This window comes from Lepisosteus oculatus, chromosome 4 (genome assembly GCF_040954835.1).
Source record: "Lepisosteus oculatus isolate fLepOcu1 chromosome 4, fLepOcu1.hap2, whole genome shotgun sequence".
Classification (NCBI taxonomy): Eukaryota; Metazoa; Chordata; class Actinopteri; order Semionotiformes; family Lepisosteidae; genus Lepisosteus; species Lepisosteus oculatus.
In genome coordinates, this window is record NC_090699.1 from 27,626,216 (window position 1) to 27,739,655 (window position 113,440).

Consider the following 113,440-nt stretch of genomic DNA (forward strand, 5'->3'; position numbering starts at 1 on the left):
GTCGGTATTTCAAATCTGGGGAAACTGATGTCCCCGACCTGGGAAAGAGAAAACCCACCTTCCAGGGCCGCTTTCGTCTGGGTGAGAAGAGTCTTAGGTTTGGAAGGTTTGTTATCACAGTTTAGCAAGTTCTTTATGGAAAAGGGCGACTCTTTGGCCGGAGTGCAGTTCTCTTGCGCTGTCTCAGGCATCGCTGCTTGGAGTTCGTGGTCCGAGTGTCTCAGACCATAAATACGCGTAAAGAAAGGCGAGAGACACACAGAGAGAAGATCGTTTTTCGTTCTCTCTTTGAGCCTATATAATGTCAAAGCGTAAAGAAAAAAACTTTATGTGTTCTAAGGATGATTATGATAAAAGGAATATTAAACACAATAAAACAAAAAAGTAATATTAATCTTGCATCCAGCTTCGGTGAAGATCCTCGAGAAAAGCAGGACAGTGTTCACTGCGTCAGCCTGGCGCCAGATGCTAATGATGAAATAAAAATGTCATCCAAGTTAAATGCGGAGAGTATACGGCGATTGCGCACGTACAATGGCAAATGGGATTAGGGAAGAGATGGGAAACAGAGAATGGGCTTGCAATGAAGTCCACCCTCCCTAGCTAGACTTTGCGCTTTGGCTGTAGGCTGTAAACTCTCGCATGTTATTGGTCTTATATAGTCCAATTAGGCAGCAAATGAGGACAGGGCTATTAGTACAAAGGGATATGGGCTCTGTTTAAGCGCCACTAGAAGTGCAGTAGGCAAATGACTCACATCTGACTATTGGTGCAAATTGCTGCTTCATTTTCATCTTACTTCGGACTGGATTTGGTTAACGATTTAAGTATTAGTCTTATTTCCCTTCGCAATAAGTCCTGTAGCCCAAGTCGCTTCTTTCGCACTAGGAGTCATTTTAGAAACGTAGCAAGAGCCTTTCATTACTTTTCATGAAATATGTGAGAGGAAAACAAATAACACTGTCCCAGCAGACTGGCGGATTTTATTTAACAAAAACAGCGAGCAAAGAAACGCGCATAGCTTTAAAACCATTTTTTGCCATTTTCTTTTAAGCATAGCCAATAACACAATGTAAAGGGAGTCATATCCTGACGTGATAGCTGTACGGATAACATATGCAGGAACAAAATGATGACACACAGCGCATATAAAGTGTAATTTATTGCAATCGGGAAAAAGAATCTCCTAAGCAGGATTTCAGATTGCCGGAGAAACTCTTATTTTACATTTTTCTTCAAACTTGTTACCAATTAAACGCAAAGCACTCAAATGATAAAACCTAGAAATTAATGCATTTATTTTTTATTTTTGTTTAAATTCAATCAGTAAACACGCCGGTTGCTTATTTGTGGTATTACACGCAGATGTGTAACATATTTATGACAGCTAAAAGGTTGCTTGTGAAAATTGTAAAGGGCCCATTAAGAATGTGTTAGGCATAGCTTCCATTTCCTTCTTTTTAAAAAGAATCTGCAGTATTAGTTAATAAAAAAGTTATTTTCCATAAAGAACACTCGTGTGTTGAAAGTTCTAGGTGTTTTGCCACGTGCAGATCTATGGGAATTATTGTACAATGAAAAATCCATCCCCTTCTGCAAATGGAAATAATTACATATTGGGTAAAATAAAAATAAAAAATCGAGAGAGAAGCATGAACTGACTAGAAATAAAACAATATGCTTTCTGTGTAATAAATCAAGTCTTCAAGACTTGGCAGGAGAAATAAACCATGTTCTGCGACTGCCAAAACAGTGTCTGTATTTCAAAAATATTTATCCTGTAGTTGCAGCTACGTGTTTGTCTTGTCTCTTAACTGTCAAATGAACTTTGATGTCGAAATTGTCTCCTTCATATTTTCCTTTTTACTATTTATTCAATCAAATAATATTTTAACAATAGTACTATGTATTTCCTCATTTATTTATCGGCAGTGGTGTGTGTATTTGGGAGGGCATAGGATGAAGCTACTGTCGCATTGTTAGGCTGACGGTTCACCTGATATGCATTATGAATACAACGAGGTATACGAATTGAGAAAGGCTGTTATCTTTATTGAAAATGTTTGAATCACCGGTTGCAAGTGAGTCATAGATAGGCAATTACGTCCACAGAATAAAATGATAGGCGATGGGCGCAGATGCTTCACTTTCAGGGTCTGCTATTCTAATGATAATTTTAAGAGCTACAAAATTGGGTTTGGTGTTGTAAATTAATCTGTAATAGATAATTAATATGTAACTTGCAAAATTTGTGTTAGTTTAATTCCATTGACAGTAATTGCAAGACGATATTTATGTATCATGTAACGTAGGTTTGCTACAAAAGGGTAGCACATTTAAAAAAAGAAAACTAAACCATACTGTCTGTAATAAAAGCAATATTGTTATGATATGCTGTTACCGTTAGTGTTTATTGACCAGGGCTAAGTAGTGATTTCGACTTTTTTATGATGCTTGTAACAGGATCACTGAAGGAAATAAACGTTAGACTTGCTTAGCACAGCACCTTTGTTGTGATTCAGGAAAAAATGTTCGTTACTTTACGAACCCACAAAATTTGCCAGTAACCAAGTAAGCAAGTCTCATTTGTTCTGTGATTGTGATTACGTTAAAGTGTGAATCACTGAAAAATAATAATAAAATGAATTCGGAGGAGGCTCACATCCTATGTGAGTCCCTTACATCCTACGGTTGATACACTGGTAATAATAAAAGATAACTCTTAAGAACATTTTAGAGAAATCATTCGATTTTTTATATTTCCAAAATATTCCCCATAGACCTATGACTAAAATAATGATTCATTGTTTAACCGGATTTGTAACTGAAAGAAAAAAATAGCCTACAACAGTTTAGAATAAACCTGACATAAAATGTCTTCCATTTTTTAAAAAGGATACGCAGAATTAGCTTTTCTGCTAACTGTACAATCTACACTGAAGTTATTACAAATCTAGACCCACGGCTCCTTATGTGTCTTTTGTTACAATATGCTTTTCTAAACGTAACGAAATGTTATGACATCTGCATTTCTTTGGGATTAAAATGAACCCCGAGGTACGCATACCTAGAACCCCAACAAGAATACATTTTCATCTATATCACATTTCGCGTTTGACGAAGTCAAAACACAGAGTGGTCACTCAAAAGCACAAGAAACTCCTATGACTATTTAATACTATCAGGACACTTTGCATAAGCTTTGATCATTGCTACAATCCATTTCTATTGTATTTCATCTGCAGTAATCATGTTAAATACAATAAAATGTGAGACTGGAAAAGCTTTAAAATCAGTGAATCGGATAATGCTAGCACAACATGCCCCCTATCGGTATTAAGTGGTATTACATTCTTTCAACCATAAAGTAGATAACTAGTTATATTTTTAGAAGTAAATGATGAGGCTGTTAAAAGTATTAAAGGTATTAAAATTTAATCCCTAACAACATTTAATTGAAAACTGTTTTAATCGCACATGGTGTCTTTAATCCTGATTGACAGTGCATTCCAGTGCGAACATTTTTCTCCTGGAAAAAACAGACCACTCGGAAAAAATATTTCAATGAATGGCGCTTGCTTTCTAATTTAAAAAATGACAAATGATAAAACGGCAATAAAAAGACAAGATAGAAATTGTGTATGAAATTTACGTGAAATGCAAATCATATTATTTTAGGCAAATTGTTTCCTTATAGCCGCTTAATACTTTTAATTGTCATTTTTAGTACAATACAAAAAAACAACCGAATCAAGTTTCTCGCTCCTTGTTTTTTTCTAATTACTGCAGCGATGTTTTTATCTATGTAGTTTTAATGACACAGATGTGACTGAAGTTAATGAACCTATAATTTTAAAATATAATTTCAGCATAAAAATGTTGCGCTGGTGATTTTAACTCGAGATAGGTGTATTACTACTCAAAATAATACAGAAGATTATCACCTAATTACACATAATTACACATTCTTACAAAGCAAGAAATATTAAATGTATAATGATAAGACAAAGTGCTGTTTCACTCGAGAACCCCTGGTCGACTTGTATCTGCTATTCCACATAAATTAATATTTGAGTATTCAGCCCGTAATTAAGGACACAACCTCTTCTATTATCAGAAAGCTGAAATAAGTCACGATGGATCTTTCTCACTATTCCTCTGTTGGCGGAACATACTACAATGTCAAAATTCAACATGAAAAATCTCTTGATTTTTTTTTTCTAAATAAAAAAAATTGCTTGTACATGTTCATCTTGGTATTGACCTCAGCACAACAGCATTAATTTTCATTTTGCTGAATCAATGAGCTCTCATTATATATTGTTTAATCATCAAATCGAAGAGCTCTGTGGTGTCCGATATTCTCAATGTAGGGGTTTAACATCACGCCAATGACCACAAGGAAAACAGTTACAGTGTTTCTGGTTTCATTTAAACAGTTTCAGATAGATCAATTAACAACGCACGCTGCTTCAAAGCTGTATATATTTGTGATAAAACGATAAGTCGCCGATCACATCTGTGTTTCCATATTGTACTTTCGTCCTGAGTTATTTTACGATAACAATGGTAAAGCGCAGTGGTTCCAAACCAAACAGCCAGAGGTACTCTCGTGAACAACAATACTTAATTGCAAACATCACGCTTTTTATTGTCTAACGTAAAATAGTTCCGTTAAAGACTCAGGTCCAGCTGAAGCACGATGACAGAGATTCCAAGAGAAGTTCTCTAAATGTCTAAGGTCTAGGTTGTACTCTTTCTGAAAAAACGTAATGGGTGTGTTAAATACAGCCTATCTTTCGTTCTGAGTGTTTTCATTCACAGCTTATTAGTAAGTAAAAACTTTTTAAACAGTTTGAACAGTCTCCGAGGTGTCTACTCCTGGTCCTGGACGGCCTGGACGGTGTCTACAGATCTTCATGGTCTTTAAAGCAGAAACACCTGAAGAGTGAAGAGTGAAGTTTGAGGAAATATGTTGAATTGGTCTGATGAATATGATGAATAGAGTGATGAAAATCCGCAGACATACCGGCCCTCCAGGACCAGAATTGAAAGGCCCTGTATGACGACAACAACAACAACAACAACAACAACAACAACAACAACAACAACAACAACAACAACAACAACAACAACAACACTATAACATTCACTTTGACCTCTATAAAAGGTGTTATGTAATAGATTATAATTCAGATTTTAGATTTATTCCGGATGTTTGGTATCTAAATTACAAACTGTAGTGAATAAATTGAGGTAAAACGCCTTATTTTGAACAAGCCTTATGCTTCACTGATTTTATCCATTCAGAGACGTGATGTTTTAATAGCCCATCCAGGAACAGGACTTGATAGTTTGATAACTAAACGTGTCAAGAGAACTAATATTCTACAGACAAAATGAACGCTTGTTGCAAAAAGAGGATTGCATTCCAAAAATCGATCTCGAATATACATTATTGGATATTCTAAGTTGTTGTAAAAGAAAAACAATGGACATTGCAGAGTTAAAAATACAATTTGACAATATGTTTTGTCAAAAAATTATATCTCAATTTGTTCACTAAAGTTGCATAATATACATATAGCATATATAAAGAGTGTATTGCATTTCAGTACGACTTTTTGTTTTGGAGAACAGAGTGATGAAGCCAGTTCATAGATGGTAGTTATTAGGAGGCCACGAAAGGCCTGGGGGAAATTTGGCCAGGACGGATTAAGTGAACCTTGTAGCATTTACATTATAGAGTGAGAACTCGATAATTCCCAAAAAGAGTCCATCTCTACAGGTTCTCTTCGAAAAATGCCCACAAAATACTATGTATAGGAATAACGTACCGAGCTGGTTCATAGCCCTGACAATAACGAGACGAGGTATCCAATTATGTTGGGACATGAAATTCTCCTTTTAAGAGTTCACATGGATGAAGTGTTGCTTATTGTTGTACCACTTGCAACTCATTTTTTCGACAGGAGTAACCCTTTTTCAGCACAAGGGAAAAAATAAGTTAGTGCTGTAAGTGATGCTGGCGTACTATTAGGTGTCCCTCACCTCCAGAGCAAAATTCCCCCCAAAACAATCCCCCGATTTGGTGACAAGTCATACTGTAGGAGTTAGGTATGAGATGTTAAAGCGAGGTCCTCAGTACTACGCGCGTCATTGGTGCGTGAAGTGGTCCCCTTTCTATATGTTAAACGCCATATGATTTTTAAAATTAACAGAGCTCTATAGAAGCAATTCATTTTATAAGGGAGAAGTGTTAAAGTACATTATGTCCCGTGTCACAATCGGTGTAATGTATTTTATGTATTTGTTTGAAATGTATCATGCTTTTCTGTACAAGTGGATCCCACGAAAAATTAATTTATTAGTGCCATGTTCTCTATCGTTCACTACACTGTTTCTTAAAAGGTAAGAGAAACATAAAGTGAAATGGCTCCCTCTGGTGTTAAAATATGGAGCCTTCATTTCTTTTTATAATTCGAGGAGTTGCTTAATCCCACAATACTGTACGTTTTTTTAAAATAACACTAAGGCATAATACATTGAATAGTTTTATCTTTGAGCTCGAGGAGTTGTGGGACGCCACAGAGCATAAGCCTTCCAATATTATTAATTGTTGTTTGCTAAAACATCATGTTACACTTTGTTCTATATTCGTGTTACACGTGCAATGGTCTGCAGCAACAACAACAGAACAGAGAATTAAATCATTATTAACAATAATACTTCTTCATAGAAACATCATGCAACAACATAGTGATAATTAAAACTCGAGATACTTTTGGTGTACGTTCATTTACCGACACACTTGTTCTTTGTAAATTAGTGTAACCAACACTCAATGGCTCAGTACCACCAGCAACAGCAACAACAAGAGCAAAAAAAAAATATCAATAAATAATAATAATAAATGTTGTTAATATTTTCATACATCACTTGATTTGTTTACCTTATTCACCTTTGAAAAAAGTACAGATATGACTCCTTTCATAGTCATTGATTTGAGGTCAAGAACATTGCTACAGCAGTAAGCAGTAACACGTCCTGTATTTGTGCAAAGGATAAAATGCTTTTTAAAAAACTTTTTTAATTTTTCAAAGCAAAACAAATTTAACTGCAGTGCAACAACCCTGGGCAGGCTTCTATTTGTGCATTATTTCAGTCACTACGGTTGCTTTGCCCACCAGTGTTTCAGTACTTATATGATCGTAGACCAAAATAATAGCAGTGAAGAAATAAAACGACAGAAGCATCAATTTCAATACATTTGAACCAAATTACAGTTTTCCAGTGCTTTGTGTGTATCTTTTTTTTCTCAAATGAAATGTAAAATGAAAATCTGAAGGAGAACAAATTTTTAAAAGCAAGCAAACAAAAAAGCCATGATAAATTTGACTTTAACTTTCCTTTGAATTTCTTTTTATATATACATAAGTCTATTCCAGTGCCTGTAGTTTGGCCAGTGCGAGAAGATGTAATATACTCTGACTTTTATATTATTTATTTCAAAGCCATGCTATTGATTATTTCGCATGGAAAATGACAAATGGCATCTAAGAACGACACGGTCAGCAGGTTCTATTAAAGAAATGATAGTATTGCTCATGGATTGTTAAAAGGCTCAGTTTAGATACTTTATAGGTTTACATCCATCACCATTTAATGACCAAAATGATGAAAAATATGAGCCACTGAGACTGCTGCTGCCTCACTTTAAATTTTATTTGGAATTGGTCAGAAAACTAAAGATGGATTTTTGTTTTGATATCTGGTTAGAGTTTCCTTCTGACTTTGGGAATTGTGATAAAACAGCAGGAAAATAAGTTCAGATTAATAATAAACAAGGAAAGGCGTGAGAGTGAGAATTGAGCCGGGTGTAATATGTGGTTATATAAAGACAATGTTTCCTGAGTCCTACTTGGCTGGCTCACATTGACCCTGAGGAGGGCTGGGCTTTTATTCCTTTACTAAGGAGCCCTCTGCTACTTAAATTAATATTTATTTCCATTAGAAACTACCTCAATTAAACAGCTATTTATTGCTTTCATTCCCTAAAATAGTGATATCTGTATTTAAGAAAATGTTATGGAATACCTTAACTATTTTAAGAGGAAGATAACAATTTGAATGATATTCAAAAATTCAATTTAATTCAGATCTAAATAAAGAATTAATGTAACTAAATGTTGGAAGTCAAAACCTGAAGATTGGTGCCTCAGGAACTACAGAGCCTAGGGTCTTCGTGCCACACACCAGGATGATAAGTATAAAACAATAAAGAGTAACATGCAAGAAAGTTACTTCCAACTAACTTACTACAGTATTGTATGTAGGTCAGATGTACTGTATCAAGCAATATTAAAGAAAATATATGAATCAATCATAGTAACAGAAACAAAGTATAATAAAGGGCATTCAGGGCATTATTATTATTATTATTATTATTATTATTATTATTATTATTATTATTATTATTATTATTATTGCCCTTTATTTGTTAATCTATTAATGTCAGATTATTATCATAGTTCAATCAATTGTTATTTACTTTTGAATATCACAAAATGTTGAAATTTTTATGAGCATTATTTGAGACGAAACGATCTCAGAATAAAAGCAATGTATAGTAGCTTGAAAGAAAACTGTTTTGTGATTTGATGTATTTATCCACACATCTACAGTGACATTCGGAACTTTGAAAATGCAATGGAAGCATCTCGAGCTCTGTAGAGACCTCCAGAGGTTTCCTCTTTTTTGGAGTATAAGAGGAGGTAATACATTGAAAAGTAGTAGCAGCACCAACATTGTCAAGTACTGACAGCTCTCAAAGACTGTAGGTAGTCACTGACCTACACAAGTTGAGGTAAGCCTATAAAAGAATCCACAAAAAACTGACTACCACTTTTCACTGTAGAGTGTAGCATTAAGACATTTAAGGAGAGGATACACAATAATGTTGCCACCATGGCAACCACAAATCCAAAGACAACAGTAGGAGTTCTCCTATACACACAGGCATCTTTGGGATACAAAGTGTCAAAAACTACCATTTGAAATCCCTTGCACAATTGTGGCATTCATAGCTGCGTTGCAAGGAAGAGCCCTTTCCGTGAGCAAACCACAAAAAGAGGCAACTCAACCTTGCCAGATATGATTTGAATGACAAATTAAATAATGTCTTATGGTTAAAATTGAGCTTTTTGGACATGCTCATAGGCATTGATTGGCAGAAGAAAGATGAAGCTCATGTTAAGAAAACACTCGTGACCACTGTTAAATATTGCCAGGGGTCTATTATGTTTCTAGAGGTTCTGGAGTCCTTGTCAAGACATCAGTTCACTACAGTTCACTAATGGAAGCCAAATGGTCAGCAGGATTTAGGGCAACTCTACATGGAGGAATGTTCATATATTTCCCCTCTGAAGTGCCAGAATCTCATAAGTCAGTACGGGTGTCTAGTCAGTGTAATCCCTGCCAGAGGAGGATTTACAAAATACTATCTGTGGTGATATAAATAAATGTTACCATTCTCTGTTTTCTGGACTTAATTAATTAGGACAAATATGACTTTGCTTTTCAATGCTATTACATTTACTGTATGAGAGTTCTAGATTTTCTGCATCCAGTCTGTAAATCCTTTATTTGATATTTATTGTTCCTATTTCATCAGGAGAATGAATGTATTTTGAGGGTACGATAGGCCCTTACCGCTGTAAAAAAACTTAGGGTAATCACAGTTTTACCAAACAAACATATTATTATCAATCCTTCAATTGTATAGTACACAGACTTAATATAAGTAATTCATATTTATTAATTAATTATCAGATGTAAAAGACAACAAATAGTCAATTTTATAAAGCACTAAGAGAGTGCCATTGTAACAACTTTGGTAGTTGTATCTGAAACTTTTATCTGACCATCAGGAAATCTCCTCTTCTCTTAATGGGTTCTTTAGTTTGCATGCTGTAAAGAGAACCATTAAAACCTCAAAGGTTACCAATTCCCCCCTTAAAATTTAAAACTTTAATGATAGCATTTCACTTGTAAAAGGCATCCAAATAACCTTTCCTTAACCTAAGTGCTCTAATTGTAATGGTCCAGGTATTGATTAAAAAAAGACAGGGGAGTCTGAAACACAATGTGATTATAAACATGGATGTTCCTCATCTGCATTCATAAGGTATGGGTAGAGTGAGAAAGCTTGCTGACATTGGGGGGACTACAGAATGTAATTAAAACTGCAAATATCCTACTAACTGAAGGGTGAGGTCAGTGGTACTAACATCACTATTGTATTGCATACAATAGGCAGCACTTTTACTACTTTACATGGAGCAAAAGGTGACATCACAGAATATACTGCAATGAACAGGTCCAAATTAGACACGTTTCTTCATACTGTACTTGTGTTCCTGTGTACTTGTTTACAAAGTTAAAAGTAAAAGATCTACAAATAAAAAATCTAGGTGTATTTGACCATTTGTCCCACCTAACACATTCAGCTGCTAGTAGCTAAGTAATCAGAGAATTTAATACAGCCGTCCCTGAAAAGAAGCCAGGGTACTACCTTTGTGTAAAAAACTGCTTTCTGTTTTGTTTTGAATGCACTTCCTTTCAGTTTCTTTTTGTGTTCTCTGGTTCATGTTTCAGTGTTGATTCCAAAGATGTCTGTTAGGTTAACATTGTCAATGCCTTTGAGGTTTCTGAACACTTGAATCGGATAATGTCTTCTTTGTTAAAGACCACAAAATATTCAGTTTTTTAACCTGTTATGGTAGGGCATTCCTTTAAGCCAGGACTGTATCTGGTCCCTCTTTGCTGGACTAATTCCAGAGAAACCTTTTAATGACTTTAAAATCATTTTTAATGACCTTAAAGTAACCAAAAGTATAGATACATTAAATTAGGTAATGCAAGTGTATCATGCAATTCTAACATAACATGTTTTCATTTTAAATCTATAGTTTAAATTGCAAATGATAACATTCTGCCTGCTATTTCTTTGTCCATTTTGTCAAAAGATGTAAATTATATGTCAGGTATTTTTCATTAGGAGCTTTTTTCGAGTTTACATTTGTAGGGTATATTTCTGATACCTACTTTTAACACTCTGCCTTTGTCTATAGTGGATGCCATCTTCCAAGTGTGTGCTCTTACTTGGATTTTATAGAACTCCTTTTGAATTTCCTTTGTGTTTTTAACCCTTCTATTTTACTGCCATCTGCTATGTATCTACAGGTAGTAGTTTACACATCATATAGAACATACGTTAAGAAGGGAAACTCTTCTAATACAGAACACATTATTCATATTTTAAAATGGAATTTATTAAAAGACTTCTAAAGAGATAAATACACCATATTGTATGCTTTGAGTGTGACCATCACTAGTGTTAGGTGTCCAAGGGGGAACTGGTTCAACAAGGATCCCACTTCCATACAGATCTTCTAGTTTACTTTTAATTATTGTTTTCATGACCTTACACATAACAAAAATATGACATCTTGGTACAGAATTGCTTCACTCAGATGCGTCTCACTTCTTTAACAGTAGTTGATAACAGATATATAAGTGGTAGAACACCATCGGTTCCTGAGGATTTGTTTATATTATATGATTCTAATTCCACTCTATGTATTCTACTTCTGCCCTTTCTGTGCCAATACTATTTAATTCAGAACTTTGCTCATTCTAAGTGTTGTCATTTTTTCATTGGTAAATATGCAAATCAAATAATAATTTAACATACTAACCATTCCTTATCCTCATCTATTATTGTTTTCAGGGCAATTCATCTTTTAACGTTCTTTTGTTGCTACATTACTGAAAATAATGTTTATTTCTCTTTCTAATATTCCATTTGACCTTAGTTCGTATTTCTTGTACTTAAATTCTTTAACTGGATGCTGTTAGTTTTTAATTATTTTATTAAGTGCTTTTTTTGTCCTTTATTTTTTCTTAACTAATTTAATAAACCATTTAGGTCTGTGTTTTCTAAATTTAGATTAACCTTCTTTTGGGATTATTGTGTTGTATGCTTTAGTCATAACATCCTTGAACTGTTGACATGCATTCTCTGCTAATTCCATATCTTTCCTAGACAATTTTCTCTGCTAATTCTATATCTGTCCTAGACAGTTTCACTTCTCATTAAATCCCTTACACACTCTCATTCCTTCATAGTCTACTATCTGGAAAGTGTGAACTTTTTGGACTCTTCTTGTACTATCTCATAATATACTTCAAAACACACCATATCAGGATCACAGTTCCCTAATTGTTCTTTCACATGTTTTCCTTACTATCCTGATTGCTTCAAAATTACACCAGGTGCTGTGACAAACTGAGTAAGGAAGTAATCATTATCCATGTCCCAATTCACTTCCTGCTTCTGACATCCCTTATGGTTTTTCCCAATCCATTTGGTGAAAATTAAAATCTCCCATGATAACTGCTTCTGTCTTGACTCAGATATGCCTGATTTTATTATATCAGACTGACGCATGTTCTTTAACATTCCAACTGCAAAACCGTCTGTATTTTACTGTTGCAGTTTTTACACAATTGGTTAATTGACTGAATTACAAGAAGATTATTACCGTACATTTACCTTTTTTAACCAAACAGACTGAAACAAAGTGAGTAAGTAGAGGAAGTTTGGCAATTGAAAAAAAAAAACATTTGCTCATACTGACTTTTTTAGAGGCAATGAGTCACATTCAAATAGCAGAGTTTCAAAATGGGCACTTTCTTATAATGCATTCTTGAATATGGTGGCAATTGATGGTTTCAGTACATTTATTGCAAGTTTCATGTTACAGCATCTGAGGCTGCAGCAGGCACATGTCATAATGAGGCCATCACAATAACTAGTGTGTTCCAACGCTTCCCACTGCGGCTGCTACCGGTAGTTAAGTTTTAAAATAAAATGCCAAGGGGAATATTTATTTATTGAAGTTCTGCAGGAGCAACCAGAACATACATTGATTGCTCTCAGTTCTCAAAAGCTGGTCAGAGCTTGTTGTTTTCCTGGGAGTATGATTTCAAAAGTAGAGAATTAAGAAGAAATGTTACACTGTACTTTCAAGTTTTCAACGTTTGATGCCGGTCAATCACCAACCCCTTTATCTTGGGAGGGTTCACAAAAGCAAGTGACATTCTGTTCAGAATATATCAATTAAGTATGTGTTGCTTTCTGATATAAAAATAATCCTAGATAATTAATTTGTATTAATAATTAAACTAGACATTAGACTATTGCTTCTGCAAATGCATTTTGAAATATAATTTATTTTCACAACTACATTATCCAGTTAAATCAGGAGACTGACAGCACAGAAATACCCTCACTGCTGATTATCAAAATGTGTGGTTATATACTCTTCACTGGTGTGTATATTAAGCTTTCAGAAATGCATTACAGAAAAGAAGGTTCATTATTCCTGGTCTACGGGGAACAGGAGTAAGTAATGCAAAGCCCCTGAATATTACACAGAGAAACGTTAAGAGACACCCAACACAGAATGCTGGTGCTAAGTCCTGAAATAATTATTGCCTCCTCCAGTGATTATCAGTTCCACATTGGCAAAGGCTCAGACTGCCCACGGAGAGCCCTTTAATTAGAACGAGTTAAAACCCTGGCCTCTGCATGCATCTGCTGGCCCCCAGGCTGCTGGCACTCCGCGAGCTCTCTCACTCTGCTTCTGAGCAGGTTTATATTGATACTGAGCTGGGCACAATCTGAATCATACCTGCCTCCCTGTGTCATTACAAAGTGTAATCTGGTCCAGGAAACAGAAAGGTTCTTATCAGTGTCAGCCTGAAATATAGATATGGGCTAGGTTACAAATGGCCGAATGTGCAGGCAAGAGAACAGGCTATCAATAAAGCAATTTCTAGTGTCATAACAGCTACGCTTTTTGCAAAGCCACCTTTCAAAAACTTTTCCCTCTGCAAAGCGCTGCAGCCCAACCATTAGGGCCTGCCTTGTGAATTTAATGGATTCCGTACAAATAATATTCCACTATAATGGAAAAGGTTGAAGTCAGTGAAGACAGATGAAGTCATAAACACGTATAATTGAGAATCAAAGACCGATAAATTTTAAACTGCTATTCATTTTCTCTTTTTAGATGATGATCTATGTCGCTGGGGCGCCTGGAAAATGGAAGAGATTACAGGGGGAAAATTATAACAATAAATTTTCTAAACATACACCTTGATTATGCTTCGATTTTTTGGGAAGGCTAGGATTGCTGAAAGCTTGCAGGCTAAATGGCACCATAAAATAGGCTCCTTGCTCTTTTGCCTCTGGAGCACGGCATGCCTGGAGGTGTGATTTTCTCTCTCTAAATGGAGGAAATGAATTGTGTAATTTATTGCAAACTCGAGCACAGTGAGATTAGATCAGCATATCCCATCAAAGGAACAACAATCAATCAGCTTCTAGTTAACAGCTTGAAACGCATAAACCAGGGCTCCTAATGGCTTTCCAATTTAATAGATTGATAGACTTATCCATTCCTAAGGGATGAATTAAGAAAATCGGCTACTTTCACACATGCAGTGGCACTTTTGACAGGGGTTTTTTTATTTTATTTTTTTTTAATACAGAGACATGGGTAAAGTTCTGACGATCCTTTAAAAGCTTGCCACTCAGAGATTTGTTATTCAGATGGGCAAGTAAGTGTGTCAAATGTGTGGAATGGGTTCATTTAAATGACCTTATTATTCAGGGGCTTTTAGAACCAGGAAATCAGGGATATTTAAACCCAGTGGAATAACAATATATAAATGTGAACTAGCTGACTTATTCAATTGACTGTAATGGAAAGACCCTGGGCTGTCTACTGTACTGTCTTTACTCAAAGGGTGCAAAATAGCTTCATTAACATGTTTTACATGTATTGTTATTAATTAAATGATTTAAATGGGAAGTAGCTTTCCCTGAAAGAAAACAAATCCTTTTAATCTGACAAAAAATAATCATAATATTATTATAATATCTATATATGTCTCTCTTGAACAGCTGCATGATAATCTTCTCTTTAAGAGCTACTACTGTACATATTGGGTGTGTAGCCTCTCAACATTCAGAACCCTCATATCAGGTCACAGATGATAAAAATGGTGCAAGTGAGACAACCAGAGTACTGCCTTATTAAAGTTGGGTTATATCTAGGCCGATGCTGTCCTAGGGTTGAGATGAAGGTGAGTGTTAGTGCCAGAATTAGCTTAACGTACTAGGTGTCTCTGAAGCAATTTCTGCTGGGATCTACTCGGAGTGAATTTCTTTGCATTCCAGAAAGTATACACCCAAACTAATATGGACAGGAGCTGATCAGGCCAGCTCAGAGGATCGTGCTGAGGGCTAAGTGTGTTCTGCCTTCACCTGAAATGTAGCAGTGCATGGTGCAGAGCTGACAGAACATGCTCATTGAAGAAACAGAACACTTGTTCTTGCTTTCCTCCATTCCACTTCAAATACACACCAAAAGCATAACATTTTAGTTATTTAATGACAAACACTTACAAGTGCACACACTCATACAGTATGTGCATTTGTAGTGATGACCTTCAGACGTCAGATTCAAGACCAGCTGATTCAAACCCATTGTAAGTAGTCATGTGTATAGAATTCTATTCAAACTGAATAATACTGAATGTTTAAAAAATGTATTTGCAGCAAATATCAATAATTTCCTTATTAGTAGTAACACATCGCCAGGACTAGTAAGATATTTCTGGGCCCTGTTGTAACGATAGACTCTGGTATGCAAACTGGAGAGGGAGGGTTTGACTTTGTTTGTTGGCAGCTCCTCCAACCCACTGAATAACACACTGAAATGTTTTTGCAGTTCTTTGTGTGACAAATGCTATTTGTTTGGTCCTTCTTCCACTGCCTGGAAACATACGTTACAGCTCTTCTACAGTATTCGTGGTTTCAACCACACACTCGCTGTTGGAGACAGGTGTCAGTTGCAGGGCATTCTTCCAGAAACTGTCAAAACTGCTTAAGGATGAGACTATCTGGAAAACGAAACACATTCTAGCAGCTGTGTCTGCTGCGCAGTCAAGATCTTTCCTGAAGCTTGATTTTATAGGTTTAAGGTAACCAATTTCCAAATCATTAAGGTATAAAACAATTACAATACCACAGTTCTGTAGTGATTCTTTTTTATTATGAGCAGCAAACAACAACAACACAACTTTCACATCACTAATAATCTTTACGCTTTGCTTTATTTATTATCCCCTCTTCCCCACAACAGGGCTGCTCTACTGAATTTAAAATCTTATTTGCAAGGAAGTCCTAAGGGCAGCAAGCAAATTAACTATCAGCCATTTTATGGTCATAAATTACAGTTACACTCAGTAGGCCTACAAATCAAACTGTTACAAAACACGGGCTACTCTCCCAGTATTGTCAATAGCGAACAAGATTAGGAATTTCATGAAACTCATATCTTTTACAATTTGTACACAGCCACAGCATGATTTTGAAATCGTGTGGTTTGGAAATTAAATAAATCCAGAATTTGTTTTATTTATGCAAAAGGATATTTTCCCCAGAGAGATTCCAAATGCTTCTTTTGCAGTATGTAATAGAGACCTGCACATTCTTTGAGTCATTTCCATTTTTCTTCTGCAAATGTGATTGAACACAGCCATACTTGCTTCAGTTTCCAGTACAGCATCAATTTTATCTTGATTCATTAATTAGGATGATAAAGGTCTGGGAAAAATAAATCTGAATTACTAAAACAACAGACCAAAAGGTGTCCACTGCATCCTATGAGATATTACCCCAATCATAAAATATCCTTAGGTTTTGAAAGCAAAGTGAAACCCTGGCATCCGTTTTGTCCTTGTTAAATTTGATGCCTTTCACCCCACCCGCCATGAAAAAAAATTATCCAACCTGTCCTATTAACGAGTCAAAATGAAGCATTGATTATTTGTTAAAAGACAAGTGCTTAAGAAATCAAGGGCCCAGGAAACTGATGAGGAAACGCTCACCTGCACAAACACAAAAATGCAAACGATTATTAACCAATTGATTTTGTGGTCTAAATTTCAAAAGGACCTTGACTTGACTGCCTGCATCCCAACTGCTCCCTCCATCTCTGAGCTCATGCATTGTATTTATTTCCATGCCTGGAATGAAACTTTTCCTACAGCCTGTTATATATTTTGCTTTCTATTTCACTTTAATAGCGAAAAAATCGGTTACATATTTTTTTACAGCTCCCAATCCTATTACTATGCTGTTGTCCTTTGATTATTTATGGAAAACTATTTCATGCTTACTTACATTTGCCACTTATTTTCCCTGTGCGACCCATAGCAGGTTCAGTCTATTTCAAAAAGCCTTAAAGCCAATTCTTTATACGTCTGCAGGTCGCCCTTTGCAATTGAGCCTGGATTGAAATGCAGGTTGGGGATGCTTGCAGAGGAAGGTGTGTGCAGGGGGGGAGAGGGGGGGGCGAGTGTCAGTGAGCGACTCTACTTTGGAATAGGGATGAAAACTCTTCAGATTTATTATCAGATGTCAAAATAGACTGCGCCTGGTGTTAACTAATGACAAATGCATGGCTAGAAAGCATCAATAAAATAACATTAGTGTCTGCCAACACGCTGGGTGACGTGTGATGGAAAAGACCTGCGCCGTGTGTTTTTTTTCATAATTCGCTTTTCTTTTCAGGAGGTATTTGTGCATTTATAAAAAAAGGCTGCTCTGTGTCAAATTATTTTTAAAATTATCGAACGGATAAAAGATAAAAAAAGGCTTCCATTAAAAGCCTCGCACCCTGAGATTTCCAAGGTTTTGAAATGGAATTCCACGCATAAAGGATGTTTTCTCATTAGCTGGTCTTTTAAACCATTGGTAGTGTGATACTGTAGTATACCCACACACATCCTGCAACAAATATCTGCACTGGCCAATACAGCTATACAGCTATATTTTCAAAGAAAAGTACTCTCTTTTCTGCAACAGGAGGATTTCCATTGTCCAGCATAGAGTAGCAAAGGAAAGACTTGCATGTATTTGTAAACATTATTTGTGACACCGGAAGGCTCCACGGCTGAAACGTTGTGTTTTCTTTCTTCTCTTTTCAGCAGGGAATAAACCCCTTACACGTATTTGTAAATATGTGTATTGCTGTGTCTATATTGTGTGTGGGCCTTGCTGTTCTAATTTAGACTACTTGGATTTCTGAGAGCCTGTGCTGTAAAGAAAAGCATATTTTTACTTAAATGGCTGACTTAGAAATGTATTGCAGTTGGCCATCCAGCACCAGGCTGAGGAAAAGGAACCTTGAGGGAATCTGTGACAGGTACAGAGCTTTGGTAGCTTAAACGATACATTCTTCAGCAAGTGAGCATTCACTGCAAGCAACACAAGATATATCACAGCTTTAAATCACAGTTTATTTAATCTCAGCTCAATAGGAAATAAAATGTTAGGTTGTGGGTAATTACCATTCAATGACAGTAAAGTATGTCTGAATAACGACCAGGAGCTGTATCTATTCAGAAGAATCAATTTTAAGGTAATATTCAGAATTTTTCATTTGAAAACTTTCCTAAGCAGTTTGACGCAGTCCTTCTGTGGCCTTTAATATGACGCATGTATTAAAACCAGATATTTAAGTCAGAAGAAGAAGAGATGTTTCAAAATAATCCCATATAAAAAGGGCAAGTGAACACCAGTTAAAAGCACAGAAATATAAAACATAATGATTAGATAATGTCATTATAGGACTCTCGACATCATAATCCATGCTTAGACTACATGTAACTACCTGTATACCCATGTGCCCTGACGTATCTGTCTTTCCACTTGTCGAAAAAAGATTTTTTTTCAAAATGAGATTAAGATTACTCTTTCATGAAATTTCTCCCAGTATTTTATATAGTGACCCTAATAAAGTCCAGGCCAGTCCAACATGTTTGTCACTGTCACAGGTGAAAATGTAATTAATGACACAGGGAGCTGGACAGCACAGTACATTTGCCTTTAAATACCTCTCCAGCTGGCTGAGTTTGTAAGAACCCAGCTGGACAAAGCTAGCACCGATCAATAGGGTCAGAGTTCAGTCATCCTTCCCATCATCGCTACTGCTCCCATCATCTCCTGGCTAACGATGCCTGCAGGAGGAGTGTACCCACTCCACGGCGATGGACTGCTTCACCTCACTAAAAGGAATCATCAGCCATGTGTCTAGTGTGACGCCCTATAAACTACTACCAGCAGTCAACTTTATAGAAGAAGCAAAAATATATAAAAAGAACTACTCTTCTCTCCAGCAGCCTTACACTGCATTCAGCAAAGAGGTTGGGGAACTGGGGTATAAGGTTTGTGTTGAAGCTTCAACAGCAAGAACTGAAATGTTAACATTTCTTGTGCATGCATACTCAAGCTTGGACGGAAATAATATTTCTATTATTCTATTATTATTATTTATATAAAAGTTTATACTATCATTCCATATACACATGCAGACTGTACACATGGGTTTTGTAGGACTCAGAACAGGATCCCATACATGGGATAAAACATTTTTAAGACTAGACATTGCTGTGAATTATGGGGTATGCTAATATAATTTATTTCTGACCGTTTTACAATGCTAGAAAGTCAAACTGTCTAAAGAAACTTTTAATTCTGTTTTGTAGGTCAAAGTACAGTAATACAATGCTGACATGTCCAAGTAAAGGCTGAACAACTGTCTGTGGTTACTTACATGTTTTTAAATAATTGTGACAGTTTGAAGCAGTGAGGGGTATGGCATATTCATATATCCAAGTATGAATAAAATTCATTATATATCAATATAATTCATACTGTATATAGATTGTATATTTTCCTAGTCAAGAAGTGTTATGGAATCTTTTCTGTTCACAAACTAAGAATTTAGGTAGAAATTAATGCATATCAAGATGTGGTGAATATTAATGTATAAATATGTTTCACGAAAAAAGTAGATTTGCTAGTAGATAAAAATGCAACAAAAAAGGTATTCACCAAAAGAAACAGAGCTGAGATACAGTAGACACTCTCCCCAGGGGGTTGCCAGGCTACGGCTGTAGTACAATTTACCGCTCCAGATTCACAGTTGTGACCAAAACTGCTTTAATAGAGGCTTTAATCAATAAGACCTAGAGAAAGAATGATGCTTGATGCAGCAAAGCACAAAGCACTGTACAAGTTGCAAATACTATAAGAATAAACTGTACTGCATTCATAAACATGCGACCAATCAACACAAAAATAAAGCAAGCAATCTTTATAGCTGATCATTACCTGCAAAATCTGCTTATACTAGACTATACTTCTCATACTAGACTACGCTGTAATTTAAAAGAAATTGTAAGTCAGTTTTTAAAGTTCTGTTCTTCTATTCTCAGAATACAGTATACAGTATATACAGAATACAGTATAAGCCCTCTGGGTTCCACATTATCCATTATAGGTGGATGTGAGAAACAAAGCTCTGTAATACACATTTGCCAAAACAGGGAGCTACATGGCAGGCATTGTTGGCTTCAGTAGGTGATAATTCACTGGCAGAGACAGAACAGAGGCAATTCTCATACACCTGACAAAACTACTTCCTCCGAATCTTATGTGCCCAGCAATTATTATTTTAGTCACAAAAAATACAAAAATCAATTAGAAAATTCAACATGTAGCCACATTTACAGTAGAAAATGGAATACTGGGAATGTTCAATACAGCTATCACATCACACCCTGGTACTTAGTGGTCAGAATTGGAAATCCCCCCCCCCCAAAAAAAAAAAGTATGAGGAAGAAGCAACAATATGATGTTCGAGACTGACTGTGCTCTCAGTGCTCATACAGTGTGATCACAAATGGACACCCTGCCCAGCGCAGCTAAGAATGTTCAAGAATGTGGCTGAGCTTTCTCTAAATTATCCTCCCAGGGACAGACCAATCCATTAAAACATTCTGGACTGTGAGTGAAAAGCTCGTAATAGGGCAACTGTGCGTTCAGAGATATCATTCAAGAGAATGAACTATAGCTACTGGGTGACAAGCTAGAAAAATGCTCCCACTTTTCAACCTGTACAAATGGCGTTTGGTCACAATAACTCACAACCGGACACTTCATTCCAAGCTGAGTGCAACTGGTCCAGTCAAAAGCTATTATCCCATCTTCTTTATTTGTAGCCCATGGTTTTGGGATTCAGAGTCTCAGATAAATACTGGTAAAATGCCACTTCAATCAAAAATATTGCCCGATCCTTCTAATATCTGACTGAGACCGGATGGTAGCCTGTTTCAGATGAAATAAACCTTTTAAAGGCATGTGACCACACTGTTGTACATTATTTTACTGTACGAGCACCTGGGAGACATCCATAGGCATCATGACTTTGAAAACAAAAGCAATGATTCATTATTTCTCTACCGTCAATAACTATTTTGCACTGAGCCCCACTACTAATCCACTTTCACCAAAATTACACCAATTATTTTTAAAATATAAAATTATCAAAGGCATGCACTAAGAAAGTTTGTGGAGAGAGTATACATATGTCTTAAATGTTCCATAAGTTATTTCTTATTGCATAAAGATGACATGACAAGTAACAGACATTTAATGCACATATATTACAAAGATGATCATGTAGATTTACACAACCAAGCCTGTGCTTATATAACAAATTAAAAACACATAAGTTAAATGCAACCTTATTTTACTTCAAATACAAGAATTTACCAGTGCTTACTTATACTGGTAACCGAACAGAGATGTTAAGACAATTTGGCAAAAAAAATCGGACCTCACAAGTGTTGGCACGTAATCTTTATCATTTCTGAAAAAGAAATCACACCTCTCCTGATGCATGTGTTGGCTTTATTTGAAAAAAAAAAACATTTTAAGTACTGTATATTTTGGGGGGTAAATGGGGTCTCAATCTCTGCTAATACATCCACAGCTGCACAGTTCATTAACATCACGCCGGGCAATCTGTTAACAACTGTACCTTAGAAAGTTGAGCAAGGACAGAGATGGTACACTACCAAAGATGGGTTGGGGGTGAGATATTTATTTTTCTAAAAAAAGATCACATTGTAGATAGCTTTTCAAGACCTGTGTCCAGAGATCCTTAATCCTTCTTTGTCGATATATGTCTGGCAGGTCAGTCCATTGAGTAAGCACATCATTCAAGAGATGGAAGTTTGTCTTTTAAAGCTAGATAGTGGGTGAAAAAATTGCTTTGGTTTACGCAGGAAATTAATCAAGGGAATGGGTTTTGTGGAGCATATAGCAAATCTAATTTGTCTTTTGTGCAAATGTAGCTTGCTCCAATTCTTAGTAATTGTGGACAACATGCTCTTTTGTGAAAAGCCACTTGTTCAGTGCATAATTAGAGATCTCATGGCTGTGTCAGAAAGAAGGGGGAGGAGAGAGGGGGACTGCTTGTCAATGTAAAGTGTGATCTAGATAATAGTATTTTCATCAAAGGTAGCAATTACATTCATTAGGCTGAGCCTGGCATGGTAGCAAGGAAATTAAGTGGTAAGGGAATGAAAAGCTTAGTATGTTCTTTCTCTTTTTAATCTCCCCCCATTTTCTTTTTCAAATGCCTCATGTGGAGATAGAAACTTGAAGAATAAATAGTCTCAGAGAAAGAAAAAAATGCTGCCAAAGTCCTCCTTAACCTTTCTTGAGTAATGATCTAGCTGCGGTGGTTCTGAAGACAGTTACTATAGCTGCACTTTTCAAAAATTAAAAGCCTTTCTTTAGGGCTAATTTCCTATGCAGCTTTTAAATGAGCCCAACATATGACTCAAGTCTTGAAAGAGCTTCGGGGCTTCTCAGAATTAATTCCTAGTTCTTTTCAGATGTAAATTAATTGTTTTGTATTCTATAAAACTGCAAACAGCACATAAATCAACCAGTTTAGAGGAGACACAAGCCTTTTAATTCACCCCCTTTAAATTTGAATTAGTCTAAGTGGATAACTCTGTGACTTCCTGGTAAGCAGGTGTAAACTGGGGGGCTGCATATTCAGGGCATCATGAGATAATAAAAATGAAAAGCTACACCAAGCACAGCAGGGCTACTGCCCATGTGAAATGGGTTAGAACCTGCTGGAAAAATCATTTACCTTAATTAAATGATCTTAATCCAAAACAATACCTGTATTCAATCTAAACACCAAAGTGCATGCAGCAATTAACAAAAGTACCACTCCGCAGGTACATAAATATACATGCATGTACGTCTAGCACCAGACAGCTATATTCTCCCTGTCTAACACAGCACCTTACGTTTTGTTTCACAAAACAGGTGGAAAACCTTTACAGAGAAGCACATTTAGAAATCTTTTTGAACGTGGTATTGTTTGCGAAACTGAAGTGCACATTTACTGTCCCATTTCTCTTTATTCTGTACAGTGCTCGACACTCAGGATGCTATATTAAAATTCATTTGTGTAGTAATGGATGTGGATGGTATTGTTCACAAAAATTGCCCATTGGAATAAATGGACGTTCTTTGAGCGCTTCTTAGTAATAACCAGACATGGCAGTAATAATGGTGGTAGTGATGGTAATAATAATAATAATAATAATAATAATAATAATAATAATAATAATAATAGTACACGTTCTTTCTGCATTTTACACAGGTTGTCAAGCAGTATCAGGAACAAAGGGAAGAGAGAGTTCATTACAAAACAATATTTAAATTTGAGCAGATTAAGTCATTACAATTTAATTTTCCAATATTTCGAAGTGCTGTGCCCCATGTATTACTGGTGGTTAATGTCAAACAGGCTATCATTGTAACCTGTTTCGATACCCATTAATATCAGTTGCCCTTTTACGCCTGCATATTATGGAGATGTGTGCGACTAATTATGTTAACATACGTGAGATCCTGTCTAATCACCCTCTCTGTGAGTTATTTGAACATTTCTGTGATCCTAAACGTGTAATTAAATGGGTCAAAAGGTAGACATTCCTGTCACTTCTTCTCAGAAAGCTCTGGTAATTAATCATAGATGTTATTTTCACTCCATTTTTAAAATATAGTAATGTAAAGTGTACACCTAAGACAGCTTTTAAATGCAACTTACTGAGGCTGTACGGCTTAAGAAGTTATCATTTAATAACAGATAAAATAATGAACAGATCCCTAATTAATCCCTTTTGAATGATAAATTATTGTCACTGCAAGTAAATTATTTAAACTGAGTTCCCTCAATCTGAAACCTGAGCATAATTAAATTGCAATAAAATAACATTAGTGCTGACAGGCCATTAGAAGGTGTTGTAATTGACTGTCCTCTTGGTAGCAGTGGGCCTGTGAGAGGGAAGCCGGCTGTTAGGTCTATTCTCAGTCTGAACCTCAGGGATTTTCATTAAAAATAAACAGGTTTAGGCTTCCTTCAGTGGTTAGAAAGCATCCACCCCATCATGTCCTCAACCTCTGTTCCATAACTCTTTGAAATTTACAGCATTGATACTTCTTCATGTCCAAAAACACTATGTATATCTTCAAAGACAAAATAGATTTTCAGGGAATGTCTTTCACAAAAAGCATTTAGACAATGCAAAACAATGTAATATTATTTACATACATAACAGCGTTATTAGCATACAGTATTTATTAGAGTAATGCATAACAATAAGGGGGAACAGTGGTTACCATTGCTGGCTTGTAGCACTGGGGCCCTGAGTTAAATTCCTGGGGTGCTGCGTGGAGTTTGTATGATCTCCCCATGTTCTTGTGGGATTCCTCCAGGTGCTCCAGTTTCCAAAACCGTTACCATAGTCCAAAAACATACTGGTAGTTTAATTAATTAACCCTTGTGTGAGGAAGAGTGTTTATGTATGACATGTACTGGAGTGAAGTCCTGCTCAAGTTGTATCTGGCCTTGCATACATTGCTTGGCTGGATAGGCTCTGGGTGCCCTGCGATCCTAAATTGGATAAAGTAATTAGAAAAGGGACAGATGGAAGTATAACAACCACTTTAAACAGAAAATGGAATTAACGGTTATTGTAAGAACCCATGATCACACACTCAGATGCCTATGCATCTGCTTAAATCCTTGGATGTAAAGGCCCTCTTACGGGGTTTCTAAACTGCTGGAGTTTATTCTTCAGAAAATCGCTTTGCCTGCATGGTTAATTTTCAATTAAATGATATGCAACAAAATCACATTGATTCAGATTTTCGACTCAGATCGCCGTGTGAAAGACTACAGTATTTTGCTTTGTGAGGGTCACAGTCCGACAATTGCTCCTTTCACAGGCAAGTGAGCAACACCAGTGGAAACAAAGAGCAGGTTTTAACTGGCCGTCGCTGCCATCTAGTGGCTGAAGATGAAATAGCATTTTGGTGAAATACAAGTGTGGAACAAGGAGCGTAATCAGCTGTAGAAAAGAAAGTGTAAATACAGCCTTTATGAAAAGGTATAGCTACAAAACGTGTAATGTTAGAATATTATAAACTTGTTATATTATTTATCTAGTATTTTAACATGTTTACAGTTGTGTAATGTACAAAAATAAGTTTTTTCAATAATTTGACCTCTATGTCAACTCTTCCTTCAGAATTTTCCCGTCACCCTCTATCCCCATCATAAAGGTCCTCTGAAAATCCATGGGTTATAAAAAAATATGAAACCTATAAACATTAAAAGCTAATTCAGAGAAAAACCGTGCACAGGTGAGTTGTTCTTTTAGCCTTTATTAAACCATACATCCAATGGTTTGTTTAACAAACTGAAATCCTGATGTATATCTTCTTGTTACATTCATTTTCTGAAAATAAGAACAAAACAAAGAATTGTTCCCAATTTCTATTTTCAGTTATGCAACTCTATATTACAGGAGAATTATACATTATTTCATTCTAATGCTCTTCAAGTAATATTTGATATGATTCAGTGTTGAAAAGACTGCTGTCACAATTGTGCTTATGTGCTTACAATCATATGACAGGTGTTCAAAATCTGACTGCATCTGAACTCCTGATTCCCGTGTAGAGCTGACCTATATGTATTACAGAGCGCTGGTCCTATTAAAGGTATTAAAAAGTTTTTAGATCATACTCCATTGACAAAATGTCATCTCTGCCACATCTCGTTATAACTAGTCTAAATGTATTTTCTGTTGTTTTTAACGGATCCTTGCAGCTAGAGGAAGCCTACTGCAGGAGTGGACCTGCCTTCACGAGGGCCTTTGGGATTGTGGCAACAGTGAGTGCACACATCTTGGACAGGATGAGGATTCTTCATCCAGATACAGACTGGGTGAGGACTACTCAAGCGTCGGAGCAGAGAACCACCAGGCCGGCTCCAAGCATCAGGAAACGAGCGTACAACAGCCCCCGAGACCAGCCGTTTAAATCTCGAATCGTTACGATATCTGCTCTCCCTCACTTTCGGCATACAAATGCCACAAAATAAACCTTGCAGTGGCCTTGACACTTGAGTGATAGAGCTTAACATAACCTGGAGAAAAAAAAATGTATCTACGCATTGCTACTTCAGCAGACAATGTACATGATTACTTAAGTCCAATTACATCTTTCAAAATTTTTGAAGACTTCAAAATAGTTTGCTTGAGCTTTAGGTGCAGTTAGGCACAATTAAGGAAGTGATTTCATAGACAAGCAATGCGTAAGAAGTGTGAAATATTTTGAAAATCAAGAACATAATCTTTACTGTCCACCAAGTCTATAGTTCTTCAGCGGTCAGTTTAGCATGTGCTCTGTTAGAATACTGTTCCACAAAACTGACCTGGAGGCACCATTAACAGCACAAGAAAATATCTACACTCACGAAGGAAACGTTACACTTGGACTGGTACTGGCATTGAGTGAACATAAATAAGTTATATTTAACCTAAACAAAAAGAGTATAAGGGGTTCCGGACAATGCAGTTCAATTATTACCTCACTTTGCTCTTCTGTAACTTCAGTACTGTTCTGAACAGTCTCTATGGTTGTGTAACAGATAGATATAAAGTATTATGCGAGAAACATTTTAGCAACTCCTATCACAAAGACAGACTTATTTTTGTTACCTTTTTAAAAAATGATTGGCAGATAACTTTTTTTGGTTAGATTTAGGGCATTTTTTTCCCCACTAAAAAGCAACAAGCCATACAGAAGGCATGTAAAGAGTGACAGCTCACAAAGAGGAAATGGATATAGGCATAGACACCTGCACCTACAGAACACACATTCATTACCATGAAATAATGATCAGTTACAATGAAACAGTTTATTTTACTTACATAATGCAAGCGGCCCATGGATTCTATGTAGTGATCTCTTGTGGACAACCAGAATAACTGTATGTCCCGACAAAAAAGTTACTACTTCTATGAAAGTCATAAAATCAGCTACTGCTTATCTTCCTCACTCAAACCTCAGTTTGCCTATTTGCCCTGGATCAGTATGTGAAATCTAGTTTTGAGCAGTGGTTGCTAAAGCCGGGCCCCGTCAGCGTTCAGGCGTCGAACTCTTTATCAATGAACTTGGCCATGGTCGTCAGCTGTATGTTTGTGGTCCCTTCATATATGGAACCTAGGAGTAAACATATAGAAATAAATATGTGCAGTCCTGATGCTGGGTACAACAAAGCCAAAAGTCACCATATTACCACCTGTGGCGTATTTATCCTGCTTTTTTGGTTTCTATGATACAGAAAGAAACTTACAACTGAACAATGCTGATGTATATTCAGAATGTCTTTTTTTCTAATATTATACCTAAAACCTAATAGTTATATTCGGTATACTAGAAAACGTTGCAGCTCAATTGTGGGCAAAGTAAAAGTCTGGAAAAGTAGCTATGGTTTAATTTGTAAAAAATTCAGCTATTACCTTAAACTGAAATTTGTATGTAAAAAACAATTAGCGCAATTCATAAAAACAATGCAGCTTCTTTACTGTAAATATACATCTAAACAGCAATCACTGCACTTAACCAAAAAAGCTGCATTTCTTAACTTTTTTGCTGGAAATTTAACAATCAACCGATACTTCACTTTTTGCTATCAGATAAATCTGTGCCTCCACCTGGCACTTTCATGTCAATTGGTTCTGATTTACACATGTAGTCTAAATGCAAGAAACAGGAAATGGGGTGTAACTTAATTTTCCTAGCTAATGTTTTTTCCCCGATTTTATTTTTCAGATGAGTGATCTTATTATCTTATATATCATCATCATCTCTAGATGAGTCAGGCTGATTAATTAGCTACAAATAAGTACCAAATGGGATGGATGAGCTTAAAGGCCTCCTCTCATTTATAAATGTTCTTATGTTCTTTCAATGAGTTGTTATAAATTAGTAGAACAACAACAACGTGTTGTATCTCAGTGATCTGACAAAAATGCAACTCCTGAATAAATCCTTAGCAGTGACATACAGATATAAAGGAGGATGTCAGGCGAGCAGGCCACAGATCCTTTAGAGCTGACAGTGCTGCGTTTTGCAGTACTGCACTTTAGGGAATTGTGGAAGAAGCCGAACACTTCGCAATATCACAAATTAAGCAGGACCTTAAGTATACTCCTTAATTTTTTCAGAATGCAGCACACTTCAGAGACACCATCTCTGTACTATGTTGTGATCTTTCAAAGTGAAAATGAGTGTTCTAAAGGTCCAATACAGATGATTGTTGAAAATACTAAATATTGCCCCCAGTGGCAATATATCCACTGTGAAGCAAGACAAAGATGCTTGTTTAGGCTGTGTTGCACGTTTGCCAATATAGAATATGCAGAACAACCTCTAGACAGCACTGAATAGCTGCCTTCAAACAGACACACAACACTTATAAGGCAGAAGGAAATGGTAGCTTCTTTCACTTGTGATTAAACAAATATATATGATCAGTTTTGCGCTAGAGCTACTGAGCTACTGGAGCTGCCTCAACAGGCAAGTTATAACAGAACCGGTTGAGGTCTACTCTAGTGAGAATGCAGACAAAGAAGAAAAACATCCTGGCTCTACCTCTGAAATGTTCTTTTTGTCTCTGACGTGGCACGGAATTAACTTTTACTTGTCCAAGTATATGCCTTTTGATGTATTTTCAAAATTTCTGTTAGAATTTTTACAAAGTTGACGTCTTATCTGAGAAACACATGTATGGCACTTAGAAAACTAAGACATGCCCAGAGTGCAACTCAATCCCCAGGGGCTGCGAGGCATACAGAGCCACCCTGGAGCTGTCGAAAGGGAAAGCGCCATTCTATCCTGACAGCCCCTGAGAGAGATGGACAGGCTTTTACTGCAGCTGATTTTACGGCATTCAATGAGTCTTGAGAACATCCAGCAGCACAAAGAGCTGACAGATCGAGTTACAGGCTTCCTTTGGAACTACAGGCCACCTCTTTTTGTTAATTCATACTGACAAGAGCTGGCCACAATGCCTTTTTTAATGCCCCCGGAGTGTTTGCTATTAAGATATTCTCCAAGCCTGACTCAAAAATGTATCTCGTAGCACAGATCAGTGTTTGGAGTAGTTAACACAATACAAGCTTGCATCCTTCACCTAAGAAACAGGCCATTTCTGATAACAGCTTTTTCACCCGTCTTGCTTAAGAACTTCTTTTTGCCTAAAACCATGGGTAGGATGTTCTTTTTGAGACAGTAGTAGACTGCAGTTCATTTATCCGAGAAAAACCGTAAGCAGTAAAAGATATTGTGAAAGGCAGATAAAAGAGTTCAAACAATGGAGTGAGCACATGACATTCCACACGGAATGAGAAGAAACAAACTCACCTATTTTGCAGTCTCTGTAGTATTTCTCTATTGGGTAATCCTTAGTGAATCCAACCCCTCCCATCCATTCAATACATTTTGATGTTGTTAGGGCCGCAACCTTACAGCAATCACGTGTCGGTGAAATAAAAATAAGCAGATGCAAGTCAGAATTGTGTATAGCAGGAGTTCCCAGTACTAGTACTTTCAACCACTGATTTTTTAAGTAATTTAAAATGTCCAACTTCCACAATTATTTTTTCTGCTCAAAGGTTTCAGCCAAGCAATTTTGAGATCAATTCATAATTAAAGAACTTAGATGCAATGAAAACCAACTACTGTGCTGGACCCCAGGACCAAGACTGGGAACCCAGTTAATTACCAGTAAGCAATGTGGTTTGAATTCCCTCTTGTTCTTTCACAGCATACATTGTGCAAAGAACTTCAGTGTTCTTAATACTTTATGTTTTCTTAAAAGTCCATGCAAGGATTTATTTTACAAAATGATATTCTGTTTCCAATATGTAATTGTTAGCCAAAATTGCAGTCATACCGTCTGGTTTAAAACAGTTCATAAAATATATCTGACCACTTAGAAGCCTCTTGCTTGACAAATAACAGAAATTTAACCTAAAAGGCCCAGAATGAACTACAGACAGCTTATTCCTTAATGTGATACACCAGTATTTTGATTTCTAAGAATGACACTAGATAATTCCTGTGTTTTATAACATTTACAGACTGATTATTTGGCTGGTGCCAAATTTAATGGTTATTATTAGGTTGTACTTTGTCAATGATTACCAGCTGAAATCCTTACCTCTGCACAGTAGTATTTGGCCATGCAGGCCTCTTTGATAAAGGGCCTCCCTGCCTCTTTCAATCGAGTTGCATTGTAGGTGAGCAGCCTGGAAGCCTCTATCTGAGTTGCCACATGTGCTATTTGATGTTGCATGCCCTGTAAATGAAAAAACAGCAGTTCGCAATAAGCCCTACAAAACCACTGTAGAGCACTGCTGAACATGCAGACTACCCACTAACAACTACTAACTAGCATGAGCTCAAGAAAAGTTACTCTGTATTTTCCAAATTCTTACAACAGTTCCAGTTTTCTGAGACAATTTAATATAATTGATATTCATTTTGTGAACGTTACAAGAAGGCTGAATGCTGAACTAGGTCACACTGAAAAATTCAAAAGCTACACACTGAAACTATATTGTACAATTTTCCAAAAAAATACAACACACTCAGTGGCTGAATTAATACTAACACCACTACTCTGTTAACCTCCCTAGACTCTTTCAAGTAGCGATCTTTACCTGAAAGTCAAAAATCCGCTTCCCAAACTGAACCCTCTGCCTTGTATAGGGAATAGTGTTGTCAAAACAGCCCTGAGCCAATCCCAGCATCTGTGGAGCACAAACATATAATATATGCTTACACACCTACATATATAAGTTCTTAAAGTGGAACAACCCAGCATTAAAATATAAAACATTCTGTGTCCCGCCATCGGACCTGTGCTGCGATTCCAATTCTGCCCTCGTTCAGCATTCCAATGGCGTATTTGTATCCATGGCCTAATTTTCCCAAAATATTCTTCTCCGGAACCTAAGATATTACAAAAAAAAAAACAAGAGAAGATTAAAATGTCTGGCAGGACATGTTTTCTCCACTTCCAAGTTTCTGATTTCACAAGGTATGATAGATGTTTATGTTCCACTGTATACAGAAACAAGTTAGGAATTACTATCTTATAGAGGTTTACAGGTTTGAAACAAAAATAACAGAAAACTTTTAAAACACTCAAGATTGAATGGTATTATAGATATTGAAATTGTCCAAAAAGACTAAATAAGTATTCTGCTTTAAACAGTTTACTGGAGTGTTGCTTGTTTTCCTTAAGAGTTTCCATCCATTCAAAGATGACCTTGAAAATGAAGCAAAGCAAGTAATACAGTATAAACTGATTACAAGAGTTACAAATCATTGACTATAAAATATTTAACAAGCTACTTAAAAAATAAGAGGTGGTATCTTAAAGAATATGATACATCTAAACACTAGAAAAGAAATCTGGGGAAAAAACATTAATTTATTCAGGTCTCTTATGTTTGAGGTACACTACATCAAAGAGGCAAAATGAAAATCTCCCAGATAAAGCTCTCTATTACAAATGGTTGGTCTGTGAAGGGTTGGTCTACCTTGACGTTGTCAAAGGTCAGAGGACAGGTGCTGGAGGCACGCAGGCCCAGCTTGTTCTCCTTCTTCCCGATGTGCAGTCCCTCTGTGTCTCTGTCCACAATGAAGCAGGTAATGCCTTTGTAAGCCTTCACAGGTGGGGACCAGGGGAAACGAAAGAAAAACAATTACAATGAACAACCACCAGCAGAATGGACACTTAGTCAGGACACCAATACATATGGAAATGCTGGAACTCATCAGTTAATACATAAAACTGGAACTTATGACATCTATGTAGGTTTTTGGTTAATATTGGACACTGTGGATTGTGCCCAAAATGTGTTCTAAATAAAAAAGAAAATGCCAGTCAGCCTATCAGGTGCATTTGGTATTTAGTAACTTACTGATCCCAAGATCTCATCCAGGTATTTCTTGAAGGAAGCCAAGGTATTGGCTCCAAACTCATATGGAAGGCTTATTTCATGTTCCCACAACCCTTTGAGTTTAGCAGCACATCTTATTCTTCATTTTAAATGCACTTCCACAAACTGAATCCACTAGATTCAATGAAAAGACTTATATTATACTAACAGAATGCAAAGTACATTACAATCTGTTACAACAGATTGATAGATCAGACTACAAATGTCCAAACTGTCCTCTACAAGCAGTGCTGCAAGGGTGCATAATATTGTCAAGTAATTAGTTAAGCAATTAAAAAATAGAGATTGAATGCTGATGGTGGGTGGGGGGGTGGAGAGATGGTCCTTCTCTCCTCATATCACTCACAGCTGAAGGCTCTGCATTGGCCATCACCAGGAACACCCCAGCCTGCTCCGCATTGCTGATCCACATCTTAGAACCGTTGATGACGTAATAATCCTTGTGCTTCTCAGCCCGTGTTTTCAATGAGAAAGCATCACTGCCAGCCTCTGCCTCTGACAGGCAGAAACTACCAATCTCCAGGAGCAAACACAGAAGAAAAACAATATTTTGATAAGATGAATAAAAAATAATCAAAAGACAGAGGCCCAATTATTCTGATGATGATTATTTTGTAGCGGTTTTCATTAGAACATACTAAGAAAAACCTAAAGAAAACAGCAGCCTTTTCGGCAAGCTGAACTTTGTCTACAGGTACTTAATGTTCAACTGTCACAGATACCTCTGTGAGGATATGGCTCAATTGAATTATAAAATAATTTTAGGATTTACAACAATACAAACTATAAGCTAAGAAGAGAACTTTGCCTGTTTCAGTGTGATTGACATTGCTGTGGGTGGGTCTTTGTGCTCTTGTGGTAGCCCTCACCATGTTGTTGGCTAGTCGGGTGAGGTACACCTCCTTCTGCTCCTCCGTGCCCAGTTTGATCAACAATGTGTTGATCAGTGTGTTTTGTATGTCGCACAGCACTGCCACCGATGGGTCCACCTTTGCCAGCTCCTCAATCACCAAGATGGAAGAAAAGAAAGATGAGCCGGTTCCTCCATACTGGGAGTCAATCTCGATGCCCATCAGCTGAAATGGGGGGGGAGAACGTACAGGAGTTAGTTAGCACCACTTTACAGAACCTGAAAGCCGTAGCTGCTACCGGTTCTGCAGGTATTTCTGAATCAATTACTTCATTTAATATTTATTATATTAAACCAGCCTTTTTTATAATCACTTTAGTATGCTCTAGTATGGATATGGTTATAGTGTTTCCAACTAATATTCTTTGAGGTACTCAGGAATGAATCACATAAGCTTTAGTGCTTAGCAGGAGTGAATCCAGCCTCCTTTGCTTGTAATCAGCATCAATGCAGCTATGCCAGGATCATGTATTTCTGTTATGTGGAGCTCAAGACACTTGGCCACTTCCACTTCATGTGACAATTAGGTAGGCACATTATATGAGAACAAAAATTAAAAGGATTGTTGAGTCTTTACACTTTGTTACCGCCTGTAACTGACATTATCTCTTGACATATCTGGCCTTGATAAGGGAATGTAAACAGCAGTGTTTATGTATTTTACCGTTTTGCTTATCAAATTCAACCTTCAAGTAGCCAAGGTGAGTCTGACTGAAACCTGCTTCAGAAAAAGTTTAACTTACTGGTAATGAAGCCTTCCTTCATTCCTTCCTTCTTTCATTTATAGAAATGGGAGTGTATACTATAGTTTATATTTATTTAGATTTGACCTGAAAATTGTACCTGGTGTTAACCCTGATCAGTCATGTAGCTTGTTGTTACACTTGTTGAGTTTGGGCTGGCCCTGTTATTTCAGTATGAAGCTCTTGTGAGTTGTAGGTACTTAAGGATTAAAAGAATGCAAACCCCTTGCTCAAACAGGCCGTTTATTACAGTTGCATCCATGGTGGAATTCTCATCCATCTGCGATACTAATGGGGCAATGCGTTCTTGGGCAAACTTCTTGACTGTTCAGAAAAAAAACAAATGAAGACAAAAATAAAGAGGAAACATGAATCTTAAAAGTAATAATGTGATACCAAGAGCAAGATTTGATTATGGTAAAGGTGCAAAGTAACCAAAGAAATCTTTTCAAGCAATGTTTTGGGTTGTATCTGTTTAATTAGCTTATTGGATTTGCAGAGAACACAAAAGAATATTGCATGGTACCACATACAATAACAAACAAATGTGAACAATCATCATGTTATGTCACACTTAGTACATAAACAAGCTATAAATCCAGCATTGTTTTGTTTGTTTCTTTTATTTTTATGTGGTAACTTGGTATGGAACCTAAAGATCTGCACACAGTGTGAACACCTCCCAGGGAAACACAAATGATCACATTTTCATTTGATGTTCTGTACAAGTCATCACCCAAACCAACCTAACCTGCTTCCTTCATCATGTTCTCCTCTTCGGTGAAGGTCTGGAGAGGAAGGTGCAGTACCCCGCTCACTCCTGCTCTCTCGGCCGCTGCCTCTGACATAATGCATCGTGCTGCTCCGTACCGCGGACCCCACTTGGAAAGGTGAGCAATGCTTCTTCCAAGCTGCCGGTGACAACATCACAACAGGAGAGTGGCATTCGGTTCACATGGAGTGCGCCGGTCGGTGCGCTGAAAGACTGATGGCTTTTTGGAGCGTATTTAAAGCAACAACCTTACGTTTCATTATGAGATATTAATGTAGTGCCACCAGGAGATAAAGTACAGTCTTCAATCAGAAATGTCTCGACAATATGCACTGTAACTACACAATTTTATCTTCAAGTGTTCAATAGATTACTGTAAGTAATCACACGCAAAATTAACGAATCATGAATGCGTACAGTACTCCAACCACCGAGTTTAGTCAGCACGGAATATGAATCAAGAGTACGGTGAGACACACTATTATTAACTAAGCGTAAGAGTAAAATTCACGAATTTACATAATCAGAAGACACACGCTTTATAGTACGAAACCAGTCATGTTAACAACAATGAACATTCCGATACCAATACCGTACAGGAATAAACGTCTAATTGGGACACGTCTACCTACTCAATGTTTTAAAGCATGCAATCAAGAATGACTTGCGTCGGTTATAAAACTACATTAAATGCTCAGGTGTCCCAGCTCAATTACACTCACCTTCCTCACACTCCTCAAGCAGGTGGCAGCCATTTTGAATCCGTTTGTATACATGCTGGAAAAATCGCGAGAACAGACGAATACTGCCTGCGCTCGCGTGAAGAATCCGCTGTTAGCGATGATTAGCAAAACTTCAGTGAACTTGGAGGTCGGTTTGAATTGATCCACGAAGGACATCAAAGTTTCAGCACAAGAGATCTTATCAATGTCAAACCACAAAATTGCAGACAGACGGACGCCCTTACAGAAAGCAATTTATAATAATATAATAAAGACTTAGAATGAAGTATGTTTCTTGTATAAGACAAAAGCACAGTACAAATATTTTTTCCTTGAGTAAGATGGATAAAATACCATCAGTTCCTGGGGATTTATTAATCCTGAGTGCTTCTAGGACCCAAACACCTCTCCCTCCTCCATGCTTATACTATCCAGTGCAGATTTTTTTTTGCTGCTTGAGTCCTGTTGTTAAACTTCTTAGGTAACACCTGAGTAAATACTCTTAGTACATCATCCATTTTCTTTCATTGTCCAGAAGCATTTATTTCCCAGAGTTTTTTTAATTCATCCTAGATGGTTTTTTTTAGTGTTGTAGTTGTGAAATATGTATATTTTTTTATTTTTAAGCTTTTTGCAATATTTCTTTCAATTTTTGTCTTGGCCTTTCTAATCTCACTTTTTACCTATCCTGTTACCTTTACTCTTTTTCTTTGACCTAGAAATTGTTGGGTTTTTAATAATTTTACAAATTGCTCTCTTTTCCCTTATATTGTTCCTAAATGATTTGTTGAACCCCATGGAATAATGTTTAGATTTGATTTACACACTTCTGGAATACTTGTAGAAACTCTATAAACCATGGTCATCCATTTTCTCATTAGTTACATACAGTATCTATAATCTATTCTAAAAAAGCTTTTTTTTGGGGGGGGTATGAGTTCTTGTAGAAGGATTCTATTCTACCTACCATAAACCGTGTCTAAGCCCTTGAAGGTTTGCTTTGTACTTGGCTTGAACGGTTTAAAATATTTCTCAGTTCCCCAGTTTTTCTCTCACATCTGTTTGCCTCTTTCTGTCTTGCTTGAGACAAACAGGTGAGATATTCTATTTCTACATTCAGGCATGAAATTAACTTTCACTTGCACTTATGTATAATTATTCAGGTTGGTAGCTGCGTCAGCATGCGTAGGCTGCAAAGGAACAAGTAATAGGTTTATTCCATGCTGAAAAGAGAAGAAAGAAAACAACGTTTCGGCCGTGGGCCTTCTTCAGCCGATTGACACACCTGAAGAAGGCTTCACAGCTGAAACGTTGTGTTTTTTCTTCTCTTTTCACCATGGAATAAACCTATTACTTGTTCCTATGTATAATTATGTATAATGGTTTTACTTTGAGGCTTTGTAATGTATTTTTAACATATCCACTTATTAATTTGTTTTATACCACAAAAGTATAGCACTTTTATACCACCCTACTATAGCACTGAACAATTCTTGAAGATATCTGAAAAAAACGTGTTTTAATTAAGGGTCTCAAAGGGAAACTGTCACAGTTCCTTTCATATTCCTTTCAAAAGGACATAGCAATGTCAACATTAATTAAATAATAATAATCCAAAATCTGCCTGTTAAAATATAATGTGAAAATGCACAGCATTTCATGGGCAGTAATAAATGCACTTTCATATTATCTATATAATAATAATAATAATTGCTTACACTTATATAGCGCTTTTCTGGACACTCCACTCAAAGCGCTTTACAGGTAATGGGGACTCCCCTCCACCACCACCAATGTGCAGCATCCACCTGGATGATGCGACGGCAGCCATAGTGCGCCAGAACGCTCACCACACATCAGCTATCAGTGGGGAGGAGAGCAGAGTAATGTAGCCAATTCATAGAGGGGGATTATTAGGAGGCCATGATTAGTAAGGGCCAATTGGAAATTTGGCCAGGACACCGGGGTACACCCCTACTCTTTTCGAGAAACGCCCTGGGATTTTTAATGACCACAGAGAGTCAGGACCTCGGTTTTACGTCTCATCCGAAGGACAGCGCCTGTTTACAGTATAGTGTCCCCATCACTATACTGGGGCATTAGGACCCACATGGACCACAGGGTGAGCGCCCCCTGCTGGCCCCACTAACACTTCTTCCAGCAGCAAGCTTAGTTTTTCCCAGGAGGTCTCCCATCCAGGTACTGACCAGGCTCACACCTGCTTAGCTTCAGTGGGTTGCCAGTTGTGAGTTGCAGGGTGATATGGCTGCTGGCATATAACAGTGATTATTTGTAATATACATTTTTAGGTTAAAAAAAAAGCCCGTAGAAGCGTACTTCTGTTGCAAACACTTGTTCCGTAGTTGAAATATCTATGGACCCCGTGTCCATATTCGCTTAGTCTGCTCTGCAGCCTCTCCACCGAATCTGTCCAAGCTCAGCCGGCAAAGACCATGACGTCAGGGGCAGACTCCCCGGACTCAAGGCGACCATCCAAAATGAATGCTGTGAGCACAGCCCCTACTGTATTTATTGCAACTGGAATTTTTAAATTATATTTCCACCGCAGCTATACGAGTTAAATTAGTTACAAAGCTGAGAAAAGGCAATGAAAATATTAGTGAAAAACAGCTTGTATTTTAACGTGGTACATTAACGATTTGTAACAACGTGGATTTGCTAAGAATAATATTTTTACATGATTAAACTGCGAGTCTTTAATGAGCTGGAGAGCATTTAACAAGGAAACACAGAACCAAAAATAAACACGTTATTGTTTTGCCCAGGAGTAAACTGTATGTTTTTCTTTCAAATTGTGACTATCTTCAGTTGTTTGATTCAATGTGTCATTTAAATTATCATTATTTATCGAATTAAACACATCCCTCGCAGTCACCGTGTAAGGAAGGAACTCCCCTGCTCAGCGCCAGTTTTTCACGAGGGGGGGAACTATTTTGTCGTTGCACTGAACTTTCACCCCAGAAGACCTAGGCTTTTTCCTTTTGTTTCGGGGTTGCCGTTTAGATCGCAAAATCGTCTCCATGGGAATCCCGACTTTAATTATGAGCTCATAGGGATCAGAAACATCAAATGCTATCGTTCGAATATTTTTAAATTAAAAATAATCGGATAGTAATTCATGGAGAAAAACTGGACTTGCGGCTTATGTCCCCGTTTTGTACTCGAGGCTGGTGAAATAGTGAGCTGGAGGAGAGTGTAAACAACTCAGCGAGCAGGTAAATAGCTGCTTTCTTATCATCTAACGAGAGAACAACACCAACGGTTTGCTTCACAAGACTGAAATGTTGCTGGCACCTTGCGATACATGGATATTTTCCCCTACTGTTTATCTTGTGTTTTTTAGTTTATATCGTGGGGGTAGTTAACTTAACCGAGTCTTTATGTGGCACAAGGAACTATTTTGAATTTTAAAATTAATAATAAAGGCTGAATGGCAGATTTAAAGTACCGATAATTATATATTATTTTGTCAGTGTTTATTCTTGTTCGCGCTGGTCTTCAGCAATGTCATTTGTACTCAACTACCTCGCTATTATTTTATGAAAATAGTCACATAGCGTTGACTTTTCACGTATCCTTGCTACAAGTCTTCTCGTTTTTCTCAGAAATGTTCTATCATTGGTAGAGGTAAAATGTGATCTGAGTACGTTTATATAACAGCCCGCTAAATTATTCCTTTTATTTCGCCAGTAATTTATGTTCCGTTATTTGCCGAGAGAAACATAATGGTATGAAAACTAAACGAAAGATAACTTACTTGTGACCAGCAAGTTTTACACGTTTCTCTGTCGCGAACTGCAGAAAGTAACGGTACGCAGGTTCATGGCGACCCTGCGATATATTTTGTATGCATCTTTATACTTAAATGTAGATGCATTTTGTCTTGGAAATTTGTCAAATATCTCACCTCTGCTAGTACAAGCACAGTAGTAGGCGGGCTATTTCCAGCAACATCCTGTGAGAAAACCACCCAGTCACATAGTTAATGTGAAATTGTCAGACACACACAGGCGCCTTAACAAACGAGTTTAATTTGGGATAGGTATGTGTCAGATTAAAATATAAAAGTAGGCCTGTTAACCAACGAATTTCTGTACTTCGAGGTGGAATCTGAAGAAAAAAATAAAATGTGTTGTTAGAATGTAAAACTGTTTATTTTGAATGACTGTGCATAGTGTGTTAGCTTGCTTAAAAATTGAAGGTGTTCCAGAGAGCTGTATGTTTGTGTGTTAGGTGTGAGAACTTGGTGAAGATCAACAGAACGCAGTAAAGAGGGAAAATGGGAGAGAAGAAGCCAGAGCCGTTGGATTTTGTGAAGGACTTTCAGGAGTATCTCACTCAGCAAACACAGCATGTGAACATGATCTCAGGGTCTGTGAGTGGGGAGAAGGAGACTGAGGCTCTTCAAGGGGGTGAGACCAGCACATTCATTCTGCTACAGAGTGCACATCATGGAAGATTCCCCACTTTCAGTTTCTTTTGTCACACTATGCTACAGATTTCTTTACTAAAAATAATGCAGAATTTGTAATAGAACAAGGGAGGAATTCCGATTTCAATCCACAGTACTGTGTAATATCTGTGTGGTATATTTGTAATGAAAGTTAAAAATGAAGTGACAAAAGGAAAGCTAGAAAATGGTAAAAAGCCTTAAGATAATCACAGCCATATAGAATATATACACACTTTATAAATGATCACTTACACCCCATGTTCCTTTTTTTTACATAAATTGAAAGTCTTTAATGAGCTATAGAGGATTCCAAAAAGAAACATAGAATTGAAAATAAATGTTCTTGTTTCACCCATTAATAAACTATATGATTTTTTCACATGGCTAAAGATCTTCAGTTGTTTAAATAAGGATGTTATTTAAGTCGTCATTGTTTAATGAATGGAACACATTCGTTATGTAAGATTAGAACTTCCCTGCCTTGCGCCGGTGTTTCACAAGGAGGGAAATATTTTGTTGTTGTACTGAATGTTCACCCCAGAAGACCTAGGCTTTTTCCTTTTGTTTTGGGGTTTCCACTAAGGTTGCAAAATTATCTCTATGGGAACTATAAAATAGTAAAAAGCCTTATGATAATCCCAAACAAATATACACCTACTTTATAAATGATCACTTACAAGCCAGTTTCCAGTGTTATTATTCATCCCATTCAGTTTGTGGACTATTTTCCTGTTGAGGTATTTTTTTATATGCTTAGCAGTAAAAGAAACTCCTTAAAGTACTATGTCTTTCTTGTATGTTTTTTAAATATTTATTTTATTTAAAGATTAGATTAAATGTATTGTTTAAATGTTGTAGTGTCATTCTGATTGATTCATTTGACTCAGTGTCACACGATCAAGCAAGTTTGCCTATTGCAAAACAACAAATCATCTCCTTAGGGCCTAGGGGATGAGGCTATAAAAAGATGTTCTTCATGGTTTTAACTATGTGAATTTGTTGTCATTATAAATGATGTTTTTCTTTATGCTCAACTTATAGGGTGTAGGTATTACATTTCTTTTCCAATAGTTACAATGTGCTGTGACAGTAAGCAGTTTCCTTTGATTCCCTCAGGGAAGACTGTGTGTTGTTGAAAGGCAAAAGTGATATCTTTCAACACGGCTGGTGTTTGAGTGTCTACATAGAATAATGACCTCTGCACTGTGTGCTGACAGCAGGTACAGAGAATGACCAGAATGGGCTGGACCATCCTTCTGTGGAGGTGTCTCTGGAAGACAGTTCTGGGATGCTAGTGGATGGCTTTGAGAGGACATATGATGGCAAGCTGAAGTGTCGCTACTGTAATTATGCCAGCAAGGGAACAGCCCGCCTCATTGAGCACATCAGGATACACACAGGTATGCACAGGGACACGTTAGCTCACCTCTGTAGAAACTTAAGGGATAATTTACACCAGCCTTTTCTAAGGTAAGAATCAAAATTCTAGCTATGTTTTTTTATAAAAAAATAGACCAAACAATCAAAATGCAAGGGCTACTGACACAGATGGAAGATCTTGGAACTTAATCAATGAATGTTCTTGAACTTCTATATGTTGCCTTACTAGTACCAAGCATTAACAGTGCGTTTTTCCTTTCAGCTCTCATGTAATATTTTGAGCTGTTGATGCAACGTGAGGTGTCTTCAACAACTGACCTCAATGCCTTCTTTGCTTTTTGGCTGCAGGAGAGAAGCCTCACCGCTGCCACCTGTGCCCCTTTGCCTCGGCGTATGAGCGCCACCTGGAGGCTCACATGCGCTCGCACACCGGCGAGAAGCCCTACAAATGTGAGCTGTGCTCCTTCCGCTGTAGCGACCGCAGCAACCTCTCGCACCACCGCCGCCGCCGGCACAAGATGCTTCCCATGAAGGGGGCGCGCTCCAGCCTGGCCAACAAGAAGATGCTCAGCGTCCTGCAGAAAAAGTCCAGCGCCCTGGGCTACAGCCGCCGTCTGCTTATCAACTTCAGCCCCCCCTCCATGGTGGTGCAGAAGCCGGATTACCTGAATGACTTCTCCCACGAGCTCCCGCACCTGCACTCGGAGGCCTACGAGAGCATGGCGAAGGCCCAGGCAGGCGGGAGTGGCGGCTCGAGGGACACCCAGGACATGATGGTGGACAACCCTCTGAACCAGCTGTCCACGCTGGCAGGCCAGCTGGCCAGCCTGCCCCCCGAGACCCACACCCCCGTGTCCCCGGACGTGGTGTCCTGTCGCGAGGAGAAGCCGTTCCTCATCCAGCAGCCGGCCGCCGCGCCTGCCGCGGTGTCCGCCGCCGTGGCCCACGCCTCGTCCCCCGCGAGCCCGGAGCCGCGGCCCCCGCCCCACAGGAATTACAGCCCTGTGGCGGGCCCCAGTAGCGAACACAGCGCGCACACCAGCACCCCCCCCAGCATCAGCAACAGCCAGCCCAGCACCCCGGCTCCCGCCCTGCCCGTGCAAGATCCCCAGCTCCTGCACCACTGCCAGCACTGTGACACCTACTTCGCAGACAACATCCTCTACACCATCCACATGGGCTGCCACGGGTACGAGAACCCCTTCCAGTGCAACATCTGCGGTTGCAAGTGCAGGAACAAGTATGATTTCGCCTGCCACTTTGCCCGGGGGCAGCATAAACAGCAGTGACTCTGATGGCAAGGCAAAGTGGAATGCGGACTGGAATACGGAGTAAGTTAATTGCCCCCACCCACGTAACTTTAATGGAGGGCTTTAGTTTTAACATTCAGTCTAGGCACTGAAATGATCCCTCTGTTATTTGGGAGAGGAAAAAAAAAAGTCATTGTGAGCTGTCTGCAGTTATTTATATGTTTATGGAATAAACTGGCAGATTGTTCATGTTTAAAAAAATCGTATAACAAGGAGGCACAGAGAAGCGCATGTTTTTGGTCACTGCAGTTATTCAGGACATGGTTTGTGACAATGACTGTTTTGGAGGGGATAGGGGCTTTCAACACTGTATTAAAAACGCAACACTTCGAGGAACAGAAACCATTGCAAATATACAGGAGTGTTCATATCACGTTAGGAAAATATTAACAGCTAATCATCTTGTCGTTGAACTGGGTCCCAACACTTAAGACTTGGCTCATTGAATGCTGGTGTTGTGATGGGTTGCCGGGCTACACCAGGATGGTCCCAGACTTTTAAATTACCCATTGTCTGACTCAGAGCAACTGCTATGTGATAACAGGCTGCAGTTTGTCATCTCTGTCTGCAGTGCAGTTGGAGGAAGGAGTGAGATCTACAATGCAGTTCAGTACTCAAAACAATCCTTCTGAACAGCTGTTACTGTATGTAGGGGATCTGATAGGAATCCACAGTAGTTAGAAGATGCTCTGTTGGTTACTACAAATCAGCTGTGACTCATTTTTTTGCTATCCTTTTTTTCTACTGGGAATTCAAAGGACATCACGGTAAAGTCAAATTGTCATGGGAAAGAGTCACTTTCTCAATGTTCTTGTGAATAAGAATGGAAGTATGATCACAAAAAGAGTAAGGTGTATTTATAGTTGGCTGTCAAGTTACGACTGTCATTGCCTTTTTATTTTGGATCCTTTCAGAAGAAATATTCTACTTTTTTTTGGTCACATCAGCTTTACAGAGTGAACAAACCTCATTGCTGAAAGACCTTTTCTTTTGTCAGGATTATGCTGAGTGAAAATGAAAGATATTCCCCCTGTAAACCTCCTGTAAAAGTATCTTAGGCTTAGACGAAACAAGGCTGTGGGCAAAACTCAAAACTCATTTCCTTTGTCTGCAGGATTTATGCCTACAAGAACACATCTTAATACTTCCATTTATTGGACAGTATGTGGGAAACACTGGTGCCATTGAAACTGCCTTTCAAAATATGATGAAAAGCACTTTTTTTGTGTCATTTTAGATTTGGTTTTAATATGAATATGTGTCCCATGTAAATAATGATCAACAAATGTGTACGTTTGCGCAAGTCAAATACTTCAGCAGTTTCAAACTAGCCTTTTAAAATTAACTGCTTATTGGTATTTATTATGAGATGAAACTCAGCCTTTGAGAACTTGAATTACAACTGCTTATTATTTCAAGGCCAAAGTATTCTTCAGTAATATTTTAAAATATTTTTTTAAATAGCATATTTTTTACAGCATTGTAGCAACTCATCAGATGCATAGTGTTTTCTTAATCAGCAACTTAATATTGTTTACCTATTGTAGTATTTTAATGATTTGCACATGATATTGACTGTGTGTGAGAGTGAAGTGTGTGTGTGTGTTAAAGGTCACTTCTCATCATGCTCCCTAATAAAAGCTTAATGTTGCTTTAAATGCTTGTATAAAGGCTTGAAATTGTATTTCCCTCAACAGAAGGAAGAGAAATATCTTATGCAGCTAATTATAAAGCAGTGGTGCATTGAAATACCCCGTACTTGTAATGAGACTGAAGCAGTATTTCTGCTAGAAATTGATAACCTGCTGTAAACAAACTTGAAATCTATAACTGGCCTTTTTAGGAGGCATTAGTTAATATTATGGGCTTGGAGACCTACTCTCTCACAATCCATAGAAAAGATGATGCATCTGGGATTAGATTAATAAAGAAATAGTTGGGCTACCTTTATGGAGTATTACACGTTGTGATGATGTTTCTGAAGTTGTGCACCGAGGGACTCGTAACCTGACCCGGGTCGGAGCATTGCTGACGTATACTGACTGGGCAGCTTGGAGAACGGTGAAACTCTGGACTAGTTCGAGCTGTTTTTGAACTTCTTGACCTAAGAAGTGAAAAGGATGTGGTTGAAATGACAAGGCCTACAGAGGGTTGGTGTAAGTTACACCTCTGTGTAGTATGCAAACATTTGTACGGGCTTAAAAAGTGATTTTTAAGCGTGACGTGATGCTGGTCTTTTTTAAGTTTATTTTTTTTTAAATCCAGCACATTTAGCATTTTGTGTTAAATGCTTAAAGATTGGCCAGGATTTGAGTTTATCTGCAATAATTTCCCCACAGGTGCTGGTGGCATCACTTCTCTGTCTTTGTACCTTCATTACTGCATACAGATATAGTACTTGTGGTTAGGCCAAACACAGTAACATGATTTGCTATAAAATGTGATGCAGATAAGCTAAAAAAACTTGTATGGCAGTGTAATAGCTGAAATTAGACATCTATATATCTTTTGATGCCGTTTTATTATTTTTTCTTGCAAGGCTGTTTTGTAGCCTTATTGAGGTGAGTAGTTGGTACAGGTAGAGTTTGCAGCTTCCTGGGTAACAGTATCATAACTTCAGAATTCCAAATTTACACACTTCCTTTCAGTATTTTGTACCTTATTTCAGTACTTTTCAAGCATTGGTTACACCTATTCTTGAAAATATAAACTAGTCTTTCATAATGACATGCGATAAGCCAGTGGGTCTCCAGTGCTCTCAAATCTGGAAAATACAGCAAAAAGCAGCCTTTTCTCTTCCTGGGTGATGTGTGTGCCATGTTCCTGCTTTGCTTTGTATAACTGATTTGTGTGTATCTTGGTATGTCTGCAAAGCTCAGTGCTTCATATCTGCCACGTAGATCTGTTATTTTTCAGTCTGGTGCAGAAATAAAAGAGCTTGTGTTATTGTACGTGTGAGATCGAGGTCATTTTCTGTTTAGACAGTATTGACTTTTAACCAAAAATTACTGATTTAGACTATGCTTTAAAGCAGAAGCAATACTAAAGTTTGATTAAAAAAGTGAAGAAAACCAGTCTAGTCACTAGTTATTATAAAAACTTTTGAATCACAGGAACATTCAACCTTTCGGATCTGACTGCATTTGAACTGAAATTTTGAATGCTGTTGTATGTATGAGAAAACTATTATAAAGACACCATCAAGGACACAGTGTTGTGAATGACTGATATGTGTTGTAAGCTTTATTTTGCAGACATTGATCTGTCAGAGGTGCGTCTCAGTGGTATGGATGTGTAGGGTCATATATATATAGAATGGGACTTTGGGCCTTATTTAACCATGGATTTGATTATAGCCTTCTTGTTACACAAACTAGTGCTTTAATTTATTACCATTAGTAATATTGAGATTATCCTTATTCCTACTTTATTTCTAGAAATAGAAAAATGTTTTCCAAGTGTGATAAGTTACGCAAGAGTTGATACCAACTTTTAGAATTTTCCTAATTGTTCTGATTTTCAGAATGTCATCTAACCAGGTGAAACTGATTTACTATTAAGTAGAAAATCACAGTGGCTATTAAAAAATGTAAATATTCTAATAATTGCTTAACATGCAGTGGTACATTAAGCTGTGCAGTACCTCCAAGAAAGCTTATGAATTCCTTTATTTGTAATGTGGAAATTTGTATTTTCATCTAAAGCATTTTTTATTTCTTTTGTCCGGAAGTATGCATCATAAACCTGTGACTGTAATGTCATAAGTAAATGTTTGATAGTGTTAATACAGATCATTGTCAGCATCAGTGCATTGTGTGTGTAGGAACAACTTGTGAAAGAGTAACCTGAACTAATATCCATTTAAAATTTCAACGCTCTGCTTTTTGTACTTCATAAGTAAAACTAAGTTTTTATAATTCATCTGTCCTGTGTGTATTTACTTTTAAAAAGGTAAAGTCGATTTTCAAAATAGTGCAATATCAGTTTATTTTTAACAAGGGTTTTTAAATAAAATTAATTAATATATTTACTCCAAAAAACTGTGCAATTTTTTTTCACCTTCAATCTGTAAACCTGAAAAAAACATGAATAAAAACATATTGTCCATATCTGTTTTATATACCAGATTTATGCATTATGAAAAATTTACATTTTGACCAATCTGAATTTGATTTGGCTGTGATATTTCAACTTCAAAACAATCCAGCTCTACAAAAAAAAAATTAAACAATTATGTAACATTCTGCTAGAAAACAAAAAAGTAGCAGAATGTTTTCCAAGTATTACTCTGGTAAGGATGTGTAATCTGTGCAGAACTTCCTCAGAACATCAGTTTTCTTCTGATCAAAGATGGCAGCTACTTTGCTCACCACCACCTCCACACTGTCCCCAGGGCTGATGGGACACCCATGCGGCACTTGTCTGTGAAGGTCCTCCAGGAAACTTCCTTTCAACTGATTGAGCTCTGCTGCCAGTAGTCTCATGTCACTCTGAGGAACTTTATTATCTTGGTAAGGAAATCACAAAACAATGTTTTATTAACGTTAAATGTTAGCCACATATATCTCTCAGTGTAGAAATAAATGTTTATAATAATAATAATAATAATAATAATAATAATACACATTCCTGGCTGTATGTGGGTTTTTATACTTCACCCATTCACAGAGGTATCTTAAGTGAACTATGGAACTAGCCAGTAGCGAGGTAGTTATTTCTAAGATAATCAAAACCCATCTCCAAAATTACAGCCAGTTGGTCAGATTTAATCTACACTTTATCTACAAACGTAGTCAACTATCATTGATGGATGTAAGAATTCCCTTGCATGGAGTTGAGTGACACAAGACCCAGTTATAACTATTTATTTCACTCTTGTCATCATGTGAAAATAAATCTTACAAGGCATACACAGAGATGAAACCATATACAAGAACACTCTACACTAATCTGGTGCTTTATCTGTACAATTTGAACAGTAGCACGCAGTAAAAAAAGACTGAAATGGATCACAAGGGTATGCAATGCTGGCGTTATTTCTAGTAACTGGTTCACTTCGTATTCTTGTGAGGGGGTATAGCACAGTAACCCGCACCTGAGGCTGGGACTGACCTCTAGCGACCTGCATGGCCTGAGACACGAGGCGGCGACAGGCTTGGTCCACCTGATGGACCACACTGGAGGCACAACAGAGGCGGGCAGCCTCCTGGGCACAGAAGAGAAACAGATTAATACCCTTCAAAGAGTAAATTAAAGCTGGCCTGCCGCTAAAATGAAGAACAAGTTTATGTTGGGACCATTAAGACCCTGGGCCTCAGTGACTAGAAATGCCGTTTTCTGCAATGCTTTATTTTTTTACAAGTATTTTTATTGCAGTTTACTCCAATAAAAATACATGTGCATAACATTTAAATAATGTTACAAATCATGTAAATTGTTGGTATAGTGTTTCAACTGAGAATTTGTGAAAGGGAAAATACAAAATTTCCAATCCACTTTCCACATTCCTCCCAAATGTTCCCTCACTAAAAAGAATAAAATGAAAGAAAAGCAATTAAATGCACTATTTTAAATTAAATTCCTTTCTTGAGCTCTGGTATCTTGATTCTAGAAAACAGATACGGTACAGCAACAGTATTACTATCTGTGGCAACAATGTTGGAAAAGTTTTTCTAAAAGTAGAAAATACCAAAACATAACCTGTTTAAATGTTTCAATTCTGTTTTTCACCTGCACTGTTAACAGTACTAAAGACTCAGCTATTGTTTGCCCCTACAAAGCTCACTCACATCCAAGTGTAGCTACAATGGATTAGTAAATCAAAATCCAAAGGGAGAACAAGACAAAATGACACCTGCTAAAGAGTCCATTTAATCCACAGTTAATGGCAGAGAGGTGTGCCTGTGCTTTCTAGACATGTCTGTTAGAGTATGTCTTACCCTTTCTTCAGTATTATCTTGTATAGGCTTCAGTGGGTTGTCCAGAGCTGTACCAAACAACCCAATTATGTTCTTTCTGAGGGAAAGAAATTAAACACTAACAGGAAAACAGAAATAATTGAAGAACAGTAATAACAGTATAGTAAAATATAAATGTATTAATACTTTTAGAATAATCAATGCGTGATGTAGCACACTGTAAAGTTCTGCATTAAAATATTTTTGTGTAAACCATGCCAACCTACTTACCTACATAGAATAGAGAGATTTTAAAAAATGTGTGAACCCCATCTGAAGTACTTCTGCCTGGCTTCCCCACCTAAACCTGGAAAAACGAATGGTCTGTGTATTTACCTACATGCACTCTTGAGTGGTGCAGTCTGTGCTGGACAGCACAAGACTGTTCTGCTCCCAGGGGTTTCTGTTAAGGTCTGGGGGCTCCATTCGCTGTGCCATCTCCACAATTACCTTATCAGGCAGTGGGCACTGCCTCTGCTGGTTTCTGCTCAGACAGGAACTGACTTCACAGTACAGGTAAAGCTGGCAGAAACCCAGGGAATCTGTATTCCAGAACACCGAGAATGGAAAGTTGTTGTTTTTTGCCGACTTCAAATAAAGGCAGCAATACAATATGAGCAAATTATACCACATAATTTAATTAATATATTTATGATCGAGATTATACTTTTAATATAATTCCAGGATACAGCAGAATGTACCACAACATTTTTTTAAAAAGCTCAGAAGACCAGAAAGTGAAGACTTTATAGAGCAAAAAAACACTTATGCATTTATTTTATGTTTAAACAAGATTCATGTGGATTTGGTAGCTGGTTAGTTGTGCCGTAAAGCATTTTCACGGTCTCGTACAAAGGTACTTCTTCATGATTACGTACGTTTTCTAGCTAGCTGATACACCTCGTATCTCATGCTTTGGTAGAAGAAATTGTCATCGAGGAGTATAAGAAGCGGTGTGGTACTCGGCTGACTTGCGGTGGAGCGGAGAGGATCGCTGTGATTCTGAAGGCGCTGGAGCTGCCGCTGCTGCTGTACACAGTGAACAAACCGCCTCCATGTCTCCCCCTCCCTGTTGGTCTGCAAACCAGAGACACCGAGAGCATCTCTGGGACTCCGCTGCAGGAAATCGTCAAGGTACCGCAGCACCTTCTGTCTGTGCAGTTTCCAGCTGGAATGCTAATACCAGGAAACAGACGAATACAAGTGTTCACATTTATTACCATGAGTACCTATATATTATCTTCATAATTCTTATGCATATTGCTAATCTAGCAATATTAAGACCAGGCAAGATACAGAATACAACACGTCTTCAGCACACAACTGCACAACATACAGTATCGTGCAGGTTCAGACCATCAGGCGGCATCACTCAGAATGACTTCCACAGGTCCCATCCACCCCGGCCTTTCAATTAACCCCATCACAAACAACCCCCCTTTATGTCAGAGAACGAAATTACCACTAACACAGTAACAACGTTTCTCAGGTAAACACATTTGATATCCTTGCATTACTTAAAAAGAGAAAGGACACAGTACCGTGTTTATTGGAATGTCAGCCTCCCCAGGTCTCAACTCAAATGCTTCCTCCGGTATAAGCTCGTCGTAAGAAAGTACGAGGCAGTCCCAGCCGCTCTGCCTCAGCTCCCCGGCAAGTGCCCGGGCTAGAGTGGACTTCCCTGCGGCAGGGAGACCGCAGAGCAGGCACAGGCACGCCCGCTCCCTACCGCCAGGCGCTGCAGCTGCAGTCCAATTCATGTGAGCGTCCAGGGCAGTGACAGATTAGGTTTCAGACGTGTTATAGCGTCATGTATATAAAAACACGCTACAGTGCTTCAGACCTGCTCCGCGGAAATTCTGCATTTTTCTTTTCCTGCAGGATTACACAGACACGCATTAAGAAGATCCCCCGACCACAACGTCATGTCTCCAAGTGTTATTGCTTTTCAGCTGAGGCACGACACGGGAAGCATGCAGCTAAGGTCCAGCTTTTTAAAGAGTAGCTTTAAAAACAGCTCTAACGTCCTACTGGTCATAAGTCTTTAAACAAATCAAGACCGATTTACGCAGAGCTCTCTAAGTCAGCGAGAGACTTCTTTCGGTATTTTAATAATATGGTAGCAAGTCAGATCTCAACCTTCGAGTAAAAAAAAAACTTCGCGGTAGCACTCTCCTCCTCCAGACTGCTGTTTTCACAGTCACAGGAAGCAGGAAGTATCTTGATAGACAGAGCCCACAACCAATCCGCTTTGACAACGGCGAAAGGAGGCGAGGAGAGGTGGGAAAGGAGGACGCCTTGGAATCGAGTTTGAGGCTCCTGAATCCAGTGAATCCACACTGAACAGAGATTTTGACCGCACTCTTCTGATTGATTTACCTGGAGCGTTGCTGCGTTGTTGAAACAATTGGTGCATCATGTATGTTTGGACCATCTCTCTCTGCCTAGTCATATTATTTATGCATAGGGAAATAATTTATACAGCTCATTTAATAAATAAACAATACTGCATCGTGTAATTTAAAGCCACGAGAAATGGACTGATTTTATGTAAACAAATTTCAGGTTTTATAGATGCTATTTTATTGAAGAATAACAAAACATTCCTTAGTCATTTACAGATGTAAATTAAATTGATATACATCCCTACAGTATGGGCATGAATCTGAAGTTGGGGTAAGGCAAAACTGCTTGTGGTCTGTGGTCAGGTTATTTCCACCCATTGCAATGAAAAAACAGGTTTTGTTTCAGTGATTCTTGGATTTTTATTTTTATGGGTGGAAAAAAAAACTAATCACACGTGTCGAGTTTCCTTCTAGAAATATACTTGAGTTTGTGTTTCATTCCATGCTGAAAGCTCAGGTAAAGAAACAAAGTTCAGGCTGTAGAGCCTTTTTCAGGTATCATTAGCATTTGTCATTAGCTTAATGCCGGCGTCACACACACGACTTTTCCTAGGATTTTCAGTCGTAAACTTTATTTACATAATCGTAAAGAAATCAGTTGTAGAGAGTTGCAGCGCGCCCGTTACCGTCAATTGTGTAGTGTGACACCCCAGCGACTCAGTCATAGCACTCTTTATTTTTGTATTTATGCATAAAAAAATAACAAAAATTACAATACAAACAAGAGTACATATAACATTTAAAGACAAAAACATAGTCAGGGGTATATATTACAAAATAAAATCAAATAATGAAAAGTGTTTAAAAAAATTAAATAAAAATAACGTCCGCACCGCTTTCAGATTTTTGCATTTTGAAACAGTCAGCAGATACTCCTTTATATCCATTTTAAACTGCTCGAACAAAAAAATCTTCCCAGACCACTTCATTTTATGTATATTATTATTATTATTATATCACTTTATTAACCCTTTACAATTTCTTGCATTAGGAATTATGTTTTCACATACCCCAGCTTGCTCTCCATGAGACACACAGACAGGGAGAGAAACTTGGGGTCAGAGCACAGGGTCTGCCATTGTACAGCACCCCTGGAGCAGTTGGGGTTAAGGGCCTTGCTCAGGAGCCCAAAGGAGTAGGATTCCTCTGCCAGCTGCGGGATTTGAACTAGCAACCTTTTAGCCACAGGCGCAGATTCCTAGCCACAGAGCCATCACTCCGCCCCAAATAATATAATAACGTGCCATTATAATAATTAAATTTATTACAAACGATATTTTAATATTGTTTTCAATGGGGCTGAAAGTTTCAGTGAAACTTAACATAACGTCTTTTATAGCGCTCTTTATAGCCTCTACAACTCCGCGACCCGCTGCGGAAAAAACAAACTATTTTGATTTTCTCGTAGCGAGTCGCAAGTCGTAGGGGTGGGCTCTCGTGTCTGCGGACTACAGTCAACAGCCAATGAGCGTTCAACCGGAAGTACAATGCATACAATGCCCACAAACAGCGGTCAAACCATATTGTCCACGACCAAACAAATGTGGTTAACTATACGTTTTTCGGTGTATCCTCTTTTTTTTTTCTTGTTACAAAAGAGAGCACAGGCTACAGTGAAAGCGTCAACTACCTGGTTGTTCTCCATGTTGTTGGTTACTTTCATGTGGTGCTCCACGTTGATTAATTGCCAAAATGAGGAGACCTCGTGGTACTTTCGTGGTGCAAGACGAGATATGGAACCGTGATGGAAAGTCGTGAGGGACTCATGTAATTACTCACCCCCTGCGATTCCTAGTCGTATCATTTGAGACCCTCTAGGACAGAAAAGGCAGCGAGATTCAGCAACTGCAGTCGTTAAATTTGACATGCGCACCGACTAGAAGTCGTGTTGAGTCATGTAGTGTGATGGCGGCATAAATGTTGTGTTTCTTTTCCTTCCTTTCAGCATGTAATGAACTTTTACCTCTTCCTTTGCAGCTTAGCCATGCTGACGCAGGTACCTACTTGTACGTGAGTTAATGTCCGAAAGTATAATCTTCTCGCAGGACTCAAGTATCTGAAGTAGAAAAAGGCATCCATACGGTACATTCTAAATATTAATATCGGTTGTTGAATTACACACTAATTACATGTGTCAGTGGTTACCACTGTTAAAAATGTATTTACATACTTTATCCATAAAACAATTCAAAAACAGTTCTTAAAACAAATGGGAAATCATGTTTTGAAACTGATTCACATTGCTCTTCAAAACTACTAAATGCATCCTTTATATCCATTTTGACCATTTCACCACTGTTTAAACAATGGACAACATTTTATTCACATAGTTAAAGATGTCAAGATAATATTTTCACATAAAATACAGTATATACAATTTGAAGAAATAAAGATTTACATCCTGCTTTGTTGTGATTGAGAACATGTTTAGGCACTAAAATGAAAGTAAAAAAAATTGTCAGAGGAACACTTTGTTTCACACTGCAAAAATCATCTCAAGTTTTCTGTTATGTAAACTGGTGTGCCAGGAATTCCTTTAACTAGCCCTTCTAGTGACTTACACTAGGACTTTATTAAATCCTCATCAAGCAATTATCTCACTTGTGTAAAAATCCTGGTATCAATGAGCAGTGTCAATGTGAATAAATAACATGCAGAGGAATGAGCTGGGTCTCCGTGGGGGCTCAGGACTGCTGGGGCTGTGCTGGGGGAATGGGTCGAGGCACACCAGGTCCCTGCTGGTGGATTGGCAGAGGGGTCTCAGAGGGCTGGTACTGTGGAAGGCTGAAACTCACATCTTTGCGGCTAATGGGCAAAGAAAAATGACAAATTAACTGCTAATAACTTCTAAAAATGGGATTTTGCACAGTATAACTAAGTTCAGGAAATGCTGATAACTTTTGAATGGGGGGGGCTGAGATACATACCTGGGTGGGAGGTCAGAAGAACGTGGTGGATAAATGGTGGCAGGCTGTAATCAATAAGGCAGAGAACACTCTTAACACAGGCAGAGAATTAGTGTTCTTTGCATATAGAGGAAGGTTATTATAGCACTGTCTTCACCATCTTAAGAAGTTACTGAACACTCTCTTGTGTTAATTATGGACATTACTCACTGCTGCTGTCCACTGTGCCATAGTGATCCAAAACATAGCATGGAGCTACCCCAGCAGTTTAATAGGATCAAAATTTCTACTCTGATATTGTAGAAAGATTTATGTTTCATCATCTTAATTTGAGGAATTTTAATTTTTTTTAATTTAAGGAACAAAACAGTAGAAAATTGTAGATGTAGAATAGGAAAATAAAATAAGTCTTTTTCATTTTTTTCCTAGTTGCTTAAGAATTGTACTTCTTACCCATGTGAATGTGCAGCGTAAAGGAATAAAATAGGTACCTGAGGTGGCCCTGGGTGGCTCTGTGGCTGACTTTGTGGTGCTGCCCTCTGAGCATTTGTGGGTGCTGAGTTACGCGACCTGTGTTATAGAATTCAGTTTGGGACAGATATAAGGGCAGGCTGTTCTGTTCAATTCAAACGTATTTGTCTCCAACAAAACCCAGAGATTTGTTATATATTGCATTTATTCCACAAGGCTAGCAGGCACACCAGGTCCCTGCTGGTGGATTGGCAGAGGGGTCTCAGAGGGCTGGTACTGTGGAAGGCTGAAACTCACATCTTTGCGGCTAATGGGCAAAGAAAAATGACAAATTAACTGCTAATAACTTCTAAAAATGGGATTTTGCACAGTATAACTAAGTTCAGGAAATGCTGATAACTTTTGAATGGGGGGGGCTGAGATACATACCTGGGTGGGAGGTCAGAAGAACGTGGTGGATAAATGGTGGCAGGCTGTAATCAATAAGGCAGAGAACACTCTTAACACAGGCAGAGAATTAGTGTTCTTTGCATATAGAGGAAGGTTATTATAGCACTGTCTTCACCATCTTAAGAAGTTACTGAACACTCTCTTGTGTTAATTATGGACATTACTCACTGCTGCTGTCCACTGTGCCATAGTGATCCAAAACATAGCATGGAGCTACCCCAGCAGTTTAATAGGATCAAAATTTCTACTCTGATATTGTAGAAAGATTTATGTTTCATCATCTTAATTTGAGGAATTTTAATTTTTTTTAATTTAAGGAACAAAACAGTAGAAAATTGTAGATGTAGAATAGGAAAATAAAATAAGTCTTTTTCATTTTTTTCCTAGTTGCTTAAGAATTGTACTTCTTACCCATGTGAATGTGCAGCGTAAAGGAATAAAATAGGTACCTGAGGTGGCCCTGGGTGGCTCTGTGGCTGACTTTGTGGTGCTGCCCTCTGAGCATTTGTGGGTGCTGAGTTACGCGACCTGTGTTATAGAATTCAGTTTGGGACAGATATAAGGGCAGGCTGTTCTGTTCAATTCAAACGTATTTGTCTCCAACAAAACCCAGAGATTTGTTATATATTGCATTTATTCCACAAGGCTAGCAGTGATGTATCTCTTGGCCATTTTGCTTAATTCATTTTATTTAGTTTTTAGCACTTCATCTTGTAATGAGCAAAAATTGACAATAGCACTAAAAGCCTGTCGTGAGTTTCTGCGAACAATATTCATACACTATGGAATAAGGGATATTTCATGTTTGCTGTTGATTCAATTAGAAATGTATTCATGTCTTGCGATTCCATTCCAAGTGTGATCATTTAAAGATAAGTTTGTAAATAACTGCTGCTTTGGTATTCTGCCTTGGAATTACTGTGTGCTGTAACTCTACCTGTACTGACGGGAGCGCTTCTCCCTCAGGCACTGAGGCTTCCAGCCCCGCTTGAAAAGGAAGAGGAGAACGAGAACAATGATGATGATGGGCACCACCAGGAGGAAGAAGATGAGCAGGCCATCTCTGACAGAGGTGTCTGTGGAGACATGCAAAACTACATTAGTGCTGGACTTCATTAACAGTGCCCAGGTGGAAAATGCACTCTAATTGTGCTTTATGTGAGAGAATAGGTGAAGCAGATGTGCACACACAGCTAGAGTGAGGTAGCAGAACAGTCACGAAAAGCATAGGACATGAGTGTTCCCTATTCCCAGCAACACCACCACTCACACTTCACTTGCCCCCACCTGAATTGTTCTTGATATTTCCATGTAAATCTGTGTTTGAGCTCTTTCTTGCATCAGCATATGATAATTAATGATTGCAATTTCTCATTAAAAACTGAGCCTGACTTTATGGACCAACCCCATCCATTCCTATACCCATTCTGGGTTTGCCATGTAGGAAAAGAAACTTCATGAAAGATATGTTTGTGATGTATAATATTCAGCTGTAAAGAATATTAGGTGATCACACTTTGCGTGCAATATCTTTTTGCAGTTGCTAGGTAGATATGCATTGGAAATCTATGTTTTTGGGTTAGTTATATGTCATTTCAAGCTACTTTACTTACAGTATAAGAACAAAAAGTGCATCATTTCACATATGTACTTCTTACTAGAAAGGAGTACTAGTATTGCAATAGAGAAAGCATTTTATTTAATTGAGACAGTCTGTTTAAAAGCTTAGAAGAGCTTATAGTACCTATAGTTGTGGGTCCGCTGTCTATACTGCCTCCTGAGCCCTTTCTGCTACAGTCTGGGGGGGCCCAGCCAGCATTACAGTGACAGTTTCCTTGATTATTACAAACCTGTAAAAGTCATGATAAATTATCAAGCTGGTTTTCTAATAGACCTTGGTATCCATTACATTGACCTGACTCTGGAACAAGATATTGTCTTTTAGGCAAATGAAGAGTTAATTTTATGTTCCAGTTTTTAACTTCACATCGAAAAATAGGCAGAAAACAATACAACTTTAACATCCAGGATTTCTAACACAAAAACACCAAACCTCCAATAGGGTGGAAGCCCCTTGTTTCAAATTAACATTACTTTATCATTGATAAAAACGATCCAGGAAAACCTAGAAAGAAAAAATGTAGCTATGAAATAGGGAAACAGAATAAATGTTCCTCTAGTTTTTAATACAAATTCTTAAAGCTTTGTAGATATATTTTATCTAGAAAGAGAAATAGCTTATAAACTAGAGTATAGTGCTCTAAATAGTTTGTCTCATGTAAAACTATTTGCAGCTATATTAATAAACTGCATTATGTGCTATGACAGCAAACACCTGACAAATTAAGTAGTACTTTTTCATGAATGTAACTCAAATTCTTTTCATGTCACTTCCAGGCTTAGTGTGTCGTACCTACGCAATGAAACTTCCATCTCAGAAAGTTTTACTCACCCCATTGCCACTGCATTTCGTCTGTATATCACAATTAAAGTTAAGCTCAGAGGCGTTGGTGCACTTAAAGTCAACACAGGCCTGAAAGGAATGCAAGATTGTCATTGTCTTTGTCTTTATCTAACAGAACACCTGCTCAGACATTTTGACTGACATTTGAGGAATTTATCAGTCCATGCCAAATTTAAAATATAAGGCTTTGTACATGATCTTATAAAACAAAACAAATTAAATACTAGTTAACATTTTGGAACACATACTGTATACCTATAGCTATTGCTCAGTCGGAGAGAGCATTTTTCTGTATATTATATTGCACAGAAATCTTTCTGTGGACCAGAGCAGTCACCTTGACAACATTGACAGAATAAACATACAGGCTTTATTAGCAACACTTTGAGGACCAGTGAACAATAGACTTCTGTATTGTAGGGACCATTCTGTGCCCACATGAAGACCTTTGTTGGTCAAAGATGTCAGAATCCCCAAGATAAAATTGTGCATGCCAAACACAAAAGGGAAGAGAACATTTGATACCACCTGTTTTGGTTTTTGGTGTTGGTGTTGACTGCAGGAAACATTATGGTGCAGCGGTTAATATTGTTGCCTCGCAGAGCTGGTGCCCTGGGTTCCAATCCAGACCTGGAATGTTATCTATGTGGTGTCTGTATGTTTCCCCATGTTTGCATGGGTTTCCTCTGGGTGCTCTGGTTTCCTCCCACAATCCAAAGAGATACTGGTAGATTAATTGGCTTCTGGGTAAATTGGCCATGATGTTAGTGTGTGCACGTCTGTGCCTGTGTCTTTGTCTTGGGAGGGACTGGCATCCTATCCATGGTGTACCCTGTCTTGTGCCCATTGCTTGGATAGGCTTTGACTCCCCTATAATCCCAAAACCAAAATGGATGGATATTGTTGACTGTTTTCTATAGTGTCAAAGCACCCAGATGGACTGGGACAGTTTTCAGAAAATACCCCTACATGGATGTCCATTTGCAATCTTAAAGGGTTGCATGCTTTTTCATGTCTCGTTAATCATGACCTTGCTTTTGATGAACTGTGATCCTCCGGGAGCAGTGTGTCTCCTATTAACCCAGATCTCACCTTTCCTTGGGAACAGCCTGAGCCTCTGCTGACATATCCTGGGTCCAGGACATCCGAGCCTAGGTCAAAGTCCACATTCACACACTGGGTATTTCCGATATTCTTCACAGTAATAGTAGAACCAAAGGGTGGATTGGTTACATCAACACCACTGCACTGTATCTTCCCACACAGAGCATTCCTGCAGAAGCAAGAAGAAACAAGTCCTATCCATTCAATTACACTATTTGTGGGAGCCAAATATCTTATGACTGTGTTGGTTTATGTATGTATGCACTTTCTTTCTTAAGACAAAACGTTTACATATGAGAAGAGGAAATTCTAAACCAGTATTTTTAATTGATCAGAGGGTCTTAACCAGCTATTCCTTGGGTACTGGCTTTGAGTAGCTTGTTCCAGAATCCTATTATAACTCACTACTGTATCTACCTCTAACTCTAATTCATGTATAAACAACAGAAGTACTTACTCCACTGTACATCTATTAAAAATTGTCCCTGTCATTCCACAGTTCCCAAACCTATCTCCTCTGGTATTGGCATCTTCAAAGCAGATGTTGGGAGCTTTATTAGCATCTGTGAATTAGACACAGAGAACCTTAAGGTGACAGCGTCCACATAATAACAAAATCAGAAATGAAGAAGAATGCAGTAGGTTAAATAATTAGAATATTCAGATTCAAATAAGAATAAGGGATCTGAGTGAAACAGGTATATCCAAATGGTTTCACTTCCGCTGGTCACGGTTTCAGTCTTGCTAAGCTGTGTTTGGGGAAGCTTGGCCTTGACTGAACACCTTGGGCTCCTTCTATCAGGGATCAACTATTTGAACCCAGTTTACTTCATGAAGTGAAAACAGGATGTGGCTCTAGATTCAGATCAGCAGATATGCTTAAATCAGACATTCATATCAACGACATATGGTTTAGAATCAGAACTGAGCTCCGAACCAGGAGCCCCTCCGATATGTAGTAAAGCACGACGGGTCAAGCATTGGCAGGGTTGTATGAGTAACGGTGTTAAAGTGTGCTAGGGCATCTCCATTTTGCCACGTAACAGCAAACACTGGGTAACTGGACATGTAATACCGTAAGTGAGAGATGCTCTGCTGTTCCAATCAGGATGCTCTCCTGCAAGGCACTAAGGAGCTCACAGTTTTTTATGTATACTGCAGGAGTGTGTATCTACACTGCAGGGACAATAGAAATTAGGAAGAAAATCAATCTGAGCATGGCACCGAACAACACAAAAACAATACATAGATGGTGCAATGTAAATGATACACAAAACTTAAGCAATAAGTAACAAGTAAACAGAAATCCAGACAATACCTTTGGTGAACAGCTTTTGGCATTGATAATCATAGGTCTGGCACCGTCCCTCATAACAGTATGCTGTGTTGTTTTCACAGGGGTATCCATCCATTATGTAGTAGTCATTGGGACAGAAGGGCGAGGTGCCAATGCAGTATTCTGGCAGGTCACAGATATTAACTGACTCTCTGCAAGGTGTTCCCGCAACTTTGAGCTAGAAAACAGCAGAAAATTCCATCTCAGCCCATCAGCAGAGACTGTAATCAGGAGAGACTATATTTACACCCTGTACATATCATAATGAAGCACAGTTATCAATCGGAGCTACACACTCACCTGGCAATTGTCACAACAGCTGCCTTGAGAGCAGTAGGATCCTCTTGTGAATGTGCATGTAGCTGCATCACAGCACTTATCTTGGCAATCCTGCAATCACAGCCATGACTGGTCAGGATAAATCCCATTTATTTTTTGTATGGTAAAGTACAAGTCTTCATACTTTGTGAAAAAGCATCCAAGATACAGTAGCACCAGAGGTGGTTCACACTTTCAAACCAGGTTACATTTGGTGAGAAGCATCAGCTTGTGAGTACAGGCTCAATCCTCAACGTTTTGACTTTGGAACTTTCTTCTGGCATGTGAAACACTGCTTTGTTTTTTTTCTTTTTACTTTCCACCATGGAATTAACCTCGTATTGTTCATTAATGCTTTCAAATATCTGATGGTGTACTGCAGACAAGAATGAATTTGTGTGAATATCCATCTCTGAAACACAAAAATGCCCCGTTCTACTGCTCACTTTGCGTGAGATGCACTGATGAAGTCTTAACTCCTCAACAGTTACACCTTTTCTTTTTTCCATGATAAATTCACATAAAGTTTTCTTTCTGAAGCAGGTTTTCCAGTATTATTGTGAAATAACTTTAGCATATGCTCACTCGTATTTAAAATGAAACCCACGCTTTGCTTGTTCAGCCTGAAGACCAAGCCCCAGGCAGCCAGCCTCCCAGTACTGTGCATCTTGTCATACCTCAGGCTTGCCACAGTCACACTGCTCCCCTTGATCCAGCACCCCATTCCCACAACCAGCCACCGAGAAGATGTCCAAGGAAGAAGGCTGGTTCTTCAGACAGATGCCTCTTCCTTGCAGGATCAGATTTTCAAAGTCAGTCCCACTGCAGGAGCTGAAGGTGGTCGACCCACTGTGAGGAAGGAAAACACACACATCTTGCATACAATCTATTTATCACTGCGGCACCACAGGTCTGTACATCAAAAGCCAGCTAAGGATTTCAAACTCTCTCCTGTCACAGGCTCCCCAGGTCACAGATGAAGTGGGGTACGTTCTCCTGTTTGTAAACCTCTCTGGCACTCTTTGGAATTAAAAGTGCTGCACAAATGCAGTAAATTATAATTATTACTAATTACATTATTCTAATAATAAAAACATGCCATTGGTTTGATACAACATTTTAACAAAAGAGAGTATTATAATGCTATACATTGTATTACACAAGATGAAGAAGCATTTCTTGACTGCGTATGAAGACTTGATAACAAATACTTCAGAATCAATTTCCATGTTAAAACACACAATCACAAACGGTAACAAACTGAGGGACAGACTGATTAACTAAATGACAAGACCTGCATGTGAGGAAACAGAAATGTCTGTTTTCCTCCCAGCAGTAGCTGATGGGAAGTTCTGCCTGCACAGACTGAGATGGAAATATGACTGGAGTTAAAGTACCACTGCGAAGCCAGGGAAGACCTCAGAGGTTTAGATGTTTCCTGCCAATGTCACTCAGTATCTTAGTTTTGCAAGTAATAAAGAGGGTTTCACTTCAATTAATGTTTGAAAGAAATCCTATAGGCATGTGCCTGTTACAACAATAAGATGTAACTAAAATTAAGGGGACTGGAAATTAATATTAAATCTAAATTGGCTGCAGGAAGAACAAGAAAAAAATCACACAAAAAGAATGAGTGAATCAAAAAAGTCGCAATGGCCTAATTTGAAGAAAACAAATGATTACATTTTTTCCACAGATGTCATTATTGTGCCAAAAATGCTTTCCATTCATTGCTTTTCTACACCTGTATGAAAAATAAAGCAATAATAAATGAGAGAGGCAGCAGAAAGGATCAAAGGGAATAGTTAGTCACCTTGCTCCACTGTTCATTATGCAGGATTTCACGGCGCAATTACAATTGCGTTTGTCATCATGGTTCATTCCCAAATTGTGCCCCATTTCATGGGCTATCACCGTGGAGACGAACTGCAGAGTGCTGCCCCCGAACTGGGTGGAAAAATCACAGGGATCAGGCAGGACAGCATAATCCAATAACACCCCCTAATTACCCAACATGGATTGCTGTCCATAGACCTCTGAATGGGTCCCCAAATATTCAGGTCGATTGCATGGCCAGAATTAATAATTGCACTCCTAGAGGAATCATCATTTAAGATATTTCTGAGGTGTGGTTAATTTTGGTGAAGAGCAGTGTGCATACCTTAGGACAATTCCAACATGAAACAACGAGATAAATAAATAGACTAAGTGAGAAAAATAGACCAAAGGTGTGTTAAACAGTGTGCCTACCACATTGATTCCTCCAGCACTGCTTACAGAACACACTGTGCCAACAAAAGCCATTCCCAGCACTCCCTGTGGGTAAGAGGTTTTTCGTCCACTGAAACAAAATTAAAGTGTCAGCTGGAAACAACCTATTCCAGCCAGGGCTGGAATCCTGTGAAAAGACAATCAAGTGTTCATACAGTAGGTGTTGCCTGGACACAGATGAAGGCTCCACGGCCGAAACGTTGTGTTCTCTTTCTTCTTTTTTTTCAGCATGGAATAAACCTATTACTTGTTCCTTTGCAGCCTACGCATGCTGACGCAGCTACCCACCTGAACTACTCTCTAAAGACCTTGATCAGTAATTGATCAGAAAAGCTGCCTGTGAAGGAGCCTTTTATAGTATAGTATATAGTATATATGTTACTGACTCTAACACATCATCGAATCCTGTCTAATGAAGAACACAAAGGTACATTTCCAGAAGGGGGCAAAATGCCCTTTCATATAAACAGGAAAGCATTACTACTTTGTATGCCTCCTTTTCACTATAAGAACCATAGTACTTGTTGAAGAAAAGTCTTCACTCGGGTTAGGTGTGGTCAAGCAGAGTAATTAATCCATCCACATGGGGAGGATATAATCATGGAGATCTGAGAGCAGCCTCTCATACAGATCTGTGAGTAACCTCTCCACAGAGATGATAAATGCAATTAGTTTTATACAGCAAATTCACACAGGAAGGTTCCATATTATTTGTTTTTCTCTCTACAAACATTTCTTTGTAATTGACCACATTCTTCTTCAGTTTTACCTTGTATACAGACAAAAGGAAGTATATAAATAAAAGGTGTGAAATGAACTAGACATTCTGCTGTTGTTGCATTAATATCAAAAAGTCAAATAATATGCTTGCAATTGTTCTTTCATACTGCTGCTGGGTAAAAGGCATTTTTCAAAGACAACTAGTCACTATCTTATACACATAAAAAAAGGTAAATGCTAAAATTCTTCCTCATACTCTTCCTAAAAAATCAAGTCTGAGTGGAATGTGGCAGTAAAATCGCGGGGATCATGATTAACCGCTTAAGAGCAGCACATCATTTGTTAGGAGCAGATTCTCTCACGTGCATCATAGCATCCTCTCCTCCCGTCCATCTCCTTTTAGGATGGACAAAACACACAGGGAGAGGGAAGGCTTTCCAGAGGCAGAGGGGACTTGATTCTGGCAGCCAGTGGTCATCACACTCACACTATGAGCTGTCCCACGTCATGTTTCTTCCTGGGGATCAGCACATTCTTCCGCCACTGGACAAAGCGGCCCAGGACCTCCCCCGCTGAACCGTCCACATCAATGGGGTTCTGGTTATTCCAGATCTCCACCCCCACCAGGATCACACGGACATTCAGCTGCTTATAGTACTAAGGGGAAGGGAAAGTGTTTCCATGTGTATTTCTATCAATAAAGTTGACTGGGTTCTTAATTACATTGACACATTTATTTATTCTACATATTATTTATTAATGGCTGGGAAGATGCCCCAAAGACCCTATAGTTGGATTATGTATTTATCAGTAAGGACACACATGAGAGCTTGTTAAGTGTACATTGTTTGCTGGGATAGGCTCCGGCTCCCCCACTATCCTCTTCTGGATAAAGCAGTTACAAAACAGATGGATAGTTTTGTTGTATAGCCAACATGCCATATTGAATGTTCGGCGCACACACGTGTGACAGAAGAGGTGGGAATTGCATCTGATGAGAAAATATAACATTTTTCAAGTTTGATGGACACAGAAGATCAAAAACGGAGAACGTCTGAGAGCAGCCGTACAACAGCTCCATGTTTCAGTGTCATCTGTTTCTACCAGGATTAGGACACTGTGCCTTTCGGGGTGAATTTCGATTGAGCACTGAAATCAGTTTGGTTTACAATATTTCCAATAGTGTGCTCAGACTGATGATGTGTGTGTGGGGAAAGGGAGGTGTGCTTTGGATTTTAAATATTTCTGTAAGTATGCTGTGCGATGGAAAAGGTTGTGAAACGCTGTTGTAAGTTGCACATTTGCTTACCCCATCGAGGAGGTTGGCCATCTGAACCATGTCCTTCTGCAGTGCTGTCTCATTGGCATTCCTGTCATCGTACTGTGAACATAGAAGACTTCATTTAGCTCACTCTGTGTATACAAAGGGGCAGTTTAAACTTACTGCATATGCACAATCAAAAATCAGTATTTCTCTCACCATTTGTTTGTCTGCAACCAAAATCAATTCCACATATCTGGTCTGGGGCAGGTTTCGCTTTTTCTGTTGGTTATAAAATATTTACATTAAAGTTCTCAGACACCTTAAATGATTACTATGTTAAGAGTGTACTTTATTCAGTGGGAGTGTTCTGGAAAAAATACACGGTACCCTTTACAGAAATATGTAGGAAACAGAGTGGAGTAAACAATTCTTGCAGTACCTTCAATCACTTGGTCTCATTTAGTGTTCCAAAGAATAAATAAATTACAATAAATTAGTAATACAGCATAAAAAATCTCTTCACCCTGAACATTCTGGTCATGGATTCTACTGTGTCTGTGTGGCCCTGGTAGTGCTGGCTGTGGGACTCAGTATTGATTTCAAATGGAGGCATCTCATTGGTCACTCCACACACAAATGGGTCTTTCTGGCTGTGCTCCAATAGGAACAGGAGGTGCTCATTGGCTGATGAACGGATGACTGGCTCAAGTCCATAGGTTTTCTGTCCCATTAAAATGATACCACTAAAGAGAGGAACAGGGACAGAGAGCATAAGTTAATAGAGATAAATACAGCTGTCCAATCAAACACTCTTAAGATTGAGCTTACTGGAAATCAGGACATGCACCTTAATGACATCCTACTACTGATACCCTTCTTATAAATAATATAATTGTCGACAGCTTTTGCATTTGGCTCCTAATATTCCTAAATGCTTATTTGAAAATATTACTGACATGATCATTAATGAAGTTTCAAGTAAAAACTGAAGGTTGAACAGAATGCCATGACTGTAGTCAAGGCCAGACAAAGATAGTGGCAGTTTTTTTCAGCCACGATGTACACAAAATGAAGAAAAAAAGCAGGAGCACACCTGAGACCAGAGCAGGTGCTGAGAGCAACCAGTGAGTCATCCTGTCCTTCCACATATCCGTGATAATAGCAGTGGTCCTGTGATGACAAAAAAAATGCATTACTGATATAACCTCACAGTTCACTGCAATGCATACCATCCCCACTCATACCATCAGGCACAATAATTGGTATGACTGAAAACTCCAGACAGCATTGGTGATTCTAACATTGGTATTGAGTCTCATATGTTATTACTGTATATTGACACCTGAAGAAGGCTCCACGGCCAAAACATTGTGTTTTCTTTATTCTCTTTTCAGCATTGAATAAACCTATTACTTGTTCCTAGGTTATTATAAAATTCCAACACAATGAAAAATGCATGCACCTTAGCAGAACGGCACACAGATATATGCTGTATGATATAGGCATCATACAGCAATAAAGGGTCCTGCAGCAAACTTAAACACTTTTGTCTTACAGCATTCTCTTTAAAAAAACACTATGCTAGTGAAACTAACAGCCAAGCTGTTTAAATGATTAAATTCAAAAGAAAAAAAAAACACTTTCTTAAGTTTTGCTAATTTTAGGTTAGATCCCTGCTGGTTGCTTGTGTTGTTTCTAAATCTAGTTCTTTTAAAAAAAAAATTGTGCTGAACAGACGACAATCTTTTTCTTAAAAAAAACAGAATGCGTTTAATATCAAACAAAAAAACAAAGGTGTTTTTAATTAATGAAAGGCGTCCTTTATGAAATTTCACACCTGGCATACTGAAAGTCATCAGATGTCATACACAAATTGGTCTTTGTTCTGTGTAATGCTTCCCAGTTTCTCACCTCCTCTTTAGGATGTGAAGTCGCCAGCTTACCACTGTCATCATAAGAGTAGTGCACAAAGGTTTTAGCAAGAAAGTCTCTAAGGAGAAAGGGACAACATGAACATATTTTTATGGGATTACAGGCAGGTGACAAGCATGAGCCAAGCAGAATGCTTGAAAATATGACCCAGGAAACTGTAAAAGAAAAAAAACATACTTGTTCTTTTCCAGATGAAGAACGTGATCTTTGTCCTCAATATTAATCGAGTACATCAGCCTGTCTGCGTCAGGAGCCTGGAATATTCCATTGATACAGTTAACCCATTTTTCTCAGCATTTCACCAACCTCAGGTTCCAGTTTGGCGATATTTACTGCCTCGAGACTTTGCATGTCTTCTGTGAAACAGACTGAGTCATAAAAACACTGTAAGGTTACCTGTTCAGAGCCCTGAGGCTGGAGGGTGTCTCTTTTTTCCCGGTCATGAACCACCCTAGGAATGACAACTCTGTAGCTGGACAGTTTAGATGTCTGCTCTGCAAACAGATCTGAAAAAAAGCAAAGATTCTTACACAGAAATCTCTGAAATGCCAATCCACTAGGATACATTCCATAATAATGGCTCTTTTGTTCAAAGTGTCCTCTTGCAATAATCTAGCAGCCTAACTGAACTCTATTATACCACTCAAGGTTAAATCAAGAGATCCATTCACCTGATGTTCTGCTAATGTTTTAAATTTACACAGCTTTGTAGTGCTGATGTAGAGACAACCCTATAACAGGGAAGCCTCTATTGAATCTGAACAGTGTATATGTCACTGGTTACAGACTTCTTTATTCAAAGGTTTGTGGGAGAATGGAACAAGTTACACATCCATGTACAGTAGTTGAAGTTGATATGTTGGCTTCCTTCATGAAACGGCTGGAGGGTATCCTGGGATCAATCAGATACTGATCACTAAATGGGCTTAGAGGGGCTGAACAGAGTCGGCACAAAACACAAGAACATAAGAAAGGTGACACACAATGTGTTTTTCAGCTGGCTTCAAATGAAGAATGGAAGGTGGCTCTGTGGTTCTGTAAAGTCACGTTGTATGAAAGTCTAGATTGAGACAGAAAGGGTGTGTCGTACTGCCTCTGCACCTCAGTGCAATCTACATATTCACCCTGAAGGCAGTCAATAGTGAGAGGGGGTTGTTTTCTCATGATCGAGAAAAATCAAAGGCTGAAACAGGTCACCAGTAAGGTAATATCATGATGTTGAGGTAGAGAGCTCTGTCAGCCTGTGGGCTACAAAGGAACAAGTAGAAGTTCATTCCAACACAATGTTTCAGGTGTTGAGTCTCTGTCAGGTGTGTAGGGATATAAAGGGAAATAAAGAAGAACAAAAAAAGAGCAGGTGAGAATGAGTGTCCAAGAAATGGAAATCCAGGGGAGAAATGTGAAAAGCAGGAATCTTCTAATACAGAACCTCTCCATCCATTTACAGATTGTAAACCATCTCTCACCTGTGCCGATTCTCACATGCTATTACTTTTTGATAGCTGAAACAGTGCCACGTCTTTCTACTTTTTAGGATGGGATTAGGTCAGTGTGGTGGCTCTGTGGCTCTGTGGCTAAGGATCTGTGCCTGTGGCTGGAAGGTTGCTGGTCCGTATCCTGTGGCAGAGGAGTCCTACTCTGTTGGCCCCTGAGCAAGGCCCTCAACCCCAGCTACTCCAGGGGCACCGTATAAATGGCTGACCCCAAGCTTCTCTCTCCCTGTCTGTGTGTCTCATGGAGAGCAAACTGGGGTATGTGAAAAGACAAATTCTTAATACAAGAAATTATATATGGTTAATAAAGTGATCTTATCTTATTAACCTCTACAGGTAATATAAAATGGTCTAACAGACCAAAACTGACCAAACAATTTAAATAAACAAAAACGTATACATTTTTCAGGTTTAGGCTATGCTGGAGTGTACCATTAAATTATGCCAGTAAACATTATAGCAGCTTTTTAAATTTAATTATTTCTGACAGCAATGGAGAGGCTATGTTTATGTGAATAAACAGCATTGACAACAACCTCAGTAAAAAATTAAAAAGTGAGAATAATTTTCACGTACAATTTTTCCATTTGATTTTATGGAAAGTCCATTTATAGCCACGTACGAGGTCTGGGATGGTTTTCGGTGCGACTCTTACTGTGTCCTCGAGTTCTTAACCACAGAACAAGTCGGTGCTGCCTGGTTGTTGTCTTTCGCGTTAATACATATTTGTGCTGAGGGAGTGTCTGTAAACCAAGCCCCTCCAGACCCCTGTCTTTGTTTAGGCACAGAGATTCTATCCCGGGGAGTGCCGGCCGGTCGGCTGTCCGACGAGGAGGCAGGTGCATGTATACTTATACGCACCAATTGAAAAGTAAAAAAAAAAGGTTGACACGCCTTTACTTTTTCAGTTCCAGCTATAAATAGTTATTTTAAACGGTATAAATACATATTCATAAGAATGTCCAAATTTTAATTTGACGAGAAAAAATATGTATATAATGTACAGTATGTAGGAACTCTCCTAAAGATTCCTACAAACGAGAACTTCGCTTATTGTTTTTGCTAGGAGCCTGATAAGACAGGAAGTCGTTCAAATGGTCAGCAGTCGCTCGACGACGTGAAAACGAACCAAGAATTTCAATAGTCATTTTAAAAAATGAGAGTAAGTGTCCTCAGAAATTAATGTGCTCCGTCTTACGTGAAGGGAGTGTCAAGTTAAGATTTATTAAAAACAAAAAGTGGAAATTACAGAAACCTAATAAAACGGTGCTCAAAATTGTAATAAAATACATAAAAATATGTATATCTGCCATTGTCAGTTTAAAAACAATATTTCAGTATTTCAGAAAATAATCCCCAAGTCAATTTTGATTGACCAATTTTTGGTCACACCTGTTACACTTCTTTTAAATTTAGAGATCAGATTTCATGGCTGAAGTGAAACTACGCTTTTCCATAACTGTAAATAAAACATATAAAATTAATTAGTGAATACACAATATTTGCCACGGTGATTAATACAAATTAAGTCATTATTAATCATGCCTAAAAATAAGAACATCTTAATGTCTAAATGATAAGTTTACCTGTAGTTTTATGATAACTGTAATCTCGGACTGTTTAATTTGGACAGGATTTTCTTAATGAATATATTTGGAACGTTGTCTTACCTGTAGCTTGACTTCGATTTATAAAACAAATAAAAAAGGAGAATAAGAAAAGACTTCGTTCTAACATTATGAATAATCCAGCAGTGCTTCTATGCCATTAAGTTAAAAGGGCACAGAGTGAACAGAAGATTTCTAGGTGAGGTGCTGTCTTCCGGGTGGGAGTGTGCCGCTGTAATTGGAAAAGTACAGTGAGTGTGCTAGAGACAGCTCATACTGGATCAGGCGCTGACAATGGCCTTTGAACACAATTTGTAATTAGCAACAGGAATGTAGAACGGGTAACACCGGTTTATATAAAATAGAATATCCCGCAGCATATTATGCCGGAAGAAAACTTGCCAACCTGTTTCAAGGATCAAAATCATTTTGAACTTATTTTCTTTGCCAGAGAATTATTGACTATCAAAAGCGAAGAATGAAATGTAATTTGAAGTACGTTTAAAACAATAAACAACCTAAACCTTATTTCAGTTCCATAATGGTCCTTGATACATATTGTAACGCTTACGGCCGACAGGTACTCTGTAAGAGCCGGCGTACCAGAGCAGGTGACGTCACCGCCCTTCCCTGTGATAGCAGGACTACAGCTAGTGCTCTGTAGAGAGATCTCTCTTTGGCTCACCGGCCTGGGTCCCTGCAGAGTGACGCGGGAGTCCCGGCAGTGGGGGGTCGACCTAATACGGCAAGGGCGCCCGCCTGAGCCCCCGTTGCGTTACAATGTAGTAAAACACGAAAATGAAAAATGACGAACTGGGTTTCTTCCGCCCTTCAGAGATGGTCGAGCTTTAGATGATATACTGTTCAGAACAGTTCCGTTAATACAGAATTATTAGCTCTTATCGAAAGTATTTAAACCTTTTTCATTTATCTGTTGCTTCACTTCACTCAGTCAAAAAGACAAGAACCGGTTTCTGCAGGTAGTGAAGCTCAGCTCTGAAAACTCTGATAAGCCTGTAAAACCTCTGGCCCAGGAGAGCCTGAGGAAGATCTGTGCCATCAGTGAAGAGCCATTTCACATCCTTCATCAGCCTTTTGATCTTTTGCCTCCATGAAGACTTTTCGGCGTTCACATTTAAAACAAATAAAATGAGAGTAAGCTTTGTTCCAGAGGCCATCAGATTTGCAAAAAATTAATGTAAAGAGGTTTTATATATAGGCTGTCAATTGGACAGTGCACCGTCTACAAATGTGTACAGTACAGTACTTCAATACCTTCTTAACTAATACACGCTGTTATTTCAACTACATTTATGGTCCGTTTGTTGATTTTTATGTGTATATTTTTTCTTTGTAATGTTGTTGTATTAGTTATATGCTGTATGTTTCACCTCTTACTGCCTACATTTCCCCCTGGGGATAAAGTATTTTGAATTGAATTGTCAAGTCAGCAGGAGAAAGGTGGAATTACAGAACATAGCCACCAGTGGGCGCCAACGCACTCCGACTTATAAATAAGAAAATCCATATGAGAAAGTAAAGCAGAGTTCTGAAAAGAAATCATAGTAGCAGGAGAGTATTTAACTACCTAAAAAAGTATCTGTTCGTGTTTGCAGCAGATGACTTGGTGAGCTACACAACTGTTTTTTACATAAGAATAACAATATGGCAGTCTCCTAGTAGCTTCTATGAATTGGCTACATTACTCTGCTCTCCTCCCCACTGATAGCTGATGTGTGGTGAGCGTTCTGGCGCACTATGGCTGCCGTCGCATCATCCAGGTGGATGCTACACATTGGTGGTGGTGGAGGGGAACCCCATTACCTGTAAAGCGCTTTGAGTGGAGTGTCCAGAAAAGCGCTATATAAGTGTAAGCAATTATTATTATTATTATTATAGCTTAAGAAAATATGGAATAGCTATACCATCTTAAATATTTTGTAGCAGGCTTTAAATCAAGGCAAAGAGCAGACAAATGGTGAACTTCATAAGGTTCCTTCTTGATCATGACCACTAACCTCGTGGCCATTCCAATGCTTTAAATTGCAGTACTTTCATATAAGCAGCTCTTAAACTGCTGTACTGATACTAATAACTAATTACATATATGATTAAAGAGCAACATTTGTAGAAAAATTAAATAATACGGCACACTGAAGAGCTGCGGTTCGCATAGATCTGCATTAGATGTTATTCATTGCATGCTATTAACACCTGAAAAAAAATGTTGGTTGCTATCTAATAAAACACTTCAAACTTAGCAAAATAATTAAAAACAAATTACTATTAAGAATCCTGCCACATGTAACAATGAATCAAACTATAACACAAGCAGATGGGGTATCGAACAACATTAAATGTGCTCATAAGAGTAAAGAAAAAAAATGTCCAGCTCATTTAAAGCAGTTAAATGTCCAGACCAAATGAGCTGTAGTTTCACTTGGACTCATCTCGAATAATGATGAGACTTGTTATCGAAAGCAGATTGACTTGGGAACAGCCTGGTGTTTGGACAATGACCTTCTACTCAACGCTTCTAAAACCAGGGAAATACATTGTTGACTTCCGACGCATCCAGAACACAAAACGTCTAATCGTTATTAATGATGTTCCTAGAGAGACCACAAACTCCTTTAAATTTCTGGGTACATATATAAACAGTGATCTTAAATTGAGTACCAACACTGACCACATAGTCAAGAAAGCACAGTAGAGGATGTTTTTTCTAAGGCAACTCAAAAAAACACAGAGTGAACCGCTAACTCCTCCTTCAGTTCAACACAGCCATAATCCAAAGTGTTCTGACAACCTCTATTAAAGTCTGGTATGGGAGCTTGGATAACTACCCAAAAGGCAAACTGGAAAGGATTGTGTCCAAAGCTGCAAAAAGTGTTGGCTGTGAACTCCCTTCTATCTCATCTCTCTATTCAAGCCACAACTCCAATCGTGCCAAGAAAATCATCTCTGACCCCTCTCACCCAACTCATAATCTCTTTCAGTTTCTCCCTTCTGGAATACGTTCCAAATCCTTCCTCTCAAGGACTGCCCACTTCAACCTCAGCTTCTGCCCCACTCACTGCCATACGAACTATGAATACACGTTATAATTGCTTACACTTTTCTGGACACTCCACTCAAAGTGCTTTACAGGTAATGTGGACTCCCCTCCACCACCACCTATGTGCAGCATCCAAATTGATGATGCAATGGCAGCCATATTGCACCAGAATGCTCCACACATCAGCTATCAGTGGGGAGGAGAGCAGAGTAATGAAGCCAATTATTAGATGGGGATTATTAGGAGGCCATGATTGGTAAGGGCCAATGGGAAACTTGAAACACCCTGGGATTTTTAACGACCACAGAGTCAGGACCTCAGTTTTACCTCTCATCCAAAGGACAGCGCCTGTTAACAGTATAGTGTCCCCATCACTATACTGGGGCAGTAGGACCTACGTGGACCACAGGGTGAGCACCCCCTACTGGCCCCACTAACATCTCTTCCAGCAGCAACCTTAGTTTTTCCCAGGAGGTCTCCCATCCAGCACCCCCTACTGGCCCCACTAACATCTCTTCCAGCAGCAACCTTAGTTTTTCCCAGGAGGTCTCCCATCCAGGTACTGAGCAGGCTCACACCTGCTTAGCTTCAGTGGGTTGCCAGTTGTGAGTTGCAGGGTGATATGGCTGGCTATAAATTATATATGTATGTGACAATGTTTGTCCGTCTTCTGTCCTATTTAAATTTGTACTGTATATATTGTAAAGTATGCATGTCTCATCTGTGTTCTTGCTGTACCAATAGAAAATTCCACCAACTATTGTTGTGTGGCAATAAAGAATAATCTAAATGTTTTACTGGTTGGCCAATTTGTACAACTTTACTGTTTTTTCCCCTTTTTCCAATTGACCTGGCTTACAGAAGTGCAAGGAGCACACAGAAGTGCAAACATCCTGTCACGTCACAAAGTTTAATATTTACCGACATATATGTTAATACTTGTTGAGCTGTTAAGACTGAAAAGGGAGAAGCTGGCACCGATCAGGCTGTTTTTTTTTCCTCAGGCGCGCTATGGACACCCTATAGATTTGGGTCTTTTTGGAGAGGTGTCGCTGCTCTGATGATTTTAGTAAATCTGTTAAGTGAGCTGTTTTCTTCTGGTTTAACTTCGCCTGGTCTCTTTCTGTGATAATATGCAAAGATGTACCTTATTATGCTAAAATGAACTTAAAAATGTCTTTACTGATAGAGAAATTAATCGGTGTGAGATATTTAACGGTGAGATAACTACAATACCCAGGTTTAATCACTGACTGAGATTTTAATAATTTACTAATCGCTGGGTAGTTTCATTATTTTGCTTCGGTTGTCGGCGATGCTGAGTAATGACAGGTTACAAAGTGGAAGGTAAATAACGTTTAGGTTTCTGTGTGAGTCAAAGCACGGTTATCGGCACCAAAACAGCAGGAAACCATGTTGAACGCCGCTGTCAAGGAAAGAGATTCTTGCCTTTTAAAGTAACATTTTATAATCAGGTTTAAAATCCTTCCTTCTTTTATTTGGATTTTCCAAAGTAGTATTAGCTTTCGGTTTGTTTGAACCATGCATGCTGGGAGTCACGGACTGGAGTAGGGACGGTGTCTGGTTACTTTAACCAAAGATGGCCAGGCAGTGTGTGATCGGCAGTAAAGATGGACTGGTCACGGCGCACTCGTCCTGGGTTTTCTCTTCGTCTTCTCATGAAGACATCTTGTCTCTCCAAACCGGGAACAACCCTGGGGATTACCCCGAAGACGGCGAGTAAGTAATTTCTAATTTCTAAGCATTTGGCCGTCATTCAATATCATCGGCTTTTTTTACACTGTAAAGTGTAACCGAGAGAAATAAACGTTTACATCTTGTAATTATTCTTTTAGTTCCGATGTTATCTTTTGCTTTTGTGTAAGAATTAGATTATCGCCCCCAACGTTTATGAGAGAGAAGTATTCACACTGTGCGACTCTGGACAATTTGCTGCTTTTCATCAGTGTACCTGAGCGCAGTGTTGGTTTGTACTCGTCTTTCTGTGCAGGACCGTTCCTGTGTTCCTACAGCAGGACCCCGAGGACGAAATGCTCCCCTGCGAGCTGCGACTGCAGTGCGCCCCCGGCTCTTGCTCTGACATGGCCTGGCTGCAGGTCGTGAGTGAAGCGCGGACCATGGAAGTGTATTGTGGGTCCGAGTACTGCGGTACCTGCCGAGGCGAGCGAGTTAGCAGCCTGCAAATCAACGGGTGCGCCTTTGCTTTTCTGTCTCGATAACCGCTCTTACTAATGTGATCGCTGATAACGGTTGAAATGCAGCGTGATCGGAAGAAACATTCGGGGATCTTTTTCTTGTCTTTTCAGTGTTAGCGACAGCATTTCCTTGTATCGGAAACAACTAAAATTAGACAGTCCTTCTAGATCTTGTGAAGTGAAGGTAAGTTCCTACGTTGTGTCTCTAATGTTGTTGGAAGTTATCTGTAAACAGGAGGAGCAGGAAACAAAAAAAAATGATTTAGCAGCATGGCCATTGAGGATATATTACTTCTTTATTGTTTCTGTATTGTGAATCTGTATCCATCAGTGTTTTAGGACGTAGATTAGCGTCACCTGTGGTTGTGTTTACTGAGATTGCAATGACCTAAACTGTCTATTAGTGTTTAGTAAAGTTCGTACCGACTAAAACATGTCATCAATCTCAACACAAAACCGCTTTTTGTGTTTTGTTTTCTACATCAACATCCCCCCAAATACACTTCATTGCTGTTTTTTTTTGTTGGCTCTTTTATGGGATGATAAAACTGAAGTGTTTTTAACTGGTGTGTTTCTCTTTGCTCAGCTGCTGTCTCTTGGTGGCAAAAAGAAAGTGGGAATCAGTAGGATCGTAGTGGGAGTGAAGCCTGCTGGGAAACTGGGGAGCCCCCCTTGTGTGGGGAGCAGCATTGACCTGCAGCGTGTGCGGGCCATGATGGAGTCCATGGGTACCACCCTCTCTCCCGGAGCGCAGAACCTCATGGACATGGTGCAGTTTCAGCAGGAGGTAGAGGATATAAACACAAGGCTGTTTGCAAGTGTGAGGAGTTCAGCAGAATGTTTTATGATGGCTTGCATTACATGAAGACTAATACTACACCTTTCATTTTTCCAGAATAAACCTGATGCCCTGGGGGGATTTCTGCCTCTTCTGTTGGGCAGTGGACCACTGGCAGCTCTGGTGAAAGGAGGCTCAGAGTCCCGATCAACAGCACACACAGACTTGCACACCTCCAGGGACATCCAGTGCACAGATCCACTGCCTGCCCAAGAGAGCAAGTCAGAAAGTGCTGATGCTCCCAGCATTGTGAATAGTACCTGCATAGATAAGACTTCAGCCACTGGAGAACAGCAGCTTCCAACAGTGAATACTAATTCTTCTGAACAGATATATACAGATGTGATATCATCCTTTCTGAACGGTCAGGCCAGGAGGAAGCAGTGTAGCTTTAGCCCTGAATTGCTACCTGTCCTACAGAGCGTGTGTGGTCAGGTAACACAGCTGCGCATTGAGGACAGCATACCTGTGAACAAGCCAGCCTCAGAGCTCCAGTGAGTATGAAGTTAATATGGGTACATTGTTACAGGATCTATTTAAAGATGTGTTTAGCCTATAATCATTTCCATGATTTCTTCAAGATGTCAAACATTTCCATTGTAATGTATTAGAGCAGTGCTTCTCAAACTTTTTGGACCGAGTACCACCCCTGATCAAACCAAAGCATCCAAGTACCACCTACAAGTCATCTTCTCATAGGAACCCCAGAGAATCTCAATGACCAACATGAGCGTGCGCACACACGCACACATACGTATAATAAAAATAGCACTTAGATAATTTGGATCGTACCGCCTTGTAGCCCTTTTCCGACGCTTGCTAACACTAGGAGCGCGGTCTGTGTCGGGTTCAGCAGCGGAGCTAGTGTCGGTGGCCGATGTATAATCCTCCTCGTTCTCAACAGTGTGAGTGATCTATCTGAGCTGGCGTCGGTACTCTTGGCCTCTGTTCCTTTCAGCCATGACATTATGCTTGATTTTTGCAAGGTGCTCATTTGCAACCCATTGTTCTGTTGGCAAATGTGGCACTGTTGGAGAAATTTGTCCCTGTTTCCCCTTAAAAGACAGTCAGGAGTCTGTCTCAGAAGTAAAAAAGTTTTATTTCATGCACATAGATGCTCATAGATGTATTTTTCTCAAGGTAATTTAACAGTCCTTAAATATTTTTCTGTTATCTATCACGCTTTCCTGTGCTTACAAGGTTGGCAGTGTTACAAAATCACGCATGTCCTGTTACCTCCATATTTGTTAAAGATCACTTCTTTTAATACAGTTGGTGACTAAGGTGCGTAGCACGCATTCCTATACAATGGTATATACATAGTAGCTCTTGTGTCCACTCAAGTATTAGTGTGCGCTCTGTATTGACGTAGCTAAGTACGTTGGCAGTGTATTTGACACATAAAGTAATTTTATTTAAATAGAAAATATGAAAACCCTTCTCAAGCTTTCTGAAACCAATTGAGTAAATTACAGATGAAAAATGTACATGATTTTTAATTATTCAAGTTTTAATTCCCAATTTCTTAGTGCACACAACAAATTTCCAGGGTCATCTGGCGTACTAGTGTACTTCAATTTGAGAACCACTGTATTAGAGGGATGCAGTGATAGTATTCCTTTCATAACCTTCATGCATAGTAATTGAACTGAGCTTAATGTTGCAGCATTTTTGTTGGTAGTGGGGGGGGGGGGACTGAAAAACATAAATAATGCTTTCCTTGTTTTAGCTGACTGCTTCCTGAATCCGTGACAGTCAAGATTAATGTTGTCTGTGTTTCCTTTGCATGTTTCTCAGGCAGGATCACTCCTGCTGTTGCGCTGTGGAACAGGCTTTACAGAAACGGCTGGAGGAGATGGAGAGGAGGCTGATGGAGCACATTGACCAACGCCTCAGTGCCCTGCAGGACAGTCTGGAGAGCAGGGTGTTGTCAGCACTGCCCCACAGTGTCCAGACGGGCAAATCCCACTGCAGCTGCAGAACAGTGCTGCTCAATGGAGATATATGAGTAGGGTGTACCTCTGGCAGGAATGCTATTACTTTGTGAAAAGCTTCATTCCTAAATCCTTTTTAGGTGACTGAAAAATGTACTGGTAGCAGATGTGTCCTAGTCCTTTGAGGGCACTGAAGAGAACAGGTGTCTAAAAGTGTTTCTTTTGTCCTCATTTGTTTTTTATTGGTGCTTCTGCTCTTAAGGTATTTTTCAGAAGGGAAGACACAATGGGGAAAAAAGTGACATACCAAAAATCACAGCAAAGAACTGCAGTATAGATGCCTGTGATGATCTTTTAATAAATCCTGCACATGTCCATGTTAACAGAAAAGGGCTTTTAACTTTTATGTGCTATGTTTTTAGTTTTATTTTTTTTAACCCAAAGATCTTGTTGTTTTGGAATTATGTCTGAAAAGGGAGATGTCACAGTCAAACATCATGAAGAATATATTAGTTCAATCTTGCTAGGCAGTATTGTACATGCAAGTCCTGTCACAGAATTCCATGGGTTGGTCTGATTCTTCACCCACCAGAGAGAGCAAATTAAAGGGCTTCTCTGAACCACCAAGAACTTAAACTGTTTTGGACTGAAGCTCTCCTGTTTAACTAAAAATAAGTGGGGAATCTCATAAACCTGGCTTTTTCTGCCCAGTTTTAAATCAGATGTTTTTCATATGACCTGAAATCCATGTACTGCAAAGATTCCAGTTATTTTACAGTTTATTACAGCTTTATAAGGTCTCATCTGCACCACGGAGTCTTGTATGAAACCACAGAGGCGAAAAAAGAAATGTTTTGCCAGTGTTTTTTTTATTGGGTTAATAGAATTACAGGGTGGAAAATATTTTCTGTGCTAAACAGTTAGAAATTAATGAATCTCCTAAAAAGCATTAAGGTGAAAGACTGGATCGTGACTGCTCAAGGGAAAGAGAGAAGGTTAGCTCCGATATAGTAAGTAAGGCTGCATCAAGCTGGGCCTTGACTTGTTACACTATGGCTTGGACCAGGGTTTCCTTGTCTGGCTTTGTAGGATCTGAAAAACAGGAAAAGATTGAGTTTAACACTGAGTGGGAATACTTAAGTAAAAAGCTATTCTCCACTGAAAAAGATACAGGGTAGTCAAAATGACAGGAGAGTGATGAACTTGGTACAATGTATTCCTGGACATTGTGGTTTACAGTTCTAACAAGTCTGTAGTCTAAAACCATTTTCTGCTACAGTGCATGAAAAACACTTTTGGAATGAGAAAATGCAATTTCTAAATGTTGCAAAACGAAAAGAAACCATTTTGAACTTCCTCGTGAAATTTTAGATTGGCAGCTCAGTCGATATGTAACTTTTTTAGCAGAAAAATTGAGTTCTTTGCACTGTGGTATGCATGGAGACCCAGACAATGGGAACTTGTCCTGATCTTACCCCTTAGCTGGATGGGCCCCAGCACCACGGTGGTCTTCTCATGGGAGGAGCTCAGGTCCCTCCTCTTGCGGGGTTGGCACCCTTGTTTACAGCGTGAATAGTTGTCATAGGCGTTGCACACTGCAATCCTGCACTGCAGGTACACTGAGGGATGGGAGCGTATGAACTTGAAGGCACTGAATCTGAACTGCGCCACTGTCGAGGTACCGCTGACGTAACTGTAAAAGGAGCTGTCCTTCCTGCAGCTGCAAGACAGACAAGACTGTGCGTGAGCAAATGCACAACATGTATGCAGGTACTTGTGCCCTGGGTTCACAACACAGGCTCTTCTAAAGTGAGTTCAGAAGCTTAATTCAAGATGTATTTGTGTAAATGTTATTGTAACATTTTTAATTTAGCAAAACAAAAACATGGACAGCATTTATTTAACAAGAAAGTAATGAAAATTAAAGACCTGTGGCACTGTAAAAGCCTGTTTTTAGAGTTTGTTTTGTTGTAAAATTTGTATGGCTAATTATCCCCCAAAATAGTTGCTGATGGACTAAAAACATTAAATTCAAGAGAAAACACTGCAAGAAGAGTTCTCCAAGCTTAAGTGTCCACTGGTGACACAAGGTCTTTATCACAAAACTTGAGATAATTCTTTGAGGCTAATGAATGCAGTATGGTGTCTGTAATATTTAGTAAATGCATTTTGAACTCCTGGCATGTACACACTTTGTTTTGAATTAATTGCAAATATATGCAAAAAAGTGAGGATTGTATTCTTCTGAAAACATTATACGAATTCTTCCAGCTCCACCTGGTTTGAATTGTCTTACCCATCACGAATCAGATCGTAGGTTCGTGTTAAAAAGTCAGTGGGAGAGGGGGAGGCCACACATGTGTCCAGGAAGATCACCAGGTTGCTGTCGCTGCTCTGGAGCTGCGCTTGCACGTAGAGGAACTGGTTAAGATCCACTACATAGGGAGACATAGTCACTGGGTAGTAGAAGTTGCTGGATGTGTAGAAGGCCATTTTGACGTTGTAGTTCCCTGAGCCGGTGATGTTGCCAGTCACGCGCTCCCTTGCCACGTACATGATCTGCACCATGGTGTCCTGCTGCATCCGGCAGCCCACGCGGAGCTGCATGTGGGACTGGCGTGTGATCTCTCCCGAGCTGGAGACGAAAGCCCTTACATCGTTGATGTACGTGATGCGCCCGCGGCTGTCCTGTGCCGTGGAGGAAGTGGAGGGAAACATTAAAAGATGTGTGAGTGACGGAAACCTGGCCTGCCTCCTTGTGAAGATCTAACCCACAGGTACTGTAGGTAGCACAGCCCTGACCCTCAGCTCATGCAGCTGGGTTAGTTAGGCACAGTAATTGAGGATTAGTTTCGAATGAAGTTCCACCACTGGACAGCATGAAAATCCCACAGTTGTGTCCTCTGTTTTGAACTGTGAGAATTAACTCTACATTCGTGTTCTATATTTTAATTTCCCTGCTCAATAAAGCAGTTGCTCTCCACCGGAGTTCTGAAGGAATGGCTCTGGCACTTCTCAGCTGCTTTCTGTTGACTTCAGTATTTTGTTAGTTACTTTTTTGAAGCAGGTGTTTGGATGAAAAACTGACTCAATTTAAAGAAAGGTTTACCTCTCGAACTGTCCCACAGCTGTTTAGTGGAACATTGAATGTTACGTGGGAAGAAGAGAACACAGGTCGACAGTATTGGTCATTGAGGTATAAATCATTGCCAGTAAGTCCCATGGAGTCCAGGTAGGAGTTCTGGATGATCACTCGCATGGCATCTGAAGAGCACTCCACTCGAGCTTAACAAAGACGAGAGATATTAGAGAACCTATTACAGAACCTGTTTTCTTGACAGTCCTGAAACTCAGTGATATTTGAACATTTGGGATCAGCTGCATACTCTAACAGACACTTCAGATACTTCAGTTCTATTGAACTTGTTCAGTTAGCATTCAACGTTGCTCTATCCCTTTAGTCCCAGAACCAGAGCCTGTGCAACTCAACCCACGGACAGCTAATGAGATGTGAATTGAGTGAACCAGGGATCAGAGCTTGGGGGACATTTTACAGTAGTCAAATAAACATAACTTCTGTGTCTCTGGGAGGAAACCAGAGTATCCAGCAATAGCCATGATATGAATGCAGGGAGAAAAACTTTACGGACAAGTGCCAAACAAAGGCTGGAATAAAGCCTGAGACCTTGAAGATGGGAGGTAGCAGTTTTAAGTACTACTGCACTGTACTGTTCCTCACAGTGCTCACTGAGGTCTTAATGAGGAATGAGGGGACAATGCAAAGCAATACTCAATCCCTTTAACTGGGGCATGTAGAGTATATAATGTTTCTAGAAGAAATTGGAATAGTGGTTTTACAGCAGGAGAATTATTTTGGAAAATGTATTTTCTAAATGCTTTGAATTTGGTGTTTCACCTCCATATACTGGCACAGTGCTGCTGTAAATAGCCCGAAAGCCTCTTCTGACAGCAGAGCCATCTGTTCTGAAGACCACAGTCATGTAGTGGGAGGTTGAGTGGTACGAGTCTGATGTCGTGTTCTGACAGATCTTCGCAATCAGAGGAGAAGAAGATGTGCGTCCATCGTATATAGAGACAGAGTCACAGCCACAGCTGCCACATGACTCAAGTCTAAAGAGAAAACAAATATTTAATGCTGTCTTCAGCTGAAATGGATGAGGTCCTTGTACATGAGATGCTATATTTTTGTCGATTTTGTATGCAACATCTAGACCTTCCTACCAGAAGACGCATTTGAGGAAAATACACAGTTGATTAATACTATTTTAACACGCATCTATCCCCAAAATATTAAATCTAGTTGCCTACATGTTTTAGATTGTCAACGTTTAGAAAATGCTGAAGAATCTCACACTTACTCAAAGTCAGTGAAAGTCAAAAAGACTTTCTGTCCGTTGGGAACTGTGATGTGCCATATGCAGTTAGCTCCATTGTTGTAATTATTGGGGTAATTGGGGCTTGAGAATGAACCAGAGGAGCCACCAAGGTTACCCCCACAGTAACCTAGAAATACAAGTTTTCCATTTATCATATTACTCTTTTTTAAAATAGTTAGGACAGGTTAAACACATATCAAAAGACAACAGCACATATCACACTTTAGCAGAAGGATGGAAAAGCAGATTTATGTGACCAATAATTGTTCTGGTAGTAAAGCTGCTTTTACTATCTCCGGTGATAGTGAGAGCTAGGGCTTGGTTGCCCCAAGATAATATGCTGGGAGTACAATCACCTGGGCGGTTGAAACAGTAGCCTAAAAAAGGGGAAAAGAAAATGAAATCAGTCCCTGATGAAAAAGACAAGGTGTTTAAAATGCTGGTCTTAGTATTAATACTTAGTTCTGTGATGGCACAATCTGTAATATTTATATAAGCAAATATGTCTATACATAAATAAAACATAGCATTTCAGTCTTTAGCATTCAAAGAAAAACATTTTTAAGGACAGTTTTTAAATAGTTGACACACTCAAAAAAGAATGAACATTAGATTTTCTCTCATATTGATTACTGTAATGGCCTACTTGTTGGGGCATCTGAATCCACATTGAACAAAATTATGAAGGGTATGTCCAGAATTTGGCAGCCAGGTCTAGTGCAAGTGATCACATTCCTCCTATCCTGGAGATCCTGCATTGGTTTCCTATCAGGTTTCATCTATCTATACCTCTCTCTCTTTCCTAGCGTCAATCCCGCATCAGCAGGGTCCGCTTGTCGGCACGCCCGTCTCCATTTGGTGGTTTGAACCAAATCTTTGAGCTTAAATGCGACCGAGAAATACTCCAACCTGCGCGTCGCTCCGCCTGCCATTGGAGTGGGAAGGGGGGGGGAGGAGAACAAAGTAATGTAGCCAATTCATAGAGGGGGATTATTAGGAGGCATGGATGCCGGGGCTACACTCCTACTCTTTTCGACAAACACCCTGGGATTTTTAATGACCACAGAGAGTCAGGACCTCGGTTTTATGTCTCATCTGAAGGACGGCGCCTGTTTACAGTATAGTGTCCCCGTCACTATACTGGGGCATTAGGACCCACATGGACCTCAGGGTGAGCACCCCCTGCTGGCCCCACTAACACCTCTTCCAGCAGCAACCTTAGTTTCCCCCAGGACGTCTCACATCCAGGTACTGACTAGGCTCACACCTGCTTAACTTCAGTGGGCTGCCAGTTGTGAGTTGCAGGGTGATATGGCTGCTGGCCTTTATTTCATCTATCTATACCTATGAGGTATCATCCTACTCCTCACCTCGCAACCTGTGCTCTTTTAATTCTGGTCTCCTGTCTGACCTCTACGCCCATCTACACTCTATGGGTGACAGGGCCTTCTCCTGCTAAGCCCCAGAGTTCTGGAATTCCACCCCTATACATATCAGAGACTAAACTACACTCTTTCAAATCAAGACTCAAAACCTTCTTTTTTAGAAGTGTTTACATTTCAATGCTCCTTTGTCTGACCCTTTGCTTTCCTGCCACATTCCGAACACCTACTCTCTCCCTTCACTGTTTATTTATTTTTGTTCTGTAAAGTGCTTTGAGAGCCACTGTAAAAAGCATTCTTCTTCTTCTTATTATTATATCTAAAATATAATATATTGTCTACCTCTATAATTTGTTATATAGTGATCATTGTTATAAGCAAACTGTGATATCTATTAGCAAGTGATGATCAAAGGTTTAATTATTGCTCTGCTACTTACTGCTGTCCACATTGAAGCAGTAATCACAGAAGTCATTGCAGCAGTTTCCATGGTAACTGCAGTTGGAGGAACAGGAGCAGTTTCCAGAATGGCCATAGCAATTTCCATTGCATGATCCCCAAACTGAAAGTGGTGGATTAAAAAAAATCAACAAAGTACCCCCAATAAAGTAGCAATATGAAATGTCTTCACTTTCCATAGATTAATAGTAACACTGCAGGACTGCTTTCTGTGATGTAAAAATAACCATATTCTTAACATCTTTCTTTAAAAACTGTTCTTTGGTGAACCCTGTTAATACACCTCCTGAGCTAAGCAAACAAATAAAGTATTATGCTGATATCACTTCCTCTTGTACAGCAAGGAGAGAATACCTGTACTTGGTGTCGAAGTTGGTGTGGTGATGGGGTAGCAGAAAACTGAAAGAGCACAAAACACACATTATTTAACATGTTCCAGTACATCTGGTTTGAACACATTTTGGTTCAATTCAGTTCACATCTGAGCTAAGCACCTCTGGAACCAAAAATGAACACTATTTCTTTGCCAAAATCAATTAATTAACATAAGGTCAATTTAATCTTATTTACTTTCATTTTAAGAATGATAATGAGCTACCTTGTGTGTATTATATTGCTACGTGCTGGGATATAAATTGAGAAAACTAAATCCAGAAAAGAACTAAAACTCAATATAAAACTAGTAGTAATTGCTGATCAGGAACTTTCTGCAAAACCTATCTTTGACAGATGACTGTTTCTTGATTGACAGAAGCAGAATTACTTACCGTGATTCACATATGGGCAGTAGTCACAGAAGTCATTACAGCAGTTGCCATGGTTCGAGCAAGAGGAGGAACAGGAGCAATTTCCACTATAGCCATAACAGTTGTTCCTGCATGAGCCACTGGAAGCTGGAAACAATTAGTAGCACTTTATCAAGAGGCTACAAGTATCACAGAGACAGACAACTGTTTGCCACAGTATTAAACATGATAAACTCATGTATCAAGACAAAAATATATTTTGTTTGTTATGTTGCTATATATTCCACTATTTACACCTACTCACAAAGAAAAGGACCAATATATTTTTAATTTTTAAATGTGGTGAAATCAAAATGTTCACTTAATTTAATAAACATGAATTGGGAGAAATTTAAATTAGATTTCTAGTGTTTAATTTACCTTAGAAAAGAATATGTCATAAATTATTTTAGCAAGTGCAGAATTCTTAACTCTGTGAAGTTCAGAAAATGCCAAGTACCTGTTGTAGTATCCCATTGAAGAGTAGGGATACTAGGAGTAGGAGTTCCATAGCAGTAACCTACAGGAGAAAAAGGATAATTATTGCATTTATGCAATTTAATTATACAGTACAATTTATAATTATTTGCAATTATACAGCACTGCCTTACAGTAAATAAGAACTGTTAGTAATAAAACCTTTAACTGAAAGTACAGTACATGTAAATAGACTTCGACAGGTGGACTACAGTGCCCTAGAATCCTCCCTCATTATGAAGTGACCCAGTGGACCTCCCTGGAGCCTTACCATAGTCCAAGCTGGAGCAGTACCCACAGAAGTCAGGGCAGCAGTTGCCATAGTAACTGCAGGAGGAAGAACAGGAGCAGCTTCCGAAGTCGTAACCACAATTGTACCTGCAGGATCCACTGTCTGTTGTCAAGGCAGCAGCTAATGAAAAGAGAGTTGCTTTGATTATTCCTTAACCTATGGTTGATGCTAGAATCTGTGTATTGTACAAGTCTTTAGCAAATATGTTTAAAACATGCTATTTATTCAATCTCTAATGTATAGATAAAAAAATATTAAGGGCTATTGTGTATAACTGTTTTTTTTAATCCTTTAAACAGATATGTAATTTGAGAATAAATTCTCAGTTACAACAATGACTTGGAAAGCGACCATATGTTCAGCAGTGCTTTGCACAAAAGTATGACAGCAATGTCCTACCTAAGATTTAAACCCACGAACCCCAGGAAAAAGTATAGAGCCCCCAACCACTACTCCATTCTGCTGTGCTAGTGGCAGTTAGGGATCTGTCTGAAAGAGATGTTGTTGAGTAGGGAATCTCTCTGTGGCTCAGCAACAGCACCTGAAATTGAAGCCTTTTGAGCTCTCAGAAACAACCTGTTGGGGGCATATGTGTATTGTGTATGCAAATTAACCACAAGACCAACGCTTAAAACTTCACAAGTTAGTGTCAAGTCAAGTACCTGTTGTGGTGACAAAATCAGGAGTCGTAGCGTAGCAGTAATCTGCAGGAAAGAAGAAAAACTGTCACCACCAGCAGAACACTTAAACAGCTAATCTGCATGAGCAGCCAATTCATGAGAAACTGAATTCAACCCCTGTTTTGACTTCGGAAATTGTTTTCTAATATACATATAAGGTACTCCTTATTTGGAAGTGAATGTAGATATTGCAATGCGTTTTTCCATTCTAAAATGTGATCCAAAGCAGATGTAGAGTCTCTGTTTTCCTCTGAAGCCTTAAGCCTTACCATAGTAGTCATGGCAGCAGTCACCGTAGTATCTGCAGGAGGAATAGCAGGAGCAGCTGCCAAGATGGTACCCACAATAGTGTCTGCAGGATCCACTACTGCTTGCTGTGACATCTGCACAAAAACAGCAAAGAGAAAATGCTCTTGTACCTGCAATAATGACCAACGCTTAAAACTTCACAAGTTAGTGTCAAGTCAAGTACCTGTTGTGGTGACAAAATCAGGAGTCGTAGCGTAGCAGTAATCTGCAGGAAAGAAGAAAAACTGTCACCACCAGCAGAACACTTAAACAGCTAATCTGCATGAGCAGCCAATTCATGAGAAACTGAATTCAACCCCTGTTTTGACTTCGGAAATTGTTTTCTAATATACATATAAGGTACTCCTTATTTGGAAGTGAATGTAGATATTGCAATGCGTTTTTCCATTCTAAAATGTGATCCAAAGCAGATGTAGAGTCTCTGTTTTCCTCTGAAGCCTTAAGCCTTACCATAGTAGTCATGGCAGCAGTCACCGTAGTATCTGCAGGAGGAATAGCAGGAGCAGCTGCCAAGATGGTACCCACAATAGTGTCTGCAGGATCCACTACTGCTTGTTGTGACATCTGCACAAAAACAGCAAAGAGAAAATGCTCTTGTACCTGCAATAATCATGTCACAGTCTCTGTCATACTCTGAAGAGCTCTCCACAGTATATCTATCATCTGTCGCGGTATTAGTGTTAAGCTGCAGATACAACTTCTCAAAAAGAAAGCTCTGAATGTCAGGACAGCTGTCAGCACTAGCTGGAAGTTCTTGTCGAGGAGTTCTGGGGCTTTGTTCTCGGCCACACAAGTTGCTGACTTCAGGTCTCATTGAGAGGGGTATCCCATATTGCTTGGGGTTGTGGTATAATGCAGGTGCAGCCCTGCTCCCACAGTACCCGTAGCCCACAACTATCATCACTCTTCACTTTATCCTGGATTGACTTCAATGCTCATTGGGAAGCACATAAAATCTCCTCACCTTGTGCTGCTTCTGGTGTACATGGTAACAGATCAGTACTACTGAAGTTACCAACCCCTGCAACAATGCAAATGAAAATACAGCTTCCAGAACTGAGGAATCCCTTAGTCTCAAGCACATGTGGACTACTTAAGATATCACAGTACCTGGATACCAAGCTGTAGTTTGAGTCTCTGCAGTAGAATAACCTGGAGAACGATAAGAAAGGTGTCTAAAATAAAAGTACAGCTACAACTACAATGCTCCACAAATACTGGTTAATAAAGTTTGCAAAATCATCACAACATAAAATAATGAAGAGTTGTGGAATAGGCTGTAATGCTGTAAGGTGAATTTAGAGTTGCAAGCAATATGAAAAGTCAGAAGAGGAAAAGGTTTTGTATGAAAACCTGGAATTTATAATTGCATTTAAACAAGATAATATTGTGTTTAAATTAGATGACGGCTCTGGCTTGTGTGCTATCCTGGAATCGTTTCTGGTTTTGTTGTGCATTCCCATATGTCTTTACATTCATGTCTGTGCAAACTAACACAGAAGTACTGTTTCAATGGTCACATGTCCTGCCATTTGCTGTAATTCTAAATCTAAACGTATTTGATGTAAGCATAGGCTAAATGCTTTCAGGGGTTTTGTGCTTAAATATTCAACGACTGACCAAAAGTAACAGTACCAGTAAACCAACAGTAGGTATAAGTCTTTTTTTAAGTTACAGTAAATGTATTTGGTTCAATGTTGAAAGATTAGACAACAACCTTTCTACATGTTTCTGCAGTTTCACATGAAGAATAATATACGTTTGTAAAACCGTATCATTGCTGTTTTTGTGAAAATGATATTCAGTTACAGGATGTTTACTTCAAAAGACACAAAAAGTATTTGTGTTCCTTAATTCATTTGCACAAAGAGGAGTGTAACAATATTTTTCTGTTATTAAGGACAATGTTGCTTTGCATTAGATAATATTATTGCATATATATTACAAGTTTTAATATATTAAGCAATATTATCTACAAAGTGATAATTGTGTTTAAGCACAATGTTGTCTTGTTTAAATGCCATATTACCTTGTTTAAATGCATGTTTTCTCATTTAAATGCAATTATTTTTTTAATCCTTGGTGTTAATAGGCTTCAGTAGTTTTGACGATACTGTGTCTGACAGTAAAAGAAAGGTGAAGGAGGTATTTTGCATAAAATCACAGTACCTGGGAATGAATCAACATCTGAAAAACAAATGAGAAGATAGCATTAACATTTTACATTATTACTAAATATGTTGAGATGGAGCTGCATTGTAACATTAATTTAAATTGATATTAATTGTGATATTTTACATTTCAGTGATAAAGCAATTGTTTTTTAACAACTTGCTACAAAAAATAATGAAAAACTGAAGTGGTGAACTCACAGATAATTGATTCAAAGTTTAAACACATTTTATTTTAATGTGCCTTTGTAGAACCCAGTTCCTCCAACATGTGTCTTTCACGTAAATAAATATTTATTTGACATAATTAATATACCAGGCTTACTCACTTTGCTAAAAATCATAATCATTGAGTATAGTCAATTTTCAACAATGCATTGTGTTTCTAACACATGAATCAGGCAATAACAATAGCAAACCCTCTCCTACACACCATTTCAGTAGTTCGGTCAAACCTTAATGTACCAAAAGTTTGTAGTGTTGAAGCTACAGTGAAAAGCTCACATGAGTTTTAATAGAGTTATACACCAGAATGCAGCAACAAATGAATTACACTGACCCTCCAAAGACCTCAGTGAAACAGTAGCATTCCCTAAACTTCTTAGGATATGCAGCTTCAGAATTCGTGCTTTTTCATTTTTTTTCTAAAGAAATTAATGATTGAACTCAATGTGCTCACATTTCTCTTCTCACTGATTAAGCAAAATGTATATCCTAATGCACATTTGGGGGATTTTGCTGATAATGGCTGATTAGACGGTTCATATTTATCAGAGGTGACACCACACCTTAGCAGAGCTTTAGCAGGATCAAATCAGGTCGAGCAATGTCATCCTCAAAGATTTGATTCAAGTCCTGACTACGTTTACAAGGTCCTGATGCAATTCAGTACTCCAGTACTACAAGGGGTAAATGTGCTATTGAGACTGTGACTTAATTCCCCAACCTCATTGTGGCACAATCAGACAGTAAGAGTGATATTTAATTTTAAATTGGAATTTATCATAAATAATTCATATGTTGCCAGCACAGAGGTGCAATGTTTTCCTTTGTGGCCTTGCAGCACTGGGGCCCTGGGTTCAATTGCGGACCTGGGGTGCAGTTAGAAAATAGATGGTTGGATAAAAATGAAGGGACATGACAACATTAAGTGTTATTACTGACTTCAGTATGAATTTACTTCATATCATGTGTAAAGTATCTTCTCCTGGAACATACTGTATATATTCCTATTTCATTAGACAGATGTGTACAACTACCTGGTGTGAACCAACAAAGCAGGATTAGACCCATGTGCTGTACACTGCAATCCTTACATGCCATGGTGATGACTTATTTGTGGCATTTCTTAATGCACAGACTGGACTCACCATGAAAGCTGTAGAATGCTTCAAATCCTTTGTAAGTAGAGGAAGAGTCACTTTCGAAAACCACTGTCATGTAATTGCGGGTGGAATTGTAGGTTCTTTTTTGTCCCCCACAGATTCTCCCTAGAAGTGGGTAGGATGATGAAGGGCCATCGTATACTGAAACTCTGTCATATCCACAGCCAGGGGTAGTTTCCAAACTAGGAGTCAAAATAAACAATAATAACATCTGAAAATTCAGTGCCCGAGCATAAGAGCCCTCAGCAGTATTAAATTAAAGAACTGAAGAATCATTGGGCAAGCACGCACTGTTATAACAAGCTAAATAATCTCATAAACATCAGCATTTTAAAGAGCACTGTAATATGCGTGCAAACCACTTGGTAAGGTGCTTACAGAAAGTAAGAGAACTCCAGGTAGATAGTCCGGTAACCACTAGCTCGTATGTTCCAGGTGCAATGTGCATTGTTTGGATAGCTCTGGGGATAGTTGGGGCTTGTGAACTGTCCTCTTGATTGGGTCAGAGTGCCACCACACTGCCAAGCTAAAATGCAAATCGAAAGGGAAAAGTAGATATGGTAAATTTGGTTCTCTAAAAGGCACATTTTTAAAGAAATACTCGGAGGTTTTTGAAATCTCGTTGGCATGAGCAAAGATGCTTATTAAATTGAAAACGTTTATGATTTACCAGTTTCAGTGGAAAGTTGGGGTAATGAAGGATATGTAGTCCAGGGAAAGGAAGTGTCTGAAAAATAAAATTGGATCAGAAGGAGAATGTTTCCATACCTTCAGTGAAAGGTTTGTAGCAGACTTGAATGTGACCTCATTTTATAAAAAGATTAATTAAAAACACAATAAATGCTATTTACAATATTCATCTATTGTGTGTTTAATGCCGCTCAGCATATTTCTAGATTTACAATGAGCCTGGCAATGATCCAGACAAAATACTGTTCCATTCTTAGGATAGGAATTAAAACCATCAGATTTTGTTCTTTGTTCTTTTTGAACTTTATCATAGCAATGTAGCAAATTAAAAAAAATAGGTAGCAGTAGCAATTGTCTTGTATAATATGCTAAGACTGGCTTTAAACAGGATTTTCCTTTAAGAGCAAAGAATTACTTCAAGCACTTTTACTTCTTTGTACTTTTACTGAAAGCAATAGCAAAAGCAATATGACAATATCTTCAAGCAAAAAGTATTTTTCTCACAGTTTTTTAATATAATTTACATAATCCTATTCAAGACCAATTGACGCGTGTAAATTAAACAGTATCATCAGGTGCTAAAGTAACTCTAAGAAAAGAAACAAATTTAAAATCCTTACAAGCTTGTGCAGGGGTGAAGGCAAGCACAGTGCAGATCAGGAGTAACACCATGGTCTCCATAGTCTTCCTCCGTGGTCGTGCTGCAGGAGTTGTCCTGTTCCCGTTTATATACTTCTCTGTCTGTCCAATAATAAAGGTTTTATGGCTGCAATAAAGCCAAAAATGCTTTGAAAAGTAATATGAATGTGTGGGAAAATAATACAGATGCACAGGTTGTAAAAAAACCCATTAGTTATCATAGTCTCATTGTTAAACAGTATATGGACAGTGTGCAGTAAAGCTTATTCAATGGCATTCCAAGACAAACATTTAATTTGTCTCCAAAATAAATATTGAAAGTCTTCTGTTTATTGGGTTATGTGTCTTTATGCAATTCTATTATAATAAAAATGTGAGTTTTATGACGGTTAGTTATGGTGAGCATAGCTGAACCTGCATACATTCCCACATAGCTTCCTCACACGCGGAGCAGCACCTGTTTTTTCTCACTGTTAATTAGCTCACACAGTAAATGACATCACGCTGCAGGCAATATCTGGATCATTAGGAAAGAGATCAAGGTAACAGAATTGCAGAATACACCCTGCATTACAAATATGTGGTGCAATACCCTAACATTGTCCTTGGACAATCATATATCATTTCGAAAATAAGAACTGTACTTGTATTAATGAGTAAATTTAATTAAAATGTAATTAAAACAGAGCTTTCCAGTCATACCTGCCCAGTGAAACAAAGAAGGAGTCACAGGACAGAATGTTCTCTAGATTATGCAAAGAGCATCAATGCAGAATAACATAGCCCTAATGTTACTGAAGAATGAATGAGCCTGTTCCTAACAACATTTGATACATATTTAAATTACATACTATACATCAATAAGAGATTAGATTCTAGACTGAAAGGTCAAAGCACTTACTATCTTCAGAGTGACTAACAATCCTCATTTACGATTCTTCTGTCTTACACATTTAATAATATTGTATTCTATTATTGAATTGTATCGTATTATATAAATATATATATAATAAAGACCCGTTCACCTTTCTGAACGGTAATATTGATGGACGATCACAGATTATTTTATGTATGTTTCATAATGATAAAGACTTTGAGTAAATATATTGTCACAGATCCAGACTACAAAACTTACATACAGTACATACCACTACCTAGAGGTACTTAAATTTTCTACTGTAAAGAGATCATTTTGGCTACTGAGCCTGCCCTATGAAAATGAATAGTCTTCAGAGCAAATGACAAAGCCCAATTTACTGTATGAAAAGGCTGAACAGAAGCAAAGAATATTGTATGTCTTTATATGAGAGCTTTCAGGATTTGGTTTTATTAGATCCTGTGTGGTCTGAATAGATGTAGGAGGCAAATGAATAAAAACTCACAGAAAAGTCCAGAGTTAAACTTAATCGTTGTCTTTATTCAATCACATTGTGGTTTCAGAAGTCCGTGTTTTATAGCTTTCTCTCATTGTCCATGCACTTTCGTCATTTCCTTAAAATCATGCATTATTTATTCATGGTCCATGTTTTAGCATCAACTCAGGTAAAATACTTTTTGAAGTAAAAAACTGCTACAGAAGATAACCTGACTTCACATTTCACATTCTTAGAAATATTCTTCCAGTTTCAGTCTTTTTAAATTGAAACCCTGTTTTTATGACAAACATTGAAGGGTCTATCCAATATTTTGGAGAGATAATGAACAGGGCACTTCTAGAATCATTTGCATTACAAGGACTAGGAAAATTACAGAAATTAAAGTAAAAAAAGATTTTTTTTGCAGTATATGGAAATATAACACCTAAATTATTTAGTTTGCTGCTATACAGGACAAATAAGTCCTTTGTCATTAGGTGCTGGTAGCTCAGAAAAGTACAACAGCTTAAAAATGTTGATTTTTATCAATCAAATTTGATCTCAACGCATTTGTAGCTCCTGAGAATACAATGTTTACATTCTTTATTCCGGAAGTGTGAGCTAAAATTTGAGTTTTTTTTGCAAAATGAAAAAGAAAAAAATTAAGAAAAACAATAAAAGTCAGCAGTATTTAACTTCACACAGCGATGTCAATGATTGTTGATATATTTACAGTACATAAATGTGCCGAAAATAAGCAATCAAGTATTAAAGAATTTATAATGATCATTAATATTTATTTGTTTATATGGTGTTTATGTGGTGACAATGCATTTTACATTTGATAACAGCCCAATGTTTTTGAGCCACACCAAAGAATGACAACATAATAAATAATTCAATATTTTCATGTTGTGTGGACTGGCATGTTGAACATTAAATAAGAAAACAGGACAGTAAAAACGTGAGGTTTAGATTTAGATTAGTTTTTGAGAATTTTATATCCAGCATATACTTTCTGCTGATTCCTGTACAGCCTGAGAGAGACAGCAGCCAGTGCCAAGACTGTAGCCACAAGCACCATGAAAGAAAGCATCATCGGGATCTGTCCTGAAGGGCTCTGACCAAGGGGGCTTCTTGCTTGCTCAGCAGTTCTGAAATGACAAGTATAAAAAGAAATATGATGGGGATCATTTATTTTTTCCTTACTTCCTTTCTAAATGAAGAGACACGTGTCTCCAAAAGTGAGAACACTAATGTCAGAAAACATATACTCAGCGTGATACTGTTTACACAATTTATTGCAGTGTTGAGAAGGAAGCATTTAAAAAAATAAAAGATGATAAGAAAGTTAGATTTGACTTTTTATGTCTCAATGAAATTGTTCCAGAAATTCCAATCTCAAAAACAAGGGAGTAGTACCTCCTCTTATGATTTTTCTATAAATTTTACATTTAAAAAATCCCCGTAAAACTTTACTGAGTATTTAACAAAAACAATCTATATCTCCAATATAATGTTCAATAATAGATAATTAAAACCATTGTCACTTCCTGGACACATAGTCCTTTCTAAATGTTCTACTTCTTTTATAACAGAAAACAAACTAAACCAAAAGACTCGAATTGTGTCATCAAGCCTTTTTTTAGATTCCTTCTGAAAAAAAGTATTCCATGCTGAAAGGAAAAGAAAGCAGAAGACGGCTCCACAGCCACAATGTCGTGTCTCTTTTCTTTTCCCTTCAGCCTATGTGTGCTGATGCAGCTACCTACTTTTTATTATTACTTGAATAATAAAAAGATTAAATGAACAGCACAAAGCCAGCACAATACCCTGTCTTCTTGCCTTAGCCATGCTCTGAGCAGGTTTACCTCCTGTGGCCTGGTCCCTCAGCTGGATGGGCCCCAGTACCACGTTGACTTTCTCATGGGAGGAACTCAGGTCCCTCCTCTTGCGGGGTTGGCACCCCTGGTAACAGCGTGAGGAATAGTCATAGGCCTGGCACACTACAATTTTGCACTGCAGGTAGACTGAGGGATAGGTACGCAGAAACCTGAAGGAGCTGAAGTGAAGCCGTGCCCTACCAAGGGGAGCGTTGTAGGTACCATATGTGCCGTCTCGTACACACCTGGACAAAAAGAAACATGTGGAAAGTGAGGACACTTGACTTTTGCAATGTAATGACCATATTATCTCAGCAGACATCATACTTATCGGATTTTTGTAATACTGCACGTCACAGAAGAGAGTTAAAATAGAAAATGGACAATTTTCACACGACTCTAAAAATCATTATCTAGTTTAATTGTCACAAAGTACAGGTGACCCCAGTTTATCCTTTTCTGCCAATTTACTGTTCAGCCAGTAAGAACTGAAGAGCCTTTGAAAAAACTGCCCTGACAAAAGAAGGGCATCAAACCCTTTCTGCCGATTATCAACGTCACTGAAGCTCAGCCAGGGTTTTGGTGAAGGATGTGGCCCACAAGAGCTCCATACCCATTTTTGATCAGGGTGTAGGTTTGGGAATGGAAGTCAAAATCTGAAGGGGAAGCCACGCAGGTGTCCACGAACAACACCAGGTTGGAGTCACTGCTGTAGAGCTGAGCTTCAATGAAAAGGTCCTGGTTGAGATCCACAATGTAGGGGAACTCCTCCACTGTGCTCAGGAAGCTGCTGGAGTGGTAGAAGGCCATGCTGATATTGTAGCGGCCAGAGCTGGTCACATTGGCCGTCTCCTCCTCTCTGGACAGGTACACTACACGCACCACGGTGTCTCGCTGCATTTCACAGCCCACACACAGCTGCAGCTTGGTCTGCCGAATGATCACTGCCCCCGAGGGCTCTGCTCTGACCATGTTCATGTACCTGATGCTGTTGTTGGCGGCCTGAAGATGAAAACACACAGCAGAAGTGGGTGTGCTTGTCTGTGTTAAGTTTCCAAATTCAGGAAGTAGGGAATGTCTAAACATTCTTGTTTATTCCAGTTCTTCTGAACTTTACTTTTCAATTCTACAGATTTTTTTAAATTAAGTTGCTTTGTTAATGTAACAGGTTTAAAATCTGTTCCTGCATACTAACAATTGCGAATCACGCACAAAATCTATAGTTATGATTACAAACGCAATCTGATTTGTTCAAATGAATAAATGTCGACAGTCTGCCAAATGTATTAACACAGAATAAATAGTATAACCAGTCTTGGGATATAGCATTTACGCTGTGTGTTAATACAGTACATTTCTGCTTGGATAAATAAACATACTCATAGCCATTTTTAGTATATTTATTTTGCAAGCCAGGGCTAGTTTCTCACTTGTCTTAATTTAAATTTACTGTACATCATGTACTTAATCAACCAGATGTAGTATATTCATGGGTACCAGTACCGGTTACATATGGCAATAAAGTTCAAGTTCAAGTATCTTCTCAAAAATAGAAGACAAACACGTTTCTCCAGGAAGGTGTACCTTTCGATCTGTCCCACAGCCATCAAGTGGAATATTAAACACCACATAGGATTCTGTGGCAACTGGTTGGCAGCCTGGATCATTCACATACACATCATTGACAGTATAGTTCAAAAGGCTAAGATAGGATGTCTCTAGCATGACCTTCATATAGCCAGCAGAGCACTCCACTTGCACTGGAAGTAGAGATTAGACACATGTTATGGTTAGATTGTAATTGTTCTTTTTACACACAGATTAAGCTCTGGATCTTCAAACAGCCTCTTAAAAATCTAAACAGATGCCATACTTTAACTTTTCATGCTCAGCTAAAAAACAAAAATAGTGTCATCATCAAGTTTCCTATTTTCTTTTGACATTTGCATTTTCCAGCATTTTATCCTTGTTACCTGGAGAGACAGCCTGGTATTGAGCAAGGAAACCTTGAGCTGTGACTGAATAATCAGACTTGAAGGCCACAGTTAGAGAGTTGGAAGAGGACTGGAATGTGAAACTCCCATTCTGACACATTATTCCCAGGAGTGTGGAACTGGTAGAGGGTCCGTCGTACACAGATATCGAATCATAAACACATCCATTTGAAATTTCAAGTCTAGGGAGTAACAGCAAAGAAATCAAATTATTATAGAGTGCTGACTAGAATACAACGTCAGTCATGTAACTTTACTAAGGAGTGTAATATGGTATACTCTTTATAACAACACAAATAACAAAATTTGGTTTCTCATTTGCTTGTTGACAAAATGCTATCCTTGCAATGGTACAATGTTGTTTCTCTGGAAATCAATGTGCTCTCTAAAAGCAAAGCTGCTTCTTAGACAGAAGGGTGAGTCTACTGCTATTTAAAGATACAGTAACTGTAAGAGAATTAAAATTAAAATTGTTAATTGAACATAGCCAAAGATCCCATTGGTAGAAAACCCACAGGGTGGATATCAGGCACCATATTTCCTACCTTCTGGTTAATAAGTCTAAATGTAATGTCAATTACAGAGCAGCCAAGCATTTAGGTTTCAGGTGGATTCAGTTGTGACAGATTTCAAGATGAAGTTTAAGAATGAAAAGTCCATCAGCATTGACTCACACTGCCTCAGTGCCCCTAATAACCCATTTGATATTACATTTAGCATTGATTACATGAGAGTCACTCATCGGTTTAAGCAAGGAATCCTTGGGGTGACTGAATTATCTGAATTATTTGGTTTGTACACTAATATTTGGGTTTGGTACTTCCAAAAGCAATGTTGATTAGGCAGAGTTCATGATCTTATAGCCTAAGACCATTCCTTTTGGTTTGTCTTTACATACAGTGGATAGTAGAGCACTGTAAGAAACAGTGTGAACAACAGGGTTCACTTACAGTATTTCTCTGAATTCCAGTAGTATGGTCTCATACTCCTGTACTGTGATATACCATATGCAGTCAGAGTAATTAGGGTAGTTGTCAGGAAAGTTAGGGCTTGCAAACCAACCAGTGGGTCCTTCAAGATTACCTCCACAAGAGCTGACAAATGGCTGACCTGAAAGATAGCATTTATCATATATTAACAGCAAGTTTGTTCACTACCTCAGAAAAGGGATAAAAACTAAAGCAATCAAAAATGTCGCTCATTCGACATTTTAATACATTTTACATTAAAAAGCAGGTGAAGTCATCAATGACAAAGACAAAACATAACAAATGAGCCACGTAATTGATAACTTCATAGAAAGATAAAAAATACATGAATAGGGGAGGAACAAGGCTTCTCAAAAAGTCAAAGTAAGTTTTAGTCTGCAAAAAAAATGCGCTCTCATATATTGATTAAATTGTTTATTGTTGATTATTCAACATCATGAAGTTTGGTTTCACTATTATGTTGATGACATTCAGATTTACTTGCAAACAAAACCAGATGCTGGTGCTGTACTTTACAGGTGCCTTTCTATATTAAGTATTGGATTCAATAGACTGTTCTTAAGAAACTGTAATAAGACTGAGGAGAGAATGAGGAAAAAAGTGCTTTGCCAAGTTAGTGACTGAAGTGTTATTATATATGTTATATAAAGCACTGCACATTCAGGTTCCAGGTTATATTAAGGATATACAGTAGATATATAATGAATAGTCCAACACAATGTAAGATCTGCTTATTCACATCTTTACACTCTTATTGTTCCACATTGGAAAGGCAATCACTCCATAGAATACAAATTAAACCCAGAGTGTGAGTGAGTCTGCCTCTTGTTTCATAAAAAAGTAAGGATTAACTATTGACATGGCCAGTAAGTGAATATTTGAAAACCTATATGGGAGACTAGTTGATGCTGCAAGGAAATTAAGGTGGATGTTATTTTGTGCAAAGAATGTGAATATATTAACACATTTAGAGGAAGACAGAAAGCACATGATTATTCTGTGATGAGTTAAATGCTGTCTTTTTAGCCAGTACTAAGAAAACATTAAAGGCAGCATACTAATACACAATGTGTAGCTAGTGATGAAGACTGTAGGATTCAATTAAAAATGAGCTGAAAAAAATACTACTCAAAGAAAATCTATTTTATGGAATTAGTTACAGTGGTTCTCAAATTTTTTGGACCAAGTACCACCCCTGATCAAACCAAAGCATCCAAGTACCACCTACAAGTCATCTCATAGGAACCCCAGAAATTCTCAATGACCAACATGCGCGTGTGTGTGCGCACACACTCACACACAGATATAATACATATTATAATAATAAACTTTATTTGATATAGCGCCTTTAAAGGTGGCTTCTCAAATCCCTTTACAGAAAAAAAACAGGAACAACAGCAAATAAAAATAAACAATAAAAAAGCACCATTTCAGTGAGCCTGTTTAGTCGAGCAAAGCAGATGTGAATTCATTTTTTGAGCCTTGATACAATTCACAACAGAGTCTAACAGATTTTAAATCGTCAGGCATTTTCTTGACGGCAAAGGTCTCGCAGTGGATGTTGCAGTGCGCCCATTCATTTCTGCAGCAACCTCTCTAATTCGTGCAACTACACCGCTGTGTCGGCTTGTCATTGCTCTAGCACCGTCTGTACAAACTCCGACGCATTTTATGCAGTCGATGCCATTCTCTTCGATAAATTCATTCAGAAGCTTAAATATGTGCTCTCCTGTAGTTCCTGTTGGTAGCGGCTCACAGAACAGAAAGTCCTCATGGGACGTACCCTCAAATTCGTATCTAACGTAAACGAGCGAATTGGCCAAATCGACTACAGACTCATCTAATTGCAGTGAAAAACATTTGCTCATCTTAACGCGCTCTATTAGCGTACTTTTGATATCATCCGCCTTTTCAATAATTCTATAAATGACTGTGTCTTTCAGAGGGGGCAGCAGGTCGAGCTGTTTAGCAGCTTTTTCTTCACACATAATACGTGTCAGCTCTTTTGCCAACGGTAAATAAGGTTCTTCAAAAATAGTGTGGGGGTTACCTGCTTAAATAATCCGCAAGCTTGCATTTTTCCCCGTTTCCGTTTCAGGAGTCTGTCTCAGAAGTTAAAAAGTTTTTAATTCATGGGCATGGGAGCGAAACACAGGAGAGGCTCGGTGTATTTTTCTCACATTTACCTAGAACTTAAATATTTTTCTGTTATCTATCACGCTTTCCTGTGCTCACAAGATTACCAGCGTTCCTAGCACGCATTTCTATGCATTCCTGTGTTTACAACATTGGTATTGTTCGAAACTCACGCACATTCTCCTACCTCCCTATTTGCTGGAGATACGTTTTTTTAAATACAATTGGTCATTTACGTTCATAGCATGCATTCCTATAGAGTGGTATAGAATTACATTGTAGCTCTGTCCACTCAAGTATTAGCGCGCGCTGTATCGTAGTATGTAGGCTGCGTATTTGATACGTCTTAAAATAGAAAATATGAAAACCCGTCCCGATTTTTCAGCGCACACAACACAGTTCCAGGGTCATGTGGCGTACCACCTGGCGGCACTCCACGTACCACTGCAGGTACGCGTACCACACGTTTGAGAACCACTGAGTTACATGATCTGAGTGTAAAAACCCCACTTGTGAAAAGAAGAGTTGCTTCTACAAGAAAGGTGAACAATTATTCTAAGGCAATGCAGAGGATTGCAAAAAAAGAATGTAAGAATTAACATACAGTACCAAGTACCAATACTGTACATTTTGACAAAGGTCAAACTCTACGAAATGTGAAAAATAAAATGAATTTGAATTCTTATTGTTCTACATAAGGAAAACAGTCACTGTGTAGGGTACAAATAACATTTAGAGTGAGTGACTTTATTTCAATATGAATAATGTTACAATATCACTTGCCAATCCTGAGCAGAAGCAATGTGCTCACAGGAACATGTCACAAACCGCACGCAGGCACGCAGACACCGTCACATTCCCACGAGCACCCACTAATTAACTTCACGCACTTTGTCTATTTAAACTTCCACTCTGGAACTTGTCCTTGCTCACTATTGGGGTTTCCACAGTCTGCGCTGCAAGTTTAGTTTGGAATGTCCCGTTTTTTCTTGTGATCTACTGGATTATTGACCTACTGTACCTGCTTTTGTTCCCCGACCTCGCTTTAGCCTAACGATTTGCATAACGTTCACCTAGGAAAGATGTCTTTCTATCTCACTCTCCGCACAGGGTCTTTTCCAACTTTTGCATCTTTTTGCATCTTTATCTTTCTATGCATCATGCTCCCGTGTCAAGTTATATTTTGTATCATACATTATGTTCCTGTATTAAACATGTATCAAGCAATGTTTTAATACTTCAACAGACAACACAAGATATTATGTTTCAAATTCAATTCATCTGGATAACAGCCTTACACTGACATGTTTCACTATAAAAGCATAAATAAAATGGTATAGTTATCTTATAAAAGCTTCTTAAAGGAGATTCTAAATTCATCATAAGGACTGGTGGGTGTTCATGGATTTGAAATGAAGAGTTGTCTTAGCATGTGTATCAAATAACACAAATCTGTTGTGATCTGTCAATATTTACATGAAGGTACCTTGGCAGCAACTATAATAGAAATCTAGCTCAGATGCCTTTACTTTTAGAAAGCTGCGATTTTACAATTGTTAAGGTCTGTAAGAGCATATTTAATATGTACTGTACCTGAGAGAGTAGCGTGTTCTGTAAGGAAATAAAGGTCATATTTATTTGAGGGCAAAGCAGATTATTACAATGATTCATAATATTATCATCAATAATTTAATTTTGTAGCCATAATGAAAGTGTGTTTTTCTGCAAGTTGTTAAAAGTATGTTAAAATCAAACCTCAGCAATCTTTTGTGAAATCTCAATGCTACCACGAAAGAACAATGGATATTAGAAAACTGTGAATTAACTATTGTCATGTTCTCAAATATGAAAGTACAATGCCAACAACAGCAGATCTCTTTCCTTTTAGAAAATTGTGCACTTACTATTGTCATGATGCGTAAGTTGAATACTTACCTGAGGGCATCGTCATTTCTGGTAGGAAATTAAGGTGGATATTAGTTAGAAAGCAAAGAATATTAATATATTTACAATTTAGAAGGAGACAGGGAGATAGAAGTACATATTGTAGCATGTATATAGAAAACACTGAAGATTATACAATTAAAAAAATAAATCATAAAATAATGTAAAAAATAGTTTGTAACAATGATTTAAGTAAATACAAGCTGAAACGCAAGTAAGTCCTGAATAGTTTTAGAAAATAAATTTATCTCACAGAATTTGTTATATAATCTATAAGTCAAAACCCACTTGTAGGAAGAGAAGTTTCTTCTGCAAAAAATAAGTGTTTTGAAAAGATTCAAAGGCAATGCAGAGGAATGCAAGAATACTGGCAAGAGCAATACGTCTAAGCAGTAATCTAAGCATAAAGCAACAAATAAAAGATGGATGTACCTCCAGTTTGTTTTGAGATCCTTGTAAAGGCTTCTTCAGTAGTAGAAACAGAACAGTAATCTGAAGAAAACACAAAACAAAAAAGTGCAAATCAAAGGAAAACAAAAGGAAAACCAGTCTCCTGTCAATACAACTGAGCACAGAGACACACAGACTTGAGTGCATATTCTCTGCAGGCCAGTGAGCCTCCACAAACAGAAATACATCAATTAAACATTCAATGTGCACAGAGCCTAATTCAAGAGAACAGTGTTTCATATTAGACAAAAAAGTAATTATGAAATGAAAGACTTAAATCTTGATTAGAACATGAAAAAGGATGCCAACAAAGAAATGTTGTATGTGTAAAAATTTTGGACTGACCAGTTAAAATATTTGATATTTTCCATTTATTTATCAATAAAACTGTATTTTGTTGAGTAAGTATCAATAAATGCACCCTCCACGAAATATTGTATAATTAAGAACTTCAAAGTAGAAAATATGCTAAAATGCATGAAAAAACATGAAATAGAGTCTTTAATACCAACACCATTTAGATTCATCGGTCTGTAAGATGGCTTTATTACTATGTCCTGTGTAGCACACAGAGAGAAAAGGCTCCATCCACTCTCACTGGCATCACTGCACAGCTGCCTGCGCTGCCAGGATTCAGGAGTCTCTGTTCGCAGGAGATCCCTGTTCAGCTAAAGCCCACCCATGCCCAGCAGTGCCCAGACAGCTGAGTGCCTCTGCTTGGAGAGTCACAGGCTCCAGCTGGTCAAGGACAGGATCAAGGGACAGAGAAGCAGGTTTTTGAAGTGTACTGTGCAGTTTTATGAAATACTTACTGTTGTTGACGTAAGTACAGTAGGTACAGAAATCAGGACAGCAGTTATTATAATAACCACAAGAGGGCCCACAGGAGCAGCTTCCTGCACTGCCCCAGCAATTGCCCTGACATGATCCTGCAACACAGATGACACAAGATACAGTTGCATGTTGAGTCCATGTGGATAAAAGCCTTATACCATCACCTTTTGCTGTAAATGCTTAAATAGATTTATGTAGTTTTCTTATATGAGTTTCTTTATGACAATGTTAAATACGCCGTAAGGATTGGTGGTTATTCAGGGATTTGAAATAAGGAGCTTGATTTTTCAGTCTTACTGTATATGTGGAATGTGTTGTGACACAAACGTATTACTATGTGTTTATCAAATATCACAGATGTTTTGTCATCTGTCAGTATTTACATGAAAGGACTATGGAAACAATAGTAATAGAAATCTTGCTCGGCCGCCTTTGCTTTTAGAAAACTCTGTACTGACTATTGTTTAGTCTGTAAGTGAATATTCAAGTACTTACCTGTAAGAGGAGTCGATTCTGTAAGGAAATTAAGGTGGATATTAATATAAAGTCAGAACATACGATTGTACAAATAAATCTAATTAAGAATTTCATATCTGAGTCGTAATGAAAGTGTGTTTTAGTGGTAATAGTTAATGCTATGTACACTGAGCGTACAAAACTTTAGGGACAACTTCCTAATATTGCATTGAACCCCTTTTTGCCCTCGTAGCAGCCTCAATTTTTCAGGGCATGGACTCAACAAGGTGTCGAAAGCGTTCCACAGGGATGCTGGCCCATGCTGACTCCAGTGCTTCCCACAGTTGTGTTGAGTTGGCTGGTAGTGGATCTCTACTCAGAATAACTGAGCTAACTTCCACGCAGTAAAAGAGACAACACATTTCGAGTTCAATCCAAGTTGATAATAGCCTTAGACTGTTTTTTTTTACAATAAATGCTTAAATTGTTGTATATAGTTTTCTAATAAAGCTTTCTTTAAATAACTCTGCAATAAATCAAAGAGATTTGAAATGAAGAATTGTATTTTTCAGTCAAATGGGAAATGTGTTTTGACAAAACTGTTACTAGTATCAAATATCACAAGTCTATTGTGATTTGTCAATGCTAACAGGAAAGGACAATGACAGCAACATTAACAGAAATCTCGCTCTGCTGCCTTTCCTCTTAGAAAGCTCTATTGACATATGGCCTGTATATTTCTGTATTTATTTAACAGTAGGTCCATAGAAAATCTGACAAAACTCTTACGAAACTATTGTGCTAACATGCCAAATAAAAACAATATAAGAATTAGTGGTTAAGCGTCTTTCCCTTTAGAAAACTGGAATAACTATTCCCATGCTCCAGAAGTGAATATTTGAATCCTTACCTGTGCTTAGATGTTGTTCTTCTAGGAAAATGATGAAACAAATCAATTTTTTGTAAATTGTTAGAGGTATGTGCATATAAAACCTCTCATCTGTTATGAACTGTCAATGCTAACATGCAAGTTCAATGACGACCACAACACAAATCTTTGTCTATTTCTTTTCCTTTTAGAGCTCAGTCGAATAACTATTGTTCTGTAAGATCTGTAAGAGAATGTAGGATGCATCAGTTCTACAAGAAAATGAAGGTGAAGGACATGAATGTAAAGGCAAAGAATATGAATATAGAGTATGTATATGTTGACACATACTGTATAGAGGAAGATGGTTACCATACCTGAGAAGAATATATGTGGTTATTCTGTGGTGTGTTAAATGTTGTCCCTTTAGCAAATATTAAATCAACATCAACGACAATTACGTACTAATACTAATGTACTGGCACCAACCTGTGGCATCACAAACACTTAAGTACAATGACAACAACAACAGAAATCTTTGTTGATTTCCTTTCCTACAAATCAGTAGAATAGCAGTTGTTATGATCTGTAAGTGAATTTGTGAATACTTACCTGTAGAAAACATAGTATCTGCAAGGAAATTAAGTTGGATATTAATTTGAAGACAAAGATTAATTTATTATATACTGTAGGTGCATCACAGTATATTATAATGAAGTTAAATTTTTAACAAAATATGTTTTCTATAAATTGTTGAAGGATTTGTATATAAAATCTGATAAATATATTGAGAATTACCAATACTAACATAAACAACAACAATCAATATCACACTTAAGTGATGATTTGAATGTTGAATACTTACGTGCAGGAGATGTCAGTTCTGCAACTGAATAAAGTGAATATTAATTTGGTGGCAAAGAGTATGAATATATTGAAACAACTGGAGGGAAACAGAAAAACGTGTACTATGAATGAAATAGAGATATTTAGATAAAAATGAAAACCTATCCTCCATTTTGCTTACATTACATGTACTGTGTATGGTAACTACAACACCAGAGATATGACTTTTATCAGTAAGTCATATTGATTTTAGTGCTAATGATCATGCAGACATCAAAATACTGTTTAGTATATAAATAAGCAGTACTTTGAAACACCTACCAACAAAAGTATAAATAGCACAAATAATTTACTTAAAGAGAGTGTATCATATACTGTCACGCATTTTTATTAGGCCAACAGAGGCATCTTAATTCCAGAGAGCTCCACATACCTTGGGCAGCAGTGCCCAACATAACGAGTGCACAGACAGTCAGGAACAATGTGGTCTCCATCTTCATAGCCAGACTCATCCACCAGTTGCCCTGGCTTATATACTGTACCACACTTAGCACTTGAGCAAACAGTACAGAACCTCTGCTGCCTCAGTTGATGCTTTATCAGTAATACACATACCATGGAATAGACATATAACTTATACCATGGAATAGACATATAAACTCTAATTTTATTTTTACAGACTTAAAAGGATTTCGTAATGTAAAGCCGAGGTTATTAAATGCACTTGTAAAATGTGTTAACTGCTTAACTTTGCTTTAAATGGCTCTTTTCAATGCACAGATTGTTGTCAGATGATCTCAAAAGTATTGTGCAGCCCCATTATATTATTAATTTGTTATTTTGGCAATATTATTTATGAGAGGTATTCTAATTATAGAATATATTTAAATTGGGAAATTACAGTGTGATTTATACCGGAAGCATAAAGATAGTTGTCTTTTGCGTCATCGACCACAGTGAGAATTCACATATCAGGAAAAGTACATTACTATTATTATTAATTAATAATCAGTTAATGAATCCTTATCATTTCTCAGATAATCTTCTGAAACCTAGCAGATGCTTGGAAATAAAAATGTGATGTTAAAAGATTCTTCATTAAAAAAAATCTTTCAGCAATAAATATAGTAAACATAATAAACTTTGGAAAACGTAAGGTCATCATGAAGTTCAAGTAAAGTGCATTGCAATTTCACTTAATATCTGGAAAAGGTGTTGAGCCTATTCAGGGATACGAGACTGATATCACAGACATCCTCAAAGTACCTTAAAGGAGAGGATTTAAGTTGAACATCCAATTGATGGATGACACTGTGTGCTGGGCAGCTCCAACATCCTAATGTCCCAATCAAAAATGCCTTTTGATTTTGTCTGATAAGAATGTGACAACATGCACCATCTCCACACTGCTCACAGCTTGGACATATTTACTGGTCGCTTGTTAGTTTCAATATGCTGGCAGCTGCCACTGGTTGATTTTAACAGAGGTACAGTACTTTAAAGATCAGAGGGTAAGGTATGTGTGTGCTAAAATGTGTTGATTACAGTATGTGCTGCTTTAATAAACAGGCTATTAATTGAGCTATCTCCACTAAGCAGTTTCTTCTTGCTCTTGCTAAAAAAAAACCACTGTCAACATTTTAACAATTTTGACTTATAATCAAAACACTATCAATTTCCTGCTTAATTTCTCAGTCTAGAACTGGTATTTTCTCTATTTTTATAAGATAATAAAATAAATCAGAGAGGATTCACAGAAAAAATAACACCTGGCTGAAATTCAGTGCTCACCATTCTAACCACAAAAACATGGTTCAGAGTTCATGCACGGCTTTAATAAAATAAATAGTATTTGTTTTTTAGAGAACTAATTGAAACTGTGTGTCTTCCAAAAGTGTAAAAAGGCAGGTGCAGCGACCTTACTATGAAGAAGGTATTTTATTAGTTGCTGTGATGGCAATCAAACAAATCACACAAATCAAGGTGGTGTTTTGTATACTGGAAGAAAATAAAACACTGCAAAAGTATTCCTCTTATGCTATATTAAAAAAGATAGTTAACGATGAAGTAGAGCATTATTTATTGTCATTTTAGGCAAAACAAATAGTTGAAGAGCTGTTACAATGTAGGCTTCCAGATTTTGTAGGATTTTAAAATTGTATTATTTTAAGGTACAGGAAACAATTGTCATTTACAAATGAAGTAAATATTTTAAGTAACCATGAACCCAAGAGGCACATACACTAGGAAGCCCTGTAGACTTTGCTGACTCGAGCTGGCTGCACCCAATAAAAATGATAGTACAATCCAGTTCTTTCTGATTTTCATGATAAGGGTAGCAAGTACACAGAAAGTGATTGCCAAAGATTGTTTTCCTAGTCTGGCAGGAATGTAGGACATGTTTTTCTAGTGCTGGTCCTGGAGTCTAGCAGGATTTATAGTTAACCTTTAAATAACAAGGTTATCCATTACAAATCAAAGTGCTGATTCAGAAAGGTGTTGGAAGGAAAAGATAAGCAGACTTCCTTCAACCTCGAAATTGACAATTCATCATCCCTGAAGTAATAACAGAATACCTATAATCCAGGGCCAGGACTAATCCCCTCCTGATCCATGGGATCCTCTTGCTCACTAGAAAAGCAGAAACATCAGCAAAAGCCCCTTTTTCCTGTGGTTCTGAATTTTAAAAAGAGCAAGTGTATACCGTCACTTATAACATCAATGTACAGGCAACTGCCAAAATAAAGGAAACACCAACATAATGTGTCTCGGTAGGATGTTGGGTGACCACAGGCTGCAAGAATAGCTTCAGAACACCTTGGTTTAGATTCTGCAAGTGTCTAGAACTCTATTGGAGAGATGCAACACCATTATTCCACCAGAAATTCCATCATCTGGTGTTTTGTTGATGGTAACGGAATACACTGTCTCAGGCACTGCTCCAAAATCTCCCATAAGCGTTCAGTTGGGTTGAGATGTGGTGACTGGAATGGCCATGGCATACGGTTTGCATCGTTTTCATGCTCAGCAGACCATCAGTGACCACTTGTGCCCAGGTGGATGGGGGCATTCTCAGCCTGGAAGATTCCATTCCTCTCAGGATAGAAATGCTTCACCATCGGATGGACATGATCACTCAGAATGGCTTTGTATTTATTGGCTTTAGCCTTGCCCTCTAAGGGGTTGAGTGCACCTAAGCCATGCATGAGAAACAAGCACTCGAACCTGTAGACTTCTTTTGGCATGTGCGACACACGTATTCGCCTGTTTGATGAGAATAGGATGAAGGATGACTCATCTGACTTTTTTCCACTGTCAGTAGACCATTGTTTATGTTCTTTGCACCACAAAGGTCATTTGTAGGTGTGTTAATGGGTTTATGTACTACAACCCAACCGTAGCATCCATCTCTGTGAAGTTCTCGACCGACTGTACTTGATGAAGCTTCCTGCACACACTTAAGATTGACATTTGCAGTTAACTGATTCAGATTCAGAGGTTTCCGGGTGTTTTGTAAAAATGTGTCTGAGTATATAAATCCATAGTACTAAAGTTATGAATGCTGTTTTAAATAGGAAAAGTTTAACAATTTTTGACTTCCATATGAAGAATCTGATTAATTATTTCCTTCATATTTCTACAAAAAGTGTCTTAGAAATGTAATTCAAACCAGCCTACTCTGTCTCTGTTAACAGAAAGTCACTTCAGCAATGCAATACAGAAATGTATCAGCTAAAGCTTTTAAATTGATTTGTTGGAGATAAAAACATGAAATAGCAAGATTAGTTCTTGATAAATGTTATTTTACTCCAACACAATGTTTTATTTACTATTCCTTCATGGAAAATTATATTATCATGTTCAAACAACATTAATTACTCAGGCTTCTGTAGTATAATATGTATGTAGATCAGCACTAATTGGAAATATTTCATATTTCAAGATTAAGTAAATTATACAAATTCAACAAAAGCCAGATAAAAATGCTTTCAAAACACTTTATTCACATTCACTCACTGTTACGTCCCAGTGTTCTGTGTGTGTTTTTTGTCCACACTGCTGACCCTAGATTGTTCTCCCTTCCCCATTGGCCCACCATTACACCACACTTTCAGTATGACGTCATCATCAATTAGCTCTCAGCCAATCAGAACATGTCTTATTCAGCATATAACATGGAGGTTTTCAGCAAGGAGAGGCCTTTCATTTGACTTTGGTCCCGTTTGGTTCTGGTTATCGCTTCTGGTTATCGCTTCTGGTTATCGCTTCTGGTTATCGCTTCTGGTTATCGCTTCTGGTTATCGCTTCTGGTTATCGCTTCTGGTTATCGCTTCTGGTTATCGCTTCAGCTGTTTTGTCTTGTTTTGTCTTGTTTTGTCTTGTTTTGTCTTGTTTTGTCTTGTTTTGCCATTACCTTGCCCTAACGTGTTACATGTTCAACCTTTGTACTCTTTTTTACCCTGTTCCTGTTGATTACTCTTGTTTTCCCTTATTTGTATTCCTGGTTCACTTGTGTTTTTGTGTGAACTTCTGTATATAAGGTTAGTTTAGGTTGTTGGGTACACTTTACACATTTAGTTGATTTTGTATTAGTAACACTAGTTTAGTATGGGTGAGTGCCATTTGTCTTGTATGGTTTTGGGAAGTCAGTGCAGGTTAGCTAGGGTGTTGAAGACACCAAAGACCGTGTGAATTATCCTAAATGTTACAGCCCTAGACACGTGGGGTCGTAACACTCACCAAACTATATAACGCAATTAGAAGATAAGGTATTTGAGATAGATGTAAAAGAAAAACTATTTGCTATATTTTTTTTCAGAAAAAGTGAACATGTATTACATATAAGGCGCTCTTAAATAATTTCTGTATGTAGCATCTAGCAAAAGTATTCAGCCTCTTCCAATGATGTTCCATTTTGTTAAATTACAGATGATGCAAACTCTTTTCTAAGTGAATTTTTTTTAATCCAAGCTTGAATGTTCAACCTGAATACTTTTATGGATGAGATATGTTAAATTCTATAAGATACGGAAGAATTCACCTCTCTTCATCACTCTGCGTCAATAAGCCAACCTTTGGCAGCAATTACAGTCAATTCTAAACATACTGTATCTGAAACCCAGAAAACACCAAAACGTTTTTCTCGTTTACTTTCTTAGTTTAATGATTATATGAATTAGTAAGTGGCATAGGCCTGTGACAATTGTATTCAAACCTGACTTATCATTGGGTGAAAAAAATAAATAAAAATAAGGACTAAAAATAAAATAAACAATAGATTATCAGTCACCAAAGCCTACAATCTTCAACAACATTAGCAATTTAGCTGATGTAGCACTGTTTAATTACATTAGAGTGAATTGCTGTCGTGGTGTGAACTGCAAGGAACTAGTAGAGGTTAATTCCACACTGATAAGTAAACAGAAAAAAAAAAGAAGAAAAAACATGGTGTTTCACTTGTGAGGCCTTCTTTCGGTTGTTTCTTTAAGTTTAAATGTAAAATGTTACTGTAAATGCAGCACACGTGATGAGACCCCAGATTCAAATGGCTATTTCTGGCAGCATTGCAGAGTGCCCAAACAACATTAAGAGGAGTCAGACACACCAGACAGAAAGGTGGTCTCCCTGACATGTGGATTTCGAATGTTCTTGAAAGCTCTAAACTGCTACATGCCGGTTACACATCTACAGCCATGCTACATAAATACATTATCTGTCGTTACAATTCATTCTTCTTGATTTAAGACACGTCACATCGTCTGGTTTACTCAGTAGCTCAACTGTAGCAGTGCTATACCTTAACAATTAAAGCATCTGCTGTAATCATAGATTTATACATTCAAATTATTATTGTCCTCCTATCTACAGAAATTCATTCAACTGGAACAGATTAGTCTATTTCGCTTTGACAAATTCTAAAATATAAAGGTATTAGCAGCCAGAAGTAGAAAACAAAATATTATATAAATATAATGTAATTTGCTTTTCTGGACACTACACTCTAAGAACTTTACAGGTAATGGGGACTCCCCTCCACAACCACAAATGTGCAGCATCCACCTGGATAAGTTTTGCAATGGCAACCAAAGTGCGCCAGTACCCTCTCCACACACCAGCTGTCAGTGTGGAGGAGAACAGAGTGATGAAGCCAGTTTAGAGATGGGGATTATTAGGAGGTCAAGATTTGTAGAAGCCAAGGTAAAATTTGGACAGGAAACCCCTACTCTTTTCAAGAAACACCGTGGGATTTTTAATGACTACAGAGAGTTTACATCTTATTCGAAGCACGGTGCCTTTTTACAGTATAGTGTCCCCGTCACAATACTGGGACATGAGGACCCACACAAACCACAGGGTGAGTGCCCCCTACTGGCTCCACTAACACCACTAACACCTGCTTAGCTTCAGTGGGTTGCCAGTTGTGAGTTGAAGGGTTTTATAGCTACTGCTGATATGCTGATATGAATGTACAAAACTATGAGACAAATTGCTAATTATTTTAATGTAGTAGAGTAGAGTAGCTTATTGCCATATGTACATGTACATTGGAATTCTTAATGGAGCTGATCACTCGGGACATACACAGTACAACAGACAACACTACACAATGTAGACAACAGGAACAGTAAATATATCATGGGAAAATAAATAAATAAGTGGTAGTGAGACTGAGAGAAAATAATGGGTAGACTATGTAAAAAATGCATAGTGTAGATGTGTATTGAGTGTGAGACCCTGCAGTTAGTCGTTTTTGAGGATGAGTACTGCAGTGAGATAGAAGCTGTTCTTGAGTCTAGTGGTCCTTGCTTTAACAGTGCGGTACCTCTTGCCAGAGGGGAGGGGGGAGAACAGTTTGTGGCTGGGATGGTTGGTATCCTGAATGATGGATTGGGCTTTATTGCAACAGCGAATGGTGTGGATCTCACTGACTGATGGTAAATTGCCTCCTATGATCCTCTGTGCCGACACAGTGATGCCACTAGTGAGGACACTTTCTATGGTGCTGCGGTAAAAGTTCATGAGGAACTGCTTCCCCAAACTGCATTTCTTGAAGCACCGCAGAAAGTGCCAGCGCTGTTGTGCCTTTTTCAGATTAGCTAAGGTGTTGCGAGTCCAAGCCAGGTCGGTGGAGATCTGCAGGCCGAGGAACCTGAAGCAGCTGACAGTTTCCACTGCTGTGCCATTGATGCTGATTGGGGTGTGACTGCCTCTGGGTCTCCTGAACTCCGCAATGAGTTGTCTTGTTGACATTCAGGGCCAGATTGTTGTCAAGGCACCATCTTGTGAGATGCTCCACCTCACTCATGTATGTGGACTCATCGTTGTTGTTGATCAGCCCAATAGTAGTGGTGTCATCTGCAAACTAATGGTGTGGTTGCTGCTGTAAGCGGCTGTACAGTTGTAGGCGAACAAGGAGTATAGCCTAGGACTGAGACAGCAGCCTTGTGGGACTCCAGTGCTTAGGATCGCTGTAGAGGAGATGATATTGTTGCCAATTTTCACCACCTGAGATCTGCCCATCCAGAATACAGTATCCAGTTGCAGATAGAGTTGCATAAGCACAGATTCCTGAGTTTTGGGACCAGCTTGGGGAAACAATTGTGTTGAAGGCCGAGCTGTAATCAATAAACAGCATCTTAACATAGGTACCCCGTCTGTCTAAATGTAGCTGGCAAAAGAAAGACTGGGTGCTTTAAATTTTAAACTTTTCCAGAAATAAGACAATGTGATAAGCCCGATAATATAAAGTCACTGTAAGATAACTAACTGGGTGACACTGCTACCATTGTTATAGATTTTTATTCACTTTCTGGTCTTTAAGACATTATTTCTATTCTCAGTGATTCTGACACATTTGAAGCATATTCAGAGACCAGCAGAGACAGGCTATTAATAATCATTACATGTTCAGTAAACGATAGACAGTGAAGAATTGGGCTAATATGATTGCAATGACTACACATTACACAAGAGGGCAGCATTGCTACCTGGATGTCTATTTTCTAAAGTACTCTGCAGTGCAATGCAATGGGGGAATATTACAATGATTTTAATTTAATTTTGAATATTTAATATAATGTAATACAATGAAAAAACACTTTATTTTTTTACCTGTGTTGTCCAAAGAAGATAATTCTTAATATCTGAGGATTAATGAACACTTAAATATTTCATTACATTTGTAAGAATGACAAATTGCTGCTGTGCTTAATGAAACTGAAACTGTGTACAGTGTCTACAGTGTTTATCTGCTACATAGTTTCCTGACAGAAATGGGTAAATGAGGAAGTCAGAGAAGTTTAAACAGTCTATGGCCATAATGTAAATCATCCTCCCTGATCTGTGTCATTATTCATGATATGCAGCAGCATATCACCCTGCAACTCACAACTGGCAACCCACTGAAGCTAAGCAGGTGTGAGCCTGGTCAGTACCTGGATGAGAGACATCCTGGGAAAAACTAAGGTTGCTGCTGGAAGAGGTGTTAGTGGGGCCAGCAGGTCCATGAGGGTCCTAATGCCTCAGAATAGTGATGGGGACACTATACTATAAACAGACGC

General features: G+C 38.3%; 8 protein-coding genes and 1 long non-coding RNA gene across 14 annotated transcripts in view; 3 read left to right on the plus strand and 6 right to left on the minus strand.

The window, feature by feature from the left end:
* The window catches only part of hmx3b (H6 family homeobox 3b), a 3,160-nt gene extending 2,524 nt beyond the window's left edge, over positions 1 to 636 (minus strand). Inside the window, exon 1 of the mRNA XM_006630419.3 lies at positions 1 to 636. This exon is cut by the window's left edge and continues 98 nt beyond it. Coding sequence (XP_006630482.1) covers positions 1 to 191 — 191 coding nt within the window. The 5' untranslated portion in view covers positions 192 to 636.
* Positions 637 to 25,728: 25,092 nt separating this feature from the next.
* On the minus strand, positions 25,729 to 35,651 carry acadsb (acyl-CoA dehydrogenase short/branched chain). Its single transcript, XM_006630525.3, has 11 exons — positions 35,551 to 35,651; positions 34,808 to 34,967; positions 34,280 to 34,380; positions 33,273 to 33,479; positions 32,750 to 32,920; positions 31,981 to 32,106; positions 31,295 to 31,387; positions 31,096 to 31,185; positions 30,594 to 30,731; positions 29,795 to 29,894; positions 25,729 to 27,589 (listed from the first exon to the last, which is right to left on the minus strand). The coding sequence occupies exons 1-11, from the start codon at positions 35,602 to 35,604 to the stop codon at positions 27,513 to 27,515; spliced, it is 1,317 nt and encodes a 438-aa protein (XP_006630588.3). The 5' UTR covers positions 35,605 to 35,651; the 3' UTR covers positions 25,729 to 27,512.
* Positions 35,652 to 38,522: 2,871 nt separating this feature from the next.
* On the plus strand, positions 38,523 to 46,631 carry ikzf5 (IKAROS family zinc finger 5). Of its 3 annotated transcripts, none has more exons than XM_006630526.3 (4): positions 38,524 to 38,786; positions 39,805 to 39,983; positions 41,242 to 41,424; positions 41,753 to 46,631. In XM_006630526.3, the coding sequence occupies exons 2-4, from the start codon at positions 39,851 to 39,853 to the stop codon at positions 42,691 to 42,693; spliced, it is 1,257 nt and encodes a 418-aa protein (XP_006630589.2). In that variant the 5' UTR covers positions 38,524 to 38,786; positions 39,805 to 39,850; the 3' UTR covers positions 42,694 to 46,631. The 3 variants fall into 3 exon arrangements, with proteins under 3 accessions (XP_069045109.1, XP_006630589.2, XP_015202394.2); XM_015346908.2 differs by having other exon boundaries at positions 41,245 to 41,424; XM_069189008.1 differs by lacking the exon at positions 39,805 to 39,983 and having other exon boundaries at positions 38,523 to 38,786.
* Positions 46,632 to 46,823: 192 nt separating this feature from the next.
* On the minus strand, positions 46,824 to 50,877 carry LOC102696251 (L-seryl-tRNA(Sec) kinase). 2 transcript variants are annotated; one of them, XM_006630527.3, is made up of 6 exons: positions 50,213 to 50,877; positions 49,550 to 49,847; positions 49,012 to 49,213; positions 48,654 to 48,729; positions 47,827 to 47,920; positions 46,824 to 47,221 (listed from the first exon to the last, which is right to left on the minus strand). In XM_006630527.3, the coding sequence occupies exons 1-6, from the start codon at positions 50,429 to 50,431 to the stop codon at positions 46,998 to 47,000; spliced, it is 1,113 nt and encodes a 370-aa protein (XP_006630590.2). In that variant the 5' UTR covers positions 50,432 to 50,877; the 3' UTR covers positions 46,824 to 46,997. The 2 variants fall into 2 exon arrangements, with proteins under 2 accessions (XP_006630590.2, XP_015202395.1); XM_015346909.2 differs by having other exon boundaries at positions 47,108 to 47,221; positions 47,810 to 47,920.
* Positions 50,878 to 52,752: 1,875 nt separating this feature from the next.
* Positions 52,753 to 55,958, plus strand: LOC138238411 (uncharacterized). The gene is made up of 3 exons (XR_011189432.1): positions 52,753 to 52,843; positions 53,054 to 53,158; positions 55,870 to 55,958. It is a non-coding gene; the product is annotated as an uncharacterized lncRNA (long non-coding RNA).
* Positions 53,375 to 69,765, minus strand: adam9b (ADAM metallopeptidase domain 9b). Of its 3 annotated transcripts, XM_069189009.1 has the most exons (24): positions 69,476 to 69,763; positions 66,709 to 66,818; positions 66,490 to 66,566; positions 66,292 to 66,370; positions 65,474 to 65,550; positions 64,904 to 65,123; positions 64,597 to 64,659; positions 64,426 to 64,497; positions 63,604 to 63,773; positions 62,376 to 62,466; positions 61,939 to 62,072; positions 60,803 to 60,974; positions 60,108 to 60,197; positions 59,790 to 59,985; positions 58,929 to 59,034; positions 58,460 to 58,640; positions 57,356 to 57,436; positions 56,648 to 56,753; positions 55,841 to 55,979; positions 55,353 to 55,431; positions 54,883 to 54,926; positions 54,474 to 54,552; positions 54,004 to 54,047; positions 53,375 to 53,881 (listed from the first exon to the last, which is right to left on the minus strand). In XM_069189009.1, exons 1-24 carry the CDS (start codon positions 69,540 to 69,542, stop codon positions 53,761 to 53,763), a joined length of 2,598 nt encoding a protein of 865 aa, XP_069045110.1. In that variant the 5' UTR covers positions 69,543 to 69,763; the 3' UTR covers positions 53,375 to 53,760. The 3 variants fall into 3 exon arrangements, 2 of the variants coding, with proteins under 2 accessions (XP_069045110.1, XP_069045111.1); XR_011189431.1 differs by lacking the exon at positions 53,375 to 53,881 and having other exon boundaries at positions 54,027 to 54,047; positions 54,474 to 54,760; positions 69,476 to 69,765; XM_069189010.1 differs by lacking the exons at positions 66,292 to 66,370; positions 66,490 to 66,566; positions 66,709 to 66,818; positions 69,476 to 69,763 and adding an exon at positions 66,218 to 66,279.
* Positions 69,766 to 73,471: 3,706 nt separating this feature from the next.
* c4h10orf88 (chromosome 4 C10orf88 homolog) lies at positions 73,472 to 79,636 on the plus strand. Its single transcript, XM_069189011.1, has 6 exons — positions 73,472 to 74,210; positions 74,482 to 74,682; positions 74,798 to 74,870; positions 75,273 to 75,473; positions 75,582 to 76,018; positions 77,322 to 79,636. Exons 1-6 carry the CDS (start codon positions 74,071 to 74,073, stop codon positions 77,530 to 77,532), a joined length of 1,263 nt encoding a protein of 420 aa, XP_069045112.1. The 5' UTR covers positions 73,472 to 74,070; the 3' UTR covers positions 77,533 to 79,636.
* Positions 78,309 to 91,182, minus strand: LOC102696836 (deleted in malignant brain tumors 1 protein-like). Its single transcript, XM_015347057.2, has 22 exons — positions 91,106 to 91,182; positions 90,466 to 90,522; positions 90,174 to 90,321; positions 89,781 to 89,977; positions 88,409 to 88,426; positions 87,350 to 87,391; positions 86,690 to 86,803; positions 86,403 to 86,444; positions 86,200 to 86,313; positions 85,913 to 85,954; positions 85,230 to 85,370; positions 84,942 to 85,001; positions 84,464 to 84,589; positions 84,051 to 84,095; positions 83,677 to 83,799; positions 82,212 to 82,232; positions 81,838 to 81,982; positions 81,375 to 81,589; positions 80,568 to 80,743; positions 79,755 to 80,146; positions 78,934 to 79,178; positions 78,309 to 78,550 (listed from the first exon to the last, which is right to left on the minus strand). Exons 1-22 carry the CDS (start codon positions 91,164 to 91,166, stop codon positions 78,504 to 78,506), a joined length of 2,571 nt encoding a protein of 856 aa, XP_015202543.2. The 5' UTR covers positions 91,167 to 91,182; the 3' UTR covers positions 78,309 to 78,503.
* Positions 91,183 to 93,574: 2,392 nt separating this feature from the next.
* LOC107077327 (CUB and zona pellucida-like domain-containing protein 1) lies at positions 93,575 to 95,334 on the minus strand. Its single transcript, XM_015346568.2, has 3 exons — positions 94,976 to 95,334; positions 94,351 to 94,607; positions 93,575 to 93,633 (listed from the first exon to the last, which is right to left on the minus strand). The coding sequence occupies exons 1-3, from the start codon at positions 95,332 to 95,334 to the stop codon at positions 93,575 to 93,577; spliced, it is 675 nt and encodes a 224-aa protein (XP_015202054.2).
* Positions 95,335 to 113,440: the final 18,106 nt, after the last annotated feature.

Coding starts and splice junctions, on each gene's coding strand:
- acadsb (XM_006630525.3), bottom strand. CDS start 35,604: ATGTATACAAACGGATTCAAAATGGCTGCCACCTGCTTGAGGAGTGTG. Junction 34,968..35,550: donor GCTTGAGGAGTGTGAGGAAG/GTGAGTGTAATT, acceptor TGTCACCGGCAG/CTTGGAAGAAGCATTGCTCA. Junction 30,732..31,095: donor AGCGGATTTTTGACTTTCAG/GTAAAGATCGCT, acceptor TTTCATTTACAG/GGCATGCAACATCAAATAGC.
- ikzf5 (XM_006630526.3), top strand. CDS start 39,851: ATGGGAGAGAAGAAGCCAGAGCCGTTGGATTTTGTGAAGGACTTTCAG. Junction 39,984..41,241: donor GACTGAGGCTCTTCAAGGGG/GTGAGACCAGCA, acceptor GTGTGCTGACAG/CAGGTACAGAGAATGACCAG. Junction 41,425..41,752: donor GCACATCAGGATACACACAG/GTATGCACAGGG, acceptor TTTTGGCTGCAG/GAGAGAAGCCTCACCGCTGC.
- LOC102696251 (XM_006630527.3), bottom strand. CDS start 50,431: ATGAATTGGACTGCAGCTGCAGCGCCTGGCGGTAGGGAGCGGGCGTGC. Junction 47,921..48,653: donor AAGATAATACTGAAGAAAGG/GTAAGACATACT, acceptor TTCTGTGCCCAG/GAGGCTGCCCGCCTCTGTTG. Junction 47,222..47,826: donor GGCCATGCAGGTCGCTAGAG/GTCAGTCCCAGC, acceptor TTCCTTACCAAG/ATAATAAAGTTCCTCAGAGT.
- adam9b (XM_069189009.1), bottom strand. CDS start 69,542: ATGTTAGAACGAAGTCTTTTCTTATTCTCCTTTTTTATTTGTTTTATA. Junction 64,498..64,596: donor TGGTTGCAGACAAACAAATG/GTGAGAGAAATA, acceptor CTATGTTCACAG/TACGATGACAGGAATGCCAA. Junction 62,467..63,603: donor GACGTGGGACAGCTCATAGT/GTGAGTGTGATG, acceptor ATTTTGTTTCAG/TGGACGAAAAACCTCTTACC.
- c4h10orf88 (XM_069189011.1), top strand. CDS start 74,071: ATGGCCAGGCAGTGTGTGATCGGCAGTAAAGATGGACTGGTCACGGCG. Junction 74,211..74,481: donor GATTACCCCGAAGACGGCGA/GTAAGTAATTTC, acceptor CTTTCTGTGCAG/GACCGTTCCTGTGTTCCTAC. Junction 74,683..74,797: donor AGCAGCCTGCAAATCAACGG/GTGCGCCTTTGC, acceptor TTGTCTTTTCAG/TGTTAGCGACAGCATTTCCT.
- LOC102696836 (XM_015347057.2), bottom strand. CDS start 91,166: ATGGAGACCATGGTGTTACTCCTGATCTGCACTGTGCTTGCCTTCACC. Junction 82,233..83,676: donor CTGCTTCAATGTGGACAGCA/GTAAGTAGCAGA, acceptor CCCCTTTTTTAG/GCTACTGTTTCAACCGCCCA. Junction 81,590..81,837: donor TTGACTTTCACTGACTTTGA/GTAAGTGTGAGA, acceptor TTTTCTCTTTAG/ACTTGAGTCATGTGGCAGCT.
- LOC107077327 (XM_015346568.2), bottom strand. CDS start 95,334: ATGGTCAGAGCAGAGCCCTCGGGGGCAGTGATCATTCGGCAGACCAAG. Junction 94,608..94,975: donor TACACCCTGATCAAAAATGG/GTATGGAGCTCT, acceptor CTTTTTGTCCAG/GTGTGTACGAGACGGCACAT. Junction 93,634..94,350: donor GAGGGACCAGGCCACAGGAG/GTAAACCTGCTC, acceptor TTGTCATTTCAG/AACTGCTGAGCAAGCAAGAA.